The sequence below is a fragment of the Zootoca vivipara genome, chromosome 2 (genome assembly GCF_965207765.1).
Source record: "Zootoca vivipara chromosome 2, rZooViv2.hap1.1, whole genome shotgun sequence".
NCBI classification, from domain to species: Eukaryota; Metazoa; Chordata; class Lepidosauria; order Squamata; family Lacertidae; genus Zootoca; species Zootoca vivipara.
The window spans coordinates 118715253-118821470 of NC_142584.1; the positions used below are offsets into that span (position 1 = coordinate 118715253).

General features: G+C 46.5%; 4 protein-coding genes across 5 annotated transcripts in view; 1 reads left to right on the forward strand and 3 right to left on the reverse strand.

The window, feature by feature from the left end:
* The first annotated feature begins 3700 nt into the window (after positions 1–3700).
* Positions 3701–52539, forward strand: LOC118081112 (alpha-2-macroglobulin-like). Of its 2 annotated transcripts, none has more exons than XM_088663670.1 (36): positions 3701–4088; positions 5616–5793; positions 6848–7047; positions 8860–8912; positions 10513–10533; positions 12190–12358; positions 12599–12683; positions 13043–13190; positions 13915–14029; positions 14391–14500; positions 15313–15474; positions 16112–16333; positions 17489–17552; positions 18782–18924; positions 19899–20048; positions 22252–22422; positions 24737–24809; positions 26323–26479; positions 29664–29898; positions 30073–30199; positions 31473–31594; positions 33516–33567; positions 34584–34670; positions 36818–36994; positions 38638–38722; positions 39253–39409; positions 40847–40921; positions 42310–42475; positions 43065–43297; positions 44271–44489; positions 45388–45515; positions 45664–45754; positions 47406–47474; positions 50946–51048; positions 51279–51320; positions 52232–52539. In XM_088663670.1, exons 2-36 carry the CDS (start codon positions 5750–5752, stop codon positions 52255–52257), a joined length of 4281 nt encoding a protein of 1426 aa, XP_088519796.1. In that variant the 5' UTR covers positions 3701–4088; positions 5616–5749; the 3' UTR covers positions 52258–52539. The 2 variants fall into 2 exon arrangements, with proteins under 2 accessions (XP_088519796.1, XP_034963191.3); XM_035107300.3 differs by having other exon boundaries at positions 6882–7047.
* Positions 52540–53489: 950 nt separating this feature from the next.
* Positions 53490–67018, reverse strand: LOC148687193 (vomeronasal type-2 receptor 26-like). Its single transcript, XM_088662550.1, has 6 exons — positions 66771–67018; positions 65239–65530; positions 63964–64737; positions 60270–60497; positions 58329–58455; positions 53490–54931 (listed from the first exon to the last, which is right to left on the reverse strand). Exons 1-6 carry the CDS (start codon positions 67016–67018, stop codon positions 54018–54020), a joined length of 2583 nt encoding a protein of 860 aa, XP_088518676.1. The 3' UTR covers positions 53490–54017.
* A 5807-nt stretch (positions 67019–72825) lies between these two features.
* Positions 72826–78264, reverse strand: LOC148687194 (vomeronasal type-2 receptor 26-like). The gene is made up of 3 exons (XM_088662551.1): positions 78079–78264; positions 74491–74617; positions 72826–73739 (listed from the first exon to the last, which is right to left on the reverse strand). The coding sequence occupies exons 1-3, from the start codon at positions 78262–78264 to the stop codon at positions 72826–72828; spliced, it is 1227 nt and encodes a 408-aa protein (XP_088518677.1).
* Positions 78265–101525: 23261 nt separating this feature from the next.
* LOC148687195 (vomeronasal type-2 receptor 26-like) overlaps positions 101526–106218 on the reverse strand; it is a 12734-nt gene continuing 8041 nt past the window's right edge. The window contains exons 3-5 of the mRNA XM_088664303.1: positions 105991–106218; positions 104800–104926; positions 101526–103105 (exon numbers count right to left, since the gene is read on the reverse strand). Of these exons, the coding sequence (XP_088520429.1) occupies positions 102195–103105; positions 104800–104926; positions 105991–106218 (1266 nt within the window). The 3' untranslated portion in view covers positions 101526–102194. The remainder of the gene's footprint in view (positions 103106–104799; positions 104927–105990) is intronic.

Below are 106218 nucleotides of genomic sequence, written 5' to 3' on the forward strand. Positions count from 1 at the left end.
ATCATCAGGCATCCGCACAACATGACCAGTCCAACGAAGTTGATGTTGAAGAATCATTGCTTCAACACTGGTGCATAGCTGCCAAGTTTCCCGCTGAAAAATGTGGGATCAGCAGCAGCACGGAACTGGAAGTTGCTTCTACGCATGTCTGGAGATGTGTAGAAGCAACTTCCGGTGCCACTCTGCCCGATTTTCGGTGCCCAGGCATGGGTGGAGCGGAACCGGAAGTCGCTTCTGCGCATAGAAGCAACTTCTGGTGCCGCGCAACCCATGTCTGGGCACCGGAAATAGGGCGGCACCGGTGTCGGCACCCAAAATGGAGCCTCCCCGGCAGGTAGGAAATCCGGGGGATTTACGGGATTTTTTCCAATCCGGGCTGCCAGCAGGAAACGGTTTAAAATACGGGGGTTTCCCACGAAAAACGGGAGACTTGGCATTTATGCACTGGTGATCTTTGCTTCTTCCAGTACACTGATATTAGTTTGCCTGTCTTCCCAAGTTATGTTTACAAATTTTTTGAGACACCGTTGATGGAATCTTTTGAGGAGTTGGAGATGGCGTTTATAAGTGGTCCATGTTTCACAAGCATATAGTAAGGTGAATAATATACAGTCCCTATTCTCACTGTGACTGAGCATGGTGACTTGTTTGGGACACAATGCCTCAGGGCCTTGCAAGGAGGGTAAGGCAGGCTGGGTAAATGATTACACTATTTCCTCATGAGAACCTGAATCAAAATGTACCCCATTCATATTTGTTTGCCCTTTTGTTCCTTGGGCTGTATCCAGACAGCAGGTGAAGGCTGAGTTACCTCCCGGAGGAAATTGTGCAAACAATTCTTTTATTTGCCTGCTTTTTTCCTGGAAGCAGCTAGGTCTATGTCAACTGTCTCGTCTTTGGAGGGAGGCTTGCCAACTGCTCCTCAGCCCCCGGAAGTTGTTCAGAGGGCATGTTTATCTGTGGGCGTTTTATACATTAAAAATAAAATAAATTCATGCCACTTCAAACTGGGTGTAGAGGTCTAACATTGCACAGCCCTTTTTGCCGCTGCCTTGCTCCCTACTGGCCTCTGTGACCATTGCGACTGCCCTTGGGTGAAGCACAGGCCGTGCTCGACTGAGAAACGGCACCGCAGAACTGTAAAATTGTGCAGCTGGAAGGGACCTAAAAGTTCATCCAGTCCAACCCCCTTCAGTTCAGGAATCGCAGCAGCTCAGGCAAGCTCTGCAGGCAAGCTTTGCTCTATGTGATAAGGAGAGGGAAGGTGTTGAGTGTTATGTATCCAGTGGTCTGTGTTTGCCTGAACGTGAGTCTGGACTACGGATTCTGAGCTCCTGTGTTCTGCTTCGACACATAATGTCCATAGAATCATAGAATCATAGAGTTGGAAGAGACCACAAGGGCCATCCAGTCCAACCCCCTGCCGAGCAGGACAATCACAGAACATTTCAGGATTTGGGCCTCTGCCATTGGCCCTTGAACTCTGAGTCGTGATTCGCAGCTTGGAAGTTTAGACAGCCAATCACGTTGGGGGTGGGAGTGGCCCAGGCTTTCAGGATTGTATATAAGCTGTTGCTTTGCCCCTGTTTCCAGGTAATGTAGTTCAATAAAGGTTCTTGCTGTTATCACTGTGTCTTGCCTTGTAGGAACCCACCTACAGCTGTTTCTGCTGTTCTCAAAGTCATAGTCTGGGAAATGCTCCCTGGGCTGTGGGGGGGGGGGCAAGGCAGGTGGAAAAGCCATTGCCTGATGACCAGCAGAAAGTATCTCCCCTCAGTTCCCCTTAGTAATTATCAATAGCTCTCTCCTCCACAAAACGTCTAATCTCTTCTGAAACTGCCTAGGTTAGTGACCCTCATCGCCTCCTGTGGGAGTGAGTTCCACAGATTACGTAACCAGCTCAGTATATACTCTCTAGAAGTGACCTATACTCCTCCATGGGATGGGGTAGAGGGAAGAGCAGATCCCAGTGGACTTTCTCAGCTAAACTCTGACGCTTACGCTTCCTTGCTTCAGTGTCCATCCTGGAAGAGGGCGAAAAGGCCCTCACAAAAGAGTCATTGAACACCTTAAGAGGAGAGCTGCTTCCGTACAACCTGTTTATTGAGCATTCACGTTCACTTTCTTGTGAGAAGACAATACTGTACAATGTTGAGTCAAGCAATGGTTGCCCCACATTTCCCGGTGTATTTCCTCACCACTTTCCTTACTGCAAATAGCCCAATTTCAGGGTGAGGTCAATTTCCTCGTTCCACTGTGCCAGATATTTGGAGAAATAGAGTGCTTGAAACGCATAAAAATGGGCTAGATGCACTGGGTTAAAGCTTACCAAAAGTCCAGAGGTAGCATTATTACTGTATCAATTTACAATGGAGTGGAAGGTTCGCAAGCTAGGAAGGACTTGCTCACAAATTTATTGACAGCTGCACGAGGCGAGGCTCCTTAAGGGGTCCCGGCCGCGGGATCACGTTCATCCAGTGCTTTACCAGCTGCACTGGCTCCCGGTGGAGTACAGGATCAGGTTTAAGGTGCTGGTTTTGACCTTTAAAGCCTTATGCGGCTTAGGACCCTCGTACCTACGAGACCGCCTCTCCCGGTATGACCCGCAGAGGACATTAAGGTCCACAAATAATAACATACTGGAGATCCCGAGTCACAAGGTGGTTAGGCTGGCCTCGACCAGGACCAGGGCCTTCTCAGTACTGGCCCCGACCTGGTGGAACGCTCTGTCTCATGAGACTAGGGTCCTGCAGGATTTGTCATCTTTTCGTAGGGCCTGCAAGACAGAGCTGTTCCGTTTGGCCTTTGGACTGACGCAGTCTGACCCCGGGGTTACCCTCCCCTAAGGTTTTATCTCATAATGGTTTTTATCTTATTTGTAGATTTTTAATTTTAAAATTGGATTTTAACATTGTATTAATCTGCATTTTAACTGAATTGTTTCTTTTATACTTGTGTTGATATTATTTGTTGTTAGCCGCCCTAAGCCCGGTCTTGACTGGGAAGGGCGGGGTATAAATAAAATTATTATTATTATTATTATTATTATTATTATTATTATTATTATTATAGCTAGGAAGCGGAAAGTGAATATAAAATGGAAGAATGATATAAAGAGGTGTGGGATTTGGCTACTATGAGAAATTAACATGTGCTTTTAAGGTAAGATGGGGCATATTCAGGATAAATTATTTTGCAGAAGGTATTTGTAGAATTTGGTACTGTTAAAACGGAAAGGGGTCAAACCATCGCAAGAGGTGCTGAAATTTTGGGAGGTTGGATAGTTACAATGGAATGGTCTCAGGGGTGGGGGGCGTACATTTTAATTTTTAAAAATTTATTATTATTGCTTTGTCAAAATAAAAAGTAGTAGTAGTAGTAATAATAATAATAATAATAATAATAATAATAATAATACAGTGGAACCTCGGTTGTCGAACATAATCCATTCTAGAAGACCATTCAACTTCTGAAATGTTGACCAACCAAAGACACAAAGGGCTGTCGGCAATTTTCATTGAGAAAATGGAAAAAACACGCTTTGGAAGCCGTTTGACTTCCGGGGCGCGTTTGAAAATGGAAGCAATTACTTCCGGGTTTTCGGCGTTCGGGTTCTGAAACGTTTGGCTCCCGAGATGCTTGAAAACTGAGCCTTTTGGTCTCTTCCAACTCTACAATTCCGTGAGAACCTGGCGCCAAATAAACCTTCTTCCTGGCACTTGGCGTTGCTTCCCAGCAGCCGGCTGAAATGCAGGCCATTGCCTTGCGTAGGAGACCCTGCTAGTGACCTCTTTACTCTGTTTGCTTGGCAAAGGCACCTTCTGTGGGCTGTTGCAGCTTCCCTTCTCCATTGCTCCAGCACAGTCCCAGCCCCCTGGCCTGTTATCTCCTCTGCCTTGCAAAGAGAGCCAGTATGAAGGTCGACGTGGGAGCAGCAGCAGCAGCAGCCAAGAGCCAGCCTCCACCACCACCACCTCGCTTGCCCACGGCTGAATGATGGGGAAGGGCCAGATCCTCGGAGGACCCAGCGCCTTTCTCCTCCTGCTGTTCCTTCTTCCGGGGGACACCTCGGCACCTAGCGCAGTACCGTAAGCCGCTTGCCTGGACACCTTCCCCTTCTCCTTCTCTCCTTGCCCTTTCCACAAACTAGTTGAAATAAAATTCGCTTAATTGTATAGATTAGAACCATGGAATTGTAGAGTTGGAAAGGGACCAAATTGTACCTTTTCTGTTTGGCGCTACTCTGCATGGTATTGCATTTCTATTATTTTGGAAAGGACATAAAAATATCATCTTATTTTTTTATTTATTTTTGAATATATCTATATTGTTTAAATTTTATACAACAGACACACTACATATATACATATTACACACCTACCAACATAAAATTCGCCTCATAATAACACAAATCTAAAGACAAACATAAAAACACATTGTTCTATAGTTTTCTAAATTATACTCTGTTTATCAAAATCTAAAAGAAAAACCTTCCAATTAAACTTGCTGTCTTTTATCTTTTTTCTTAATATTTTCGCAGTTTGTACAGTATATACGTTACATATTTCCATCCTTTAATCCTATATTTAACAATTTATTTAACAAGGTACAGTCTAGTTCTGCCAATGGAGTTTCTTTTACGTTATTGTTTTTCAAATATTCTTTGAAGGCTCCCCATTCCTTATTGACTACTTGTTTCATCTGACCTCTTATTCTACCTGTTGTTTTTGCCAGTTGCATGTATTCTACCATTAAAGACTGCCAGAAAATATCTGAGAAAATATTGCTCATGTATGGAACAGTTGCAGGCAGAATACTGATGGTGAGAAATTGGAAAAACAAAACAATACCCAATATAATGGACTGGCAGTCAAAAATATCATCTTAAACAAAACAACATGGGTTGTGGCCACCTGTAATAAACCATAGAAGGCAAGCCTTATGAGGAACGGTTGAAGGAGCTGGGTGGGAAAAGTGGAGACTGAGAGGAGAGACGCTAGCCCTCTTCAGATATCCTAAGCACTGTCACATGGAAGAAGGAACAGGCTTGTTTTCTCCTGCTCTGGAGGGTAGGACTCGAACCCATGGCTTCAAGTCACAAGAAAAGAGATTCCGACTCAACATTAGGAAGAACTTTCTGACAGCAAGAGGTGTTTGAGGTTTTTAAGCAGAGATTGGATGGCCATCTGTCATGGAGGCTTTATTTTTAAAAATAAATCAATCAATTTTTATTAGATTTTCACTTACAAATCAATCATATCAAACCAATTATTCCAAATTATACAAATATATATCTATTAAACCAAATATTATGCCAAATTATAAATTTTTTGCTTCCCCATGCTTCAAATTCTGAGGGTTCTGAATATCGATAATCGCTGCCATTCTAATCAAAGTTCCAAGTTCTTTACAGTCCTTTTAATCCAACATAGTCCAGATCTTTTCCAACAGTTCTAATAATATTGTTCTCTTCTGTCATGGAGGCTTTGGATGAGATTCTGTATTGCAGGGGGTTGGACTAGAGGACCCTCGGGGGTCCCTTCCAACTCTAAGATTCTAGAATTCTATGTCCTCATTCCCTGATTCCCCCGACTGGGTCCCCCTTTCCCCCCCAGGGAGTACTTGGTTCTGGTCCCCTTCATCATCCAAGCAGAGACCTCAGAGAAGATCTGTGTCCATTTGAGCCCCCGGAACGAGTCAGTGACGGTGCACATCACCCTGGGATTTCTAGCAGAGACTCGCACCAGCCATGTCGTGTCCAAGACGAATACATTCCAGTGCATCCCATTCCGGGTGAGTTTTTCTCGCTTGCCATTTTGTTTTCTGTTACTGATCAAGATGTCCGGGCATTTTTCCAAGGAAAAGCAGGATTGTTGTGCTCACAGAGGAAGCTGTCTTATCCCAAGTCAGGACACTGGCCTCTTCCAGCTCGGAACTGACTTGGCAGCAGCTCTCCAGGATTTTGGACTCCGTCCTCAGTAGGACCGTGCCCATCCTCACCGATCCCGATCCACCCCATGCCCTTGGACCTGAAACCTTCCAACCTGGCTGCCCTGCTCTCCGTCAACCCAAGGATTAGTACCTGTCCCTCTCTGAATCCAGTTCCAAATTAGCTGGGTGTCAAGGCTTCAGGAAAGCTATTTCTTCCTCAGCTGCAGCAAGAGCAGAGAAAACATGGCAGAGTCTTTTTTAAATGAATTTATTCATTCCTAAACCAGTGTGGTGTAGTGGTTAAGAATGGTAGACTTGTAATCTGGGGAACCGGGTTCACGTCTCCGCTCCTCCACATGCAGCTGCTGGGTGACCTTGGGCTAGTCACACTTCTCTGAAGTCTCTCAGCCTCACTCACCTCACAGAGTGTTTGTTTTGGGGGAGGAAGAGAAAGGAGATTGTTAGCCGCTTTGAGACTCCTTAGGGTAGTGATAAAGCGGGATATCAAATCCAAATTCTTATTATTATTTATACCCTGCCCACTCTGGGCGGCTTTCAACAGAAAAATAAAATAATCGATTAAACATTTAAAGCCTCCCTAAACAGGGCTGCCTTCAGTTGTCTTCTAAAAATCTGGTAGCTGTTTATCTCCTTGACATCTGATGGGAGGGCATTCCACAGGGCGGGTGCCACCACCGAGAAGGCCCTCTGCCTGGTTCCCTGCAACTTGGCTTCTCGCAACAAGGGAACCGCCAGAAGGCCCTTGGTACTGGACCTCAGTGTCCGGGCAGAAGGATGGAGATGCTCCATCAGGTATACTGGACCGAGGCCGTTTAGGGCTTTAAAGGTCAGCAACAACACTTTGAACTGTGCTCGGAAACATACTGGGAGCCAATGTAGATCTTTCTTCTCTAAGGCTGCTGCCTTCCCGCGTCCCCCTCTTCTTCAAGGTCCCCAAATGGAGTAACTTTCCCGGTACCTCTGAGGCCACCTTGGAGGTGGAGGTGGAGGTGGGGATGCTGACATTACACAGCCGGAAACAGGTGCTGGTCAGGAACCCGGAGAGCCTGGTCTTCGTCCAGACAGACAAGCCCATTTACAAGCCAGGACAGGAAGGTAAGTGAGGGGCAGCAGTGGCGGCAGTGAGAGTGGGAGAATCCCCTACAGATCACGCTTCCCCTTTCCAAATACAGTCACACCGCGGTTTAAGTACGCTTCGGTTTGAGTACTTTCAGTTTAAGTACTCCGCGGACCCATCAGGAACGGATCAATCCACTTTCTATTACTTTCAATGGGAAAGTTTGTTTCAGGTTAAGTACGGACTTCCAGTACCAATTACACTCATACTTCGGGTTAAGTACGCTTCAGTTTAAGTATTCCACGGACCTGTCTGGAACGGATTAATCCACTTTCCATTACTTTCAATGGGAAAGTTCGCTTCAGGTTAAGTATGCTTCAGTTTAAGTACTCCGCGGACCATCTGGAACGGATTAATCCACTTTCCATTCCTTTCAATGGGAAAGTTCACTTCAGGTTAAGTGCGCTTCAGGTTAAGAACAGACTTCCAGAACCAATTGTGTACTTAAACCGAGGTACCACTGTACTTTTTATTTAGTGGACCCTTCTTGCTGTGGGAATTTTGAAGAAAATAGGAGAAGCTGATGGATTCGTTAGAATCATTTAAGTTAAGCAATCCAGTCTGGATTGTTCCTGGTAAATTTCCCCCTATATTTTCCTCTTAAAATAATAATAACACGACAGTCTTCTTTAAAAGTAAGAGCAAGGTTTACTTACATTCAGTTCACAGCGGTAATCTGAAGGCAGGCTTTATCTTGTGCTTACAGTTAGTTAGTTTAAAGACTGTCTCAAGGCAAATCTTTAAAAAGGTAGTATAAACACTGACAACTGGGAAACACTGGCCTGCGAGCGCTCCAGTTGGAGAACAGCCTTTACCAAAGGTGTCATGGTCTTTGAAGAAACTCGATCTCAGGACGCAAGGGAGAAACGTTCTAAGAGGAAGGCACGCTGGGCAAATCCACACCGTGATCAACTCCCACCTGGAATCCAATGTCCCCACTGTGGAAGGACATGTGGATCCAGAATTGGCCTCCACAGTCACTTACGGACCCATTGTTAAAATCCTGTTTATGGAAGACAATCTTACTCGGCTACGAGTGATCGCCAAAGAAGAATTTGTAGAGAAAAGAAGTCCTCAGACTCAGACTTTCCATCTTGTGGCTTCCAACCTCTGTAAGGATGAGCCATGTGCTGGCTAAGAGCCAGAAGAGAGGGAGAGAGCAAAGAGCAAAAGAGGAAGGTGGTTGAGTGGCTAGCCCTTTTTTAGGGTCTGCTAGGGTCATGCCCATCCAACTGGTCACACACAGGGGGAGGAGGCTCCAGAGCAGGTATGACAGGAAGTCCTCCCTGTCTGGATCAACATTCCCCTGTGTGTCCACTCTAGGCAGCAGGAAATGTTGTGTTTGACTGCTTCAGTGATGATACATCCCACACTTGCCAGGGCATCAGCTGCCAAACATTCCTCTTTTGACCAGAGATTGGGGGGGTGGGGTTGAACCGAGGACTGTCTCCATGTGCTCTGCTCCTGAGCCAGGACACACAGAGTAGCAGAGTCACATGGAAATCCTTCCCCTCCTTCTTCCAGAGAGCCAGTGTGGTGTAGTGGTTAAGAGCGGTAGACTTGTAATCTGGGGAACCGGGTTCACGTCTCCGCTCCTCCACATGCAGCTGCTGGGTGACCTTGGGCTAGTCACACTTCTTTGAAGTCTCTCAGCCCCACCCACCTCACAGGGTGTCTGTTGTGGGGGAGGAGGGGAAAGGAGATTGTTAGCCGCTTTGAGACTCCTTCGGGTAGTGATAAAGCGGGATATCAAATCCAAACTCTTCTTCTTCTTCTTCTTCCTTTCACAGTTCGGTTCCGCATCATCTCTGTGGACGAAGGTTTCCGACCCTTGAACGAGACGGTGAGTTTCGTCATCACGTGCGCCATGTTGGTCTCTGGAACATTTGGTAAACCTGCAGACTTTTTGGGCCTACAAAGAGGGATGGGAGACTTTGCCCTTAAGTTAGTTAAATGAACAAAACAAACAAACAAACAAACATGGCACCCCCCATATCCACACCTCTGTTTCTGATGTTCAGGCTGCAAGTGCTGTTCTTCATAAAGCTCGAAACAGCAGCATGCATGCGCATGAGGGGGTGGGGACTAGCAGTTTATGAGGAATTTCAAGGTTTGGAGAAGTATATTAAATCTCCAAGAACGGCATCCAAAGGTTGGGAGGAGGAGTGGCTGTTGTTATGGAACATTGCGTGTTTCCATTGGAAGGACTTTTGTGATGCAAGGATGCTTGGGCTTATTTCCACCTCTCCTCTCCACCCATCTCACACGCACCCCTTCTGTAGGGTCCTTGCCAGAACCAGGCCTGGCGACATCAGGGCTGGAGGGTAGAGATTGCTTGATTAGAACAACAACATACCCCAGGGGGGCATTTTACTCTTCCCCAGTTGGGGAGAGCAAGACCTTCTCTACAGGACTTGCCCACCTGACTGGAATGTACATGCTTTGACCTGTGGCCTTTGTTTCTTTTAAGCACCATGCTATTTTTATTGACGAGTTGTTTTATTTGTTGTTTGGCGAGGAAAAATGAGTACAAGTAGGAGAATTCCTTGATGCAAAGATCCAGGTTAGGAGCAAGTACTCTTTGATGAGGGAACCCCTGCAGAGATTTAAAATCACAACACAATTCCAGGCGTGGAAATATAAGCTGTTAGAGCTTTAACATAACATATGCCCTTCTAAGTTCTGTCCAAAGTTTCCCAGCTCCCCTAGTGCAGAAAAAGACAACACTTTTGGTAATTTAAAAATGGTTTACTTACAAACTCTTCAAAGGTCAGCTTCATGTGTTTTTCCATACAGCTTTCAGAAAACATAGACAGTTTTGTTTTTATATATGTTGGAAGCTGCCCAGAGTGGCTGGGGCAACTCAGTCAGATGGGCGGGGTACAAATAATAAAATTATTATTATTATTACAGGCTACTTCCAAAGTGATGAAAATTCCTAAATTATTTGTATAGGAACACAAGGATGGCTTTGTTTTTTGTTTTTTAAAAAAGTCATGCAGTGTGAGCTTGGAGCAACCAGCTCACACCTTTTTACAGGCCAGGATTCACATGGTAGACTCAAGGAAACATTAGGCATAGCTGCCAAGTTTTCCCTTTTCTCGCGAGGAAGCCTATTCAGCATAAGGGAATTTCCCTTTAAAAAGGGGATATCTTGGCAGCTATGCATTAGGACAGAAAGACTTCCTCCCAAACTGAAGTGGAGTAACTTAGCTAGGCCTTGCAGGACAGTTTACTCTATGACATTAACCCCTTCGTGCATAAATTAGACTTCAGCTGGGTATCCTGCATTATTAAGTGTTGCATAAACCGCTCTGGGGCCATTATGGTGAGGGAGCTTAGAGATATTGGAAACAAACAAATCAAGGTGGGAGCAGGTTTGTGTGGTGCTGGGAGGGGTAACATGCTGTCTTTGAAACCCCCCTCTTTTTTTTACTCCACAGTTTCCTTTGGTTTACATCCAGGTAAGTGTCTAATTCCCCGCCTCCGGTCACCTCTCATCATCACACCAGAGTGGCTATTACATTAACCCACACAGACCACCTTTCCTAATATTCAGAGGCTGCTTCATTCCATAGCTTCCCCATAAGCCGCTCACATCTCATGAGGGTTTTAATTTTGCCATCCCTAACAAGTGTTATGTGCCTACATTCATCCCTTCCTGCAACCCCTTTGTGGGGTTCTTCAAAAGAAAAACTGAGGCAGCAGTTTTGGGGGGACCATTAAGTGTGGCTGAAAAGACTATTTGGCCCATGAGGGAAATGGCTAGGACCTTCTCCTGTGCTTCCCCTACATCATCAAAATTATCATCATCATCATTTTTAAAAAAATATTTCACTCATCCAAGCAGCCTGTCGACACCCTCGGAGGTCACAGATTGGAACTGAACCCACACAACTTGGCTAGAAAGGACTCTAGCACCCTCCCGCCCTGGCCCTGTTCCCACGGTGGAGTCTACCCCTTTCCAAATCTGAGCGACTTTGCAAAATCATTGCAGGAGATCTTGGGGTCCTTACCAGGCTCCAATGGTGAAGGTGGTTCCGTTAGATTGTGAACCTCCTCAAAGAGTTCCCTGCTACTGTTTCCTGCAGATGCATTAACACCCCATAACAGATTTATGAGACTAAAACATGGAACCATGATGGATATTGTTAGTGCTTTTGATGGAACTGTTTTAGCGTGTATTTTAAATTATGTGTGGCTTTTGGAATTGATTTTATACTTTGATTTTATCCTTGCAAACTGCTTAGAAGACATTAGAAGAGCATCTTTTCCTGCCCACTTTCCCCTCTCCCAGGGAATTAATTAGTTTTCATGGCTCCTCAAATAGACCTCAGTCTGTTTCCATCCTTGGTTAGCAATGCCCCCACCCCCTTAAGAGTGTTTAAACTTTCATCTAGATATCAAAAGCCCAGGAAGCCTTTGCAGGAGCCACAGGTTTTCTTGACCTCTGATATGGCTCAACATGGCCCCACTTGGGGCCAGCTGCAGCTTAGACACTGTCCCTGCTTTCATCCTGAGCGGTGTCATGCGTGGAGCATCCGGCTCCCTGCTCAGTAACTTCACAGATAATAATTAATGAGCACTTTATATTTTATAGTCTTTTTTATTCAGGCATCGGGTTGTAAGCAAAAATCCACATCCCTCCCCAAGGAGAGCAGTTGGCTACTCTAAATCTTCTCCCTTCTGTCTTCCGCAATAGGCGCCAACGGGAAGTTCCTCCTCCTCCTCCTCCTCCTCCTCCTCCTCCTCCTCCTCCTCCTCCTCCTCCTCCTCCTCCTCCTCCTCTCTGCATCCTTTGTTCTCTAATATGTTTGGATCTCCTAGTTCATGGGGAGGGAGGGTCCCCTACACTCTCTAATGGCGTCTCTGCTATCTGTTCCCTCCCTTCTGTTTCTCTGGTCGTTATCTTGTAGCTAGGTAACTCCTGCCGAAGCTGCTCTGTATTTCTCCCTGCTTCTACGCCCGTTGGAAACAAGGGAGGGGGCGAATCTCCCCCCTCTAGCTCCTCTTCTGAGGAAAGCTGATCTGCCTGCGAATGCACTCCCCCACACTCTGCTTCAGACCATTCCCTGACAAGCGGCTTCTTCCGTGACCCCCTCTTCTCTTGTGGCTCCCAGGACCCCAAGAGGAACCGCTTGCTGCAGTGGACCAACGTGGAGCAGGCAACGGGCCTGGCTCAGCTCTCTTTTCCACTTTCCTCTGAGCCCCCGCAAGGCACCTACAAAGTGGTGGTGCAGAAAGCCTCTGGGAACAAGGCAGAACGTTTATTTGAGGTGAAGGAATACGGTGAGGAAGGAAGGAGAGGAACCACTTGGTGTGGGGAACTTGGTGTCAAGGACAGCATGTGGAAGGGGTATTTTCTTGCACACTGGCAGCACTGCTCAGGAATTCTGGTTTGGGGGCTTCCCTGGAAACCTAATGGGAAAACAAGATCTATTGTGGGGTATAATGTGCACGCATTTGCCTCCTTTCTATGCTCAGACTGATTATGTTGTTTTTATGCCTGTGTTCCTTTCCTTCTTACAGTGCTGCCCAAGTACGAAGTTTTGGTGAAGGCACCCAAGGAGATAACATTTGAGGCTGAAGAACTAGAAGTGACCGTCTGTGGCCTGTAAGTGAGAGCAGCCCCTATGAAACGTATGTGTGGCAAAAGCTGTCATTTTCATATTCCCTATACAGTTGTACCTTGGTTCACGGACGCCTTGCCACTTGAATGTTTTGACTCCCAAACGCCGCAAACCCAGAAGTAAGCGTTCCTGTTTGCGAACGTTCTTTGGAACCCGAACGTCTGACATGGCTTCTGTGGCTTATGATTGGCTGTTTCCTGCAGCAAATCTGAAGCCGCACCTTGGTTTCTGAACGTTTTGGAAGTCAAATGGACTTCCAGAACAGATTCCATTCAACTTCCAAGGTACCACTGTATATTGATGTCATCTTTCAAGCGATGCTGTGGCTGTTTCCTGACTACAGGTACACGTATGGGAAGCCTGTCGCTGGGCAGGTGAAGATCCGTGTTTGCCGGAAATATAATCCACGCGGAGGCTGGCATTATTACAGTCCCAGAGGGGGCTGTTACGGAGAAGCATCAGAAGGAATATGTGAAGAGTTCAGTGGAGAGGTGAGACCCAAAGAGGAAGCTGAAAATGAAGTGTAAAACACTGTCGGGGAGTCGGGGGGGGGGCACGCGGTCCTCCAGGGTGACCTGTTATAATTGGGCATTCATCCTGATTTACTCAAGGGGAGTCCCAAGGCTCTGGGAGAAACCCCAGAACAGAATTCAGCAGGAGAAGAGAGAAACAAGCCAAAATGATTGAAATGGTGGATATGGCTGCAGGAATATATATTTGCTCATTTTGTTGGTGCCTGTTGTCTCTTCAAAAACCTGAAGAACATTTGATCCTTTTGTCCAGAAAGTATCTGGGGGGGGGCTACTTGCCCATCTGGGGGGATTTAAAAAAAATAAAAGCAAATGTCCTAGTTTTTGGGGGGTTGTTATTATTATTATATTATTATTATTATTATTATTATTAATTTTTCTTGCACTGGCAGCTCTGGCCCTGGTTTTCTATCTGCCGTGGGCTGCTTGGTGATGGTGGAGAGCTGGGGAGAGAGCGAGTGATCGTCAACTTTTTTGGCGATTGCCAAGGAAAGCTCAACAAATGTCTGGATTTTTCCTCTTGAAATATTGCCAGCCTGGTATAAATGGACAGATATAAATGAATGAGTGTGCCTAGATCAGTGGCTATTGTGTGAACCTGACTGTCTTGACTTCAAACACCTTGTTTTGTGAAATGAAGCAATTCTCATTGGTAGCTGCTACAACTCTCTGTCTTCCGGTGCAGGCGAATGGGCTTGGCTGCCTCTCTCAGGTAGTGAAAATGAAGGTTTTTCATCTGAAGCGGGAGGGATATGCGATGAACCTCAAGGTGGAAGGCAAGATTGCAGAGGAAGGCACAGGTATTTTATTTTATTCATTATTTCATTAAGCAAAGCAGAAGCGGGCAATGGGAGCTCGCTTACTCACCTTCCCTTTTTCTTTTTCTGCTGTATCTCATATACGGATACCCTTTACAAATAATAAATATTTATAAAAATGAAAGTATTCTCCACCTGTGAGTTCCATCATTATTGAGAATAAAGGTTCCATATAGACCAGACATTTGTACATGCAAATGGCACTGGCCATGTGCCTCAATATTTGCATAAGAAAATCGTGCCGCATGTTAAAAAGAAATCCAGAAAGAAATGATTCATTCACCTTTGAGCAGTCCCACCATGTGTGCTTATATGTACCTACCTCTCTTTGACTATCTGGCAGGCGTGGAATTGACAGGCATGGCTTCCACCATGATCACTACGACTCTCAGCACAATCACCTTTGAGAAGGTGGACTCTTACTACAAGTCTGGGATCCCCTTTACTGGGCAGGTAAGGCAGGCTGAGAGATCCCCATTGTGCATGACCCCACAGTTAATGTTTGTTTTAAATGTTCCCCGTATGCACTGGCAGGGCCGGCCCTACGGCCAGGCTGGGTGGCGCAGGGCACCATGGCGCCGGCCCGCTAGGGGGGTGCCGCGAGCTGCGCCCTCCCGCTGGCTGGCCGGTCCGCCGCACAGCTGCGCCCACGGCAACCGCGCTGTGCCTGCCAGCCTGTCGTGCAGCAGCACCTGTGGCAGCCGCGCTGCGCCCGCCGCGCTGGGAAACGGGGTGGGGGCGGGGCGCCAGAGTGATCCGTCGCACCACGGCGCTAGGGGCGCTTAAGACGGCCCTGCACACTGGAACAGGAGGATGGGCCAGGGTGGTTAGCAATTCATCCCCCACCCCTCATCTCCATCTGAGATGCCACCTCTGGAATCCTGATGCTATTTGTGTGTCCTCAACCTTCATCTCCATCTCCACCCACCTGGACTTATGGAACTGCCCCTACAGACAGTCATCTCCCTCAGAGGCGGAGCAAAGTGGGTGCAGTCCGCCCTGGGTGTCATTCCCGAGGGGGTGACATTGCTGTGCCGCCCCCCGGGATCCTCACCGTGGGCAGCGCACCCCTGGGACGCTCGCCTTTCCCCCCTGGGATGCTCGCCCCACCCCCTGGGACGTTCACCTCACCCCCGTGGGTAGCTAGGGACCCACCCCCTGGGTGCACGCCACTCCGGGTGCCCGAGCTGCTAGCTCCACCACTGATCTCCCTCCCAATTCATCGTAAGACCAAACTGCTATATGTGTTGTTTTTGCCCTACTAGGTGAAGCTTGTGGATGCTGCCAAAGCGCCAATTGCCAATGAAACAATTCAGATTAGGGTACATCTAACTGGAACCAGCACCAACTACATAACAGATGACCAGGGGCGAGCCCAGTTTTCCATAGACACTGATAACTTCACAGGTCCTGAACTCAGTATCCTGGTGAGTGTTCAAGGGGATTCAGCACTAAATAAGTCAGATTTATACTTTGCAAGCACAAAACACGGGATATCATAGAATGATAAGAGTCTTAAAGTTGGAAGGGACCCAAGGGTCACCTAGTCCAACCCCCTGCAATGCAGGAATCTCAGCTAAAGCATCCATGACAGATGACCATCCAACCTCTCCAATATCAATTGGAGGTTGAAATTTTTAAAAATGCTTTGAGTTTCAGTTTCCTGTGGCTCCTACTTTTTTCTTTTCTCTTTCTCCTTCATCACCTTTTCTGGATTTGTCATTTCCCGTTAATTTCATTCTTGCTCTTTCCATTTCTGAATCCAGAATACACCTCCAGGAAATGTATTGGGACTAGAAAAACACCCCCAAGGGCTGGGACTGTGTATGTGACAGCAGAAATGGCTGTTGGGTTGATACGTTTGACTCTTATTTTCTCCTAAAGGTGTGTGTTGGTTGCTGGGCATGCAAATAGGTCTGAGATGAGTCTCGAGCTGGTGTAATATCACAAAGTTGATATCATACTCACCAAGGCACTGATGATTCCCTAATACAGGAACAACAAGGATTTATTTTCTCCAGGACCTGAGCACCTGCCATTTTCCTCTTTCTTTCTGTTTGCCAGGCATCTTATAAACCAAACTCTGCATGTGAACAGGGCTGGATCAGTCCCCATCACCAGGGTGCATCTCGTTCAGCGGGGCGTTTTTACTCACCAAGCCAAAGCTACCTCCACATTGAGCGTGTTCCTGGGACCTTAAGCTGTGGTCAAACTCAGACGCTCCGGGTCCATTATATTCTGAATCCAGCTGTCGTAAAAGAGCAGGAGATGGTCTTTTACTATTTGGTAAGCCTGGACAGAGTGGCCTTTCTTTGGTAGGGACTTGGAAATGGGCCTTCTCAGTAGCTGCCCTGTTTAGGGAAGTTTTTAATGTTTGATGTCTTATTGTATTTTTAATATTACATTGGAATTTGCCCACCGTGGCTGGGGAAACCCAGCCAGATGGGCGGGGTATAAATTAATTATTATTCCCTTCATAGAGAAGTTAGACTGGCTCCCTTGTTGTCTGTCTGCCAGCTGTTTTATTCTGACATGTCTTTGGTGTGTGTGTGTGTTTTTTTTTAAGGAAAGGACTTTAAATAGTGCTCATTCAAATCCATTTTCAGCTGCCAACTATGTTTGATTTCTAATTGCAAAGACAGGCTCAAGCAGGAGCGTAGCGAGCCGCTGCGACACCCGGGGCGGCAAATTGCCATGCGTTGTTACGCTCCCCGGCGACTCCAAAGCTGCATGCCTCCAGCACCAAGCTCCAGGTAGAAAGCCCACTCGGTGCGTCATGCCCGCTACACCGAGCAGGCTTTTTACCTGGAGCTTGGCACTGGAGGCGCACGGCCCAGCCCAACCCGCCACCGTTGAGTGGCATGTGAAACAGCCTCGTCTCGCCCCTCCCAGGGGCTAGGCGAGGCGAGGCTCCATTGGCTGCTTCACATGCCACTCAACAGTGGCAAATGGCGGCGCCGGGCGGCAACATTGGGGCCTCAGATCGGATGGGCCCGGCGGCCGTCGACAGTATAGGTGGGAGGGGGTGCCGAAGTGGAACTTCCCCAGGCCAGGCCCAGCCCTCAGCAGGCTCCACGACGCATGACCTTGGGGCCTCGGATGGCAGTTGTTGTAACAACAAAGTGGAACCCCCGCAAGTGGAACCCAGGGCGGCACGACCCCACCTCCCCCCATTGTCACGCCCCTGGGCTCAAGCATAATGGCAATTCATGTTGTACTACCAGGAGAGAGATTGTTTCTGGAAGCCACCAGCTCCCTGTGTGTAAGAACTACTGGCATATCAGTGTAACCAGATGTTTGCCTCCTCCATCCTCCTCCAGCTTGTAGGCAGCTGGGTGGTCACAGTGAGAGCAGGATACTGAGCCAAATGGGCCATTGGCCTGACCCAGCAGGCTGTTGTTATCTTATGTTTTTATTGGGAGTTTTCCGCTTTCCCTGCAGGTGATGTCTAAGGGGAACATTGTGCGATCAGGGACCCATGTGCTGCCTGTGGAGCACAGAGAAGGTAAGTGGCACCCCATTCCAATTTCCTCCCTTCATTCTTGGTGACCTTTCCCATTTTTTTATAAACCCAGATGATAATGAAAACCTACACCTTAGTACAATGCCACCACATATGCTGCCATGTGCCCTTGCGCTTCTTGCATGATATAGAATCATAGAGTTGGAAGAGACCACAAGGGCCATCCAGTCCAACCCCCTGCCAAGCAGGAAACACCATCAAAGCATTCCTGACAGATGGCTGTCAAGCCTCCACTTAAAGACCTCCAAAGAAGGAGACTCCACCACACTCCTTGGCAGCAAATTCCACTGCCGAACAGCTCTTACTGTCAGGAAGTTCTTCCTAATGTTTAGGTGGAATCTTCCCTCCTGCAGTTTGAATCCATTGCTCCGTGTCCGCTTCTCTGGAGCAGCAGAAAACAATCTTTCTCCCTCCTCTATATGACATCCTTTTATATATTTGAACATGGCTATCATATCACCCCTTAACCTTCTCTTCTCCAGGCTAAACAAAAAATAAATAAAAAATATTTACATAAACATACCCAGCTCCCTAAGCCATTCCTCATAAGGCATCATTTCCAGGCCTTTGACCATTTTGGTTGCCCTCTTCTAGACACGTTCCAGCTTGTCAGTATCCTTCTTGAACTGTGGTGCCCAGAGTCTCACCAGAACTCTTGATTCAGAGTTTCCTCAATTTTATACTCATAGACAATATAATGTTATACTCATGAATTGTAATCTTTCTCTTCCTCCCTCTCTTCCCCATTGGGAATTTTGTGTCAGTGCACTATGCCAATCGTTTTTTTTTTTGGGGGGGGGGGGTTCCCTTTTCAGTCAGCAGCGTCACCCAGAAAGTCTCCCACAATAAATTTCCTCAGTTCAGCTCACCTCACCCATTCCAGTTCTGCTTAAAGTACCGATGGAAGAATTAGCATTACAACTTATACAACTGCTGGCCTCAATAAAGTAAAACTGTGGACAGAGAATCATTCCTCATTCCTCATTCCTCCTCCCTGCTCTGCAGCCATCTGAGCAGAGCGGCGACCACCCCTCCTCCTTCAGAGCCTGTCTAATAGAGAAGTCTGTTGCTAAGGAAACCCTGTTGCTGGGGAAGACCTGTTGCTAGCAGAAAACTTGTTGCTAGGGGCAGATTTGTTGTTAGGGGCAAAACTATGCAAGGATCATTTCAAGTCTATTTTAGACTTACACGAACATTTCGTTATCTACCAGCCAAAGGGGTGTTTTCTCTGGACCTCTCCGTTGACATGGACACTGCTCCATTGACCCGTTTGCTTATCTACACGATTTTGCCCAGTGGAGAAGTAGTGGCCCATTCGGCAGATTTCACCGTGGAGAACTGCTTCGCAAACAAGGTAAGGTTGTGGGGACTCTCTGAGGCCCAGGGCAGACATGGCCCCGAGTCTGTCTATTCCCGCTCTGGCATAAACCTTTGCCAAAGTTGTCACTTGGTAGTCCGTAGAGCACCATTTTTTCCAGCTGGAATATTAACCAGCAGAATATTAACTTGTTGGCAGCTGAGGAGGGCAACCCAAGATGAGAAGACAAATCCCAGGAGGGATTATCCCTGTGCTGTCATGTAATAGAACGGACTCTTCAAACTCCCTTTTTTATCATAATTTTAATTAAATTTTCAATTACAATCCAATAATAGCCTCATTATAACAATACCAAATTGTAATTCAATAATAATAATAATAATAATAATAATAATAATAATAATAATATTTTTATTTATACCCCGCCCTCCCCAGTCAAAAACCGGGCTCAGGGCGGCTAACACCAACAGAATTAGAATAAAACATAAAAACAATTAATTAAAATACAGATTAAAATACAGTATTAAAATTTAAAGTGCAGCCTTATTTCAAGTAGGCCATAAATCCAAATAGCCATGAGGGAGGAAAACACAGGGGTCAGGCTGAGTCTAACCCAAAGGCCAGGCGGAACAGCTCTGTCTTGCAGGCCCTGCGGAAAGATGACAAATCCCGCAGGGCCCTGGTCTCCTGGGAAAGAGCGTTCCACCAGGTTGGGGCCAGTACTGAAAAGACCCTGGCTCTAGTAGAGGCCAATCTAGCCATCTTATGACTCGGGATCTCCAGAATATTATTATTTGTGGACCTTAAGGTCCTCCGCGGGGCATACCAGGAGAGGCGGTCCCATAGGGACGAGGGGATAATAATAATTATCCCCTTGTTGTTTAAGAAATTATCCATTGCTCTGTCCCGTGCTTCGTTGTTTTGCAGCTTTAACAACAGCTTCAAAAATCATTTCTTCCCAATAAATAACCTGTTTTCACAATTTTCTCAAATGCCCTTAATGCCTCCAGGTGAACCTGTGGTTCTCTGATGCTGAAGGCCTCCCTACCAGCAAAACTCACCTTCATCTTGCTGCCTCCAAAGGCTCCCTTTGTGCGGTCCATGCTGTGGATAAGAGTGTCTTTCTCTTGAAGCCTGAAGCTGAGATATCCCCTAAGACTGTGAGTCAAATCTGCCTTTGAAGCTGTCTTCATGTGTAACATTTCTGGAGCCACTTTTGCGCTCCCCTGCCGTAGGGTGTGCTGATGTCATGTACACGAGCCAGGTGGCATGTATGCCCGGCATGCTGACATCACATGGCCCTGGCCCCCTCAATCACAGGGGCAAGGCCATATATCTCCAAAATACTACCTTTGCCAAGGAAGCCAAACTGTGGATTATCGCTAGAACCTCTGGAGTCTCTCGTGTTCAGAGCATAGCTGCCAAGTACCCCGTTTTCCCCGGGAAACCCCCGTTTTTTCTTTCCTTTTCCCGGCGGTCCCCCGTATCACTTTGTCTCCTGTTATTCTCCCTTATATTCTCCTGCTGGCGGCCATTCCCCCCCCCCCCTGATTTGCCCATCTATGGGCACTGAAAATGGCTGGCGCCGGCTTCGAAAGTTGCATCTACGCATGCCCGGAAGTGCGTAGACGCGACTTCCGGTGTCGGCGGCGGCCATTTTTGGTGCCCACAGATGGGCAAAGCGACACCAGAAGTTGCGTCTATGCAACGTCCGGTGTCACGCGGCTGCTAGTCCCGGATTCTGCAGTCCGGGACTTGGCAGGTATGGTTCAGAGGCTGGGGTGCATGCAACAATTTTTAAAAGCTAAGTTTCATTCCAGTTATATGCCGGACTGATAAATTGAGGACCGGAGAGGCATAGAACTTCTGTATCCACTTTTGAAAAGGTTTGGCAAAGTGTTGAATGGAACCGTTCCTTTCTGTCCAAACTGTGTCCTGGGAACCAAGTCTCGAGAGGCACAGTTGAGTATGTTTAGCCTGGGGAAAGAGAAGATTGAGAGGTGATCTGATGGCTACCTTCAAGGCTGAAGATAGGGCAAGCTTGTTTTCTGCTGTTCCAGAGTGTGGGACCCGAGTCAATGGCTTCAAATTACAAGAAATGAGATTCCAGCGAAATATTGGAAATAACTTTCTGGTGGTGAGAGCTCTGTTCTACGGCGGGACAGACTAACTTGGAAGGTGGTGGACTCCCTTTCGTTGGAGGTTTTTAAGCTGAGGCTGGATGGCCATTTGGGTCCATTCCTATGAAGGTGATTCTATGAAGGTGTGGCCTCTGTAATGGAGTCTGCAATCCCCTGGAAGCAACAGCAGAGAGGTCTGCTGATGACTTCACCCCTAGAGAGAACAAGTTTTGGATAGGTGTTGTTAACAGTCGTCAACAGGGTTACCGTACCCATTGAGCCAATCACCCATCACCCTTCTGAGAAATACCCCACCATAGGTGCCAAGTTCCGGATTGAAAAATCCGGGATCAGCAGCGCCGCAGCACCAGAAGTTGCTTCTATGCATGTCCAGAAGTGCATAGAAGCAACTTCTGGCGCTGCGGACATGAAAAATCCAGGATCAGCAGCGCCGCGGCACTGGAAGTCGCTTCTATGCACTTCCGGACATGCGTAGAAGCAACTTCTGGCACTGTGGACATTTTGGAAATGGGCACAGCGGCATCGGAAGTTGCTTCTACACATGTCCGGAAGTGCATAGAAGCGACTTCTGGCGCTGCGGACATGAAAAATCCGGGATCAGCAGCGCCGCGGCACCGGAAATAGCTTTTATGCCCTTCCGGACATGCGTAGAAGTGACTTCTGGCGCTGTGGACATTTTGGAAATGGGCACAGCGGAATCGGAAGTCGCTTCTATGCATGTCCGGAAGGGCATAGAAGCGACTTCCGGTGCCGGCGCGGCACCAGAAGAACATGGCCGCCAGCAGGAGCTCCATAATCCAGGGGAATACGGGGTATTTTGCTATTCGGGACACCTGCGGGAAACGGTAAGAAAATACGGGGGTTTCCCGGGGAAAACGGGGTACTTGGCAGCTATGTACCCCACCCTCCTACTATATATAAGGGTCTGGTGACTTCTGTTTCAGAAGTGTGCATGCACAAGAAAGCTTATACCAGAACAAACTTAGTTGGTCTATAAGGTGCTACTGGACAATTTATTTATTTATATTTATTTTTATTTTGACTTCGCAAGAGGTGTTGAAATTGTGGTTGGTTGGATAGTACTGTAGCAATGGAATGGTCTTGGAGGTGGGGTGCACATTTTTATTCTTGTTTATTTATGATTATTACTTTGTAAAAAAATATAGAAAAAATAGCAGGGGCATTTTAGGACATGCTGAATTGTGGCTACTTTTGTGGTCAGGTTTATGATCTGCTCCCCGTGAAGAACCTCAAAGGTTACATCTACAGGCAGCACTACCTGCTTGACCCGGACGTTCGTCACTGCACAGCTAAGAAACATGTTGTGGGAGGCATCAGCTACAAACCTGAACCTTTTCAGTGGGGTGAAGGTGACGCCTATGACATTCTCAAGGTGAGTGCCAAAGGACCCACTGCATTGGCATGAGGCTCTTCATCTCAGGGCCATGGGTTTGAGCCCCATGTGGGTGAGAGAGTTCTGCATTGCAGGAATTTGAGCTAGGTGACCCTTGCGGTCCCCTCCCACTCTGCAAGTCTATGATTTGTGTGTGGGGTGTGTGTGAAATGTCTGCCAGGAAAAGGAGGGCACATTGTAGGGACTCACCGTGTGACAGTGGCAGCTCAGCCACCCAAAATCTAGGGCTGTAAGGAAGCATCGTGTTGCATTCCACCCTGCATACAGCACATGCAACAATGTTTCCATTCCCCTGCAGTTCATGTCCTCTGCGGAGAAAGATTATGTAACCTAATGTAAGCACATAAGAAGAGCCTGCTGGATCAGGGCAATGCGTTTAGTCCAGTGTTGTGTTCTCACGTTGCTCAACCAAATTTCTGTGGGAAGCCTGCAAGCAGGATCCGAGCACAAGAGCCCTTTCCCCCCTCCTGTGGTTTACAGCAGCTGGTATTCAGAAGCATCACTGTGGAGGCAAAGCATCGCCTTCATGGCTCGCAGCCACCAATAGCCTTTCCCCCTAATTTGTCTGATCCTCTGAGCCATCCACGTTGGCGGCCATCACTCCCTATTGTGGAAGCGAGTTTCAAAGTTGAACTAGGAAAAAGGTAAAGGTAAAGGACCCCTGGATGGTTAAGTCCAGTCAAAGGTGACTATGGGGTTGCGGCGCTCATCTCGCTTTCAGGATGAGGAAGACGGCATTTGTCCACAGCTAGCTTTCTGGGTCATGTGGCCAGCATGACTAAACTGCTTCTGGCACAACGAGATGGAGGCCAGAGCACACGGGAACGCCGTTTACCTTCCTGCCGCAGCAGTACCTATTTATCTGCTTGCACTGGCGTACTTTCGAACTGCTAGGTTGGCAGGAGCTGGGACAGAGCAACAGGAGCTCATCCCATCGTCGCAGGAATTCAAACCACTGACCTTCTGATCGGCAAGCCCAAGAGGCTCAGTGGTTTAGACCACAGTGCCACCTGTATCCCTACAGTTGAACTAGGCACCATGTGAATAACTACTTTTTGAATCCATCCTGAATCTTTCAACATTCAGTTTCACTGGATGCCCATGAGTTCTAATGTCATGAGAGTACTGTGTCCAGTTCTGGGCACCACAATTTAAGAAGATGTCAACAAGCTGCAATGTGTACAGAGGAGGGCAACCAAGATGATCAAGGGTCTGGAAACAGGTAGGTAGCTGTGTTGGCCTGACGCAGTCGAAATATATATAAAAATAAAATAAACAACAGGTTTACCATACCCAATGAGTCAATCACCCATCTCCTACTACCCTCCTGAGAAAAACCCCACCCCACCCTCCCACTACCGTGTTTCTCCAAAAATAAGACACCGTCTTATATTTATTTTTCCTTTAAAAAAAACACGGTGGCTTATTTTCAGGGAAGGTCGTATTTTTTTCTTATTAAGTATGGTACAGTTTAACCTACAAGGTTAAACTGCCTATCACTATGGCTTATTTTTGGAGTATGGCTTATTTTCGGAGAAACACGGTATGTATAAGGGTCTGGTGACTTCTGTTTCAGTGTATCTGAAGAAGTGTGCATGCACATGAAAGCTTATACGAAGAACAAACTTAGTTGGTCTCTAAGGTGCTACTGGACTATTTTTTAATTTTTAATTTTATATATTTCAAGTGTCTGGGAGCCAAACCTTATGAGGAACGGTTGAAATAGCTGGTCCTGTTTAGCCTGGAAAAAAGGCTGAGGGGCCCTTCAAACATTTCAAGGGCTGTCACATGAAAGAGGGAACAAGCTTGTTTTCTCCTGCTCTGGAGGCTAGGGGCTGGGCCAATGGCTTCAAGTTACAAGAAAGGAGATTCCGACTAATCATTAGGAAGAACTTTCTGACAGTAAGAGCTGTTTGGCAGTGGAACGGACTCCCATGAGAGGTGGTGGACTCTCCTTCCTTGGAGGTTTTTAAGCAAAGTTTGGATGGCCACCTGTCCTGGATGCTTTAGCTGAGATTCCTGTGTTGCAGGAGGCGGTTGGATGGCCACTTGATGACCCTTCGGATCCCTTACAACTCTACAATTCCTTGATTCTATGAGAGAGGGAGAAAAATGTTTCTCTAACCCCCTATATCATTCCAGACCACCCAGCAGTGGGCAGAATTAAGAGGATGTTCAGCTCCTGAAGGGTTAATCCAGACTAGATAGAGGTTCTCCTGGTCAGGTATTTGGGAACAGAGACACATAACACTCTAGAAAAGGGTTCATACTGGCTTATTTTCTCATTTTGCAGGACTTTGGCTTGAAAGTTTTTACCAGCACCAAGATACAGAAGCCTAACATTTGCAGAGAAGAGATACTTCCCAGTAAGAACCTGATGGCAATGTTGGTGGCAATTGTAGGAGTGGGGGTGGGATTTCCTCCAGTTAACCTTTGTTCCATCTTCATAATGCCCTCAAAATCACAACATTTATAAGCTCTGCAAATTTAAGAGGAAAGATAAGAGCAGGCATCCCCAAACTGTGGCCCTCCAGATGTTTTGGCCTACAACTCTCATGATCCCTAGCTAACAGGACAAGTGATCGGGCAAGATGGGAATTGTAGTCCAAAACATCTGGAGGGCCAAAGTTTGGGGATGCCTGGATAAGAGCTTAAGAAGAGCCAGGATGCTCTTGTCTAGCATCCTGTTCTCACATTGGCTGAACGGTTGCTTGGGGAAACCAGCAAATGAACACCCAACTACCCTCTACATCCCTAAGGGCCTTGATTCAATGACTAAAACTTTTGCTGAGTGACTATCTCTGCAGCGCTATATCTTTTTAAAAATATTAAGATACTTGGCGGAAGGGTTTTCAGGAAGCGTTTTAATTGCCTCATCCCTGCCGGCATTTGCATGCTTTAAATAGAAAATTTACAGTGGAACCTCGGTTCCCGAACGAAATCCGTTCCAGAACCCCGTTCAGCTTGCGAAATGTTCAAAAACCGAGGCATGGCTTCCCATTGGTTGCAAGAGCTTCTTGCACTCCGCAGAAGTCGCGTCGCACGTTCAAGTTCTGAAAAACATTCGAAAACAGAAGCATTTACTTCCGAGTTTTCGGCATTCGGGAACTGAAACATACGAGAACAGGGGCGTTCTGGAAACGAGGTTCCAATGTACCAGTATTTGCCCAAAGATAGATTCAGAGTGTATTTTGTTCTATTGCACACTTATGAATTTGCCACCGTTATCGTTATGGTAAAATATTGTGCCATTTCAATGGCATAGATTTATTAGTCACTCAGCATCAATAGAACATGGTTCTAGGCCTTGGAGGACACATGGCGATTGGCAGAATTCTACCTTTGGTTTTAAAAAGTGAAATGGCTTAAAAGTTAAATGGAACCAAATAGAAATTGGGTGCTTCTGTGTTGGGGTTTGAATTGTAAACACACAAATATACACACACAAGACAGCCATGTATGAAACACAATTTATGACATACACATACAGAGAGAGAGAATACAAAGAAAAACAAAATGAAATTAAATAAATAAATTAGTTGGCATCTGTTTGTCTCAAGAGATAATTTAAGAGTGTGGTCAAGCGGTTGGAGAGTTAGAGCGCTTGCTGTGGCTGTATGGGAGAGACATGTTTAATTGCAGCTGGACCAGATGAAGGTCTCGGTTTTGCTGTTACAGGTGCACTGTGGTGTTACTTGCCTCTGCTCTCCTCCCAGTGGTCATTTCTCCTCTGGTCACCACTGTGGAAATAAAGTACATAATGTAGGGTGATATCCAACAGTCCCACTCAGAGTATACTTACTGAAATCAAGAGGGCTTTCTGTTCATTGTGTCCGAATAACAACTGCTATCATCTATGCTCCTCTGTTTTCCTTCAAGCTGCTGCCCGACTGCATCATCAGCCCTCTGCCAACATGAGAGTACTGTCCGGACCTCCAGGCATTTCTGCACCACAAGTTGGAGGAACAGGAGGACAGCAGGAGACTGTCAGGAGCTTCTTTCCCGAGACGTGGCTCTGGAACACGTGGGTAGTGAAGTAAGTAGTGGTTTTCAGACTTTGTGGGGTGTGCATGTTGCAGGTATTAATATTACGCAGTTTGAAGCGAGTGGACGAATAAAAATGGGCTCCTTCGGAAATGAAGCGCTGTCAAGGCCGACAAGTTTAACGAAAGCTTTGCTTGCAGAACTTTCTTCAAAACAAAACAAAAACATCCAATGACACATCCAAACAACTCCATAAGACATATGCCAGTCCAAGGCTTAAGCGCAGCATCTTGCAAAATGTGAAACAAGTTTTTAATGTTTGATGCTGTATTTATTTTAATATTCGGTTGGAAGCCACCCAGAGTTGCTGGTGAAACCCAGCCAGATGGGTGGGATATATATATAATGATTATATAACAGACCTAGAAACAGAGGTCTGTCTCTCCCCATAACCTGCATCCTGCCTGGGGCTGTTTATCTGGAGACCTTCATTTACATTCTCACTCTCACAGAGCCCAGGAACAAAGGATTCCAGCCATCACCCTTCCAAGATGGCGAAGTTGCAATTCAATTCAATACCTCTCATGTGATCTAAGGTTAAACACTCACATGTTAGCTAGCAGAAAACAACATTCCATTATCAACTCAGTTAAGGCTCAGAGTCCCTTAGAGTAGGGCAGTGGAATTTTCCAGCATTAAACCCTTTCACCATTACACATAAGCATTCCCATTTCAGTGTCAATTAAAACAATTATAATCAATAGGGCAGTGGAGGTGCTGGGGGATTGCATAGTGAAAATCCCCTGAAAGAAATGTTGAGAACCTGTGGCCCTCCAGGTGTTACTGCCATACAACGTCCATCATGCCTGCTCACAGGCCATGCAGCCTGGGGCTGATGGGAGTTGGAGCCCAACAACAATGGGAAGGCAACACAGCCCCCACCCTGCAAAATCTCTGCCCTATTACAAGCCATAACCCTAGGGAGAATTAGGCAAATTAATGAAGGACAAGGCTCTTGATAGCACCTCAAATACTTGGAAGTGATGTGCATTTTACAGGATCTCCCTGGTATTGGGAAATGAAGATATGGCTTGCAGAAGGGAGCTATGAAAATGTTCCTCACCCTGCAAGGCCATCTTCAGAAATCTAAAGGCCTGTCACATTGAAGATGGATCAAACTCATAGCTGCCAAGTATCCCGTTTCCCCTGGGAAACCCCCGTTTTTTGTACCATTTCCCGGCGGTCCCCCGTATAGTTCGTCTCCCGTTATTCTCCCTTATTCTGCTCCTGCCGACGGCCATTTTTCCCCTGCTTTGCCCATCTATGGGCACCGAAAATGGCCGGCGCCAGCACCGGAAGTCGTGTCTACGCATGTCCGGAAGTGCGTAGATGCGACTTCCGGTGTCAGCGCCGGCCATTTTGAGTGCCCATGGATGGGCAAAGCGACACCGGAAGTTGCGGCTACGCACTTCTGGACATGCGTAGACGCGACTTCTGTTGCCGGCGCCGGCCATTTTGCGTGCCCATAGATGGGCAAAGCGACACCAGAAGTTGCGTCTACGCAACGTCCGGTGTCACGCGGCTGCCGGTCCCGGATTTTGCAGTCCAGGACTTGGCAGGTATGATCAAATTGGACTTGGCAGGTATTTATTAAGTTTGACTGCAGTACTCCTTCTGGCCAGCGTGGCTGCAGTTCTTACCCTGCCCATAGTGGCTACAGTTCTCACTCAGGTCCACAACATGCAAATGAAGGATTGAGACTGCTGTTCACGGATTAGGTAACTAGGGGAAGTTTGTACCGTTGCAAGTTACTGAGTACTATATAAGCCAGCCGGCTAAGCTATTGTGCAGTCCAGGACTCAGAGCTGAAATAAAGAGCTGGTTGTTTTAAGAGCTGTGTCTTCATCCGTCTTTCCCACGACTTGACACAAACATTGCTGGGGCTTATACTAGATGACCCTTGGGGTCCCTTCCAACTTCATATGATTCTATGAAACTTGTTTTCTGCTGCTCCAGAGGGCAGGGCCCAAATCAATGGATTCAAGTTATAATAAAGGAGATTCTGACTAAACATTATGATGGTCAAAGCTGTTTGGCAGTCGAACGGACTCCCTCAGGTGGTGGTGGACTCTCCTTCCCTGGAGGCTTTTAAGCAGAGCTTGAATGGTCATCTGTCAGTGATTTGTTAGCTGGGATTTGTGCAGTGGACTAGATGGTCCTATCAATGGTATCAAACACCGAGTAAATTGGCAAAAATGTACAAAACTAAATCAAATAAATGTTGGAAATGTAAAGAGAAAGAAGGTTCTTTATGTGTGGTGCCAGTGTGGTGCAGTGGTTAAGAGTGGTAGACTCGTAATCTGGTGAACTGGGTTCGTGTCCCTGCTTCTCCACATGCAGCTTCTGGGTGACCTTGGGCTAGTCACACTTCTCTGAAGTCTCTCAGCCTCACTCACCTCACAGAGTGTTTGTTGTGGGGGAGGAAGGAAAAGGAGAATGTTGGCCACTCTGAGACTCCTTAGGGTAGTGATAAAGCAGAATACCAAATCCAAACTCGTGGTGGTCTTGTAGTAAGATTAAGGCTTATTGGAAAATGATATACAATGAAATGAAAAGGATGTTTAAAATAACATTTGTAAAAAAAAAACACCAGAAGCCTTTCTCTTGGGAATTATAGGGATAGAACTACCTAAAATGTACAGAAATTTATCCATGTATCCATGTATACTTGCGCCAAAATGGAAAGAAGCAGAAGTCCCAGCAAAGGAAGAATGGATATGAAAACGTAAGGAATATGCAAAAATGGCAAAACTTACTGGAAGAATAAGAAATCAAGATAGCAAACTTTTAATAAAAGAATGGAAATGGTTTATTGAATATGTACAGACAAATTGTAAACAGATAAAAACACTGGCAGGATTATTGTAACAACCTGCAGTTATATAAGAGTATATATTCAAAGAAGATAATTAAATGAGTAAGTTAAGTCAATTTGGATATGCAGAAGACATTAAAAACAAATTTAAGGAACTGCAGAAAGAGGGGGAAGGAAGTCAAGTTTTAAAATGTCAAAATGACTGTAAAATCAATGGAATATACATACATCTGAAAACACACACACACACACAGAGAGAGAGAGAGAGAGAGAGAGAGAGAGAGAGAGAGAGAGAGAGCTCACCCTTGGGACCCCTTCCAACTCTATGATTCTATGATTCTTGTTCTTCTCTGTCCCTCAGCGACGAGTCCCAAGGCGAGGTTGACATCCCCGTGACCATTCCGGACACCATCACCGAGTGGATGGCGGGAGCTTTCTGCTTGTCCCCGGATGTGGGCTTTGGCCTGGCCCAGACTGCCTCCCTCAAGGCCTTCCAGCCATTCTTCCTTGATCTGACCTTGCCCTACTCTGTGGTGCGGGGCGAAGCGTTCACCCTGAAGGCCACTGTCTTCTCTTACATGCAGCGCTGCGTCAGGGTGAGGAACGCCCTAGCTTGGCTCCTGATTCCTGAAAACTCCTCGCCCTCTTTTCCCTTGGCATAGAATTTGGATTGCCTAGGCACAGAATCATATTGCTGCAGGCACCCCAGTCTCTTGAGTGGCGAGAGACTTTTATTTCCTCCCCGGTAATGCATTTCTGTTCATGGACAGGTCAGTATATCGCTGGCTCCCTCTGCTGAGTTCGTGGCTTCCCCTCTGGAGAAGGAGGAGGAATCATATTGCCTGTGTGCTGATGAAAGGAAAACGGTCTCTTGGACGGTAACTCCCAAATCTCTAGGTAAGCAGCAATGCTAGGACCTGAGGAAACTCACCCAGTGGGACAACTCATGGGCGTACCCAGCACGGGGCAGGGGGGCAGCTGGCCCCCCTAGAAGCAGGGCCGGCGCAGCCATGGGCGAGAGCGGCGCTGCCGGCAGGGCTGGTGGGCAGAGGCAGAGGCGGAGCACAGCCCGGCGGAGTGCGAGTTCAGCGTTCCCGCCCGCTGCGCCACACCCTCCAGCTTCCCGAGAGGTGGCCGAGCTCCGGCTGGGTCCCCTGCCGCCCAGCCCAGCCCCCAGCTCGTGCTGCCCCAACAAGCCGGGGAAGGCGCTCAGTGTCCGCTCCACCACATCGCCCATGCCCAGGCCGACACCACTGCTGCCCGGGGCCGCTGCTGCATCCCGGAAGAGGAGGCCCCAAGCCTGACGCCCCGGCGGAGGGAGAAGGGAGAGCGGCCTGCCAGCCGCCTCTGCCTCTGCCGCTTCAGCACTCACTTCCGGGCCGCCTCTGTCGGCGGAGAAGGCCACTCGCCGCCCCCAGGAGGGCTTCCTCTCAAGGAGGAAGGCGCCGGGCAGGGAGGAGGAGGAGGAGGAGGAGGAGGCTGGGCTGGGATCTAGAAGGAGAGCCAGGCGCTGCGAGGAGAAGTTATTTTTATTATTTTCATTTTTATTCTTACATCATCATCACCATCATCATTGTTCTCCGTAGCCCCGCCCACATCCCACTTTGTGGCCCCTCCCTCCCATACCTTGGCCCCACCCCTTGCCCCCCCTAGTTTTGATCCTGGGTACGCCCCTGGGACAACCGTCTTCTAAAACCTTAGATCAGGGATATGTATTTGACTTCCAAAACGTTCAGAAACCAAGCTGTGGCTTCCGATTGGCTGCAGGAAGCTCCTGCAGCCAATCGTAAGCCACTGAAGTTGCGTCAGACGTTTGGGTTCCAAAGAATGTTCGCAAACTGGAACACTCACTTCTGGGTTTGCTGCGTTTGGGAGCCAAAACGTTCCACTACAGAGGCATTCAAGATCCAAGGTACAACTGTATATGAGAGGAGTCCTGATTCCTCCTACAGAGTTGCCACATTTAGAGTGCAGTGAATGGGTTTTTTGTTTGTTTTGTTTTTTGGTGCATTTCAGGCACACAAATACTGTATTTTTAGTGCGCGGCAAATTTCGGGTATGCATTGGTTTCTCTGCCAACTTTAAACAGCCTGATAAGAACGGAAAGGATTGCAAGCGAACCGTGCTATTAGCAAAATAGAACGAGGCTGGCCCCTTTTCTCTCTTCTAGGGGAAATAAACTTCACAGCAAGTGCTGAAGCCCTGAACTCTGAACAGCTCTGTGGGAACGAAATAGTGGAGACGCCCCACGATGGGCAGAAGGACACTATGATCAAATCCCTTTTGGTGGAGGTACAAGGGCTGCTTTGATCTTGATTGGGGGTTCCATAAGTGTGGTGAGAGAGAGAGAGAGAAATGAATGAATGAATGAATGAATGAACGTTTATTTGCATCAGCCACATAAGTGTGATTTTGTGTGGAATAAAACAGAACTTCCAAGTGTCCCTATTTTCCAGAGACAGTCCCGGATTTACAGAAGCCATCCCGCTTTCTGATTTGATCCTGGAATGTCCTGCTTTTCCTCCCCATTGTCACTTGAGAAATGTTGGAGGGCATGGTAAAGCAACAATGTTTGCAATAAGATGCCTGGATCATTGGCGGATGATAGAGAGAAAGGGAACTTGCTCTTCCCACTGACTCCTTCTCTCTCGGCGATTACTGTATTCTTTTGTGTATAAGACAATGGTGGTTTTCTTTTGCTAAACTTGAGGTCATTTTAAATGCACATTGCACAGGGCTCTTGAAATATGGTAACCCCAAAAAAGCTCAACAACATTGGCCAACTTCCCCCCAAAAAAGCTTAACAGCTTTTGGTGATTTCCTGTCAAAAGCTCAAAGTTGTTCTGTTTGATGTCTAAAATATTGACTTCTTGATTTGGGGTTAAATAAATATGGGTCATCTTACACATGGAGGCATCTTATACATGGGAAAATGCGGTACTTTTTGGCAAGGTAGGCTATTTCCTTTCAGGTTTTACTTCCTGCTTGTTCTCCAAGTTTCAGTCAATGTGAGCTAGCATGTGCCCGTGTTAACTTATTGGCTCTAACTTGACTGCATGTAAAATTGATATACAGGGACTTCAGGGTGAAGGGTTTGTAATAACTAAATAATATTTAGAATGGCTTTGTTTGCCATGAGGAACACACCTTAAGTTTTCTTTATCTTTCCAACCAGACTATTTCTTTCTGCACACTGCTGGAATGCAGAATTTTTTTCATTCTCTCTCTCTCTCTCTTTTTAATATCCTTTTTATTGCTTATTCTTCATAAATGCAATATATATATAACATACAAAACATCCCATACCGTGCCATACAAAATATATAATAAACTTGCATACAATTATATGCAGCAGGGCATACACAATACGGAATACCATCATTGCTTATCTTTTCCCTTTTTTTGGCTATTACCCACCCTTTAATAAAAAGGAATTAAGGTACAGAGCAAAAGAAAAAAAAAAGAAAAAGAAAAGGGGGGAGGTTTATACTTCCTGTTAATTCCACGTGTATAGACTTATTCTTTATACTTGAATGTCAATACCATTAGTACAAACTTCTAAAACTTAGAAGTCTTAGAGGCAATTCAAAAGGAATTTTTTTAAAGGGAAAGATAAAAGAAATATGTTCAAAAATATAGTAAAGATGTAATACCCATGGCAGCTTTTGAGTGATACTAAAAGGAAACAGGGACCCAGGTGACGCTGTGGGTTAAACCACAGAGCCTAGGGCTTGCTGATCAGAAGGTCGGCAGTTCGAATCCCTGCAATGGGGTGAGCTCCTGTTGCTCGGTCCCAGCTCCTGCCCACCTAGCAGTTCAAAAGCACATCAAAGTGCAAGTAGATACCTTCCGGCGGGAAGGTAAATGACATTTCCGTGCGCTGCTCTGGTTCGCCAGAAGCAGCTATGACATGCTGGCCACATGACCCGGAAGCTGTCTGCGGACAAACGCCGGCTCCCTCGGCCTATAGAGCGAGATGAGCGCCACAACCCCAGAGTCGGACACGACTGGACCTGATGGTCAGGGGGCCCTTTACCTTTAAAAGGAAACAGGATTGAAATATAATTGTTAGGATGTAAAAGGAATGCAGAATTTTTTTCATTCTCAGCCTAGGTGTTACTTCTGCAGAGTTTCTTATTCTCACTTACCCTTTTCTCTCCTCTCCTCTCCTCTCCTCTCCTCTCCTCTCCTCTCCTCTCCTCTCCTCATGAAGCCAGAAGGTGTTGAGAGGGACGTGGTCTTCAGCAACCTGCTCTGTGCAGCTGGTAAGTGTCTGCTACCGGAAGGAGCATCTCCACCCCCATCATTTTGCCTGGACACTGAGGTCCACCTCCGAGGGCCTTCTGGCAGTTCCCTCCCTGCGAGAAGTGAGGTTACAGGGAACCAGGCAGAGGGACTTCTTGGTAGTGGCACCCACCCTGTGTAACACCCTCCCGTCAGATGTCAAGGAAATAAATAACTATCTTATCGTAGCCGAGTAAGATAGTCTTCCATAAACACGGTTTTAACAATGGGTCCGTAAGTGACTGTGGAGGCCAATTCTGGATCCACATGTCCTTCCACAGTGGGGACATTGGTTTCCAGGCGGGAGTTGATCACGGTGTGGATTTGCCAAGCGTGCCTTCCTCTTAGCACGTTTCTCCCTTGTGTCCTGAGTTTTTTCAAAGCCCATGACACCTTTGGTAAAGGCTGTTCTCCAACTGGAGCGCTCACAGGCCAGTGTTTCCCAGTTGTCAGTGTTTATACTACATTTTTAAAGCTTTGCCTTGAGACAGTCTTTAAATCTCTTTTGTTAACCACCAGCATTACATACAGAAACATCATCATCATCATCAGTTGCATTTCTCCCAGAATGAACCAAAGTGACAATTATTAATACTATTATTACTATTTGTAGTTGTAGTAGTAATTACACACCCTTTGTTAGCTATTTTTCTGAGTGATGCAGTGCTTTTACCCTCGAAGCTCTAGTGATGAAGCAGACTCCACACACAAGACTTTGAAGATGACTCTTTACTTGCAGGATGGCAAGTTTTACAAGCCATATTATGTATGCATATCACGTCCAATACAATGCATTTCTCTCCCTTGAGCCCAAGAGAGGGGCTTCTTGCTTCTTCTTCCAAAACTCCTTCAATGCCGACCATAAATGATCAGTCCATAGCTCCTCAAACCTGGAAGGGAACGAAGAGCAGGCTTGCAAATGCTCCCACTAACCGGAAGAGAGGCTGTCATAACCTGGCTACAGGAACGATCAAAACCCCCTCTGTTCTGCTTGCAGAGAAGTCGAAGTCATCAGGACCTGTTTCTTTAAAGCTGCCAGGCAACGTGGTGGAGGGCTCGGCCAGGGCCTCCTTCTGTGTGCTGGGTAAGTCATGAAAACTTGCCAGGACTCGGGCTTCACTGTGTGAACGCTCTAAATTCCACACCATCTGGCCTAGTCCTCACCCTTCCACATGTTAATAGCTCTCTGCCGTTCCAACGTCCTGGGTTGAGTGCAGTCACTTATGCAGTCAAAACAGCACCGTCCACATCATAGAATATGTCAGCAGGCTTGGAGGAAGCCCAAGATTTGCTGAAGTAGCAAACCAAGTTGTGGAAGGAGAGCTAAGGGCTGGGGCTGGGGTGGAATGGAACAGCTCAATGAGGAATGGGCATGTACCATGGACATGGGATACTAACTTTTGGGAAGGGAAATCAAGTGGGAGGGGTAATGGAATGGAGTATCCTGATAAGGAAGGTGTCTATCTCATAGCTGCCAAGTTCCGGATTGAAAAATCCGGGACCAGCAATGGCGTGGCACCGGAAGTCGCTTCTACGCGACTTCCGGACATGCGTAGAAGCGACTTCTGGCGCCGCGGCCATTTCGGTAAGAAAATACAGGGGGGTCCCGGGGGAATCGGGGTACTTGGCAGCTATGGTCTATCTGGAACTCAGTAAATATTTCGCTCTTATTTTCTGCTTGTCTTTCCTCTTATTCTAGCACATGCTTTCTTGACCTGGCTTCCCCTTGCCTCCTTAATTATGCCTCCATCTGAGCCTACCCATTTCTCAGGCAATCTGGCACTAATAATATGTGGGAATTGGACTCTAGTTCCCATTTACAGAACTATGCGAAATGAAGAGACCGGGTTGTTTAACCCTTTAGCTAGTTCCCTTTCCCGTCCTATAAAAATCACACAAGGCACTCTCTTTTTAAAGTTTAAATAACAAATAACTTTTGGTTACAGGTACATAAGTGCCTGGAAACTTCCATTTCACTGTATCTGAAGAAGTGTGCATGCACACGAAAGCTCATACCAAAATAAAAACTTAGTTGGTCTTTAAGGTGCTACTGAAGGAATTTTTTTAAATAACTTTTGCTCAGTGTACTTGTACTTGTTAGATTAAACATACAAGGCAGGCAGGTGTTTCTCATGTTGCTAACTAGGGACGTAGGTGGTGCTGTGGTCTAAACCACCTAGCTCCTTGGGCTTGCCAATCAGAAGGTCGGTGGTTTGAATCCCTGTGACAGGGTGAGCTCCCGTTGTTCTGTCCCAGCTCCTGCCAACCTAGCAGTTTGAAAGCATGCCAGTGCAAGTAGATAAATAGGTACCACTGATAATCGGTAGTCGGCATTTGTGTGTGGTCTGCTTTCCGTCACGGTGTTCCATTGCACCAGAAACGGTTTAGTCATGCTGGCCACATAAGCTGAAAAAGCTGTGGACAAACACCGTCTGACTCATCCTGAAAGCGAGATGAGTGCCGCAACCCCATAGTCACTGTAAGGGGGAAGGCTTATAGGGAACAGCCCCCCCCCCTCATCAGATCAAGTTCCTCTCAGAGCAGTAAGTCTAGGCTCTAGCAGCGTCAAAGAGCCTCAACGCCGAGTAGAGACGGAGGCAGAGGGGGAGGAAATGTAGGGAAAGCAGTCAGGAGGACGGCCCTCCCCCCCTACGCCTGAATTGAGGTAAACGGCACCCCGTAGGACAAGGGGGAGGCGCTTTGGCGTTCCCAAGCTGTTATGTTGGGCGCGAAACAGAAAGAAGCCATTGCAAGGTTCTGACTCAGACTAAGCAGACGTGTTTTCCAGAGACTTTGCACTGTAAATAGAATGCACACACACACAGAGACACACACACACACACAAAACACCTTAAAGACAAGCAGGTGTGGAGCGTCGTTACTCAAGAGTAGCCGCAATAATTTCTGACAGTCGCCTTTGACCGGACTCAACCATCCAGGGGTCCTTTACCTTTTACTTTGCTAATACATATTGCATAGATTTGTATCTCATTATCCCTTAATTTTTCTCTGATTCCATCTGGCCATTCTCCCACAGCATTTTCATTACATTTCCATCTGAAGCTATTTTTTTATCCCACTCCCTGATCTGTGATTTCCTTACGGAATTTTGCGTTGCTTTGATGTTTTCTTTTGTCACGCATTTCATTTGGTGGCTCTGCAGCATTCCCTCATATTCCAACTAGCCCCTTGCGTCCATCTTTCCCCTCCCCTCCTTTTCCCACATCCCAGGGGACATCCTTGGAACAGCCATAGAGAACCTCCACCAGCTTCTTCGGATGCCCTACGGCTGTGGGGAGCAGAACATGGCCCTCTTTGTCCCCAACATCTACATCCTGGAGTACCTGAATAAGACTGGGCAGCTGACTGAGGACGTGAAGTCCAAGGCCCTGGGATACTTAGTGGCTGGTGAGAAAAACTTGTGAGGAGGGGGTGTACGGGGAGAATTCTACATTTGTTGTTTCCTACAAAGGGAGGGAGGAACAATATAATAATTATAATATAATAATAATTTATTATTTATACCCCGCCCATCTGGCTGGGTTTCCCCATCCACTCTGGGCAGCTTCCAACAGAAATATTAAAATACACTAATTTCTTAAAGATTTAAAGCTTCCCTAAACAGGGCTGCCTTCAGGTGTCCTCTAAAAGTCTGGTAGTTGTTTTTCTTTTTGACATCTGGTGGGAGGGCGTTCCACAGGGCGGGTGCCACTACCAGTAAGGCCCTCTACCTGGTTCCCTGTAGCTTTGCTTCTCGCAGTGAGGGAACCGCCAAAAGGCCCTCGGCACTGGACCTCAGTGTCCGGGCAGAGCGATGGAGGTGGAGACGCTCCTTCAGGTATACTGGACCGAGGCCATTTAGGGCTTTAAAGGTCAGCACCAACACTTTGAATTGTGCTCGGAAACGTACTGGGAGCCAATGCAGGTCTTTCAAGACCGGTGTTATGTGGTCTCGGCGGCTGCTCCCAGTCACCAGTCTAGCTGCCGCATTCTGAATTAATTGTAGTTTCCGGGTCACCTTCAAAGGTAGCCCCACATAGAGCGCATTGCAGTAGTCCAAGTGGGAGATAACTAGAGCAGGCACCACTCTGGTGAGACAATCTGCAGGCAGGTAGGGTCTTAGCCTGCGTACCAGATGGAGCTGGTAGACAGCCACCCTGGACACAGAATTAATGTAGATTTACCATATTTATAAGCATGGCTGCTGGCTTTAATGGACTGAAATCAATACATTAATTGACTACCAGTTGTTGGCTAGCTAGTAGGGACCAATTTTAAGCACTGGGACTTTGAGTTCAGGACACACTTTGAACCTATTGAGAACCTGAGGGTGGAATGTCTTCTCTTTATGCCCACATAGCCTCTGAGCATCCATCACCGCCCCCTTGGTTGTATGGCTGAGTAGCCTTTCCTCCCCCGAAAAGTACATAGAGCCAAAGGAGGAAGTTGGAAGAGTGATGCTCTTTCTCACTTCCTCCTTCAAATCTATGTGCTTTACAAGGCTCGGATTAATTCTGCTGGATCTACTCAGATCCCTTGAATGAACTAGGTGTGTGTTTGTGTATCCACTTTCTTTCTGTCTCGCTGTGGGGGCGAGTGGATAGCAGCATTTATCAATGGGGTTATGAGTTTGTTTTGTTCTTGTTTTTATCATGTATCTTTATTTCGTACGTTTTTTTACTGTGAACTGCCCTGAGATCTTTGGGTGAAGGGCGGTATACAAGTTTAATTTTTTAACGAGTTTTCGGTAGCATTTAGGAAAACACTGAATGTAGCATTGCCATAAAGAGCGCAATCCTCTCCTATTATTGCAGAAGTAGACATAATTCACAAAATGACACGCGCAAAATAGAAAAGTACTCCTTGTTTATCAGGTTTCAGAACTGTAAGTCTCAAGAAAATATTCAACTTTACGCTTTTTTGTTGCGTTACAGTTCTTACCACTTCTTTCCATAGAAGATGCCTCTGTTGATTTTTGGGTAAGTTGCAAATTTAATCAAGAAGATTAAAAAAGGCCAAAAAAAAAAAACCCAATTCTCCTTCCATTTCAGGCTACCAGAGGCAACTGAACTACAAGCACTCTGATGGCTCCTACAGCACCTTTGGACAACATAACCGGAGCCCAGGGAACACCTGGTGAGATTGACAGAGGCCGCCTCATTTACGCAAGGCATACAGTATATACATGTTGAGCAGGGGGAGGTTACCTGGTTGAGTTACCTTGAAAGTCCAAATACACTATGTCAGCTGGCTCACCTTTATCCATATGCTTGTTGACACTCTCATAGGGCTCTATAGGTTTGTGGGACAGGACTTGTCCTTGCAGAAGCCATGCTGGTTCTACTTCAGCAAGGCTTGTTCTTCTATATTGCTTGGTAATTATATCATTGACAATTCTTTCCTGGGACAGATGTTACGCTAACCAGCCTGTAATTTCCACAATCCCTACCCCAGAATATATTCTATTGTAATACAATTCTGTATTCCTTAGCTTAAGCTATCAATTTTTTGTCTCATACATGAAAATGCTTTCCTGGTGTTGCATCCCATATTATTCATTCTGAGGCCCTATCAAAGGGCACATTTCTGGGCTTCTGCCTTTCATATTTCCCCAAATGCATTGGCACCGGAAGGTGACTCTGCTGTGCTCTGCGGCTTTCCTGCAGGCTGACGGCATTTACGCTCAAGTCCTTTTCCCGAGCCAGACCCTACATCTTTGTGGAAGAAAAACACATCCAGGATGCTCAGGCCTCTCTGGCTGTCAGGCAGAAAGAGAATGGCTGCTTCAGTAGCATTGGGACCCTGTGGAACAACGCTCTGAAGGTACAGAGAGAGGGAGAGAATGCAGTCAGAACCAGATGCTGAGGGCAACCTCAGAAGCAAAAATTCACCGGTGTGGTTTGTGTTGGCCTTTCGGGCTGAATTAAGTTAGAAATTGTCATGGTGTGATTACAGTATCTTACACTGTTCTCTTGAGCTCTTTCTGAGGCCTCTGGACTGAGGAAGTTGTAGTGTGGAAGATACCATGAAAAGAGAAGATAGGTGGGAACATAGATCCATAGCTGCCAAGTCTCCCGTTTTCCCCGGGAAACCCCCGCTTTTACTTACCTTTTCCCGGTGGTCCCCCGTATCACTTCATCTCCCGTTTTTCTCCATTATTTTCTCCTGCCGGTGGCCATTTTTTCCCCTGATTTGCCCTTCTATGGGCACAAAAAATGGCCGCGGGCAGCTTCAAAAGTCGCATCTACGCATGACTGGAAGTGCGTAGATGCGACTTCCGGTGTCGGCGGTGGCCATTTTGGTGCCCATAGATGGGCGGGGCGACACCGGAAGTTTCGTCGACGCAACTTCCGGTGTCACACAGCTGCCGGTCCCGGATTCTGCAGTCCGGGACCTGGAAGGTAAGCATAGATCCCATCTCTGAGGTGCCATAACAACAACAACAACAACAACAACAACAACAACAACAACAACAACTTATTATGGGTTTCCCCAGCCACTCTGGGCGGCTCCCAACAGAATATTAAAAACACGACAAAACATCAAGCATTAAAAACTTCCCTAAACAGGACTGCCTTCAGATGTCTTCTAAAAGTCAGATAGTTCTTTATCTCCTTGACATCTGATGGGAGAGCGTTCCACAGGGTGGGCATCCCACTACCAAGAAGGCCCTCTGCCTGGTTCCCTGTAACCACACTTCCTTCAGTGAGGGAACCGCCAGAAGGCCCTTGGCGCTGGACCGACCGCAGTGTCCGGGCTGAACGATGGGGTGGAGAGGATCCTTCAGGTATACTGGGCCAAGGCCATTTAGAGCTTTAAAGGTAGCCCCACGTAGAGCGCATGACAGTGTGGGTGCCCGGCCAGGTGACCCAATGCATTGCACGTGTGACATCACATGGTGTGACGAGGCCCAATGGGGTTCATCACAGTTGTGGGAGGGGGCCCCTCACACCCTCCGGAAGGCCCGGCAATGTGTGACATCATACATGTGCGTCAGGCACCCCCAATGTGGGGCAGAACCCGGTGCACCTGGGCGGGAAGCAGTGCAGAACTAGAGTGAGGAGTAGGAATGGGACCATTTGTGTGGAAACCATCCATGAAAGGACCGGAGCTCTCAGTATAGTGGACAGCCAGAAGAAGTGCACCCTAGTATCAGGTGGGTTTTGGAGAAGGTGGATCTTGGGAGGAGCTCTTGAGAGATGGAGAAGGACCTTCGCATACTCCATGGAACTGAGGCCTTTTCCGCTTTCTTTCCTACAGGGTGGGGTGGATGACGAGATCACTCTCTCTGCCTACATCACTGCTGCTTTGCTGGAGAGCCTGTTGCCTCTCGATGTAAGTATCTGTCTTCTCCTTCCCGAAGCCCATTGTGGAACAAACAGTCATGCAGGGCAGGCAGGCAGGAGGTGCCCCCCACAATCGCAGCTGAATGTCTCTAGTCATACCTGCCAAGTCTCCCGCTGAAAAATGCGGGATCAGCAGCGGCACGGCACCGAAAGTTGCATAGAAGCGACTTCTGGGGCCACTCTGCCCATATCTGAGCACTGGAAATCGGGCAAAGCGGCACCAGAAGTCGCTTCTACACATGTCCGGTGGCCATTTTGGTGGTGGCCACATGGAGGTGGCCATTTTGGTGGTGGCCACATGGAGGTGGCCTTCTTGGGTGGCCACATGGAGTTCTAGCGAGTGGCCTTCATGTGTTCTGTGGCGGGAATTTGTTTCACTAGACTTGAAAGGCTGGGCGAGAAATTCCCGCATTTTATGAGGTGTTGGCGGCTAAGCAGAGGCCTCTACCGGTATCTGAACTGAGTGACTCTGATGAATGATAATGAACTCTTAGTGACAATTGTAAATATTGTAAATAAAGACCATTAAAATGCCAGAAGTCTCAGGAGAGGATTGTTTTTGAAGAGAGGAACGCGCCACCATGACATAATAATAATAATAATAATAATAATAATAATAATAATAATAATTAATAATAATAATAATTTATTTATACCCCGCCCACCTGGCTGGGTTTACCCAGCCACTCTGGGCGGCTTCCAACAGATAAATAAAACACAATAATCTATTAAACATTAAAAGCCTCCCTGAACAGGGCTGCCTTCAGATGTCTTCTAAAAGTCTGGTCGTTGTTTTCCTCTTTGACATCTGCTGGGAGGGCGTTCCACAGGGCAGGCACCACCACCGAGAAGGCCCTCTGTCTAGTTCCCAGCAACTTGCCTTCTCGCAACGAGGGAACCGCCAGAAGGCCCTCGGTGCTGGACCTCAGTGTCCGGGCAAAATGATGGAGGTGGAGACGCTCCTTCAGGTATACTGGACCAAGGCCATTTAGGGCTTTAAAGGTCAGCACCAACACTTTGAATTGTGCTCGGAAACGTACTGGGAACCAATGTAGATCTTTCAAGACCGGTGTTATGTGGTCTCGGCGGCCGCTCCCAGTCACCACTCTAGCTGCCGCATTCTGGATTAGAAATTTAAGAAATGAATAGAAATAAAAGGCGTTTTCTAGAGGCATCTGGTTGTGAGAACAGGGTGCCAGACTAGATGGGCCATTTGTGTGATCTACGGCTCTCTTCTGATGTTCTTATGTCTTTGCTCTGCCCTGCAGCGGGTGGGCCTGGCTGCTATTCCAGCCACCACCTATGGGCCCCCCCAGGCCTTCTGAAACAGCTGCAATGGCTTGGGATAAGCCTCTCCTCCCCCCCGTCTCTCCACAGCATCCCACCGTGCGTAATGCTCTGTTCTGCCTGGAGACAGCGGCTCAGGCGAAAGAGATCCACGTTTACACCCTGGCCTTGCTGGCTTATTCCTTTGCCCTGGCAGGGAAGGAGGAGCAGAGGCAGAAAATGCTGCAGTTACTCCACGAGGAAGCCGTGCAAGAAGGTGAGAATTAATCTCTGGGTGGAAGGGAAGGATGTAGTACTCAACCCTCCTTCTCCCCTCGAAAACCTGGCTCCTCATTCCCTGGCGGGAATGAATAGTTGATGCTAATGAAACAATCCCTGTGTTGCAGACTTGAGTCAAAATACCAATAAAAGAGGCAACACGTCGACCAATTCCAACGGGCGAAATATATCTGTTTTTATCTTTATAAAACTATAATGACATGCGAGACTGTGATCCAAGGTAATCATACTGTTTCGGTTTGGTCTTCTTCAGTTTTTTAACTACAAAAAAATAAATCAAATAAATATATATCATTAATAATGTCATACATTATATTAAGGCCAATGGCCAGCATGAACACGAGTCTATACAGTCCACACTGTATGTATATATATATTTATTTGATTTATTTTTTGTAGTTAAAAAACTGAAGAAGACCAAACCACCAGTCCAAAGATCCGCCTTCTTCTCAGGATCCAAACACAGTTTGCTGGCCCTCTTCCCATATTCCACAGCACCTACATTGTTAGTGGCGCTTGGGTTGCTCCGCCCAAATATTAACACCTCCCTCCCTCCCTCCCTGAAGAGGATGGCTCCCTTCACTGGCAGCGGCCTGGAAAGAAAGAGGTGGACACACACTTTTCATTCCATCGTCCTCCCCGGGCTCCGTCTGCGGAGGTGGAGATGACAGCCTACGTCCTCCTGAGTTACCTGACCAAACAGCCAGCGCCATCTCAGGAAGAACTGGGGACAGCCACCCGCATTGTCAAGTGGCTCAGCCAGCAACAGAACCCCACTGGGGGCTTCTCCTCCACTCAGGTAAGCTTCCTTCCTTCCTTCCTTCCTTCCTTCCTTCCTTCCTTCCTTCCTTCCTGGGATCCAGACCAAAGTTTGCTAGGAGTGATGGGGAGGCACAGCAAGCTGTCGGGGTTGCTGCAAACCCTTGAACTCTCAATCATAGGAAATTGGGGTATGATCATGGGACGTCCAGGGCCCAGTGTGGATGTCTCCGAAGTTTAGATGCCTTGGCTGTGAATGCAAACCCCAGGGACGTCAAATTCTCACAATGACTTTGAGATGACTATTGATATCCCCCTCCGACTATTGATATCCCCCAGTGACCCGCAGTTCCCTAGTGGATAATAACCTCCCCTCCATCTAAACAAAAGCTTACCCAATGCCTAACCTCACAAAGTTCTCTTACATTGGCAGTGGGAATCCTGCAACGTGTTTAAGTGACTATCTAATGTTTATTGGATGGATTCCCCCCCAAATTGATTATTGAACTTGAATTTTATTGTTGTTCATGCTTTTATACTGTATTTTATGCTGCTTTTATGTTGTATTTCAATTAAGTGTTTTAAATTTGGTGTTAGCTGCCCTGAGCCTGGATTTTTGAACCAGGAAGACTATGTTTTAAGCCCCAAAAATCTTCTCAAAATTGGGGGGGGGGTCGTCTTATACGCCTGGTCCCCCGTGAACTGAGCTGCCCGCTCTCCTAACTATATTTTAAATAGAAAATTGGGGGGGGGGGTCGTCTTATACGCCCGGTCGCCTTGTATGCCGGAATATACGGTAAATAAAATTTTGTTGTTGTTGTTGTTGTTGCTGCTGTTGTTGTTGTAATCTGCTCTGGATCAATAGGACAGGATAGATGACAATTAGGGGGCCCTTCCAACTCTGCATTTCCACTAGTCTATGATAACTGGACTTCAACCAGGGGACAACTTCAAATTGAGGACTGTCCTCTCTACGAGGTCCATGCCCACCTTCTCCTTCGTCTGTGCTGCAGGACACTGTGGTTGCCCTCCAGGCCCTCTCCCTCTATGGCGCCTTTACCTACTCCAAGAGCAGCACGGGCACAGAAGTGACCCTGAGCTCCACAAGGGGCATCCTGAGACAGTTCCAGGTGGACAGCACCAACCGCCTGCTTCTCCAGTGCCAGGCTCTGCCCGGAGTGCCAGGGGACTACGACAGCACGGCCACGGGGGAAGGCTGCGTCCACGTCCAGGTGAGTGAATGTCCCACCCGGGATGGGTGCCTGGGAAAGAGAAAGTGTGTCATGTGATGTTCTGGATCCCAGCAACACAACTGCCCAGGCCAGCACTGCCTGGTGCAAAGATCGGGTGGCCCAGAAGACTGTTGGGGTTGCACAGGGTGGTGGCAGCTTTTCTTTGGAAGACATTGCCCTGCCCTAGAAACGATAAGCTCCTTCTGGTGGAGCATGGAGAAACCAAGTTGGGGCAGTGGCAGGAAGAGCAGGAAGCAAGAATAAAAGGATAGGGGGGCCCAGGGGCGTTGCTAGCCCCTAGGACACCCGGAGCAGTGGCGCGGCAGCACCCCTGGGGGCGGGGTCGTGACATCAGGGCCCCGCCCCCAGCGAGCAGGGCGGGCCAGCAGCATACCTTCCAAGTTGCTGTCAGAGAAATAAGGGACCGGGCCGGAAATAGCAGACCGGAAGTAGCGCTGCCGCCATTTTGGAACTGGGCGGAGCATGCTCAGAAGTGACTTTTGATGCTGCTTTGCCCTGTTCCAAAATGGCCGCCACGCCAGAAGTCGCACTGCAGCCATTTTGGAAATGGGCAGAGCAGCATCAAAAGTCGCTTCTGAGCATGCTCCACCCAGTTCCAAAATGGCCGCCTCGCCAGAATAAACCGGGGAAAAACAAAAAAATCTGTTTTTTCAGCTAGGAACAGCTGGAAAAACGGGGATTTCCCGGGGAAAACGGGAGACTTGGCAGCTATGGCCAGCAGACTGGACATATATTGGGAATTTTTTAATGTTTGATGCTTTACTGTGTTTTTATGTGTGTTAGAAGCCACCCAGACTGGATGGGAAAACCCAGCCTGATGGGTGGGGTATAAATAATAAAATTATTCATTATTATTAGAGTCCTGTTTCCTTTCCAGACCACTTTGAAATACAATGTGCAGCCACACCAGGAAGAGGCACCGTTCATGCTGGAGGTGCGCACAGTTCCGGAGACCTGCTCTGGACCCAAAGCCCACAAAACATTTGATGTTGCCATCAATGTCAGGTAGTCCCCTTCATTGGCCAAGGCTATTTGGGAATCTGGACCACCCCGCAATCAGGATGTATTAGAAGATGGATAGATGGTTACGGGGTGGACTGTCGGGGGCAAAGAGTGGTGTGATTCTTTCCCCTCTCTCTTTGGCTTTTCTCAGTTACACCGGCAACCGACAGGCCTCCAACATGGCCATCATCGATGTTAAGATGCTCTCGGGATTCGTCCCGGTGAAACCATCTGTAAAGCAGGTAAGAGCTTCATTTCTGTGTGAAGGCCCCGCCACAAACAACAGCCTACTTCCTTAGTTGTAGGAGACTTGAGATTAAAAGAGCTGCCTTTGCATATTGCCTACCTACCCCAGGCATCCTCTCTCCAAAAACAGCCACGAGGATCCCTTGTGCGTGTCTCACAAGCCGGACTTCTCCTTGTGTTTCTTAGTCTGTCTCCAAATTTTGCTGCTCTGAGGCCTGCAGCCTTTGTTCACAGAGGTGCCAGTGAGCTTTTGCAGCTGGTGGATGTTGATACAGTAATTGACCATGGGATTGTCCCATCCCATCTCGGTTTTAAAGAGAGCCAGTGTGGTGTAGTGGTTAAGAGTGGTAGACTCGTAATCTGGGGAACCGGGTTCGCATCTCCGCTCCTCCACATGCAGCTGCTGGGTGACCTTGGGCTGGTCACACTTCTCTGAAGTCTCTCAGCCCCACTCACCTCACAGAGTGTTTGTTGTGGGGGAGAAAGGGAAAGGAGAATGTTAGCCGCTTTGAGACTCCTTCGGGTGGTGATGAAGCGGGATATCAAATCCAAACTCTTCTTTAAAGTCAGCTGACCTAACGGGCATAATCACATCTTGGGGCTGCGAATGTTGTACTAGCTTGCAATGTCCACTAGCCACTAGGTTGTCACTTGGATGGGACCACTGAGCCTAGGGCTTGCTGATCAGAAGGTCGGCAGTTTGAATCCCCATATAGGGTGAGGTCCCGTTGTTCAGTCCCAGCTCCTGCCCACCTAGCAGTTCGAAAGCACGTCAAAGTGCAAGCAGATAAATAGGTACCACTCCAACGGGAAGGTAAACGGCATTTCCGTGCGCTGCTCTGGTTCGCCAGAAGTGGCTTAGTCATGCTGGCCACATGACCCGGAAAAACTGTCTGCTGACAAACGTCGGCTCCCTCAGCCAGTAAAGCGCCGTAACCCCAGAGTCGTCCGTGACTGGACCTAATGGTCAGGAGTACCTTTACCTTTAAGTCACTTGGAGACCTTTGGGTGACAAGTGACTAATAAGTCTAATAAATGAAATTGAAAATGAAATTGAAAATGAAATTGAATGGAAAATGGAAAATGGAAAATGGAAATGAAAAGAAAAGAAAAGAAAAAGAAAAAGAAAATGAAGCCAAGGACACCACACAGCTCAACTTCATTTGCCAGGACTACAGAGAAGGCTCTCCTTGCCCTCACCTTAAGGTAGACTATGCTACCCTGAGGCTTCAGAGATCGCCTTTCCCCATATATGCCCACTCAACTCATTTGATTGATGGAACTAGCACTGTTACGTTTGCTGCATAATACCCGTTCCACATTTGTAAGAACTCAATCTTCTAGTGTGGCAGCACCTGCACTGTGGAACTCCCTGCCTCTTGACACCAGGCAACTGTTAAAAGCATTCTTGTTTAGACAAGCCAACCCAGGTGCTTAGGAAGCTCATGCGAGTTTTAATCTGTTTTCAGTCTATTGCTATATTAACTTTTTGAAAGTTTCAAATTATTGTTGTTGATGTTTCTTATTCAGAGTTTTACAATTTTATCTTTTTCACGAAGCGCTTTGAGGTTGCTTTTTTACAGTCAATAAGTGTATGAATTTTATGAAATAAAGAAACAACAACTATCTGCATTTTGCCCCCACCAGCTGGAAAGGCACAATCTGGTCCAGCGCACAGAAGTGAGCGCCAGTCATGTCCTGCTGTATTTGGAGAAGGTGAGCAAAGATGTCAGGCTTTGGCAATTTTCTCCTCCCCATCAAGGAAGAAACAAGAAAGTTCGTATTTATGGTTTTATTCAGTCATTGTGTTGCAAGACAAAGAATCCAGCCCTTAACTCCACAGTGACGTTGCTCACTTTGAGCTCCTCCCCTTCTTTCCCCAGCAACGGTAATTGGCTCCATGGAGGGCCTCAGAAGACAAATGTCGTAGAGCCCTTTGCTCTTGAATTCTAATTGAGCGGAGAGTCCGTGGGGAGGGTGGTGCTTCTATGCTCCCCAAGGATGTCTCTGTTGCCAGTTCTCCCCCTCCCCCTCCTTCTCCTAACACCTCATAACTTGGCAGCTAGGTGTTCTGCTGTAATTCAATCCTATTTCTCTCTTCTCCTGAAACTGCTGGAGAAATGGGGGGCAATCCCCCCACCCCCTCCTCATCCGATGGATGCGGAGGAGAAAGAGGAGGTGATCCCCAGCCCTCCTCTTCTGTCCAGTCCCTGGCAAAAAGAGGGCAGAGGCAGGAGGCAGGAGAATCTTTCCTTTGAGTGCACCAGTGGGCAGAGTGAGAGGAAGTCTGGATTTGCCCCTCACACTCATTCCTTTGGAAACATGGATAAGCTATCAGGGCAGCCGTTGAGCTCTTCTCTCTCTCTCTCTCTCTCTCTCTCTCTCTCTCTCTCTCTCTCTCTCTCTCACACACACACACACACACACACACACACACATTGCAAACCAGCCATTGCTTTTGGAATATATATATATATATATATATATATATATATATATATATATATGATAAGAATAATATTGGAGAAAACTGGGTATTGAAACTTGCTTAACCTAAATCATATATCCCAGTTTCCAGCGGCCCTTTAAAGTACGCTTCACGCAGAGTATACGCAGTCAGAAGTTGACCTGGCTAAGAAAACACCACCAAGAGCGTAGGGAATTATCTCCCTTATCTGAAACCCCTTACTAGCTGCACACTTGTAAAAGTATACAGATGAAAATACAAATGGTTGGGTTTCTTTAACTGAAAAACAAACTGACTCAAAAGAGACTTTAAACCAAATATAAATGCTTTCTCTCTTAGCAACTTTATCTACCCACATTCCAACCTTCAATCCATTCCAAACCTCCCACAAACTCCCACATAACTCCCATTAAACTACCCAATAATTAACAGCAAACCAGCTTTATAACTAAACAACTCTCATACTAAGATTCAACTAAGGAATCTCTTAAACTGAGAACCTCTCTTACTAAGATTCAACTTGGAATCTCTTAAACTGAGAACAACTGAGAATCAACTACCGTAAGTATTCTCCAACTAAGGTACTGATCTCACTGAGAGATACAGTTCTCCTAAGAGATACATTCAACTGAGAGAGTGATCTACTAAGAGATGAATCAAACTGAAAGATCTAACTAAAAGATACAGAAGCCTTTCTGGCAGAGCCTTATATACAAGGAGCAGAGCCCGCGCCTGTGAGCAATTAACAGAAATCACCGGCACCTGTTTCTCTTAAACATATTTTTTAAAATAAATTTTAAAATCTTTCCACTCTTCTTCTGTCACTTCTTCTCCCCGGTCGCAGATTCTCCCGGTCATCTCAGCCAGTTCCATATACTCCACCATTTTAATTTGCCAATCATCCACTGTTGGTAATTCGTGGGTCTTCCAATTCTTGGCTAGTAATACTCTTGCCGCCGTTGTAACATACATGAAAAAATTTACATTTTTCTTAGGAATCTCTTTCCCAACTATACCCAATAGAAAGGATTCTGGTTTCTTAATGAATGTGTTTTTCAACACTGTCTTTAGTTCATTATAAATCTTCTCCCAGTAATCCCTTACTAGTGGGCAAGTCCACCACATATGATAAAAAGATCCCTCCTCTTTCTTACATTTCCAACATTTGTTATCCTGGAAAGATTTTAAAATTTATATGTTTCTTTTAAACAGACAGTATTTACATTAGACCGGCTCTAAAGTAACTTGACTATTCAAAAAAATCCAACAATTGCACCTCCAAATTGCATAATGGGAGTACTGCAATATTGATTCTGTGATTCCACGATCACTTGGCTATGTGAGAGGAGGGAAGAGAGGATGATGCTGTTCAAACCCTTCCTCTTCTTCACCTCAAGGAAGGAGGGATGATGGGGAGCCTGTGGAGGAGATTTCCTTCCTGCATAGAAGGCTTGGCATCCAGGGTGCCACTCTGAATGCTGCTCATTGTAGCCCCTTGAGATGTGCAGGGCATCGGATGGGGAAGATTGTAACTGTGTGTGAGAGAGACACCGACAAACCAGAAGCCCTAAACAATCCTATAGGCGGGCCACCGCTGCTCCTTACACACCCATTGCAGAAGGGGGCAGCTCAGATGCGGGGAAATGAACATTCGGGAGAAGCCCTCCTAAAGAAAAGACAAACTTTTGTTCATGCCCTCCACCATTGCTTTGCTGGGTGTGTGAAGGTCTGTCTTACAGTAGCTGCTGGTTGACTCATAACTGGAACATGTAGTAATAATAATAATAATAATAATACCCATCTGGCTGGGTTTCCCCAGCCACTCTGGGCAGCTCCCAACAGAATATTAAAAACACAATACAACATCAAACATTAAAAACTTCCCTAAACAGGGTTGTCATGTTTCCTGTAACCTCACTTTTCGCAGTGAGGGAACTGACAGAAGGCCCTCAGAGCCATAGGTGCCAACGCCCAGATTGAAAAATCCGGGATCGGCAGCTGCGCAGAACTGGAAGTCGCGCTGCGGCCATTTTGGAACTGGGCAGAGCGACACTGGAAGTTGCTTCTACGCATGCTCTGCCCATTTCCAAAATGGCCGCAGTGCCAGAAATTGCTTCTGTGCATGTCCAGAGACTCCAGACATGCGCAGAAGGAGCCTCCCCAGGGCTGGTAAGAATCTGGGGGATTTACAGGGGGGGGGGGTTTAAATCCAGGCTGCCAGCGGGAAACGGCTGGAAAAACGGGGTTTTCCTGGGGAATATGGGAGACTTGGCAGCTATGCTCGGAGCTAGACCTCAGTGTCTGGGCAGAACGATGGGGATGGAGCCGCTCTTTCAGGTATTCTGGGCCAAGGCCATTTAGAGCTTTAAAGGTCAGCGCCAACGCTTCAAATTGTGCTCGGAAACGTACTGGGAGCCAATGAAGGTCTTCCAGGACTGGTATTATATGGTCTCGGTGGCCACTCCCAGTCACCAGTCTAGCTGCCACATTCTGGATTAGTTGTAGTTTCTGGATCACCTTCAAAGGTAGTCCCACATAGAGCGCATTGCCGTAGTCCAGGCGGGAGATAGCCAGAGCATGCGCCACTCTGGCGAGACAGTCTGCGGGCAGGTCTCAGCCTGCATACCAGATGGAGCGAGTAGACAGCTGCCCTGGACACAGAATCTCAACAGTCTTGGGATTCTTTATCTCAAGTGATGATCCCACCTGCTTGTCCACAGGTGACCAACGTGACCCAGAGCTACACCTTCGCCGTGGAGCAGGACGTGCCAGTCCAGAACTTAAAGCCGGCTGTGGCAAGAGTCTATGATTACTATGAAACAGGTGAGAAAGACCCCCCATACACACATTGCAGACCATTAAGGTTCACATATCCCACTTCTTAGTTAACTCACAAAGCAAAATTTAAAACCACCATGCAATAGGTGTACTTATGAGCATTCTGCAACCAACCCCTTAAAAACCACCCACTAGTCTAAAAGTGCTGATGGAGAAAGCTCTGGGAGGCAGAGGCTGGCCTGACCATCTTTCTCTGTTGCTTCCTCTCTTTCCAGATGATGGTGCTGATGCAGAGTACAGCGCCCCCTGCAGTACAGGTAGAGTATGAACAGAGATTGCCTTGTGCAAGTCTGAACTGGCTTGAAACTACCAAAGGTCATCCCAGGCCATAATCCAGCTTTCTTCTGGGGGCAGGACATGCTATAGGGGAGTGGTTCCCGAACCTTTTAGGGCCTCTGCCCCCTTGGTTCCTAAAATAATCATCCTACCCTACCCTATAAAAAGCATTACAGTCGTACCTCGGGTTATGAACACCTCGGGTTACGAACTCCGCAAACCCAGAAGTATTTTCGCCGTGCGCGGGCAGTTTGCGCATGCACAAAGCGTGAAAATTGCGCTTTGCGCATGCACAAAATGGCACTTCGGGTTATGACCATTTCGGGTTACGAACTGCGTCCTGGAACGGATCGTGTTCGTAACCTGAGGTACCACTGTATTCAAAACAGCAGTTTTCACGACCCACTAATGAAGGCAATAACACAATAAAATTCAAAACAGTGACAATTAATTGCATGTTTATTCAAAAACCAATTAAAATCTTTAATTGATTTAACAAAATGAATGAGTTTGATGCAGTGCTGCCAGATTTTTAAAGCCTGGTAGTCATTTACACTTCCAGCACCGCCCCTCTCCTGCTGCCCACTTGCCTCTTGGCACCACCCCAAGTAATCCCACTGGCCCCCAGGGCATGGTACTGGCCGTTTTTGGAAACCACTGATTTAGCGTCCTGGGTTAAAGCAACTTGCATGGAGGCCAGGCCTCCTGTTGGGCAGGTTGAGGGGCACCAGCTCGTCTGCCAGGTTTGGGGAAGGGCATGAAACGTCAGCAGTTGGGCATATGGGGGGGTTGCCATCTGGATCTCCTGCCTCTGTTCCCCCAGAGCATATTGGGACACTTGTGGGTAAATGCTTGGCCAAAGGAGATTCTTATGCTCTTTCCTCCACTGCAGCCGAAACTAAACAGGGGAATGCATGATGGAGAATGCAGCCCGTCGCTCCCCGGGTGGACTCTGCTGGCATCTTCTTTCCACCGGATGAGGAGGGGGGACAGAGAAGCTGGGCAGCAACACAAGGTCTGAACCGCAGCCTGCTCTGGCAAAACCTGGAATAAACAAGAGGAAGAAGAGGGGGTCGCTACACACTTCAAAACCAGCACCCACCTTTGTTGTTGTTTTTTGTTTTCATTTTGAGATCCTTCTCTATGGCTTCGATTTCCCTCTACAGGATAAAATAAAAGAGAACTATGTTTTTTATTCCAGTCATGTCTCAAGCATATCTCTGCGGGCATTTCTGGGGCGGGATGTGGTGCGAATACAACTATTTATTTTTGCCGTTTTATATTCTCTGATGCATTTTAGTTTTCCAGCTGGCCAAAATCAAACAGCATTAGGGTTGAACGGTCAGTTTAGCAGCAAACTCATAAAGCAGGTTGCTGCTTGTCACAGGAGGCGCGTTGCGGCTACTCTAGAGTAACGACTCTCCAGAACGTTGCCTTTTCATGCTTTTATTGTGTGCAAACTATTTACATTGCTGGAGCTGTACAAGATACATGTTCTCAGTCTGGGTCAGAACCCTGGAATGGCGATTCCTGCGTTCTTTTCCAACAAAGAAGTCTGGGAATCGCAAATCTCCTCCCCCGTTTCTTTTTGCGCAATTCCGGAACTGGAGGGAAAGGTCTTCTTGCCGTGTTTTCCTTCCTCTCCCAAGCGGAGCAGGGGCTCTGCGACCCTGCCAGAGCCATGCCCTCTACTTCCTGCTTCCCCGCTGGACTCTTCCCCCTCTCCGCTCCCGCTGGTACTCGGGGAAGAACTGCTTCTCAAGATGGGAGGGGGTTGTCTGTAGTCCCTGTCCCTCACACTGCTGAAAGGTGCATGTGGGGTGTGTGTGTGCGTGTAGCTTCAGATGGAGCAGATGAAGGAACATAAGAAGAGCTCTTGTGGATCAGCCCCATAGCCTTTATAGTCCAGCATCCTGCTCTCACAGTGGCCAACCAGATGCCTCGAGGAAGGGCTGAAGTCACTACAGGGACAGAAGGCAAAAGCTCCAGGCGCAGTCGGAGTGGCTCCTCTTTGCTTGAAATAGTGTTTTGCACACTCCGATCCTCACGCAGATATTTAACAGATATTTTGTATAAAGTACGTTTACATTGTAAAATTAGCCAAAGCAAATTCCAAGTATGTAAGTACTTGGCGAATAAATTACTGTTCTATAAATTACTATTTTATATGGAGCATCTGATGATATCATCCGAAACAGGCAAGAAGGAAGCAGGAAGAAAGATGTTTGGAAATGGAAAGGAAACCAGACAGGCATGAGAGGAAACGGCCGAAGAATGGGAAGAAGAAATCCTATCCTCTGCTTCTCAGGGTGCGGATGACAGAAACAGAATGAAAATGAGTCCAGTGTATACGAAAACATTTAGACACAAATCAGAATTAAATACTCACTGCAGAAACCACACAGGGGAGGAACCATATAAATGCATGGAGTGTGGAAGGAGCTTCAGTGTGAGTGAAGCAGGTTTTAAAAGATTCACTGCAACATTGAGTTCTAGTGGACCTCCTTGCAGAAGAAATTCCGTAATACTTGAGCCACTGCAGAGGAGACCCTACACCACAGCCTTGTTAATTTCACAAAAGGAATCGCGTCCTAGAACCATCCTAGATAAAGATTTGGCCTGATCAGAAGCTGTGATTCTGGTCTAGATATAAGTGGGACGAGAACTTGTCTCCATTTCTAGTTCCTATTGTCAGATGTTTGCATCATTAGATGCTCTTTTGTATTCAGTTCAGGTCTGAATACAATAATGTAGCATTTGGGCATGAAGATGCAGCCCAGGAGCCCGGCACTGGAAGCAAAGATAGAGAAGATCTGCACAGCCACCATGTATTTCCCCTTGGTGCTCAGGTAGGTGGGAACAAAGGACACCCAAACACTGCAGAAGACCAGCATGCTGAAGGTGATCAGCTTGGCTTCATTGTAGGCCCCAGGCAGCTTCCTGGCTAGGAAAGCCACTGTGAAACAGATGGCAGCCAGGAAGCCCATGTAGCCAAGGGCAATGTAAAACATGGCAACAGACCCTTCGTTGCATTGCAGGGTGATCTCTCCAGGCTGGGAGTGCATGTCAGAGTCTGGGAATGGTGGAAACATCCCCAGCCAGATGGTGCAGATGAGAACTTGGACAGTGGAACAGGAAATGACAATGGAGTTGGCCAAAGTCTTCCCCAGCCATCTCCTCACCCTGCTCCCTGGCTTTGTGGCTAGGAAAGCCAAGACCACTGTTATGGTTTTGGCCAACACGGAAGAGACGGCAACTGAGAAGATGACACTGAAGGCAGATTGTTGGAGAAGGCAGGTCATCTTCCTTGGCCGCCCAATGAACAGGAAAGAGGACAAAAAGGAAAACAGGAGGGAGGCAAGAAGGATATAGGAGAGGTCCCGGTTGTTTGCTTTGACTATGGGAGTGTCTAGGAATTTAATGAAGATTCCTAGCACAATCCCTGTGGTTAAGGACAAGAATAGGGTGAAGGAGGTCAGGATGATCCCCAAAGACTCTTCGTAGGACAGGAAGGTGATAATCTTAGGGACACATTGATCTCGATCTTTGTTTGGATGCTGATCTTCTGGACATTTGGTGCAGTGGTTTGCATCTGAAAAGAAAAACAGTGAGTTCAGTGTCATTCATATATCACTATTATCTCTCTTCTGTATTACATTCTATTATGTTACGAAGTCCAACATGCAACAGGAGGAGTGAGAAGATGTGATGAGCCATTTAGTGTCCAGTAGGAGTTAGAATAATCCTATATAATAAAGTGCAAGTGTCTCTGCGTCCAGTATTCCCTGTGTCCCTGGGTTTGCGCTACTGCGCATGTGCCCCACAGACACAGAGACTGGACGCATAGAGCCCAATCCCCACGCACTCCCCGTCCCGGCGCACTCTCTCGCGCCCTCGAGCAGGGGGGGGGGATGCGGTTCTCTCTCCCTCAACGGCTTCCCCTCCAAACCGCCGTTCCGCGCCCCGCCTCCTGACTAATGGCGCAAGGGGAAGAGGGAAAGGGACCGCGAGGGATTGTGACGCGAGCACGCGATGGAGCCGCCGTTCCCCACCCCACCGCCACCGCCGTTCCCCACCCCATCGCCGCATCCCAACCCCTCCCCCCACCCGGCGGTTCAGATAGCCGTAAAAAGAATGAGGCAAGGCGGGCTCGGCTCTGGGTGGGTTGGGAAAGGCGGGAGGGCGTGCGTGCACACGGCAGGAGATGCGACGACGTCGGGGGAAGCACACAACGGACGCAGGGACACAAACAGCCTAGAGCGCCGTGGGAGGGGCCGGAGAGTCCCGAGCCTCTGGGATGCAGCAGTGCTCTGTAGGACTTTGAATCCTCCTCCTGCTGCCGTGGCTCGGCGCCTGGAACTGGCTGTTGCTGCTGCTGCTGAAACACCGACAAAGCACCCAGCAGCGCCGCGTGGAGCGTCCCGAGCCACGGCAGGAGGAGGAGGATTCAAAGTGCTACAGAGCACTGCTGCATGCCAGAGGCTCAGGACTCACTGACCCGGAAAGCCGCCGCCTCCTCTTGCCGTGGCTCAGCACCCTCCCTGCTAACGCACAACTCTGAGGAGGCTATACGCACCTCTCCTTAAAATACCGACACCCGCTGCCTCACGCTGCACGGGAAATGCTTTTTGCCCCGGGGTCCCTTCCTGCTCTTTTCTGGCGCCGAATCAAGGCACCCCCCCCCCCGCACTTCCTTTTCTTTCTTTCTTTCCTTCCTTCTTTCTGTCTCCCTTTCTGTCTTCTCTCCCTCTTTTTTATTCTTTCCTTCATTCCCTTCCTTCTTTCCTACTCTTCTTTCTCTCCCCTCTTTCCTTCCTCTCTCTCTCCTGCTCCCTCCTTCCTTCCTACCTTCCACCCTTCCCATCTTTCTTCCTCTCCCTCATTCTTATTCTTTCCTTCCTCCCTTCTTTATCCCTTTCTGTCTTCTCTCCCTCTTTCTTATTATTTTCTTCTTTATTCCCTTCCTTCTTTCCTACTCTTCTTTCTCTCCCCTCTTTCCTTCCTCTCTCCCTCCTGCTCCCTCTTTTCTTCCTTCCTTCCTTCATTAGCTCACTGTTCTAGCACCCGTTATTTTAACGGGCTTCAAGATACTAGTAGATTCATATAATTGTAGAGTTGGAAGGGACCCAGATGTCAATCGAGTCAAAGGAAGTAATAGTACCACTGTATTCTGCTCTGGTCAGACCTCACCTGGAGTACTGTGTCCAGTTCTGGGCACCACAGTTCAAGAAGGATACTGACAAGCTGGAACGTGTCCAGAAGAGGGCAACCAAAATGGTCAAAGGCCTGGAAACGATGCCTTATGAGGAACGGCTTAGGGAGCTGGGTATGTTTAGCCTGGAGAAGAGAAGGTTAAGGGGTGATATGATATCCATGTTCAAATATATAAAAGGATGTCATATAGAGGAGGGTGAAAGGTTGTTTTCTGCTGCTCCAGAGAAGCGGGCACAGAGCAATGGATTCAAGCTACAAAAAAGAAGATTCCACCTAAACATTAGGAAGAACTTCCTGACAGTAAGATCTGTTCGGCAGTGGAATTTGCTGCCAAGGAGTGTGGTGGAGTCTCCTTCTTTGGAGGTCTTTAAGCAGAGGCTTGACAGGCATATGTCAAGAATGCTTTGATGGTGTTTCCTGCTTGGCAGGGGGTTGGACTGGATGGCCCTTGTAGTCTCATCCAACTCTATGATTCTATGAGTCGCACCCTGCAATGCAGGAACCACAGCTAAAGAACCTCTGGCAGATAGCCATCTGTAACGGATTGACACGGTTTTGAAATATTTATTCCTACCTGGCTGGGAAAGAGTTAATCAACCTCCAGCCTGACTGACATAACATTCTGGTGGGGGCGGGACTGTTCCCAGTTTAAAAGGAGGGAGCAGCGGTTTTGTCAGTGGAGGAGAGGGAGAGGGAGTGGGTAGGGGTGAAGAAGAAAGTTGAGAGGCCAGGATAGTGGGGCTCTAGATGAGGTTCAGGAAGTGTTAAGTGTTTGACAGAGATTACCTACAACCGAAACATATCTTATAAACACAGGAAACGTTAAACAAACAACTATGTTCTAAGGTTAATAAAATTCTTCTCTTTTGTGCCAATTAGTATTGTCATTATTTTTCCAGCAAGGGACCCAGGTGGCGCTGTGGGTTAAACCCTTGAGCCTAGTGCTTGCTGATCAGAAGGTCGGCGGTTTGAATCCCTGTGACGGGGTGAGCTCCCGTTGCTTGGTCCCAGCTCCTGCCAACCTAGCAGTTCGAAAGCACGTCAAAATGCAAGTAGATAAATAGGAACCGCTACAGCGGGAAGGTAAACGGCGTTTCCATGTGCTGCTCTGGTTTGCCAGAAGTGGCTTAGTCATGCTGGCCACATGACCTGGAAGCTATACGCCGGCTCCCTTGGCCAATAATGCGAGATGAGCGCGCAACCCCAGAGTCGGTCACGACTGGACCTAATGGTCAGGGGTCCCTTTACCTTTACCTTTTTATCGGGACTCACAGAAGTGGTAACTCATTAGAGGACAAAACTTACCTCAGGAAAAGAGGCGAAAGTTTGTGTCTTAGAGTAACACTGAGGAGGCTTAGAAAGATAACCTGGGCTGTCAACGAGTTGCCAGCGTGGAAAGCGCAAACTTTTACAGTAGGGGGAAATCAAGCCGAGAGAGACCCTTTACTGGTGGCAGGAGGTTATTCTATCAAACAGCCTAGAGTTTTTCTTTGATTCCAGGCCACGTGAGCTGGAAGGAGAGTCTCTTTACTTATAAACCCACAAGAATAAAGGGGTTTATTTGGGAGGTGGCGGGAGAAGAGGGTGTGTGGCTTCACCTCTGGATTCCTGTGTCGCATTTTAGTAATAGAGAGGGGGACATTCGTTGCACCATCCAACCTCACTTCATGGGGCAAAATGAGGCATCCGACCCCATCTGTGTGTACATAATCAGAAACACTGGCGCTGACATATAAATCTCTTCTCTTTGCCTTCTCCAAGGGCTGTCCTCTTACCTTCCAGAGCCGAGATTGTCCCTTCCATGCACCGTGAGCAACTGTAGCAGCAAAAGGGCTGGCCTTCATGAATCACCTTGGTGTATCCCTGGCCACAGCTTTCGCAGCACCTTGAATGAGGTGGGGTCTGTTCAAAAAAGGAAGGAAGTGGGTGGAGAAAGTGAACAGACAAAAGTTTTTATCATTTCTCTTATAACAATAGAACTTGGGCACTTTCTCTTAATTTTTATTTTATAAACTTATAGCAGTACAGATTTACACATCCAATTTAAATCACCAAATCCCCCTTTTCTGCAATTGCTTATGTCATATCTCTCTTCAAATAGTCCTGAAATGTTCCCCATTCTAAATTAATAATTCTCTCTTCAGCCAGGGCCAGCTCTAGGGGTAGGCTGGGTGGCGCGGGGCGCTAGGGTGCTGGCCCGGCAGGGGGGCGTCGCACGGCAGAGCCGCGTGGAAGCCATGCTGCGCCCTACGCCCGCCCACCAGCCACGACAAGAAACGGGGCGGAGCGGGGGCGCTGGAGCGAACTCCACACCACGGCGCCAGGGCGCCCAACATGGTTGAGACGGCCCTGTTTTCAACTCCCAAAACTGTTCAAAAACCAAGGCATGGCTTCCGATTGGCCGCAGGAGCTTCCTGTACTAAAGCGGCAGCCGCGGAAGCCATGCTGGATGTTCGGCTTCCGAAAAATGTTTGCAAACCGGAACACTCACTTCTGGGTTTGCAGTGTTCAGGAGCCAACTTGTTCGGGAGCCAAGCCGTTCAACAACCAAGGTACCATTGTATGGTTAAGACTATATGAATGCCTAGGTTGGCCAGTCAGTCTCTCTGTACATGAGTCAAGAGGCTGAAAGGAGATCCAATTGTTTGTTTGTTTGTACTGCTATTACTTGTAAGGAACATCCTACACGCGAGTAGGAATCCGATAGAGACACATGCCACATGCCCAGCTGGCATGTTCTCTCCCTCCTGGTCGATCAAAAGCTTTCTCCAGCCTGAACATCACAGCGACTGATACCAAGAGGCATCAGCACACTTTAGGATCAGCAGAGTGTTAGCAGTCCGTGTGACATAAAACAATCCCATGACTGCAACACGGGGCAAGAATCCTAACATTTGTTGTTGTTTAGTCGTTTAGTCGTGTCCGACTCTTCGTGACCCCATGGACCATAGCACGCCAGGCACTCCTGTCTTGCACTGCCTCCCGCAGTTTGGTCAAACTCATGTTCGTAGCTTCGAGAACACTGTCCAACCATCTCGTCCTCTGTCGTCCTCTTCTCCTAGTGCCCTCCATCTTTCCCAACATCAAGGTCTTTTCCAAGGATTCTTCTCTTCTCATGAGGTGGCCAAAGTATTGGAGCCTCAGCTTCACGATCTGTCCTTCCAGTGACATGGATCACTGCCTTGTCGTGGCGAAGGGGCTTAAATCCTAACATTACTATGCTACTATATATTTGTTTATACCCTGCCTTTCAATTGGACAACAGAAGGCAAGGACGTTCATTGCATACCCTCCAACATTTCTCTGATGAAAATTGGGATGTCCATGATGATAATGGTGGTGGTAGTACGAACAATACTATTTATACCCCACCCATCTGACTGGGCTGCACAACATATATAAAAACATAATAAAACATCAAACATTAAATATCTTCCCTATACAGGGCTGCCTTCAGATGGCTTCTAAAGGTTGTCTAGTTATCTCACTGGCTTGGGGGTTGGATAACTCCATACCCTCCAAAATTTTCCCGAGGAAAATAGGGGTGTCCTAAGGAAAAGTGGGACATTCCAAGATCAAATCAGAAACTGGGGTGGCTTCTGTAAATCCAGGACTGTCCCTGGGAAATAGGGACACTTGGAGCGTCTGTCATTGTCCCCTTCACTTGTTGGCTTTGAGTTTCTAGTAAAAAAGAAAGAAAATTAAGTAGCTCTCACCTGGTTACACCACCTAGGCCACACAATGGCATCTGGATCTATAGCAAACATCATTGTTGAAGGGTTGTGTCTCTCTGCACTCCCGACCTTCACTTTCTCAATTGATTTATTGGGGAGCACCAACACGTTCACAACATCGAAGGCAGCTGCCAGGCGTCCGTTCTCATCCAAGTGCAGCCCATCTACGGAAGTATTGTCGAAGTGGAAGTTTTTCAGGAAAGGGTGAAGCTAGAATGGCAAAGAAAACAGCAGCATTTAGAAATGGAAGCCAGCTATTGCAAATCTGCCTTGTTGGATCTCCAAAATTCTGAGCATAGGTGTTAGGACACCAACAAGTTGGTGCGCTGAAGAGCAGCAGTCAGGGTCAGATAAAGCCGAGGTCAACAGTCCGGGTCAGAGCCAGCCGAAGTCAAGCAGTCGCATAGGGGTCAGGAGTAGCTGAAGTCAGTTCAAGCCAGAAGTCAGGGAGCCAAGGTCAGGATTAGCCAGGAGTCAGAAAGCCGAAGTCAGGAACACAGGAACCGGAACAAGTGAGCGTCAACAACTACGTACTCCAGCACAGCAGTTGCAGACACTGCAGAATGGGGCAGCTGGTTCTCCTTAAGTAGCCGATTCACTCCCACGCTTCTTTTGAGCTGCAGCTGTCTCTAATTGCCGCCTACGCTTCTCAGCTCGGCGTTCTACAGCTGAGAAGGGAGGAGGAGAGGGGATCGGCCGATCCCCTTCCTGACTGGGACCTGCTCCTGGCTCAACTTCTTCCTCCAGCTCTGATCTTCCCTCCTCTCTGTCAGATTCCTCCTCTTCCGAGGAGTGCCGCCACCAGTCTTCCCCAGGCATGTATTCCTCAGATTCCTCTGTGGGTGCCGCCTTGTCAGGGGGAGCGTGCCACCACTCCTCCTCATCTGTCTCGACCCTGACAATAGATAAGCAAGCATGTCCTGGAACAGCATTTCCCAAACTTGGGTCTCCAGCAGCTTTTGGACTACAATTCCCATTGCCCATGACCGCTAGTCCTGGGAGCTAGGGATGGTGGGAGTTGTAGTCCAACAACAGCTGGAGACCCAAGTTTGGGAAACACTGTCCTAGACTATAAGCACAATAAGAGCCTGTTCGAGCAGGACAATGGCCCATCGAATCCAGCATCCTGTTCTCACATTGGCCAAACCAATGCCTGTCGGAAACCCACAAACAGGACCTGAGCACACCTGCAATGCTCTCCGCAGCAGTTGGTATTTAGAAGCAGAACAGATGGCTAGTAGACTTCTCTGTTGATTCGTCTATTTTTCTTTTAAAGCCATTCTGATTGGTGGCCATCACTGCCTTCTGTGGGAGTGAGTTCCATAGATTAACTATTTGTTGCATTGGTCTGTCCTGACTCTCCCAGTGTGGCCTGTGGCCCTCCCCATCATGCAGAGAAGGGCAGAGTGAACTGGCGAGAACTCTTTGGTCCAGCCAAGCTTCCAAGGGGCAGCCTTTGGAATGCACTGCCGCAGGCAGCAATGGAGGTTGGTCAGTTAGGGCAAATGGGGCTCTAGCCCACCAACCTTCGGCCAGGCTCCCTGCCTGCCTGCCTTCTTACTTTTAACCAGTCCAATGGGCGGCATTGCCTGTCAGCTTCCTCCTCTTTGGAATGTTGCATTCATAGAACTCATCGAGGAAGAGGATGGGGACAAAACATTCATTTGACTATGCCTGTCATTTACCTCCCTGCTTCCTGCCCTATGAGGACCAGTGACCACAGCTAAGGAGGAAATGATGCTCATTGGAAGAACTTTGGACACTTACTAACTCTCAGCCTATTGGGGATGGAGGGGAAATTCAATTTCAGTTTTGTGATCAAAGCTGAATTAATCAAATTTGCACGTTCCAAAACAATAACAGAACCGAAGCAGAGCCAGCCTTCCAAATCTGCACTAAGCCCAATTTTGCAATGCGGTTCCTCCAACCAAACAACATTCATTAACATTTGTATATTGGGGAAAATGTGCCATATCCATGAAAATAGCATACAACTTGTTATTTTAGGAGCACTTGCTTCCAAATATGTGCACATTAATCAAAACTGCATACAAAAATGTGTTAATTAGAATAATAATAATTATTATTATTATTATTTATTTATTTATTTATTTATACCCCGCCTATCTGGCTGGGTTTCCCCAGCCACTCTGGGCGGCTTCCAACAGAAATATTAAAATCCACTAATTTCTTTTTTTCTGGTAGACTTTTAGAAGAAATTCACACTAAATTGCTGAAGGATTTTCAAGAGATTTTAAAATACAACAACAACAACAACAACAACAACAACCCAGCCTCTTCTGGGAAGGAATAAATTATTTATAAGACTAAACCTTAACACTAAACATACAATGTACAGAACATCACACCAGGAGGAAGAGAGATAGAAAGGGAAATAAGACCCAGGCTCCTTCTGGCACATATTTATAGTCAACATGACCTTAATTGGAAGAAATAAGAAAACCAGTTCAAGCCAGCTGTACTCAGATTCTCTGAATAACCCAAACAATTGTGAAGCTTCTTTCATACAGAGAAGCTTCCAGAAACCTCTTGAATGAATTAGAATAGGAAAGATATACTACACATCAGATCAATACTAGAATGATAGAGTTGGAAGAGACCACAAGGGCCATCCAGTCCGACCCCCTGCCAAGCAGGAAACACCATCAAAGCATTCCTGACAGATGGCTGTCAAGCCTCTGCTTAAAGACCTCCAAAGAAGTAGACTCCACCACACTCCTTGGCAGCAAATTCCACTGCCGAACAGCTCTTACTGTCAGGAAGTTCTTCCTAATGTTTAGGTGGAATCTTCTTTCTTGTAGTTTGAATCCATTGCTCCGTGTCCGCTTCTCCGGAGCAGCAGAAAACAACCTTTCTCCCTCCTCTATATGACATCCTTTTATATATTTGAACATGGCTATCATATCACCCCTTAACCTTCTCTTCTCCAGGCTAAACATACCCAGCTCCCTAAGCCGTTCCTCATAAGGCATCGTTTCTAAGCCTTTGACCATTTTGGTTGCCCAAAACTATCTGCACTAAGAAATGCAAACTGACAATAACAACAACATTTTTATTATTTGCACCCTGCCCATCTGTCTGAGTTGCCCCAGCCACTCTGGGCAGTTTCCAGCATATACAAAAACATAATAAAACATTAAACATTGAAAACTTCCCTATGTTGTTGTTTAGTCATTTAGCCGTGTCCGACTCTTTGTGACCCCATGGACCAGAGCACGCCAGGCACTCCTGTCTTTCACTGCCTCCCGCAGTTTGGTCAAACTCATGTTCATAGCTTTGAGAACACTGTCCAACCATCTCGTCCTCTGTCGTCCCCTTCTCCTTGTGCCCTCAATCTTTCCCAACATCAGGTTCTTTTCCAGGGAGTCTTCTCTTCTCATGAGGTGGCCAAAGTATTGGAGCCTCAGCTTCAGGATCTGTCCTTCCAGTGAGCACTCAGGGCTGATTTCCTTAAGAATGGATAGGTTTGATCTTCTTGCAGTCCATGGGACTCTCAAGAGTCTCCTCCAGAGGGCTGCTAAATGTTGCTAAAGAAAGGCAGACAACCTAACTTGTGAGGAATACAAACGGAACACCATAGACTCAAGGTATTAAGTGAAGGAACTGGCAATAGTGTTAGCAGTGAAGGAGAAAAGGCTACCTGCCATGGCTGTACCCTTTGGAAGATCAAGTCGCTCCCACTTCCTCTCACCATCCGCCGTGATCTGGATGCAAATGTAGCACTTAAGGCAAGCACCAGAGCCCGGACCAAACTGTAAATCATGTAGCTGTCCAGGGTCAAGCTGCCTTCATCAACCTCCTGATAAATGCTCTCCTCCTTCTCGATGCATCTCATTTGACCTCTCGCCGCCAACGCATGCTTCAAATGAAAGCAACGGAATCCTTTCTTATCGATCCGCGGTTTGACGTTTTCATACCTCGCCCCCTTTTTGAACTGCATTAGGAAGGCCAAGCAAGTGTGGATGTTTTGGGTATCAAACATGTGGTAAAGAGCACTCAGGTTGATGTCCTGAAGAGCTGTCATGATCCAAACTTTCCCTGCAGTGGGCTGCTTGGTCTTCACAGCCCAGAATACGACGAAAGCTAAACCGAAAACAGATTGAGAGTCCCCAGAGAAAATGGCGACGTTGACTTGCCTCTGCACGAGGAACGCAATCATGGGGGAAATATTTCTGTACAAAGCAAGTATTGGGATTTTTTCTGAGAAGGCAACGCAGATCCCCTCCCTCGCCAGCACTTCTGTCAAAGTCCTCATGAGCGTCTCTCCATTGTCGTTTTCTGGAACGACGAGGCCAACCCACCTCCACCCAAAATGCTGCAGAAGTTTGGCAATGCCCAAGTATTTGGTCTCAGCACTTGGGACCATCCGGTAGACAAAAGGCAGCTGAGATTTGTCTTTCAGAGCAGGAGAATCAAAATCGTAACTGACCTGTGGAGAAAAGGAAGGTTTTGAATCTCAGGATAAAGCTGAGGTGTTTGCAAACCTAAAATATCGCAACTAGCTATTGAAATGGCTGTTGTCACTTATTTTGTGTGTGTGTGTGTGTGTGTGTGTGTATGTGTGTGTGTGATTTTGCAATCAAAATCCTCAACTATGCATTAACTTCTGCTTCACATGTGATTATACTTTTTAAAAAAGCAGCCTTAGAATTACAAAGAAATACAGGGTGTCAGTACATAATCTGCTCAATCCGTTCTGGAAGTCCGTTCGACTTCCAAAACGTTCGCAAACCAAGGTGCGGCTTCTGATTGGATGACTGGCCCCGGAAACAATGGCAACAGCCAAAACGGACGTACGGCTTCTGGAAAAACATTCTCAAACCGGAACACTTACTTCCAGGTTTGCGGTATTCAGGAGCCAATTTGTTCATCAACAAAGCCACTAAGGAACCAAGGTATCACTGTACCAGCTACACTTCCCATTTCCTACCTGTGGGGTTTTGTAGATGCCCAACATATTTGAAATCTGGCCAGAGATTTCAGAGTCAGCCCCTTCGAGGACAGCCAACAGGTTATTCCGCCTTCCGCAGCAGTAGTTTGGGATGTTTGCCTGCCCAGTAGAGAGGAGGTCTATTGTAGCATCGTAAGTCGTCCTTGCATCGAAGTAGTTTTCGTAGATGTTGTAGCCCAGAGTGACGTTGAGCAAGAGCCCGGGATTCCTGCTGACTCTCTGAATGGCAAATATGAAGGGCAGGAGCTGCCTGAACTGCACGTTAGATAACCTGCAACAAAATTTGTGTCCCACGTTTAACCACCATCCAGCCAGACGAATAACCACAGCATTAAGCCTGAGTCTGACTGTTAACTGTCTCTCACTTTGCTGGGGTTTGGAGTTCATTCTGTGTGTGACATCATACACTGATGTCACAATGATACATCTGCATTCATCCATGGTAATGTCTGTGGTCAATAAATTCCTGCAACTTGGTCACCAGCAGCCTGGCTCTCCAGCAAGCTTGATTTTTAGTTCATAGCCTGAGTATGAAGAAAGAATATAGAGATCATCAAGGGGGTTACGCTCAGTGTTCACCAGTGTGCGGATGATACCCAACTCTACCTCTCTTTTAAATCGGAACCAGTGAAGGCGGTAAATTTCCTGTGTGAGTCTGGAGGCGGTTGGAGGATGGACGGTGGCTAACGGGTTGAGGTTGAATCCTGACAAGACAGAAGTGCTGTTTTGGGGGGACAGGGGGCAGGCTGGTATGGAGGACTCCCTGGTCCTAAATAGGGTAACTGTGCACATGAAGGACCAGGTGCGCAGCCTGGGAGTCATTCTGGACTCACAGCTACCCATGGAGGTGCAGGTCAATTCTGTCTTCCAGCTCTGTCTGGTACACAGGCTGAGATCCTACCTGCCTGCGGACTGGCTCGCCAGAGTGGTGCTTCAGTGTATCTGAAGAAGTGTGCATGCACACGAAAGCTCATACCAATGACAAACTTAGTTGGTCTCTAAGGTGCTGCTGGAAGGATTTTTTATTTTATTTTATTGAGTTAAAACTTGTTTGCAAATAAACAGTATAGTGAACAGAAGATTTAAACTAGCTTAAGAGCATACAAAGAGTACAGGCTTCACTTCTGAGTCAAGCTCCACACACAGAGAGACTCCACCCTAACTCATGGCTCCACAGCTCACAGGCTCCAAACAATCTCCAAACTAACAGGCTCCAAACAGATACAGATACTTTTATACAGAGAATGAGTCATTCTCAAGATGAGTCACAAATTTAAGTAACAGTAACAATGATAATGATGATATTTTGATTCATTTTGTGGTTTTAATATATTCTGATTTTAACCGCCCTGAGACCTGCGGGTATAGGGTGGTATATAAATCATCATCATTTCTGCTAAAAGAGAGGATATTGTTTAGTTTTAGGACTAGAAAAAGAGAGAGACTGGGACATACGGAATCAGAATCAGCAGGAATTGCAACAAATCCACCACTGCCCCTTAATTACTTACGGGTAATATCTCATAGAGGGAGTCTTGGAGAACCTGGTCGGGAGTAAAATGACATTGGTGGCAGATACAACCCCACTAATGATGTAGTCTGCTGCTCTGTAATAATTCAAGGGGTCTGTCTGGTTGTTTATGAAATTCAAGGGGCATTTTGCCATCAATGTTTCACAGGTTGTCCGGGAAAAGAGTATCACCATCAGCGCAATCTGGATATACCTGCAACAGCTGCTGCCTCTGGGGCTGCTATCCATGCTCATGGAAAACAGCCCACACCCTCCGGCAAGGCTGAGATGGCAATGACTCACAGAGGGAATCTAGCCATGGCTACAGCACCACATAGGACACGTCAACCTGACTCAGCCCCCTCCACCCTGCCCCTCCCTAGGCTCTTGGTGCTGCAGGAGGTATTTATGCCACGGGGTTGTTGTTGCAAGAAGTTTCACCTCGTTGCTGTCAATTCTGATGTTTCTGTTATTGCTCTAAATTGTGGTCTTTGGGAATGCCCTTGAGTATTGGCAAGGCGGTGGAGAATAAATCACTACAATTTTTATAACTAGCATGGGATGCATCGCCTCTGCAGCCTCCTGAAACTTTCTGGGTGGGTTTAGTTGTGGAACTGGCTGGGGGGGAGGAACCCATAGCTGCCAAATTCCAGATTGAAAAATCCGGGACCAGCAGCGGCACGGCACCGGAAGTTGCTCCTACGTGACTTCCGGACATGCGTAGAAGCAACTTCTGGTGCCGCTCTGCCCATTTCCAAAATGGCCGCGGCGCGGGAAGTTGCTTCTACATACTTCCGGACATGCGTAGAAGTGACTTCCGGTGCCACGCTGCTGCTGGTCCCGGATTTTTCAATCCGGAACTTGGCAGCTATGAGATAGACACCTTCCTTATCAGGATACTCCATTCCATTACCCCTCCCATTTGATTTTCCTTTCCAAAAGTATGGAAGTGCATATAAGCGACTTCTGGCGCTGCGGACATTTTGGAAATGGGCAGAGCGGTGCCGGAAGTCGCTTCTACGCACTTCCGGACATGCATAGAAGCGACTTCTGGCGCCACGGCCATCTCGGAAATGGGCAGAGCGGCACCAGAAGTTGCTTCTACTCACTTCCGGACATGCGCAGAAGTGACTTCTGATGCTGGCGCCGCCCGATTTCCGGTGCCCATACATGGGCAGAGCGGCACCAGAAACAGGAGCTGCTTTCCAGGGGATTTGTTGTTGTTGTTTAGTCGTTTAGTCGTGTCCGACTCTTCGTGACCCCATGGACCATAGCACGCCAGGCACTCCTGTCTTGCACTGCCTCCCGCAGTTTGGTCAAACTCATGTTCGTAGCTTCGAGAACACTGTCCAACCATCTCGTCCTCTGTCGTCCCCTTCTCCTAGTGCCCTCAATCTTTCCCAACATCAGGGTCTTTTCCAAGGATTCTTCTCTTCTCATGAGGTGGCCAAAGTATTGGAGCCTCAGCTTCACGATCTGTCCTTCCAGGGAGCACTCAGGGCTGATTTCCTTAAGAATGGATAGGTTTGATCTTCTTGCAGTCCACGGAACTCTCAAGAGTCTCCTCCAGCACCATAATTCAAAAGCATCAATTCTTCGGCGATCAGCCTTCTTTATGGTCCAGCTCTCACTTCCATACATCACTAGTGGGAAAACCATAGCTTTAACTATACGGACCTTTGTCGGCAAGGTGATGTCTCTGCTTTTTAAGATGCTGTCTAGGTTTGCCATTGCTTTTCTCCCAAGAAAACTCCAGGGGATTTACGGGATATAAATCCATTCGGGAGACCAGCGGGAAACGGTAGGAAAATACAGGGGTTTCCCGGGAAAAACGGGGTACTTGGCAGCTATGGAGGAACACCCCACCACCACTTCTCCTGTATTATAATATTGGGATAGGTCAGAGGGGGCAGGCTGGACCTTCAACCAAGAAATCATCCAAAATCATCCACCTTCCATCATTATTTCCATGAATTTCCATGCCCCAGTGACATTGCAAGAGAGGAATGCAATGAAGCCTTACCACTGACAGAGTCCCTGCCTGCCCCAAATCTCAGTCAAAGGTCTCAATGGCAGAGGAGGTGTCTCAATGTGCAATAGGCATTTCAGGCATGTGAAATGGAGTTGCGTCATGCTGCCTCATTTCCGATATTACTGTTATTTGTCTCCAAGTGAAGTTTTGACCAGAAGAAGAGTAACAAAATAACTGTGATTTATTTACTTTTAATTATAATTAACAGCTCTGCACTTTCATGGATTCTCCGTGTGGCTCTAGGAGCAGCTGCAAAGTTGGAGGAAAACATGTTGGTGAAAACACCGATTCTGAGAAGGGTCAGGGAGGGGAAAGGTGAGCTTGGTCTGACCTTTAGTGGAGAACCACCATAAGATGATGGTGGTGATTTTATTATTTGTACCCTGCCCATCTGACTGGGTTGCCCCAGCCACTCTGGGCAGCTTCCAGCATACAGTTGTAACTTGGAAGTCAAACAGAATCCGTTCCAGATGTCCGTTCGACATCCAATACATTCAGAAACCAAAGCGCAGCTTCTGATTGGCGGCAGGAAGCTTCTGCTGCGGAAGCCCCATCGGATGTTCGGCTTCCAAAAATTGTTTGAAAACTGGAACACTCATTCGGGAGCTGATTTGTTCGGGAGCCAAGGCATTTGAGATCCAAGGTATGGCTGTATTCAAAAACCTGATAAAACAGGGAACCAGGCTGAGGGCCGTCTCTGGGTTTTCAAATGTGCACATAGGCCCAAAAATGTCCTGAAAAAATAGCTTGATCCTGGCTTATATGGTGATGTATCTTAAATAAAGGTCATTCTAGGATCACCTTCCCCTCTATGACCTTTTTCACAACATATTGCCACATCAGTGAGATCTTGTGAACATAGAAGTGAGATCTTGTGAACACTGAGGTCCAGTACCGAGGGCCTTCTGGCAGTTCCCTTGTTGCGAGAAGCCAAGTTGCAGGGAACCAGGCAGAGGGCCTTCTCGGTAGTGGCGCCCGCCCTGTGGAACGCCCTCCCATCAGATGTCAAAGAGAAAACAGCTACCAGCTTTTAGAAGACATCTGAAGGCAGCACTGTTTAGGGAGGCTTTTAATGTTTAATTATTTTATTTCATTTTTCTGTTGTAAGCTGCCCAGAGTGGCTGGGGGAACCCAGCCAGTTGGGTGGGGTATAAATATATTATTATTATTATTATTATTATTATCATTATTAAACATTAAAAAGCTTCACCATGTGATATGCCAGGATCAATCTATTCATCCAGGGTGTATATGTGACCTACCACACAACAAGGCTGATTAATTGCTGAGCATCATTAAAATATGAAACTGAGTCACCAAGAACACCACTCAGCGAAGCAGTGGTGGCTCAAGATCTCCAGCTGAGATCGCAAGATAGGGTAGCTGCAGAGGTGAGACGGCTTCGTATGTAACCTGAGATATGAGATGTTATTAGATGGGGATGGGAATACGGGCTGATGTAAGAACATAAGAAGAGCCTGCTGGATCTGGCCAGCATCTTATCAAGTTGAGTATTCTGTTCCCACAGAATACTGTGGGAAGCAGGGACTGAGCCCAAGAAGAAGATGAGTTTGGATTTGATATCCCGCTTTATCACTACCCGAAGGAGTCTCAAAGTGGCTAACATTCTCCTTTCCTTTCCTCCCCCACAACAAACACTCTGTGAGGTGAGTGAGGCTGAGAGACTTCAAAGAAGTGTGACTAGTCCAAGGTCACCCAGCAGCTGCATGTGGAGGAGCGGAGACACAAACCCGGTTCACCAGATTACGAGTCCACCGCTCTTAACCACTACACCACACTGGCTCTCCAGGCTCCTGCCTTTGACCATGGGGGCAGAGCATAGCTTCTGAGGAACTTGGCATAGGTGACAACTGTAGGGGACCGTGGTCCCTTGCCCCCTAATAAGTTTCTTCGGAGGGGGGTCAGTCCCCTCAATAATTTCTCCCCCATCACCCACCTGCCCACCTGACTTCCCACCTGCCTGCCTCCCTTGGTCTCAAGAGTGCCACCTTGCCCCCACAATTAAGGGGGGCTACGCCACACAACATGCACAAGGATGTGTTGACATGAAGCTTACATTGCACACTCTGCACTCTGCTCTCACTGTGAGCACACATCGTTCAACATGCTGATGTGTCACCCGAATGAAGAAGAGAAGAAGAAGAGTTTGGATTTGATATCCCGCTTTTGGATATCAATAGGAGTATAGGATATCAATAGGGCTCCATCAATAGGAGTATAGCATCTAGATCAAGGGAAGTAATAGTACCACTGTACTCTGCCCTGGTCAGACCTCACCTGGAGTACTGTGTCCAGTTCTGGGCACCACAGTTCAAGAAGGATACTGACAAGCTGGAACGTGTCCAGAAGAGGGCAACCAAAATGGTCAAAGGCCTGGAAACGATGCCTTATGAGGAACGGCTTAGGGAGCTGGGTATGTTTAGCCTGGAGAAGAGAAGGTTAAGGGGTGATATGATAGCCATGTTCAAATATATAAAAGGATGTCATATAGAGGAGGGAGAAAGGTTGTTTTCTGCTGCTCCGGAGAAGCGGACACGGAGCAATGGATTCAAACTACAAGAAAGAAGATTCCACCTAAACATTAGGAAGAACTTCCTGACAGTAAGAGCTGTTCAGCAGTGGAATTTGCTACCAAGGAGTGTGGTGGAGTCTCCTTCTTTGGAGGTCTTTAAGCAGAGGCTTGACAGGCATATGTCAAGAATGCTTTGATGGTGTTTCCTGCTCAGCAGAGGGTTGGACTGGATGGCCCTTGTGGTCTCTTCCAACTCTACGATTCAATGATTCTATATCAATTTCGTTGTTCCTGCAAGGGGACAATGACAATAAAGATATCTTATCTCTTATCTTATCACTACCCAAAGGAGCCTCAAAGTGGCTAACATTATCCTTTCCCTTCCTCCCCCACAACAAACACTCTGTGAGGTGAGTGGGGCTGAGAGACTTCAGAGAAGTGTGACTAGCCCAAGGTCACCCAGCAGCTGCATGTGGAGGAGTGGGGAAGCGAACCCGATTCCCCAGATTACAAGTTTACCGCTCTTAACCACTACACCACACCAGCTCCCAATGCCGCATGTGCTGCTTAATTAAGGTGAGCATGTGCACACATCCTCTGTGGATTTTGGGGGTGTTCATGTTCCCCTTCTTGAATTTTTTTGGGGGGGCCTCAACAAACGCTCACGCAAAACAATGACTTGGTACCTAAATACCAGTTGACAGTTGACATGCAAAATCATAAAACATGTATCTTACAGATACCATTGGTTTCCCAATAGGGGCCATGTAGCAAAGGTACTTTTTCTCCTGCATCACACAGTACACTGCTTTCCTTAAACAGGGATGTCCAACAGGTCGATCGCGATCCCCGGGAGTTTTTGGTAGATTCATTGAGTTTGATCGCTGGGTCCCTTTCGTTAGCGTTGCTAAATTTGAATCCGTCTCCGCCCCCTCGTCCCGCCCTCCACAGATATGCAGAACGGAAGATGGAGTTTACTCAGTGAGGCTTTTAGTTTTGCCAGTGATTTGTTGATGAGTGGCTGCTCCTCTTTCTCCGCCCAAACCCTTAAAAATGGGGCTTTCCTCCTCCCTAAAAAAGACCTAAACCCACAAAAAACACTGCCAGTTTTTAATTCTGTAAGTAGATCACAGTCTCTTGGGAGTTAGCCACCCCGCTTTACACCAATCCTCATTTTGTGAAATAGTTTCTACGTTCACATTTTACTTCTTTATCAGAGGCCAACTATGAATATCTACTTAGACAAGCGAGAGATCTGCAACATACCACACAGTTTTTTGTATATTTGATACCTACAAAATATTAAATCAATAGAACTTGTGGGCATTCTATGGTCACCATAGCCTCATCTTCATTGGCCATGACCTATAGCCTTTGGGACATCAGTAAAGGGAAGAGAAAATATTTAAAATAACACCTCATAATAACCACTCACAAGTGAATTTTTTATTATTTCTTTGCTGAACACAGGTGTGTAAGATAGAAAAAAATCTACTGAGATGCCATCTTTAGTTTTGTTGTCAGATGATCCTTTATATTAAAGTTAGGCCTGAGTATAATAATGTAGCACTTAGGAAAGAAGATGCAGCCCAGGAGCCCAGCACTGGAGGCCAACATAGAGAAGACCTGCACGGCTACCATGTATTTTCCCTTTGTGCTCAGGTAAGTAGGCACAAAGGACACCCAAACATTGCAGAAGACCAACATGCTGAAGGTGATCAGCTTGGTTTCATTGAAGGCCCCAGGAAGTTTCCTGGCCAGGAAAGCCACCGTGAAGCAGATGGCAGCCAGGAATCCCATGTAGCCAAGGGCAGTATAAAACATGGCAACAGACCCTTCATTGCATTGCAGGATGATCTCTCCAGGCTGAGAGTTCATGTCGGAATCTGGGAATGGGGGAAAGAACCCCAGCCAGATAGTGCTAATGAGAACTTGGACACTGGAACAGGAAATGACAATGGAGTTGGCCAAACTCTTCCCCAGCCATTTCCTTACCCTATTCCCTGGCTTTGTGGCCAGGAAGGCCAGCACCACTGTGATGGTTTTTGCCAAGATGGAAGAGATGGCAACAGAGAAGATGATGCTGAAGGCCATTTGTTGAAAGAGGCAGGTCTCTTTCCTTGGCCGGCCGATGAAGAGGAAGGAGGTTAAATAGGAGAGAAGGAGAGAGACAAGGAGGATGTAGGAGAGGTCCCTGTTGTTGGCTTTGACTATGGGAGTTTCCTTGTATTTAATGAAAACTCCTAACACAAAGATGGTGGTTAAGCACAAGAATAGGGCAGAGGAAGTCAGGATTATTCCTAAGGGTTTTTCATAGGTCAGGAAGTTGATAATTTTGGGAACACACTTATCTTGATTCTTGTTTGGATGCTGGTCTTCTGGACATTTGGTGCAATGTTTTGCATCTGAAAAGAAGAACAATGTCTTCAGCATCATTCATATGTGCGCAATTACTCTGTTACATTCCACAAAAGACATGTTTTGTTGTGAAAATTTACATTCCAACTACATTTGAAAAATAGACTAATAGCCTGTTCCAGTCACTGTAAAGCAGATTAACATGTTAATTGAATTGCAAAGGGCTAGCGGATACATCAAAATGGCAACCAATCACATGTAAAACACTTGGGGTAGTGGTAATGGAGATGATACAAAGAAATGACATTATGGTGGCTGGGATTTCTGGATCCTTAAACGCCCAGCAGTCCACACATAAGGCCATTTCTTTCAACTCCAAAAAGGTCTAATTCGTCCAAAAATATTTAAATATAATTTAAGGTAAAGGGACCCCTGACCATTAGGTCCAGTCGTGACCGACTCTGGGGTTGCGGCGCTCATCTCGCGTTATTGGCCAAGGGAGCCGGCGTACAGCTTCCAGGTCATGTGGCCAGCATGACAAAGCTACTTCTGGCGAACCAGAGCAGCACACGGAAACGCTGTTTATCTTCCCGTTGTAGCGGTTCCTATTTATCTACTTGCATTTTGACGTGCTTTCAAACTGCTAGGTTGGCAGGAGCTGGGACCGAGCAACAGGAGCTCACCCCGTCGCAGGGATTCAAACCGCCAACCTTCTGATCAGCAAGCCCTAGGCTCTGTGCTTTAACCCACAGCGCCACCCATTCCTTAAAGGCTGCCCTTTCCTCTGGAGACACTTACCTTCTTGGGTAGAGATTGTCCCTTCCTTGCAGGGAGCGCAATCGTAGCAGCAAAGCTGCTCTCCTTCCTGGATCACCTTGACATACCCAGGCTGGCAGCTCTTGCTACATCTGGAATGAGGCACCATCTACTCATAGACAAAGGATCAATAGTGAGGAGGGCTATTTCTATCTATGCAAAGTCACTGGAAGTGATAGGAAGGGGAAGTAAGGGGATTATGGGGATTTTCATCAGGAATGTGATATCATAAGCAGTTTAAACCTTTTTTAAAAAAATATTTAATAAAATCTTTATTGATATATTTCAAATAAAAATACATACTGTGTGTACAATTTGGGCATACATATCTACATAGAAGATAAATATAAATCATATAACTACAAAATTAATAGCAAAGAAATGTAAAGAAGAAAAAGAAGAAAAGGGGGGAGGGGGGGAAAGGAGAAGGAAAGCAAAGGGGGGGAAAGAACATAGAGAATAGAGAAAATAGAAGAGGAAGAAGAAGAAGAAAAGAAGAGGCAAAAAAAGAGGAACAATCTTGACTTCCACCGCATCATCATACAGTATGTAATTTAACCTTTATTTTGGCTAATTATATGTATAAAAATGCAGTTTAATGACTTCTCTGCAAGAGGCTGGTTCGTTCAGTTTGCTGTTCTCAACCTAACCTGCTCCATGGTATTCTGAATCTCCTGACCGCATGGATCCACTATGAGAGCAGACCTAACTTGACCCCTGCCTCATCTCTGTATTTGTTATTTCCTTCAAGTCTGTTAGGAAGATATCTGAAATTAGAAGATATCTGAAAAATCCATGTTGCTGATATGGAAACCACACTTTTGCAAAGCTCAAGGGTGACCTTCATGACCGGGAGACTCCGTGACCAGAGGGAAGAGTCGGTGGAAGAAGATTGGAAGAAATTTAAAATCTATTTGAAAATTAGTTGCAATATTGAAAATGTTTAAGATTTGGAAGCACATGAGGCTGTAGAAAAGGATTAGTTGATATTTTTATTTTTTTGTCTTTTTTATTATAGTAAAATTTAAATATAAATGTTAATTAAGTTTTGAATAGATTATGAAATGTGAGATAAAAGTAAAATAGGTTAAGTATGTAAAAATAAGATTTGAATTTTGATTTAGAAATTACTAAAGATTATATACAATGAAACGCAATTAGGAGGGACATGAGGAAGCCAACAATGTTAGAGTTTTAGATATATAAACAGGATTATATTATTATTTTTGCTTTGTTTTGTTTTTTAATGTTGTTTTTTATTTTGTATGGTTTTTTTTTGGTATGTTTGTATTTTGTGTACTTATTGTACCCCACATGGGATGTTCCCATGTGGTTTTGTTTTTATGTGGTTTTGTGTTTTTCTGTTATAAAATTCTCTCTCTCTCTCTCTCTCTCTCTCTATATATATATATATATATATGTTGTTGTTTAGTCGTTTAGTCGTTTAGTCGTGTCCTACTCTTTATGACCCCATGGACCATAGCACGCCAGGCACTCCTGTCTTGCACTGTCTCCCGCAGTTTGGTCAAACTTATGTTCATAGCTTCGAGAACACTGTCCAACCATCTCCTCCTCTGTCGTCCCCTTCTCCTAGTGCTCTCAATCTTTCCCAACATCAGGGTCTTTTCCAGGGCTCTTCTCATGAGGTGGCCAAAGTATTGGAGCCTCAGCTTCAGGATCTGTCCATCCAGTGAGCACTCAGGGCTGATTTCCTTCAGAATGGATAGGTTTGATCTTCTTGCAGTCCATGGGACTCTCAAGAGTCTCCTCCAGCACCATAATTTAAAAGCATCAATTCTTCGGCGATCAGCCTTCTTGATGGTCCAGCTCTCACTTCCATACATCACTACTGGGAAAACCATAGCTTTAACTATATGGACCTTTGTTGGCAAGGTTATGCCTCTGCTTTTTAAGATGCTGTCTAGGTTTGTCATTGCTTTTCTCCCAAGAAGCAGGCGTCTTTTAATTTCGTGAATATGGGTGACCTTCAAAGGGGTAGCCGTGAGACCCTGTTTCTTTCCAGGAATGAAATCCAGCCTGTGTTCTAAACTGAAGCAGATTAGCTGCCAGAGAATTTACGATCAGGTTCCTTCTTGAGCTTTACCTTTATTGGTCTATTGTATACTTATTTAATAATAATAATAATACTTTCAGTAGCACCTTAAAGACCAACTAAGTTTTTATTTTGGTATGAGCTTTCGTGTGCATGCGAAGTGTGCATGCACACGAAATCTCATACCAAAATAAAAACTTAGTTGGTCTTTAAGGTGCTACTGAAGGGATTTTTTTATTTTACTACTACCCAGACCAACACGGCTACCTACCTGTAATAATAATACTTCTATTATTTGTACCCTGCCCATCTGACTGGGTTGCCGTAGCCACTCTGGGCAGCTTCCAACATATGTAAAAACATAATAAAACACTAAACATAAAAAACTTCCCTATAGAGTGTATAGGGCTGCCATCAAACCCAGTGGGCTTACTTCTGAACAGAGCTGCATAGGGAAATCTACTCTGATGTAACCATGGTAAAAAAATGAAGTCAGGCCATTTTTATTCCAGATTTGTTGATCCAGAATTCTTTCATGGTTTGCTCTGCCCATTTTATAAGAAACAAAAAAATGCATTAAGAAGAAAAAAGAAAAATTTTCCTTACATCATAATTTTTTCTTTACATCAATGGGGGACTTCCCCCAGTCCCCCCTTCTGAATTTCATTTTCCATATCTTATTTGGCAGTTTCTAATAACTAAGCTCTTGTACAATATTTCCCTTCAAAACATCTTAAATTTAACCTATATCCTAAGGAATTTCCGAAAACCTATACCTACTTCCCTAGGCAATATTAAATATTACAATATTTTTTCAGATATAATTTAAATTTTTCCCAATCTTCTTCCACTGTCTCTTCTGCCCGGTTGCGAAGTCTCCCGGTCAGTTCTGCAACTTCCATAAAGTCCTGCATCTTCATTTGCCATTCATCTATAGTTGGTAAATCTCTTCCAATTCTTAGCCAGTAGTAACCTCGCCGCAGTTGTGGCATACAGAAAGAATGTAATATCCTTTTGGGGATTTCCTCCCCTACTATTCCCAGTAAAAAGGCTTCTGGTTTCTTAATAAAATGTGTCTTTCAACACTTTTTTCATCTCGTTATAAATCTTTCCCCAGAAGTCCTTTACTTTGGAGCACGTCCACCACATGTGGTAAAAAGTTCCTTCTTTTTCTTTACATTTCCACCTGCCCACCTTCAATACTGATTCCACCCTCAGCCCTGTCTGCAACTCCCTGAGAGATTTGCCCTTCATTTCCCTCTGGGGGAATGTGACTTGGGAGGAAAAAAATGGTTGCCTGCCCATGATTTAACATGTAGCTCAAAACACAGGAGCTCTGGTTTGGAATTGCCATGCTTTTTAGAGAATGAGTGACTATGGAAGAACCTTTCCTGACAAAGAGTATTTTCAAACCAATGATATCTCTCTTTTTTTAGGTCTAATCAACAATACCAGAAGAATTGTTAGAACTGAACAGATGATCAAAAGAATAACATTAATTGAACGGCTTAACCCACCTTGTTAAACCAAGGAGGCCACACAATGGCATCCTGGTCGATGATGACTTGTACGCCTTGGGATCCCCGTTTCCCCACACACCCAACTTTCCCTTCATGAAGGGAGTTATTGGGAAGAACCACAAAGTTCACAATATCAAAGTCAGCTGCCAGTTGCCCATTCTCATCCAAATAAACTCCGTCCATAGAAGCATTATAAAATCTGACGTTTCTCAGGAAAGGGTAAAGCTAGAAGGACAAAAAAAAATCCTGGCATTTATCAAAGTTGGTTCTTTTCTTTTTTTTCCTTTCTTTTTTTGTTTCAATAAACTTTAATAGAATTTAAAAGAGAGATACAAAGATTATTATCAAATATCACTTTATCCAAACTAAAATGTTAATGTAGCTAAAAACACAGATCTAGACAAAAAGGAGAGAGAAAAGAAAGAGAAAGAAAGAAAGAAAGAAAGAAAGAAAGAAAGAAAGAAAGAAAGAAAGAAAGAAAGACTGTTCCCCACATAAAAGGGGAGGCGCAACCAGAGGAGGGCAGAGGCAGCAGTGGGAGCCGCCGGGGGTGCTGGCTGTTGCTGCAGCGGCGGCAGCAGCAGAGGGACCCAGTACCGGGCAGCGGCAGCGACATCCCTTGCCCGCTTGCTTGCCTTCCCTCACTCAGTGATGGGGCTGGGGAGCGGGGCAGAGGGTGGCCGAAAGGGGGACGAGGGGAAGCCCTGCCTGGCAATGACAGGAAAGTGACGGTTGCTGAGGGGAGGGAGGGACAGGGTCCCGAGCGCAGTTTTGCTGGGGCACCCCTCAGTGCCCAGCGCCCTGAAACCCAATGGGAAGGATGGCTCTGGGGACAGGCTGGTCAGCGCCCCCTCCATTTTGGCGCCCTAGGCAACTGCCTAGTTCGCCTTAATGGACACGCCGGCCCTGGCAACAACATTGTTCTTGGAGACCCCAAGGATTGGACCTGTTATATAAGTAAAATAACAATTGCAGAGTGGAACTGATTGTCAGTTCAAGTGGAACCATATATGACCACGTCACTAGAATAAAAAGGAATACCTGTGATGAATGGATTCTTTCACCTTCTGATCTCTTTCTGCCCACCCTCACCATCCACTTGGCTCTGGATGAGTCTGCAGCATTTAAGACATGCGCCAGAGCTCGGACAGTGTTGTAAATGCTGTAAGTGTCTTGGAAAAGGCTTCTTTCCAGGACATTTTGAGGGTAGCTCTTCAAGTTCTCCTTCGCAATGCATCGGTTCTGGCCTTTGACAGATAACACATGCTTTGAATATAAGCAACGATACCCATTTTCCCAGATTGTATTCATATCGATATTACCTTGATATATAACTGGCAGGTTATCATCATGCTTCGATTTTTTTTTGGTCTGGATAAATAATGATAAATAACCATAGATGTGCTTGTTCATAAGCATCGTGGGAGACAGGTTGGAGTTGAAATACGACAAAGCTATTGTGATCCAAATTTTCCCTGTGATTGGAGTCAGGGTTGTACCCACCACATGAACTGTTGTTAAGACATCTACCAAAGACAGAGACTCCCCATAGTACAGAAATACATTGATTCTCCTGTCCATGGAAAACAAAATCTTGTGCAGGATCTTGTCAAGCAAATCGGGCATAATGAAATCTTCTCGTGAGATTTTTTGTGAGAAGGCAACACAGACACTGCTCCTGATGAGAGCAGGCGTCAAGGTGCTCAGAAACCTTTCTCCATTGTCCGTGTCAGGAGCAATGAGCCCGATCCAAGTCCACCTGAAATGCAGGAGTAGACTGATAATCCCTTGGCTTGGAGGTTCTTCCTTTGGGATCACCCGGTAGATGAAAGGGAACTGTGCTTTGCCAACAGCTTGATTAACGGAAATGTAACTTACCTAGTAAGCAAAGGAGGGGAGATTGAAGGTACAGGTAGGTAGCCGTGTTGGTCTGACGTAGTCGAAACAAACAAACAAAAATCCTTCCAGCAGCACTTTAAAGACCAACTAAGTTTTTTATTTTGGTATGAGCTTTCATGTGCATGCACACTTCTTCAGATACACTGAAAAAGAAGTCCCCAGACGCTTATATAGAGAGAAAGGGTGGGGAGGGGTATCACTCAGAAGGGTGGTGGAAATGGGTGATTGACTGACCGATAGCTGTTGACGACTGTAAACGACTGCAAATGGTCTTGCATGAAAAAGCAAGGGGTGAGATGGCTGAATATCGCTTTATCTATATATATAATGTCCAAGTTGTCCCTGCGTCCAGTTGTCCCGTGTGTCCCTGGGGTACTGCGCATGTGCGCCAGGGACACAGGGATTGGACGGAGAGACAACCAGGGACACAGGGAACAGCCAACTGCCGCTCCGCCAACCGCCGCTCCGAAGCCCAGTCTCATGAGCCGAAGCGGCAGCGGGCGCCGAGGGAAGCCGGCTTTGGCTTGGCGGCGGCGGGAAGAAGGGGAGGAATTCCTCCCCTTTTTCCCGCCGCCGCCAAGCCAGTCCCCGAGTCGAAGTGGGGGGGAAGGCAAACGGTGAAAAGCCTCCGCTGCGGACTGGCTTGGCGGTGGCGGGAAGACCCGCCACCGCCAAGCCAGTCCCGGAGCCGAATTGCGCGGCGGCGGGGGTTTTCGCCGTTTGCCTCCCCCTCGGGGGAAGGCAAACGGCGAAAAGCCCCCGCTGCGGACTGGCTTGGCGGTGGCGGGAAGACCTGCCACCGCCAAGCCAGTCCCGGAGCCGAATTGCGAAGCGGCAGGGTTTTTCGCCGTTTGCCTCCCCCAGGGGAAGGCAAACGGCGAAAAGCCCCCGCTGCGGACTGGCTTGGCGGTGGCGGGAAGACCCGCCACCGCCAAGCCAGTCCCGGAGCCGAATTGCGAAGCGGCAGGGTTTTTCGCCGTTTGCCTCCCCCTGGGGGGAAGGCAAACGGCAAAAAGCCCCCGCTGCGGACTGGCTTGGCGGTGGCGGGAATTGCGGCGTGGCGGGGTTTTTCGCCGTTTGCCTCCCCCTGGGGGGAAGGCAAACGGCGAAAAGCCCCCGCTGCGGACTGGCTTGGCGGTGGCGGGAAGACCCGCCACCGCCAAGCCAGTCCCGGAGCTGAATTGCGGCGCGGGCGGTTTTTTCGCCGTTTGCCTCCCCCCGGGGGGAAGGCAAACGGCAAAAAGCCCCCGCTGCGGACTGGCTTGGCGGTGGCGGGAAGACCCGCCACCGCCAAGCCAGTCCCGGAGCCGAATTGCGGCGCGTGGGGGGGGGTTTCGCCGTTTGCCTCCCCCTGGGGGGAAGGCAAACGGCAAAAAGCCCCCCCGCGCGCCGCAATTCGGCTCAGTCCTTCCTCTAACGCCCGTTTTTAAACGGGCTGAAATCCACTAGTCATGTATAATGAGATAAGAATCCAACGTCTCTGTTCAAGCCAGGTCTTTCCATGGTTTTAAGCTTGGTGGTAAGTTGCAATTCAGCAACTTCTCTTTCCAGTCTATTTCTGAAATTCTTTTGTAGTAAGACAGCTACTTTGAGATCTTGTATAGAATGTCCTGGGAGATTGAAGTGTTCTCCTACTGGTTTCTCTGTCTTGTAATTTCTGATATCAGATTTATGTCCATTTATCCTTTGGCGTAGGGTTTGGCCTGTTTGTCCAATATAGAGAGCTGAAGGGCACTGTTGGCATTTGATGGCATACACAATGTTAGAGGATGAGCAATTAAATAGTCCTGAGATGGTATGTTGGATGTTGTTGGGGTCATTTCCACCACCCTTCTGAGTGATACCCCTCCCCACCCTTTATCTACATATAAGCGTCTGGGGACTTCTATTTCAGTGTATCTGAAGAAGTGTGCATGCACATGAAAGCTCATACCAAAATAAAAAAACTTAGTTGGTCTTTAAGGTGCTGCTGGAAGGGAGATTGAAGGGTTTCTGTTGCTTTCAGGGCAAGCGCTGATATTATCAATTAACTGGGAATTCTGCTCAGGAAGGGTCATTTCTCTGTGTGCATAGGGTGCTCCTAAGCAGCTGTTTAACAGATATTTCACATTTTCTGAAGGAGACTCTTGAGAGTCCCATGGACTGCAAGAAGATCAAACCTATCCATTCTGAAGGAAATCAGCCCCGAGTGCTCACTGGAAGGACAGATCCTGAAGCTGAGGCTCCAATACTTTGGCCACCTCATGAGAAGAGAAGACTCCCTGGAAAAGACCCTGATGCTGGGAAAAATGGAGGGCAGAAGGAGAAGGGGACAACAGAGGATGAGATGGTTGGACAGTGTTCTCAAAGCTACCAACATGAGTCTGACCAAACTGCGGGAGGCAGTGGAAGATAGGAGTGCCTGGCGTGCTCTGGTCCATGGGGTCACGAAGAGTCGGACACAACCAAACAACAACAACAACATTTCACACTGCCGTTACTAAAAAAAAGTACACTATATTATTTCTTCATCTTCTACATATTTTTGTTAATAAAGACATGTGTTTATTTACATCCTGCCATCAAGTCTTTGGTCTTCCTTTGTTTCTGCAAATATACTATGAATATATTTACAGTTAAGTATGCCATTTTGAACTGTGATGATTTCTCATAGAGCAGTTGGTGCTCACAATGGAAAAGGGCTCCATTAGCAATGTGAGAAAGCAGCACAGCTTTCTGGGTATTTGGAGCAGCTCTGAAGCAAGGATCGCAACACTGGTAGGTGATTTTGCAAGGGGAAAGTGTAAATGTGTCATCCCTCTACTTCTGCCAAATCAAGAAGGAGGGGAGGACGGAAGGAAGGGAGGGAGGGAGGGAGGGAGGGAAAGGAAAGGGGGGAGAGAGGAAAGGAATAGATGCAGCTGGAAGAAGGCAGTAAAGCTATAACCTTAATGGATCTGAAGAACTCTTCTCGGAAGATCTACTCCAAAATTATTGGTGCCAGACAGACCCCTAAAAGGTTGCATTTTTATCATGCCCCATTTCCCCTTGTACTTCCCCACTAAGCTATAAGCTACTAAGCAGTGTGGTTCTCATGAGTGTTCTGTTTATAGAAACATAGAATTGTAAGGGACTCTGAGGGTCATCTAGTCCAACCCCCATGCAATGCAGAAATCTCAACGCACGGTCCTCTGTCCAATTTGAAACCATACCGGGCCCTGCTTAGCTTTGCAAATGTGCTAGCAATGTTACTGCTCCACCACGAGGATTGTATCCCTTCTTACAAGGGTGCTCTGGTGAACTCTCTTTGGGGGACTTTTCTTCTCACAGCTGGACAAACCCTTCAGTAAGGGTGGGAGATCTCCTCTAACCACATGCCTACTAGTAACTGGAACTGTGTGATTTCTCTGGTGGAAAGGGCAGCCCTTTCTTCTCTGAACAATTCCTGGCATTTTCTCCAACAAAGCAGTGGTTTCCTGCTTTTGTTTTCATACCTGGGGGATTTTGTAAATTCCCAGCGAGCTTGAAATTTGGGCAGAGGTATCCGAATCAAGCCCTTCAATGAAAACCAGGGGCTTACTCTGTCTTCCGCAATTGTAGTTTGGGACATTTGCCCTGCCAGGAGAGAGCAGATCTATCATCGTGTCGTAAGTCATTCTTGAATTGAAATAGTTCTCATAGAGGTCGTAGCCCAGGGTGACATTGGGCAAGATCCCAGGATCCAGATTTATCTCATGAATAGCAATCTGCAAGGACAGAAGATACCAGTAGGAGACATCAGTCCTACCATAAAACAATGTATTATTGTCATGTCTTTCTCCATTCACTGAAATCATATCAAATCTCTGCTTTCTTAATCTTTAGCCTCTGTATTTTACTCCAGTGGTTCCCAACAGGTGGTCCGCGGACCCCCAGGGGTCCGCGAGCTATGCCAGAGGGGTCCGCAAGATGCTATTAGAATAAAAAATATATTAAATATATTTCGTATGATAACAGATTTTTTGTTTTGGCCGCTTCCTGCATGAGCAGAGTCTAGCGCAAAACTAGAATTAGATAGAGGCAGTAGTTCTGCTGTATGCCGTTAGGTGGCGATTACAAACACTACTGTTTTGCAAAGAGGCAGCGCGCGCATTCTACTAACGCTCACCTCCCCAAGATGCTTTGCACACGTCGGCTTCATTTGTGCGCTACTGCGCAGGTACCCTGTCTTCTCCATTCCCCTCCCTCCTCCCTGGCGCACGCTGCCTCTTTGCAAAACAGTAGTGTTTGTAAACAAAGCGTTGTTTTTCGCGGAAGCTACAGTTCACATAGTTAAAAATGGACCGTTGGTTAAAAAGTGGTTCATCTCATTAAGAACTGAAAATTAAAACTAACTCTATACTGATGGAGTACTCTGTTGTAACTGTAAAAAACGTATAAATATAAAATATAAAAAGACTCTTAATTTGGCTCTCACTTTTTAATTTTAGGATTAGGAATTAATGGGGGTCCTTGTCACAATAGCGGCTCGATGAGGGGTCCTCGAGAAAATTTTGTTGGGAACCCCTGTTTTACTCAAAGAATGACACCACAGCTTTCGCACAGATCTAAGCACGAAGCAAATCGCCACCACATAATCTGCCATAAGTGTGATTGTTACAAGGCAAACAGCTGCTTGCCACCAAAACAAAGTCAGGCAAAAACCATCAAATTGTAGAGATGGAAGGGACTCTGGGGGTCATCTAGTCCAACCCCCTAAAGTGCAGGAATCTAAACTAAAGCATCCATGACAGATGGGGCACTTGAGCACTGTAAAGAAGGAGTACGTAATATTCAAATATGTTAAGGAAATGTTTGTGGAATGATGAGGCATTGGACAAAATCGCAGCATTATTCTGATTATTTTTTTAAGTGCTTACCGTATAACCACATTTTGCGGGGGCCTGCTAAAATTGTACGTTGACAGCATAGATTGCACTGTAGATATGAGCCCACTTATGACGTGGTCTCCCGGCTTGTAATAGTTCAGTGCATCTGGGAAGTCCCTCCTCAGGTTCAAAGGGCATTCTGCCTTCAGCATCCCTGAGGCAGCACTGGGTAGCAGCTGAAGGAGCAGCAACAGCAGTAAGAGCATTACTCTGGGTCTGGCAGCTGTCGTGGCCGCTATCGCCACTGCTTTTCAACTTAATAAGCAGCTAACGGGAAGAAGCCCAAAGTCTCCAGCAAGACCCCAGTGACATTTCAAAACAGAGAGACGATATGGGACCTCCACATTGGCAGAGTCCCTGCCTGCCAAAGTGACACATGAGAGATTTAAATACAAACTTGTTGCTTGAAGTTACCTCAAGCTGCTCTCCACTCTGAGGTTTCTGTTATTGGTCTCAAAGGTGATGTTTGGCTGGTTAATCCTTTGGGTATTTGCAGGGGAAAGAGGAACAAATCACTATGGTTCTGATAATTGTGAGGGGAGGCATCACCTCTGCCCTGGCAAAGGACTCTCTTGGTGGGGCCGGAGGAACAGGTGCAGAAGGAAAACATATTTGCAGGATCTCACTGACGTCCCTCCATCTTCTGAGAAAGTTCAGGGAGGGGGGAAGTGACCCTGGAAAGTGACCACACGATGCTTATTTCATTAGGTGAAAGAGGAACATTAGAGTTTGTGTGCTGTCTCTGTGATACCTAGCACATAGCTGTCAAGTTCTCCCTTTTTTTAAGGGAAATTCCCTTGTGCTGAATAGGCTTCCTCGCGAGAAAAGGGAAAACGTGACAGCTATGACCCAGCAGCACACATTCTGAAGGGCCAGGTATTTTCTCTCTCAATTATTTGACTGCCTTATCTCAAATCAAAGTATGGGAGGGTTTACATTTGTCTCCTTTAGACAGGATTGCATCTGTTAAAATGATAGCATTCCCCCAAGCCTCCTTTCCCTCTTTCAAGTTCTTCCTGTCTCTATTTCGGACAAGAAGATGCCAACTATTGTTTAATAACAGGTAGGTAGCCGTGTTGGTCTGATTCGAAAGACCAACTAAGTTTTTATTTTGATATGACCTTTCGTGTGCATGCATGTATCTGATGAAATGTGCATGCACACGAAAGCTCATACCAAAATAAAAACTTAGTTGGTCTTTAAGGTGCTACTGAAGGAATTCTTTTATATTGTTTAATAACTTTGTTTATTTATTTAGCGCCTCCCTCTCTCATGTACCCCTTAATCTCATCTGGGTAGCTGGGGAATACCACATCTTCAGAGCTATTTCAATGCTTTCCAGCTTCAGAAACTTCTCCCTCATAATGCCATGGGATGCTATGACCTCCCCAGTCATGGTGGAGGATGTTGGAGGAATACCACCAGGTTACTCACTTCTTAATCATGCCATTCATCAGAGCACGGGAGCAAGACTTCTGCTCCATTTACCAATAGCACCCTGCTGGTGTGAGGCAAATGGTTTGATGAACCTTTTCCTGGTGCATACCCTCTCTGTCCTTTCTCCTACCACGCTTCCTACGGCTCCACAGAAATTGTATCTCTTCACACAACCCTTGCCAAAATAAGGCTTTCAACACGTCTAAGACCTCTGTGACCATGGCTCCTCACTAACACCCGGCCAATTGCAAGTTACCGTATTTTTCCAAGTATAAGATGCCCCCATGTACAAGACCACCCCTATTTTTAAAACTCAAAATTAAGAGGAAGAATTATAATTGCAAGGAACTGGAAAAACAAAAATGTACCCACAATAGAGGATTGGAGAATGCTAATGGTAGAATATATCCAGCTAGCAAAAATGACAGGCAAAATGAGAGGGCAGATGAAACAAAATGTCTGTAGGGAATGGGAAGTATTCGAAGAATATTTAAAAAATAATAATGTAATAAGAACTCCATTGGCAAATCTAGACTGAGCCTGACAAATATGATAGAGACTATGAATAAAATAAGGAAAAAGGTAACTAAGACAAATAACTGTGCGGAAGTACTCAGTTAATATATAATGCAGCAAGTATAATTGGAGGTCAAAAGAAAGTAGAAATAATGTAAATAGCAGAAAGAGAAATGTGTTTATATAAGTATGGGTGTTTGAATCTGTATGTTTTGTGACTGTATCTGTATGTTTACTTTACTCTTTTCTTATCCTTTCTTTTCGTCCTTGATTGCTTTTTTGTAACTCTTCATTTTAATCATTTTAAACAATAAAGACTTTATTTTTAAAAAACAAACAAACTCAAAATTAAGAAATTAAGTTGTTTAGTTTTTGAGGGGTGAGGAGGTCACTTCTGCCACTGCCAATCACTTGTGACAGTCACTGCCGACTGCACACCTCGCCGCGGCTGCCAATTGTCTGCCCACTCACCGCCACCAACAGCCCGCCCACTTGCTGCAGCCGCCAATCGTCTGCCCGCCTTGCCACAGCCGCTAATCACCAGCAGGCCTTGCTGCACCCACCCAATCACCACTGCCCAACTCCTGCTTGCTGCTGCCATTAATCACACATCCCCCCCCCCCCTTGCATTCTGCATTCACTATCCATATACAGTGGTACCTCGGTTTACAACCACAATTGGTTCCGGAAGTTTGTACTTAAACTGAAGTGTACTTAACCTGAAGCAAACTTTCCCATTGAAAGTAATGGAACGTGAATTAATCTGTTCCAGATGGGTCCCTGGCATTCATAAACAGAGGCGTTTGCAAACGGAGGCGGTTGTAAACCGAGGTATGACTGTATGACAACACCCTATTCTTGCCTTTTTTTTTTTTTAGCAAAAAGCATTGTCTTATAAACAAAAAAATTAATGTAAATTCATTAATCCTAAACTCCATTGGCTGCAATTCCATCAAGCTCAGATCTTCATTGTGAAGCCCAACTCAACCACCCAAGAAAGTTGGTCCCTCTCTTCTGTGCAGCTAATGTTCCTCCTACCTAATACCAAGATCATGGAGGTGTAGTGGTTAAGAGCGGTAGACCTGTAATCTGGGGGACCGGGTTCGCGACTCTGCAGACACATGCAGCTACTGGGTGACCTTGGGTTGGTCACACTTCTCTCTGAAATCTCTCAGCCTCACTCACCTCACAGAGTGTTTGTTGTGGGGGAGGAAGGGAAAGGAGAATGTTAGCCGCTTTGAGACTCCTTCGGGTAGTGATAAAGCGGGATATCAAATCCAAACTCTTCTTCTTCTTCTTCTTCTTCTTCTTCTTCTAACGACCTCTCAAGAGTCCTCTGTCTGGTTCATTCATGTGCTGTTTGGGAGGCAGACCTTGGTGAGCAATTGGATGGTGGTCCTCTCCCCGTGTCAACAGCTTTTGGCAAAGGTCAAAGGTTTTAACAGAAATCAGAGTGATTATCAGTCAACCCATAGTCTTTCACCACCAACTCTGTCTTATTTCCCTGTTTACCAGCAAAAAATGTAGCCCGTCCTCTATTCCCCCACCACCCTCCTGGTAGTTACATAAGGTTGCCATTATAATTTTGGAAGGATGGAATAAAAAGGCCTGAAAAGTTTCCACCACCTGAAAATACAAAGGGGTGGTGCTGATATGATGAACTTCTGTTGCCTGGTGGACTTTTGTTATGCATATGGAAAAACAACACATGAAGCCTCCATACCAGTCAAAAAATTTATTTCAGACTACAGTATTTGTATCTCTCCCATCACCTCCTCTCCTGACTCATATGTTTGGCCTCATTACTCCACAGCTTATTGACATTTGAATATTTCATTTTATACCTGCAAGTGGCTGGATTTTGTCATTGCCTTTCTGTTCACAGATTCCTACAATGGAAAAGAATGTACAGTGGTACCTCGACTTACGAACGACTCGACAACCGAATTTTTCGACCTACGAATGGGGCAAATGGCCACACACTTAGGAATTTCTCGATATTCGAACTGAAACCATGGCAGTTTTAGATAGGGGGTTTTTTTACTTATGAATTTTTAGATGGGGTTGCTTCGACTTACGAATTTTTCCGTTTCCAATGCATTCCTATGGGAAATCGCGTTTCCAATGGCGCTTTTCAACTTACAAATTTTTCGACCTACAAAGGTGCCTTTGGAACGGATTAAATTCGTAGGTCAAGGCACCACTGTACAAAGAATCAAATACCATCTTTACTTTTTGTCGTAAGGTGCTCCTTTGTATTCAAACCAGGCCTTAGTATAATAATGTAGCACTTGGGAATGAAGATGCAGCCCAGGAGACCGGCACTGGAGGCCAAGATGGAAAAGACCTGCACAGCCACCATGTACTTCCCCTTGGTGCTCAGGTAGGTGGGAACAAAGGACACCCAAACACTGCAGAAGACCAGCATGCTGAAGGTGATCAGCTTGGCTTCATTGAAGGCCCCAGGCAGCTTCCTGGCTAGGAAAGCCACTATAAAGCAGATGGCAGCCAGGAAGCCCATGTAGCCAAGGGCACCATAAAACATGGCAGAAGACCCTTCATTACATTGCAGGATAATCTCTGTAGGCTGGGAGTGCATGTCAGAGTCTGGGAATGGGGGAGAGATGCCCAACCAGGTGGTACAAATGAGAACTTGGACACCGGAACAGGAAAGGACAACAGCATTGGCCATAGTCTTGCCCAGCCATTTCTTCACCCTGTTCCCTGGCTTTGTGGCCAGGAAAGCCAGAACAACGGTAATGGTTTTGGCCAACAAAGAAGAGACAGCAACTGAGAAGATGAGGACAAATGCCATTTGTTGGAGAAGACAGGTCGCTTTTCTTGGCTGGCCAACGAAGAGCAAGGAGGCCAAAAAGGAGATCAAGAGGGATACGAGGAGGATGTAGGAAAGGTCCCTGTTGTTGGCTTTGACTATGGGAGTTCCTGAGTATTTAATGAAAATTCCTAACACAAAGCATGTGATTAAGGAGAATAACAAGGTAAAGGAAGACAGGACAACCCCCAAATAATCTTCATAAGACAGGAAAGTGATAATCTTGGGAACACATTGATCTCGGTCCTTGTTTGAGTGCTGATCTTCTGGACATTTGGTGCAGACATTTGCATCTGGAAGGAAGATGAGTGATTTCAGTACCCAGGGTCTCAAGCAAGGGACATTCCCAGCCCCAGCGGGAGATTCTATGACTTGAATTGGCAATCTTTTAAAAGCAAAGCAGATCCTGTGCCACTGAACTACAGCCCTTCGCCAGCAGAAACAGACACATCTGGAGTTTTCCAGGAAAGTCTCTGCCAAGGCTGTTGGAAAGGGGTGGGCATCAAGCTGGTGAAAACGCATTCTGTTTCCTAGATGGAAAGCATGGGTCCCACATGGGGAGCCAGAAGAGAACTTTCAGAGAAACCAGATGTCCGCTTTCTAAAGACTCTAAGAGAAAACCCAATTCAAAATCAAACCACAGGGAGTCTGTCATCACTACACATGATGGGTTACAGATGCCCCAACCTTGGGTGAAGGTTTTCTTTGGGCAGGGGAAGGGGGAATAAAATAAAGAAACAACACTGTTTTGGACAGGATCACAAAAGTTGCCCTATTCCTTCTCTCACTTGCCTTCCACCGTGGAGACTGTCCCTTTTACACAGGCAGCACAATCATAGCAGCAAAGTGGCTCTCCTTCCCGGGTGACCTTGACATCCCCAATCTGACAGCTCTCAGAACAGCTGGAACGAGGGATGGTCTGCCCATAAAGAAAGACGGTTAGGAGTTAGTGATATTTCTATCTATGCAAAAATACTGGAGGCAATAGGGATCTTTCTGGTGGAGTGGTTTTTGGTAGAGTGGACCGTTTTGGTAGAGTGGACCGTTCTTCAAATGCAGAGAAGTATTAAGTGGATTCCCATTGCCCAAGGATTGGTCCTTGGACCTGTGGCTTTTACCTTCTTCATAACTGTCTACAGATAGGAGTGAGCATTCAGGCGGCCCAATTTGATGATGATAATAAAGTGTGGGTCTAAACCACTGAGCCTCTTGGGCTTGCCGATCAGAAGGTGGGCGGTCTGAATCGGTGCAGCGGGGTGAGCTCCTGCTGCTCTGTCCCACTTCCTGCCAACCTCGCAGTTCGAAAGCACGCCAGGGCAAGTAAATAAATAGGTACCGCTGCTGTGGGAAGGTAAATGGCGTTTCCGTGCGCTCTGCCATATGTCACAGTGTCCCATTGTGCCAGATGCTCATGGGAGTTGAAGTAGGGATGACTCTTCCTACAAAACTAAAATCCCTTTCAATCCAATATCCCCTGTTTCCTTTTTATTTTTTGGGATCATAGTCAAATGTATCTCAATGATTTAACCCACCTTATTAAACCAACGGGGCCACACGATGGCATCCTGATCAATGGTGACTTTTACGCCTGCAGATCCCTCTCTCTCCATACTCCCAACTTTCCCTGCGTGAAGGGAGTCATTGGGAAGCATCACAATGTTCACCAGGTCAAATCCAGCTGTCAGGTCCCCGTTTTCATCTAAATACACTCCACCCATAGAAGCATTGTAAAACTGAAAATCGCTCAGGAAACGGTGGAACTAGAATGACAGAAAACATTGCAGCATTTAAGAAAGTTGGCTATTTCCGCCCAGGTGCTTCACATATTATCTAGGCACGTAGTGGCCATGGAGGGTTTTCCTATTTAATGTTCCCAATATACTTGAGGTCTTTCAGAATGGGCTCTTCCTTCAGCTGAGCAGCCTAAGAAATAGGTTCCGTCCAAGAGGCTCCGTGTTGGGGTTGGGGAGGGAATGCCACCTCCTCTCAGAGTCCTGCTCCAAGCTCTGGCTCTGGCTGTAGTTGTGGCAGCTACCAGACCGGCTGCGGACCTGCAGGCCAGGCACTGCGTGAGGCAGGCTTGTGACCCTCAACCAGGGTAAGAGCCTGGTTGAAAGGGAAGTTTGGTTGGGTGGAGTTCCCCCTTTGAATGAGAGGCAGTGGGAGGGAAGTAGCTAGGGGATCTAACATCTCCTTCTGACAGTGTGGGGCATGTCAAATAATGTGCCTTAGCTTAGTATTCTGTGGCCTAATCCCCAAGTGTAAATGGGGTCAAGAGGCTGTCCTAATTCCAGTGGTGGTTGGAGTGGGGAGGGGGCTGGCCACCATCAGGGGTGGAGGCCTAGGTGTTTGGTCTCTGCTCCTTGTTCCAGCCCTTGTTCACACCACCAGAGGTTACTAGTAGCAGATCTACAGAGCCATCTGGTCTGGTGCTGCTACTGCTGAATGTCAGATCAGTCCATCTTAAAACCATGCTCTTTCAAGATTTGATGGTACGTGAGTGGACCGATCTGGCTTGCATTACTAAGAACTTTCTGGTCCTAAGAGCTGTTCGACAGTGGAACAGTCTCCCTTGGGAGGTTGTGAAAACTCATGCATTGGAGGTTTTTAAGCAGATTTGGATGACCATCCGTCATGGATGATTTACTTGAGATTTCTGCATTGAACTGTGTGGAACTAGATGACTTTCGGTGTCTCTTCCAACTCTGCTTATTCATGATTCTATGATTTGGGTCAGGGAGCTACATGGGCCTGACCTTACCTAGTTGTGCCTACCTGAGTTTTCAGAACTGCACCAGGCTAGACTAGTGTTGCTATTGTCTATAGAGACACCATCTCCTTGACTAGAAGAAGAATAAGAGTTTGGATTTGATATCCCGCTTTATCACTACCCGAAGGAGTCTCAAAGCGGCTAACAATCTCCTTTCCCTTCCTCCCCCCCCAACAAACACTCTGTGAGGTGAGTGGGGCTGAGAGACTTCAGAGCAGTGTGACTAGCCCAATGTCACCCAGCAGCTGCATGTGGAGGAGCGGGGAAGCGAACCCAGTTCACCAGATTATGAGTCTACCGCTCTTAACCACTACACCACACTGGCTCTCACTAGGGAGACTAGGGAGCCTCTTGACCTTGCAATGGGTTTGTGGAGAAACTTTGGAAATAAAATTTATTGAACTTCTTACAAACAGTGGAATGCTTTCTTGCTATAACTTTGGAATGCTTTGTTTGTCTTTGATCATTAGGAAAGTGGGATATGATGATCATGATGGAAATAATTATGATGGTATACCTAGGAATGTATATGAATGGAGATTAAATATGAATGTCATTTCCTTTTGAGGAATCTTAAGTCCTCTCTTTGAAAGGGTCACATGATCATTGCTAGCAGCCCATAGTCTTGCAGATCAAGGTAACTACGGAAGGGTCTATAAATTCTGTATCAATCATTTTGACCTACAGTATTGCATAACCTTATTTATCTCCTCTTTTTAAATGCTTGGTTAAAGGAAATGGATCTACGAATCTGTCATAGAACTGGTTTTCATTTAAAATGGAACAATATCCATCCAGATCATTGGAGAATAAAAATGAATACCTGTGATGGTTGGACTTCCAACCTGTTCTGTCCCACGATCGCCACCCTCTTGGACCTAGAAGAGTACACAGCATTTAAGGCATGGGCCAGAGCTCGGACCGTGTTGTAAATGCCGTAGGTGTCCTGAAATAGGCTCCTTTCAAGGACGTTCTGAGGGAACCCTGAAAGGTTTTCCTTCACTCTGCATTGCGTCTGGCCTTTCACAGATAACACATGCTTTGAATATAAGCAATTATAGCCTCGTGGCCAAGATGGGTGGAATCCATAGGTGTAGGAAACTGGCAGGTTACCATCATGTTTTGATCTTTTTTTGGTCTGGATAAATAAAGATAGATATCCATGAATGTGCTGGTTCTCAAGTATTTTGGGAGACATGTTGGAGCTGACATATGACAAAGCTATTGTGATCCAAACTTTCCCAGTAATGGGTTTCAGGGTTTCACTCACTATTTCTAGCGTATTCGCAGCTTCGGAGGGGGAGTGAGAGTCCCCATAGTAAAGAAACACATTGATTCTCCTGTCCATGAAAAGTGAAATCTTCTTCATGAGCTTTGTGTATGCATCTGCTTTAAAAAGAATGTCTCGTGGAATGGTTTGTGAGAAAGCAAGGCAGACACCGCCCTTAGCAAGCGCAGGCGTCAGGGTGTTCAGAAACCTTTCTCCATTGTCAGAGTCGGGAGCTATGAGCCCGATCCAAGTCCACCTGAAATGCAGGAGTAGTCTGATTATCCCTGAGCCTGGGGGCTCTTCATTTGGGGTGAATCTGTAGAGCAAAGGAGATTGTGTTTTGTCAAGAGCATGATGAACAGAAGCGTAACTGACCTAGGAAGAAAAGGAAGATATAGAGGGTTTTATTGGTCAACTGGAAATTGTGGTCAGGGAGAACCATATTCTGCAGGGCTCCTCTGGAAAGGAGATGTAGGACACTTATAGGCAACAATACACTCTGGTCAGTGACCAAAATAAATCAATTCAATCATTATAGGCAACAATTTAATATGTCTTCAAATCATTCTCTTCCTGAATGCCCCCACCCAATATTTCTGACTATGTTAAGATATGTTGTCATTGAATGCAGTGGCAGAGGAAGGGGTGGAGGTGCTTTGCCCCAGGTGCCATCATTGAGGGGGGTTACAATTAGGGACCTCACAGGGGGGCTCATGCCGCCACCCCCCCCAGCCGTGTGCAAGGATCCTCCACTTAGGGCTGCACCCTCCGCCACCACCTGCACGTTGCTCGAGTGATGCCATCAGCAAACCTCCCAGCGGTGCATGCGCATGTGCCATACATATGGTGGAAGCACGGCACCACTATGTACGCACATGCGTGGCGCCACTTGAGCGCCGTACGGACAGTGGTGGGATACCTCTGTTGCTGCTGCAGCCGTGAGCAGAGGGCCCCGGCGCCATCCGTTCTCCTTCCTTCGCCCCTGGGCTCTTGCCTGTCTCTGGGACCTGAACGTAAGGCTTCTTCTCCCTCTCAGTTTCCCCCTCACCCCACAAGTGAGAGGTTTCTGCTGCCATGGACAAGAGTGCCTGGCCAGGATGGGAGCGGTGGCCAGCGTCAGCATGTGTGCCCTAGTTGACGGGGTGGTCTTGGCCCAGTACATCTTCACCATAAAGATGAAGACAGGCGTTGTTGTGACGTGGGCCCTTGTGGTCTCTTCCAAGTCTATGATTCTAGGAACCTCCTGCTGTAGCTTCTGAGATGTGTTTGTATTTCCAGAAAGGTTTGTTCCCCTCTTGGACTGCTCTGATGGTGACTCTCTTTGTGAAACCATTCTTCACCCAGCAGGACAAATCCTTCGACATAAGAAGAGGATCCTGGATCAGGCCAACGGCCCATCTAGTCCAGCATCCTGTTCTCACAGTGGCCAACCAGGTGATTGTAGGAAACCAGGAAGCAGAACATGAGCAGAAAAGCACTCTCCCCTCATCTGATTCCCAGCAACAGGAACCCAGAAGCATTGCTGCCTCCAACAAGGGAGGTAGATCGCAGTCATCATGCCTAGCAGCCACTGATAACCCTTGCCTTCATGAATTGATTTAATCCTCTCTTAGAACCATCTGGGTGGTGGCTACCCTGTTTCCCCTAAAATAAGCCATAGCCATAAGATAAGCTGTAGCAAGATTTCTATGCATTTGTGCAATATAAGCCATACCCCCAAAAATAAGCCTTCCTTAAGACACCCTGAAAATAAGCCATACTGTGTTTTTTTGAGAAAGAAAAATATATAATACGGTGTCTTATTTTAGGGGAAACACGGTATCACTGCATCCTGTTGGAATGAGTTTCATAGTTTGCTTCCTATTGAGAGAGGTGGCTGTTCTCTGCATATTGCCCATGCTAGTGTATTCATACCTGGGGTTTTTTGTAGGTTCCCAGCATAGTTGAAATCTGGAGGGAGGTGTCAGAGTTGACCCCTTCAATGAAAACTAAGGGTTTCTTCTCTCTTCCGCAATGGTAGTTTGGGACATTGGCCCTCCCAGGAGAGAGCAGGTCTAGCATGGCATCATAGGTCATCTTTGCATTGAAATAATTGTCATAGATGTCATAGCCCAGGGTGATGTTGGGTAAGATCCCGGGGTCCTGATTAATCTCATGGATGGCGATCATGAAGGACAGGAGATACCAGTATGCTACCATATCTGCTACCCTGCAACAAACATGAAGCCTAATGTCAGTCTCTGTTCAGTGAAATGTGTCGAGTCCCTGTTTTCTAAGTCTTGTAAGGAATTGCAGCCACAAGAATCAAGCAAAATAGAACTTCCATATCACATAATCAGTCACCTGTGAGTTTGTTGGAAGGTGAACGGCTGCTGCCCATTTAAAGAAAGATAGAAGAATATTTGAGCACTTGAGTGCTGGAAACAGGGAATGAATACCACCCTCAAATATACTGAGCAAAAGTTTGTAAAAGGATGGAGACAAGTTCAAGGGGAGTGGTAGGTTGTAAGGAGTTAGTTTATTTTAAAAAAAGAAGAAGATGAGATGTAAAAAAGAGATCTTTACAAGTCATATAATTCCTGCTTCTAATTGTTATTGTTGTTGTTATCCAATTTAGTACGTACCTTTCACCCTAAGATCCCTGGGCAGATGAACCGTACTGACTGCCAGTTGATTTCTAGACTCAACTGTGATTATAAGTTAACTTGATAAATAGACTACGACAATTTAATAGCTATAGTCCTGCTCCTTTCAGAGGAGTGCAGATCAGGCCATCTTCACATTTCCCAAGTCAAGAAGTTGGGATGCAGATGATCTCTGGCTTTTCATGGTTCACTATCAATTTTCCAGTCGAAAAGAGGGAAGCAATTCACATGCATTTTGTGTTTTCAATGGGCAAACTCTAGGAAGCATGACTTGTCCCTGGCATATAAGCATTACAGGCTTGGGCAATCACAGCTAAGCATAATAGTATTAAAGTATGCTACGTATATGCCTACCCATTAACCACAGTTTTGTCTGCTGTGCAGAAATTGCACGGGGAAAGTGCAGCGTACCTTATAATGTAACTGTAAGACGGAGCGCTGAAATGGTGTCCAATATGAACAATTTGTAATGTAGATATGACCCCACTTATGAGGTGGTCTCCTGGCTCATAATAATTCATTGCATCTGGATGGTCCCTCTTCAAGTTCAATGGGCATTTTGCTTTCCGCATCCTAGAAGCTGCACAGGGAAGCAGCAGCAGCAACAACAACAATAACAACATCAATAAGAGCATCACTCTGGGTCTGCCTCCTGTCATTACGTCTGTTGCCACTGTTCTCAACTTAGCAAGAAACCAATTAGATGAAGTCCAAAGTCTCCAACAAGACCGAAGCCCCAGTGAAAATGTGAGGAAAGGGATGATACGAAGCTTTCACACTGGCAGAATCCCTGCCTTCCTGGAAGATAAGCCAAAGCCCTCGATGGCACACCAGGTCTTTGAATATGTAGCAAGCATTTCAAGCTCTCATTTGTGAAATATCTGTTATTTGTGTCAAAAGTGGGTACATTGCATGGGTTCTGTCAAGAAGAAAAGGAATCAATCACTATGTTTATGATAATTATGGGGGGAATAATTGTCTCTGGAATCACTGTGGAGCTTGAGGAGCAGCTGCAGATCTGGAAGAAAACATTCCAATCTGTTTTCACCTGCTCTGGAGGGAGGGACTCGAACTAATGGCTTCAAGTTAAAGGAAAGGGGACTCCAACTAAACATCAGGAACAACTTTCTGACAATAAGAGCTGTTTGACAGTGGAATGGTCCCCCTTGGGAGGTTGTGGACTTTCCTTCCTTGGAAGTTTATAAGCAGAGGTTGGATGGCCATCTGTCTTGGATGCCTTAGTTGAGATTTCTGCATTGCAGGGTTTGGACTAGATGACCCTTGGGGTCCCTTCGAACTCTATGATTCTAATAATAATAATAATAATAATTTTATTATTTATTATTTATGCCCCGCCCATCTGGTTGGGTTTCCCCAGCCACTCTGGGCGGCTTCCAAGAGAAAAATGAAATAAAATAGTCTATTAAACATTAAAAGCCTCCCTAAACAGGGCTGCCTTCAGATGTCTTCTAAAAGTCTGGTAGCTGTTTTTCTCTTTGACATCTGATGGGAGGGCGTTCCACAAGGCGGGCGCCACTACCGAGAAGGCCCTCTGCCTGGTTCCCTGCAACTTGGCTTCTTGCAACGAGGGAACCGCCAGAAGGCCCTCGGTGCTGGACCTCAGTGTCCGGGCAGAATGATGGGGGTGGAGATGCTCCTTCAGGTATACTGGACCGAGGCCATTTAAGGCTTTAAAAGTCAGCACCAACACTTTGAACTGTGCTCGGAAACGTACTAGGAGCCAATGTAGATCTTTCAAGACCGGTGTTATGTGGTCCTGGCGGCCACTCCCAGTCACCAGTCTAGCTGCCGCATTCTGGATTAGTTTCCGGGTCACCTTCAAAGGTAGCATCACGTAGAGTGCATTGCCCTCTGCTTGGTTCCCTGCAACTTGGCTTCTTGCAACGAGGGAACCGCCAGAAGGCCCTCGGTACTGGAGCTCAGTGTTCACAAGATCTCACTTCTATGTTCACAAGATCTCACTGATGTGGCAATATGTTGTGAAGAAGGTCATAGAGGGGAAGGTGATCCTAGAATGACCTTTATTTAAGATACATCACCAAATAAGCCAGGATCAAGCTATTTTTTCAGGACATTTTTGGCCCTATGTGCACATTTGAAAATCCAAGAAGCAGTCCCATCGCTCACACCCCACAACCTATTCTACTAGCTACAACATAATGCTTCTTACATGAATAATGTCAAGGATGGAAAAAGGGATCCCTGTTGGCATCAGGGATGTGTTTTGGGGGCACATGGACCCCCATGGGCACCAGACTGCTGATTTCACATTTATGTTTGATACATGAGCAATAAGATAACATGAATTACTTGTTTTGTATATTAGCTCCAGTCTTTCCAGCAGAATATCAGAGTTTTCCTGCTTTCTATCAGTCAGCCTTTTCCAGAGTTTCTGCTTAAGAAAACCCATTTCCCACTCAGTTCAGTTCAAAGTATAGAGTCTTTATTGTCTCGTGCAAAGCATAAACAGACTAGATGCGTAAACTTTAAGAGATGCTGCTACATCTAGAGAGGCTTTTAATCTTTAATCGATTATTTTATTCTTCTGTTGGAAGCCGCCCAGAGTGGCTGGGGAAACCCAGCCAGATGGGCGGGGTATAAATAATAAATAATAATAATATTACATCATGAAGTCATCTACTACAATACAGTTCTTCTGGTCATAGAAGTAAACTTCGTCAAGATAAAAGTAGACAGAGAGTGGCAGGGGCAACCCAGCCAGATAGGTGGGGTATCTATCTATATAAAAATGTACAAAGTCCATGTTTGTAGCTCCTGACGTTTCTCTGAAACCGCTTGACTAATTGCGTTCAAATTTCGGCACAGCGTCCAGTACCAATACGCAAGTGCCAGCATAACCTTAGATTCAACAAATGTCAAACCTGTGGCAGGTAAAACCCCAAAAACCCCGTGTTCAAAAACAGAAAACTCAGACAGCCGGGGATGCTGGGAGCACAGGAGAGGTTACCAAACAGTGCCCTCTAGTGATGCCTACACTGGTACTGCAGCTAGGATAACTTCCTTCTCAACACCATCTCGGCTCGCCTTTGCAGACTGGGCTGAGGGGGCGGGATAGCTCAAGGGACAGGACAGGATGTGGCCAATCACAGGGATGAGTGGGGGGAGGGGCAGAATAGGTCATGGGTCGGAACAGGGTGGGGACAGTCACAGGGATGAGCCACAGCAATGCGTGGCCGGGCCAGCTAGTAAATAATAAAATTATTAAAATTATTATTATCCACTAGCACTTTCCCATGCTAGTCATTATGCTGGACTGAAACATACAGTAAGTAACCTTCAGCTTCTCTGCTGATATCTTGCACTCCTGTCAACTGCTGTGGAATCCAGCCTTGGCTCTATACCCATCACTGCACATGCACACGTTCCTTAGAGAAAGGGAGGGCGGATGAGTCAAGCTCCAGGCATTCAGCCTGGGGCTGTTTCTAGGCTCCCCAGGGCACCTGACATGCTAACTCTAACCATCATCCAGATAAAATAAAAAAATTCCTTCAGTAGCACCTTAAAGACCAACTAAGTTTATATTTTGGTATGAGCTTTCGTGTGCATGCACACTTCTTCAGATACACTAGAAACAGAAGTGTCAGACCCTATATATATACAGAGGGTGGTGGTGGGTGGGTGGGAATGGGTGATGGGCTGATGGGAGTGGTAAACCTGTAGATGGCTGTTAATGGCTGCTGATGGCTGCAATTAGTCCTGGGCTGAGGTGCTAAAGAAAGCTTGATCATGCATAATGAGATAAGAATCCGATGTCTCTATTCATCCCAGGTGCTTCCATGGTTTTAAGCTTGGTAATGATTTCCAATTCAGCAACTTCTCTTTCCAGTCTGTTCCTGAAATTTCTCTGTAATAAAACAGCTGCTTTGAGATCTTGTATAGAATGTCCTTGGAGATTGAAGTGTTCTCCAACTGGTTTTTCAGTCTTATGGTTCCTGATGTCAGATTTATGTCCATTTATCCTTTGGCATAGGGTTTGGCCTGTTTGTCCAATATAGAGAGCTGAAGGGCACCGTTGGCATTTGATGGCATACACAATGTTAGAAGATGAGCAATTAAATAGTCCTGAGGTGGTATGTTGGATGTTGTTGGGGCCAGTAATGATGTTGTCCAGGTGTATGTGGCAGCAAAGTTGGCATCTGGGTTTATTGCAGGCTCTGGTACCAGTGTCCATGTTAAGTCTGGTGGTTGTATTATTGTGGGTGAGAAGTTGCTTAAGATTGGGTGGCTGTCTGTAGGCAATGAAAGGTCTTCCTCCCAGAGCTTGAGAAAGGGAGCTGTCATTGTCCAGGAGAGGCTGTAGATCTCTGATGATGCGTTGTACTGATGAGGAGGAAGGGCTGCTCAAAGACATGGACCAAGAACTTGGTGCCATCTCACCCATTTCTCCAATGGACAACAATCGTAACACCCAGGAGTGTCTGTAGGGTTGAAGATGACCTATCAAGAGATTGGGGGCCCAGGTTGTCTAAGGGTTTTAAGCACTAACGTGAGCAGTGAATTCTGAGCTTCCAGTGACAATGTGGCTGGACCCCAAAGCTGTGGACCTCATCCACACAGAGGAGTGCAGCCCCTTTTAGCTCAGGCCATCTTCCCACTCAAGGACATGGAAGATAGAACATCTCTAAGTTTTTAGAATTTGTCCTCAATTTCCTAATACCTTTACAAGCAGATTACCGGTATTTTGTGGACCTACAAAAACAAAAAAAAAGGGTTAGAAGCAATACATTGGGAGTTAAGATTTAAAATGGTGAATTGCAAAACCTCCTGTGGAACTTCCCTATATATCAGGAAGGGAATTGCTGTGTTTTGCTCCGGGGCGGAAACAGGGAGAGGAAAATTTATAAGTGGTCACAAAAACAAAGTGAAATAATTTGAAATATATACAGCTTTCCACTGGATATTCCAGTGGTGCAACCTTGAGCATGCTTACACAGAGCCAAGTCTACTTTCTTCTGCACAAAAGGAAGAAAATGTCAGACTCTGTGTGAGGCATATATGTTACATTTACAAATTTGTTTGTGGAAAATAAGATCATGCAACATTGGTCAGGGGGACACAGATATAAAGATCACCATGGCATATTAAGATGTTTTTTTTAAAAATCAAGTTCTGAAAAGGGTCCCTGAAATATACTCGGAGTCGAGAGTGAATTTCATGCTCTTTATTCTAGTAGCAATAGAGGAAGAAGAGAAAAATGGCTCTTACTCCAAAAACGTCTGCTTATATACATTCTTTACACAATGGGCTTTGCGTGATTGGCTACTTCAGGGGTGCACCTGTAGGCCAATCAGGTTGCGGATTGACTACTGCCAGCAGCCTGATTGGCTGCTCCTGTAGGCCAATCAGGTTGCGGATTGACTTCTGCCAGCAGCGTGATTGGCTGTTCCTGCAGGCCAATCAGGTTGCTGATTCACTTCCACCTGGAGCTGGATTGGGTAGCTCCTGTGGACCAATCGGACTGCTGCATTCTGGATCCTATTGTTCTAGGATTCAGCTCAGTACATAACAGTCCCCATTTAGTGATACATTGAATCAAAAGGGCCTCTGACAGTCCTGGCATGACCATAGCTGCCAAGTTATCCCTTTTTTTAAGGGATTTTCCCTTATGCTGAATAGGCTTCCTCGCGAGAAAAGGGAAAACTTGGCAGCTATGGGCATGACTGTGCATTCTCTTTGGAAATGACGTTTTAGGTTTTGGATATATTAAAAAATAGTTACAAGAGCAGCTCATAATAAACACCTGAAAGGGAAATAGCTTGTTTTCTAAGTACTGTGCTGCATGCCGATTCCCTTGGTGGGAAAAGTGCCTTAAGAATCAGATGCTATCTTTAGTTTTTGCTATCAGGTGCTCCTTTGTGTTCAGATCAGGTCTCAGTAAAATAATGTAGCACTTGGGAAGGAAGATGCAGCCCAGAAGCCCAGCACTGGAGGCCAACATAGAGAAGACCTGCACAGCTACCATGTACTTCCCTTTGGTGCTCAGGTAGGTGGGCACAAAGGACACCCAAACACTGCAGAAGACCAGCATGCTGAAGGTGATCAGCTTGGCTTCATTGAAAGCCCCAGGCAGATTTCTAGCTAGGAAAGCTACCGTGAAGCAGATGGCTGCCAGGAAGCCCATGTAGCCAAGGACAGTGTAGAACATGGCAACAGATCCTTCGTTGCATTGCAGGATGATCTCCCCGGGCTGGGAGTGCATGTCAGAGTCTGGGAATGGAGGAGAGGTCCCCAACCAGATGGTGCAGAGGAGAACTTGGAAACTGGAACACAAAATGACAATAGAGTTGGCCAGACTTTTCCCCAGCCATTTCCTCATCCTGTTCCCTGGCTTTGTGGCCAGGAAGGCCAGAACCACAGTAATGGTTTTTGCCAAGACAGAGGACACAGCAATTGAGAAGATGATACTGAAGGCCATTTGTCGGAGGAGGCAGGTTGTGTTCATTGGCTGACCAATGAAGAAGAAAGAGGACAAAAAGGAGAGCAGGAGGGAGAAGAGGAGTATGTAGGAAAGGTCCCTGTTGTTGGCTTTGATGATGGGCGTTTCCTTGTATTTAATGAAGATTCCTAACACGAGGCAAGTCATGAAGGACAATAATAGTGTGAAAGAAGCCAAGATGATCCCTAAAGGTTTTCCATGGGACAGAAAAGTTATCATCTTGGGGACACATCTAACTCGCTCCTTGTTTGGATGCTGATCTTCTGGACATTTGGTACAGTGGTCTGCATCTGGAAAGAAGAGGAGTAACTTTAGCATCATTCGTATATTCACAAGAATCATAGAATCATAGAGTTGGAAGAGACCACAAGGGCCATCCAGTTCAACCCCCTGCCAAGCAGGAAACACCATCAACGCATTCTTGACATATGCCTGTCAAGCCTCTGCTTAAAGACCTCCAAAAAAGGAGACTCCACCACAGGAGAGTTCTATTACATTCCACAAAATACATGTTTTGTAGTGAAAATTTTCATGCCACCTACAAATGGAAAATTGAAGGAAATGATGGAAGGCCAGGCCGTCAATGGGAGAGGCCGTGCATGGCATAGGCTGAACCTGGGGTCTCCCACAAGTAAGAAATAGAATTTCCAGCAGATGAGAGCTGGGTTGTCGCCTTCCTGAATTGTGGGAGAGCCGCTATACCACAGAATACAAATGTTAGGACTAGTCAGATGAATATTCTTACCCAGTAAGTGTATGACCGATTTATATCTTGTTTAAATGGCAAAGATCAGCACTGGTGATGATGATGATACAAATAAAGAACTTTGGGGTGGGGGTGGGGGTGGGGATTGCTGAATCATCTTTTTTTTGGTCTTTTTTCAATTGAAATTCCAGGCCCATACAATAATCAAAATTAGAATAATCAAAATTAACACAAATTGGTCAAAAATACAGCAGCAAAATCTTTTCAACCCCCCCCACCACCACCCTGCCCTCCACCCACCCTTTAGTGTTTTAGTGCTTCCACCCATTCTTATCTTGCGTCTTAGTATTTTGAGTTCATGTATATACCTAACTTTTTAATAGGCAAATTAATTTTCATTATTGTGAGCCTTCATAGTTCTTTTTGAGAGGTCAGCATTCTCCACCATAGTTGCTATATAATTTTTGAATTTTTCCCAATCTTTGTCTCCCCCCCTTCATTTATTCCTTTAATTTCCGCTGTTTTTAGTGCCAAATTATAATAAGAGATCATTTTTATTTGCCATTCCTCTTTACTAGGTACCTTTGTACTCTTCCAGTTTTTCCTATTAATATTCTGGCTGCTGCGTTTGCATACATCAAAATACTTCTGTTGTTGTTTAGTCGTTTAGTCGTGTCCGACTCTTCGTGACCCCATGAACCATAGCACGCCAGGCACTCCTGTCTTCCACTGCCTCCCGCAGTGGAAGGCAGATAGAAATACTTCTATCTGCAGATAGAAATACTTCTATCTGCAGATAGAAATACTTCTATCTTCTGGAAACCAATTATGCTAGAGAAGTGGGAAAATCTATGGAAAAGAGACATGAATTTTACAGCCAACTATGATCTTAAAGAAAATCTATTAAAGATGCAGTACAGGTGGCACTTAACCCCAGACAAACTCACAAAAATGTATAAGGGGAGTAGAGTTGAATGCTGGAGATGTCATAAAGGACCTGGTACCTATATACACATTTGGTGGCAATGTAGTGAAATTAAGATATATTGGGAGTGGATATATAAAGAACTGATAAAGATACTCAAGTACTCTCGTTTAAGAAAAAACCAGAGCTATTTTTATTAGGAATGCTAGATGATGAGATCTTACCAGGAGATTGCTGAATCATCCATCACCCTAATCAGTTCCCACCCCTGTCATTTATTCCAAGTTCCAACAACGCCTATAGAAACATTGTCCCATTCTTTAATGCCTCCCCTTTCCCCTGCAGTCACTTGCCTTCCTTGGTAGAGATTGTTCCTTCCATGCAGGGGAGGCAATCATAGCAGCAAAGCGCCTCTCCTTCCCGGATCACCTTGAAGTCCCCAGAGTGACAGATCTCGGTACATCTGGAATAAGGCACACTCTACCCATAAGGACAGAGGAACAAGAGTTAGGGGGCTTTCTAGCTATGGAAAATCATTGGAGATAACAACGGATTCCCTCACAAGTCAAGTAGCAGCTCTAGCGGAGTGGTGATTGGAAATATTTTCATGACATGGAATGAAAAGGTTAAACTCCTTCCCCATAAACCACAGTCCCAATCATGATCAAACCCTCCAGGAGCTGCTATTTAAATAAAAGAAACAAGACTGCAGTAATGTTGAAAGTCAGAACTAGTTTGGGTCTTGATTTTGCAGGAACATGCATAAAAGTGCACTTCATGATAACCTCTGCAAAGAGTTAGTTCAGCTCTTCGGTGTTGCTGCATGAGCTAGTTTCAGTCTCCTGACCTCCTGTATTCAACATGAGAAGAGACTCATTCTGCTTTCCAATATCCCTTCCCTAGAACCGTAGAGTTGGAAGAGACCACAAGGGCCATCCAGTCCAACCCCCTGCCAAGCAGGAAACACCATCAAAGCATTCTTGACAGATGGCTGTCAAGCCTCCGCTTAAAGACCTCTAAAGAAGGAGACTCCACCACACTCCTTGGTAGCAAATGCCACTGTCAAACAGCTCTTACTGTCAGGAAGTTCTTCCTAAAGTTTAGGTGGAATCTTCTTTCTTGTAGTTTGAATCCATTGCTCCGTGTCCGCTTCTCTGGAGCAGCAGAAAACAACCTTTCACCCTCTTCTATATGACATCCTTTTATATATTGGAACATGGCTATCATATCCCCCCTTAACCTTCTCTTCTCCAGGCTAAACATACCCAGCTCCCTAAGCCGTTCCTCATAAGGCATCGTTTCCAGGCCTTTGATCATTTTGGTTGCCCTCCACTGGACACCTTCCAGCTTGTAAGTATCCTTCACTCTCTTTCATTGCCTCTGTGCTGGTCGGTCATTTTATGAGGGTCACTTTGTAACCCCAAGTAAAGCTTTTCTGTTTTTCAAGAAGATTCAGAAACACTGTCTTACGGATAATACAAAAAGAATCATCAGAACTTGAGATAAGTTACAGAGGATAGAAAGAAGTGAATGGCTTAACCCACCTCGTTAAACGAAAGAGGCCACACGATGGCGTCCTGATCAATTGTGACTTTTATGTCTCGGGGTCTGCCTCTCCTCATGTGCCCAACTTTCCTTTCATGAAGAGAGTTATTGGGAAGCATCACAAAGTTCACAATGTCAAAGTCGGCTGCCAGCTCCCCGCTCTCATCCAAATAAACCCCGCTCATAGAAGTATTTCCAAGCCTGACATTTCTCAGGAAAGGGTGAAG

Excerpts from the sequence above, each read along its gene's own strand:
- LOC118081112 (XM_035107300.3), top strand. The coding sequence starts at position 3,994 with ATGATGGGGAAGGGCCAGATCCTCGGAGGACCCAGCGCCTTTCTCCTC. Across the intron at positions 12,359-12,598 it reads ATTTGAGGTGAAGGAATACG|TGCTGCCCAAGTACGAAGTT; the intron begins GTGAGGAAGGAA and ends TCCTTCTTACAG. Across the intron at positions 15,475-16,111 it reads GTCCTGAACTCAGTATCCTG|GCATCTTATAAACCAAACTC; the intron begins GTGAGTGTTCAA and ends TCTGTTTGCCAG.
- LOC148687194 (XM_088662551.1), bottom strand. The coding sequence starts at position 78,264 with ATGGACGGAGTTTATTTGGATGAGAATGGGCAACTGGCAGCTGACTTT. Across the intron at positions 74,618-78,078 it reads GGCCTCCTTGGTTTAACAAG|ATGGTGCCTCATTCCAGATG; the intron begins GTGGGTTAAGCC and ends GTCTATGAGTAG. Across the intron at positions 73,740-74,490 it reads GACAATCTCTACCCAAGAAG|ATGCAAAACATTGCACCAAA; the intron begins GTAAGTGTCTCC and ends TCTTCTTTTCAG.
- LOC148687193 (XM_088662550.1), bottom strand. The coding sequence starts at position 67,018 with ATGGATAGCAGCCCCAGAGGCAGCAGCTGTTGCAGGTATATCCAGATT. Across the intron at positions 64,738-65,238 it reads GCATCTACAAAACCCCACAG|GTCAGTTACGATTTTGATTC; the intron begins GTAGGAAATGGG and ends TTTTCTCCACAG. Across the intron at positions 60,498-63,963 it reads GCGACTTGATCTTCCAAAGG|CTTCACCCTTTCCTGAAAAA; the intron begins GTACAGCCATGG and ends TTGCCATTCTAG.